The sequence below is a fragment of the Melanotaenia boesemani genome, chromosome 9 (assembly GCF_017639745.1).
Source record: "Melanotaenia boesemani isolate fMelBoe1 chromosome 9, fMelBoe1.pri, whole genome shotgun sequence".
Lineage (NCBI taxonomy): Eukaryota > Metazoa > Chordata > Actinopteri > Atheriniformes > Melanotaeniidae > Melanotaenia > Melanotaenia boesemani.
Genome location: NC_055690.1, coordinates 33,415,815 through 33,559,410, shown reverse-complemented (window position 1 = coordinate 33,559,410; position 143,596 = coordinate 33,415,815). Strand labels below are relative to the sequence as shown.

Below are 143,596 nucleotides of genomic sequence, written 5' to 3'. Positions count from 1 at the left end.
GTAAAGCACTTTGAATTGTCCTGTACATGAAATGTGTTATACAAATAAACTGCCTTGCCTTTCCATGAAAAAACACAGTCAGGAAATCAGCAGGAAGTAGTGTCATCAGTGCACAGAGAAGCCTGACCAGTAACAGGCTGCTCCTCCCCAAGAGTAGGACCAACCGGCTCAGAGACTCCTTTGTCCCCCGAGCCATCAAACTGTACAACTCTGCATTAGGCAGGAGGGGAGAAGGAGGGGGGAGAAGGAGGGGGGAGAGGAAGGTGTGCAGTCCGGCTGATACAACACATGCACAATAACCCATACAAACAGTTGCTATAACTTATACGTGCAATAGTGAACTGGGAATCTTTACCACCTCTACTGTGTGCAATGCTTGTTTATATTGTTTTAATTAACTTATCTTATTGTTATTATTGTTATATTTATTGCATTCTATTTGCCTCTATTTTGCTTTGTACCTGTATATATTGTGTCTTGTGCTTGTCCTGCTTTACTGTTGGTGTTGTATTGCTGCTGGTACCCAAATTTCTCTAAGGGCTCTCTGAAGGGATTAATAAAGTATTTCTATTCTATTCTATTCTATTCTATTCTATTCTATTCTAAAACTAACAAAATGATCTAATACTCAATGATAAATTTATAATCACGCAAACATTTTAGTAACAATGCATTGGTATCACTAAGTTTCTTTGTTTTGGAAACATTTCTGAACAGTCCACCTGGGAGCAGCATAACAGACAGACCAGCGAGTGGATGCTAAGACAACAGGATGCCTCAAAAATCGGTAAGTTTAAAAGAAAAAGAAAAAAAAAGCTGAGCAAGGACAGAGATTGTGAATGAGATTGCAAAGCTTGACTCAGCAATAGTGTACCTTTACCACTTCTTGATGTGTCATTACGCAAAGTTGTGCCTTTTAAAATGTGATTATTTAATTTTAAAGATGGCTCCCATCTATCGTTTGGTTGTAAATCTCCACTGTGGTTTGCTTGTGACCGTATTACATGAGACTTGATTTGTTTCTCCACAGATTATAAATGCATTTCATTTTCATGGAGGTGGTTATTTTGTATTTACGTTTTGTATTTTAAATAATTGATCTTGAGATAATGTATTGTTTAAGTATTTAAGAAAAGAGAGATGGGTTATGGAATATAAAGTATCTGTCTTTGTTTTTCTTTTCACAAATATAGGTATGATGGTCGAAATACCATTAAAATTGTTCATTTTATGTATTACAGTATCAAAATTTTCATGGGGGCCCCACTTCAGTTTCTTTTCATGGAGCTAAAAATCCCTGGCAGCACCCCTTCTTACAGATTTTGTTGTGTGTTAACTGCATGTTTAGTGATCCTGGAGGGAGTTCTGGGAGTAAAACTCTTCACTGACCTCCTTTTCATCAGTGCGGTGCTCCAGATAAGCTGATATAAGCAGTGTTTTTGTCTGATTGACTGTCACGAAAGAGGGAGCTCGTCCCAGAGAAGCTGCATCAGAGAAACAATGTTCAATAAACTAAGCTGGAGTTTTACTGCCTTTAAAAAGTTTGCAAGCTTCAAAATTTATTTTGTACACACTGAAAAAAAGTTTAGGTTGACTGCAACAGTCAGTAATTCAACTTCAACTAAATTTACATAATTTATCAGATATAAGATTAAGCCAAAGTGCTTTAAGAAGAAAACAAAATAAAGAACATCAAACATTTGAAAATGAGTACTAGAAGCATCCAGTAGCTTATCCATGTGATCCGAATCATTTTTCTGGGGTGTAGCTAGTAGAAATGTGACTTCTGGTGACGTCCAGCACTTTAAGCTGTCCTGCAACAGCCTGGAAAATACAAAACAAATTACTTTACAAATTACAATAAATTATTATTCTATTTTAGCTTTTTACATCATTCTGGGTAAGTTTTTTGAACCATGACAAAATTTCCCCAAATGAAGGGATGAACCAATTATTCAGTTGGAATTATCCACCTTGTCTTGTCGAGGCAGTTAATGAAGGTATTTAGGTGGTAGAGTTTAAAACCTGGTTGTATTTGGGTTAAAAAAAAAAAACAACAAAAAACAAATCACAACTGCGTTTTAATATTTAAAAATCTAAGCCAATTTTATTCAGTCTTTGGGATACCAGTTTTTATTATTATTATTATTATTATTATTAATATTACTTCTTCATCTTCTTCACTTTTACGCACAATCAACATATAAACATTTCTTTTTCAGGACAGCCTCAGTTGTCAGAAAACAAGGCTAAAATTAATGTATCAATAGATATAGCACCATAAAGGCCAACCAAAACAACAACACAGAATTATCAGGTTGGACCCCTTTTACCTCAGGAACTGCTTTAATTGTTGGTATGATAGATTGAACAAGGTGTTGGAAACCTTCCTCAGAGGTTTTCTCCATATTAACATGACAGCATCACATAGTTGCTGCAGGTTTGTCGGCTGCATCCATGATGAGAATCTCCCGTTCCACCACATCCCAAAGCTGCTCTACTGGACTGAGATCTGGTGGCTGTGGAGGCCGTTGGAGTCCAATGAACTCATCGTCATGTTCTAGAAAGCAGGTGGAGATGATCTGAGCTTTGTGACATGGTGCATTATCCTGCTGGAAGTAGCATCAAAAGATGGTCCACTGTGGTCATAAAGGGATGGGCATGGTCAGCAACAATACTCAGGTAGGCTGTGCTGGTTAAACCAGGACACGTTGGTACTAAGGCGCCCAAATTGTGCCAAGAAAATCTCCCCCCACCATTACACCAGCAGCAGCCTGAATCATTGATCCAAGGCAGGATGGATCCATGTTTTCCATGTTGAAATGGAGACTCATCAGACCAGCAACGTTTCTCCATCTTCTGTTGTCCAGTGTTGGTGATTCTGTTAATTGCAGCTTCTGTTTCCAGTTCTTAGCTAACAGGAGTGGCCTTAAATAACCCTAACCCTTAAATCCCCTTTCTTCCTCATTCTGATGCCCAATTTGAACTTCAGCAAGTCATCTTCACCACGTCTACATGACTACCTGCTGCCATGTGATTGGCTGAGTAGAGATTTGTGTTAAAAAGCAGTTGAACAGGTGAACCTGATAAAGTAGATAGTGAGTGTACCCACACAGTCTGTGATGAGTGACAGGGTGTCTCTTCATGGAAAACATAGTTAGCTTTCATTCTGAAACTGTAAAATGTGTCTGTACTTTGCCCTTTGGTCAGTAGTGACAACTTACTGGAGCTAAAAAATTAGATAATTAGATTTTGGGATTCATGTCATCGGTTTCCATATGACAATGATCAGTTCCACTCACTTGTACATCCAGAGCAGTAATGTGGCAGAAAGGATGAGGATGGCAATATTGATGTACATCAACTGTCTCAGCATCTTCATTGTAGACCACCGGGGGTGATTGCTGCCTTAGTGCAAAGAAATAACCAGTCAGAGCTGCTGTTGTGGTTCTGCAAAAGATTTGTCTAGAAAACAGAAGTAAATGAGTTATTTTTATTTTCTCTCAGCTCCAGCAGTTCAAAGGTTGTGGTTTTCTGTCTGTACTTAGAGCTGGTCTTGTAATATATTCAAGTATTTCATATATATATATAATTTAACCAGCATTGCCAATTCAGAACCAGTTTTTAATTATAGATTACAACATTTTAATCCTACTCACTGTGTGAGAAATCTGGATGTTCTTTTGACTCTGAGCTGGATTTTACTACACACATCAGAAATATAACAAGAACTGGATTTTAACATCTTAAAAACATCACCAGTATCCGCCCATTTCTTTCTCTTGCCAGCACAGAGGTGCTGATGCATGCTTTTATTTCTAGTAGATTGGATTAGTGTAATGCCCTGCTCTCAGGTCTTTCCAAAAAGTCCATTTCAAACCTACAGCTATTTCAGAACTCGGCAGCACATGTTCTGACGAGGACCAGAAGATGGGAACACATAACACCAGTTTTAAAATCACTGCATTGGCTCCCCGTGCATTTCAGGATTGATTTTAAGGTTCTTTTGTAGTTTATAAATGTCTAAATGGTCTTGGCCCTCTTATCTATCAGACGTTCTTTTAAATTATGAACCATTGCGGACCCTGAGTTCCTCTGGTACCGGCCTTTTAGTTGTTCCAAGGGTGAGGACCAAGACATATGGCGAGGCCTCTTTCCATTATTGTGGCCCTCATCTGTGGAACAGTCTGCCAGAGAACCTCAGGGCTGTAGAGACTGTTGATGTTTTTAAAAAGAGGCTTAAGACCTTTTTAGCTTAGCTTTTAACAAAGTTTTATTTGATCTTATTTTATTTTACATAATTTTATTTCAAGTTCATTTATTTTCATTTAACTTAACTGAATTATTTCTCTCCGCCCTGAGCCGCCACCTTACCGTGGTGGAGGAGTTTAAAATTGACCACTTTGTGGCCTCTGTCCTCGAACTCAACCTGAGCTGTAATGTTAGGGTATAGGGCCGTGTACACTTTTTTTTCAAAATGGCCTAGCTTACTCAATTTTGATGCTAGACACCTGAAATTGTCAGCAGTTGTCCTTTGTAGGACCCTCTTTTACCCCTCCAAGTGTGAAGGAAACATGTTCTAAAATGGACCCAGTAAAATATTCAATTCACGTTGTCTCTCTGCTTTACTCGTTTTTAGAGTGTTTTTTTTCTAGAGTACCAGAAGCACTACCAGACTTAAGTGAAATTTTTGGAGGGGAACAAGAAACATGTTCTAAAATGGACCTAATAAAGTATTCAATTCATGTTTCCACTTTATTTTACTCATTTTTAGACTTTATTTTCTAGAGTACCTGGGGCCCGACCACACTTAGTCTATATTTTCCAAGTGTTTCCCTGTGGAGTACCAGGGGTAGAGTGAATATACTTGTGACTATACTTATAACAGGGACCCAACAAAATATTTATTTCATGTTTTTACTTGATTGTACTCAATTTAACACCCTTTTTCATAGAGTAGCAGGGTGTTGACATAATAGGTATGACTGAATGTATTGTAACGGCTTCTCGACTGTAAGGATGACTCGATCAGTTGCTTTTATAACTGCTCTTTTAATCAGCTGAACATAGGTCGCTGTTGGCCGCGACCACGCCGTACAACTTCCCCCGGAACTCTCTCTCTTCTTCTACGCTCTCCCCTCTTCTTCTACGCTCTCCCATCATTAACACTGCAGCATAACAGATGAACATGCAACTTAAGTAACACAGACTCAATGCTAAACACAATCATTACACTACCCCCCCTTCACTAAGCCACTCGCCCCGAGGGGTCAAAGACAAAGTCTGTCAGGTGGGCAGGAGGTCTTCTCCGACGTCGGGGCCGCCCCGTGGAGGGTCCATTGGGCTGTGGGGGTGAGCCAGGTGGTTGCACAGCAGTTGACGTAACTGGAGACGGTTGCGTCGGAAGGGCTGGAGTGGAGGACGGAACAGGGCAGGGGCGGGCAGCCGAGTAAAGAGGATTTGTGAGGTCAGCCCTCCCCTGGTTCTGAGGTGTGGACGGCCCAGGGCGCTGGTATGGACGTGCATCACCCCTATAGGGGGCCAATCTGTCCCGGTGCAGGACCACCCTCCGCCCCCTTGGTGGTAGTTTAACCCTGTATACTACCTCACCTAATCGTGCCAGCACTTCGCACGGCCCCACCCAGTGGCAGTCCAACTTGGGGCACCGGCCCTTTTTCCTCTTCGGGCTATACACCCACACCAGGTCTCCATCCACAAAACTCCTCCCCTTTGCTCTCACGTCGTAGTTCCGCTTCTGGCGCATACCTGCCTTCTGCAGCTGGTCTCTAGCAAAAGCGTGCGCAGACTCCATGCGGTCTTGGAGCTTCCTTGCATACTCCGGGCCTGGTGGAACTGCTGGCGAGTCGGGAGGTCTGCCCAACGCCATTTCCGCTGGCACCCGCAGCTCCCGCCCCAGCATAAGCAGAGCTGGCGTGCAGGAGGTGGAATCCTGCACTGCTGACCTGTACACCATTAGGATGAGGGGAAGGTGCAAGTCCCAGTCGCGTTGGTGCTCAGCGGTCAATATGGCTAGCTGCTTTGCCAGGGTTCTGTTGAACCGTTCCACAAGCCCGTCGCTCTGAGGGTGCAAAGGTGTCGTACGGGTCTTGTGTATGCCCATCCGCTCACACAGAGCTGCAAACACACTGGACTCGAAGTTCCTTCCCTGGTCACTATGAAGGACTTCTGCAGCCCCGAACCTCGTGAACATGCCTTCCACCAGCACGTCCGCCACAGTCTCTGCCTCCTGATTTGGAATGGCGTAGGCCTCTGGCCACTTCGTGAAATAGTCCATGGCGACCAGCACATAGCGGTTGCCCTGGTCTGTGCGGGGGAACGGACCCATCACATCAACCGCCACCCTTTCCATTGGGGCTCCTACCTGTAATTGTTGGAGTTGAGCCCGCGACTGGTCTGAAGGCCCCTTATATGCTGTGCACAAGTCGCAGCGGCGACAGAAGTCCTGCACATCTCTTCGCTGCTGCCCCCAGTAGAAACTTTGCTGCAGCCGACGGAGTGTTTTTGTGACCCCAAAGTGCCCTGCTCCTGTTGTCCCATGTGAAGCCTGTAGCACTGTCTCTCTAAGCCCCTTCGGGACCACTACCTGCCATCTCAGTTCCCCAGTGGCCGGGTCAGTCCATGCCCTCTGGAGCACCCCACTGTCCAGACGGAGAGTCTCAAACTTTGCCACAAGCCCTTTTGTGGCTGAAAAGTGCCCTGCAACATCCTCCCACCGGGGTTTTTGTCCAAGCTCCACCCACTGTAACACCGGCTGCAGGTCTGCATCCTGTTCCTGCTGTGCCCTCCAGCTGGCCGCGTCCACTATTCGCGTCTCCCTGCAGACTGGATGTTCTTCTGAGTGCACAGCCTCAGCACGAAGCGCACTCTCACGAGCATCCCTCTTTTCACAGTAGCGACAACCATCTAGAGCACAGGGTCGCCGGGACATGGCATCTGCATTTGTGTGGCGTGCCCCCACTCTGTACTCCACGCTGAAATCATAAGGGGCCAGTTCCTCCAACCAGCGTGCAACCTGTCCTTCCGGCTCTTTAAACGACATCAACCACTGAAGAGCTGCATGGTCGGTCCGAACCGTGAAAGGCAGGCCACACAGATGGTACCGGAAATGGCGTATTGCCCTCACAATAGCCAGGAGCTCTCTACAGGTTACACAGTAGCGGCGTTCAGACTTGTTGAAGGTCTTGCTGAAATTTGCCACTACTTTCTCCCCCTCTGGACTATTCTGACTGAGTACAGCTCCCATCCCCACATCGCTGGCATCCGTGTCGAGAATGAACCGTAGGTTAGGGTCTGGGGGGGCGAGGATGGGGGCTTCAGTTAAGGCCTTCTTCAATGCAGTGAAAGCCTGCTCACACTCTGGCGTCCAAATGAAGTCACTGTCTCTCTGCTGCAACCGAAAGAGGGGTGCCGCTATACATGAGAACCCCCTAACGAACCGCCTGTAGTAGGATGGCAGTCCAATGAAACTTTTCAGCTCACGCAGGTTAGCAGGGATGGGCCACTCCTTCACCACCTGCACTTTCTCCTCCAGCGTGCTGATTCCTTCTCCACCTACTCTGTGCCCCAGGAACTCCAGCACTCTCCTCATGAACCGGCACATATCTGGGTGAAGCTTGAGCCCAGCAGCCGCTATTCTCTGTAGGACCCGCCGCAGGGCACCCAAAGCCACCTCGAAAGAACTCCCGTGGACTAAGATGTCGTCCAGGTACACCAGGCATTCCTGCCTGGGGACATCAGCCAAAACCTTCTCCATCAACCGTTCGAAAGTGGCCGGGGCATTACACAGACCGAAACAGAGGACCCGAAATTGCCACAGACCTTTACCAGTACAGAAAGCGGTCTTTGGTCTGGCATCTGGGCTAAGAGGCACCTGCCAATACCCGCTGCGCATGTCCAAGGAGGAAAACCAGGATGAACCGGACACCAGGTCCAGGGACTCATCGATCCTAGGGAGAGGGTAAGAGTCCTTTTTGGTGACACTATTTAGTGGCCTGTAGTCCACACAGAATCTCATTTTCTGGCTGTTCTTTTTATTGACCATGACCACTCCGGAGGCCCAGGGGCTGTCTGAGGGCTCAATGATGCCACCCTTCTGCATCTCCTCAATTGTGCTGTCAGCTGCAGTCTGGCGTGCTAGAGGCAGGCGCCGGGGGCGTGATCTGATGGGCCGGGCCTCTCCGGTGTCAATCTCATGTTGTATGAGATGGGTCAGACCCACTTCCTCGTCTGTGAAGGCAAAAATGTCTCTAAATTCTAGCAGTAGCTGCCACAGCCCCTCCCGCTGCTCAGCCTCCAGACCTTCACAGTTGCGTCTCCATAGCTCCTGCACCGCCGCCAATCTGACAGTTTCTGCGTCTGGGGGCTGCAGGACCATAGTGGGGGTTTGGACCGTGACTGTAGCACTGGAAGGGAGGGGTGCCGGTAAAACAGCAGGCGCCTGAAGCGGATGGTTGGTCTCCTGCTCTGTCTCTGCTGCTCTCAAGACTGGTTGCTGGGGACCTGGGGTCTGAGCGGGGTGTATCATTTTGACTGCATGACCTCCATCTACAGTCAGCGTGTTACTTCCCAGGTCTAGGACACAGTGGATGGTCCTTAAAAAGTCCAGCCCCAATATGCAAGGGTCCTTTACATCCGCAACCCACACCTTAAAGTCCACAGTTAATCCCCCCACCGATATAGTCACCACTCCTCGTCCCAGCATCGGGGCCAGCTCACCGGTCACCGTCCGAAGCTTCACAGCTGTCGAGTCCAACTGTGTGCCTGCTGGGACTACATCCGGCCTCATCAGAGTAGCAGTTGACCCCGTGTCCACCAGTGCAACACATGGAGTCCCAGCCAGAATGATTGGCACATGACAGACGTTCTCAGTGTGAGTCCAACCCACCACGCTGGCGGATTCAGCCCTATCGCCTGCTTCTGGGGGAAGTGGATCCCCACTTCCCCGGCTGTGGGGCTGGGCCGTACCTGATGACAAGGCTACAGTATGGGACGCTGCAGCAGGGATCTGCGTGGTCCCATCTACGCAGACCCCGGGCTGTTTCCCTGTACCCCAGCGCGCTTCGGGCACCGCACGCTGATGTGGCCAGTCTGTCCGCACACCCAGCACACAGGGGGATCCCGGGCCCGGCCAGGCCGAGAGCTGCTGCGTGGTGGTTGCAGTGTGACCGCTCGGATGAGTTCGGTTAACTCGGTCGCCCAGGCTGGTCTCTCCTGGTTGGGGCTTTCTCCGGTCGCCGTTCTCACATCAAGGCTAGTTTCACTTGAGGTGACCTGTCCTGCTCCAGCTCCAACCACCTCACGTTCCACAGCTAGTTCTAACGCCTCCTGCAGGGTACTGGGGTGAGCTAGTTGTGTCTGCACGCGCAGCTCTCTGGGGTTTATGGCTCGTATGAACTGGTCTCTTGCTAACTCACTCTGTACATCGGCAGGCATGTGGCTGTATGCCCGTCTTGCTAGGGTCTCAATGTCATTAGCCAGCGCCCTGAGTGGTTCTCCAGCCCGCCTCATCCTACTTGCCAGCTCTGAACGTAGCACACCCGGTTGGTTATACTGTCCAAACTGCCGCTTAAGAGCCCCAACTAATGCCTTATAGTCATTCCGTTCGGCCGGGCTGAGCAACAACAAACATGTCAGAGCCTCGTCTGTGAGGCACAGAGCCAGCTGAAGTGCCATGCCCTCTTCAGACCATCCGGCTGCCTGTGCTAACAGCTCGAATTGGGCATGGAACGCTTCCCAGTCCGCCTTCCCATTATACTTGGGCGTTTTCATTTGAAGCTGGCTTCCATGGGCCCCGCCATCTTTGTTTACATGCGGTCTGGCGGGATGCTCGGCTACTCTCGCGGGGTTTTCAGCCCTCCCGGCGCGCTCTGCAGCGCCCACTGAGCCAGTCCCAGCCACACTAGTTAGCTTCATAGCCATATCCTTCACATGAGCCTTGCGGTCCGCCGGCCGGTCGAGCTCCTCGTCCCAGTCCGAACCCTCGTCCGGGTTTCTCATCAGCTCTTCCTTCACCCCAGGACAGATGTAAGGCACGTTGCGTCGAGCAGCCATCTTCCTCGTAAGACGACAGGGGTAGCCATGGAAAACGACAGTGCGGAGCAATTGGCTGTTCACTTCTGACACCAATGTAACGGCTTCTCGACTGTAAGGATGACTCGATCAGTTGCTTTTATAACTGCTCTTTTAATCAGCTGAACATAGGTCGCTGTTGGCCGCGACCACGCCGTACAACTTCCCCCGGAACTCTCTCTCTTCTTCTGCGCTCTCCCCTCTTCTTCTACGCTCTCTCATCATTAACACTGCAGCATAACAGATGAACATGCAACTTAAGTAACACAGACTCAATGCTAAACACAACCATTACAGTATTCTGTACGGTATACCTGACCCCCCTCCACAAGGGGGTGTTATTGATTTTCTCAGAGGGGGAAAGTTACTGGTGATGTCACACCCCATATATAAATGAATGTGTTTTTTTTTTTTGGCAATTTCTCTTGGCCCACTCTCTCAACCTGACGTTTTATCAAGAGCAGTGTTTTTCTTTGCCATAAATAAATATGCCGGAAAGGCTGAAGAAATATTTCGCTTCGTATACTTTCCTAAATTGGAACTGTTGTCCTGCTGCCTGTTGATAGTACACCTGCCAACACAGGGGCACGGGTAGCAGGTGCACAAAGGGACACAACGGTGTTGATTAAAATTCTCCACTCACTTTTATTAATTTTAATGCTTTATTAAGGAGGACCAGGGGCACAGATGGGACTTTGTGTATGGGTTTTTACTGTGTGGGTACCAGGGTCACTCGGTCATATCTCGGCCATGCTTGGTGCAACGTACGTGGAAATTTCTACACATGTTCCTCGACTACTCACGAGTGGCTCCTGCGATTTTCAGCTCAATCCGTGCCGAAATGCCCCAGTAATGGCCCTGTGTTCACTGCGTGCGTCTTTCCCGCCTTCCCTCGCCCTCTCCCCGCAGCAGAGCGCTGCAATCCCCGCCAGCGTCCGCTCTGTCATCCGCTGATCCGCAGTCGACCAACTCTGGCTCATAACGGCCTAACCACTGGTCAAAAAATTCTGAAAAATTCCACACTTATTCCTCAACATGCAAAGAGTCTGTAACACCGATTTCAGCTCGATCCGTGGAGAAATGAGCCGGTTCTGGCCGCGTGTCTCTCGCGAATTTCTCTCTGAGCTTTTCTACAATTCGCTCCACAGGACAGCCCTGTCCTATACACATGTTCCCCAATGTCATAGGAGTAGATCCTGCGATTTTCAGCTCAATTCGTGCAGAAATGCCTGCGCTATGGCCTCTAAACGCGGCCAATCCACCCGGCGTTCCTCAGCTTTCTACTCGCAGCAGAGCGCTGCAATCCCCGCCAGCGTGCGCTCTATCATCCGCTGATCCGCGCTCTTCAAACTCGGGCTCATAACGGCCTAACCACTGGTCAGAAAAATTCAGAAAAATTCCACACACGTTCCTCAACATGCAAGGAGTCTGTCACACCGATTTCAGCTCGATTCCATACGTTCGGAAATTACCCCGCAATTGTGCCATACCCGAGCTACTGTCATACTCTAAGCTAGAGTCACCAATTCGGTACCAGATTTCCATGGCAAACCCTCCTACATGAACTCCAATTTTGAAGAAATTCGGACCAAGTACAGTCCAGTTATAACACTTTGAAACAGGTGTACACAGCGAAGACTTTATCATTGAGAGTCAGGTCGAGTTCAAGTACACGGCTAATAACTGGGGTCATACTTGGATCTACAAAGCCCAAACTTCAGATTAAGACTCCTGAAGGTCCACTGAGTCTGTCATATCAATATCAGCTCGATCTGTCCAGAAATGACCACGCTATAATACGCTGTACCCGAACTCCACCTGGCGGCCCAATAATAAAGTCTTACACGTGTACAGTAACGTGTTCAAAAGGCCATAACCTCCCCAAATCTGAACCAAAATGGCTGACAATTAAAACTGGGGGTCCTTGTACCATGCACAACAAGTGTGTGGGGTCAGACAGGTAGAAAAACATCGCCAAGTGTCGATTTGGGTCTCATACTTTATACTTACACAAAACGGCGGCCACAACGTTTGGGTTAATAACTCTCTTATTCCTGGACCAAAACGGATGAAACTCCAGATTTATGTTCCTAAACCCCCAATGCTTGTGTGACAGTAATTTCAGCTCAATCCGTCCAGAAATGACCCCGCTATAACACACTGTACCCGAACTCCACCTGACTCCCAATAATAGTCTTACACATGTACACATTAATTTCAAAAGGCCATAACTTCCACAAATGTGAACCAAAATGGATGAAAATCAACACTGTGGGACCTTGTAGGATGTCTGACAAGTGTTCAAAGTTTGAAGAAAATCGGACCAAGTACAGTCCAGTTATGGCACTCGGAACATAAATGTGTACACGGGTAAGACCCTATTATTGAGCCCTCAGGTCGGGTTTGTGTACTCGATGATAACCAGGTCATACGTGCACGTAGAAAGCTGAAACTCCAGACACAGACTCCCGGTCCACTGACACTGACACACCAATTTCAGATCGATCTGTCCAGAAATGAGCCCGCAATAACTCCCGTCCCTCCACGAACGCTCCTGAATTTTTAAAGATGGCCGTCGTCTACCCAGTGTGACAGGTAGGTGACGCTGGTGGCAGGTAAGTGACGCTAATGCTGTAGGTGACGTAGTTCCGGGGAGACGGCAGATTGAAACTAGGCGCGCCCAAACATTTATACTTTCATTCAGTTGTATTTTGTGCCAGCCTAATCAAAATATGCTTTAAAGTACGAAAATAGTGTCTTTAAAAGGTAAACTCTGGAGCACAGCAGGGAGGATTTGGCCAGCCTGACAGATTTTATAGATCGTTGTTACGACAGAATCGTCATGGGGAAACCAAACAACACGTCCACCCCCTCCACCTCGTCCAAGTCCAAGAGACAGCGGAATGAGGATTCACCTGGAGCTATTTCACCACCGGGGAACGACTCAACAGATGTTCTGATCTCTATAGATAAGAAACTCAGTAGTTTTGATGCGCGTTTGAGCCTGGTAGAAATTCTCCACAAAGAGTTCCAGGCGCTACGTGAATCACTAGAATTCAGCCAGAAGCAGGTGGAAACTCTGGCTGTAGAAAATGCTGGTCTCAGAGAGTCGGTAAAATCCCTCACCGAGGGCTTGACCCGTCTCTCTGAGGAAAAAAAGAAGATGAAGGAAACGGTGATCAATCTGCAGGCGTGGAGCATGAGAGAGAACCTGGTATTTGCAGGGATTCCAGAGCAGACGGAGGAGGACCCCGAGACCATGGTGAAAAACTTAATCAAAACCCACCTGAAGCTCCTGGAGGAAATGGTGAAAAACATCTCCTTTCACAGAGTCCATCGGCTCGGCGGGAGGAAACCCGGGTCCACCAGACCAAGACCTATTGTAGCGAAGTTCGTCAGCTTCAAACAGAAGGAGCAGGTGAAGAACCAGGGCCGCGAACTGAAGGGAACAAACTTTGGAGTAAACGACCAATATCCGAGAGAGATTCTGGACCGACGGAGAGTCCTGTTTCCCATCAGGAGGAAATCCATCACGCAAGGTGCTCGCGCTGTCATCGCGGTGGATAAATTATTTATTAATGGACAGCTGTACCGCGACCCGAACATCACTCCGTGGCTCTACTGACTTGGTATGTGCTTTAATTTTCCTGTTTTCTCAGTAGATCATGTTAAATCCTTAAAACTGCCATAAAAGATCATTTAGTTAACAGTAAATCCACTGCCCGTCTCCACTACACTGTTCTCAGCACAGATGCGTTTTTTAAATTGCTTTTTTCATTTGGCACTGTCGCTCTTTTCACTCTTTACACTTCTTCTTCTCCGACCCTTTAACCTTTAACGGTTAACGGTAACACTTGTCATTATATTATATACACATCAGCACTTTTCATGATTCACAGGAACACACACAGAACAGCACAAGTGCACATACATCCCTGTCACAACCAACAGGCACATACACATGCACGCAGAGAAGCAGTGGGATGCACGCACACACGCTTCAGTAATATGCATATAACCCTCATTTCTGTGGTTGGTTCATGAACGAACTCACATTTGTCACTTGGAATGTGCGTGGAGCTGGTACAGGGGAAAAGAGGTTAAAAATTTTTAATCGTTTGCAAGAAATGAAAGCAGATATAATATTACTCCAAGAGACTCATTTATCAAACTCAACAATAGATCTTCTCTCAACAACCCAGTTTCCACCCGTGTATTCAGCTTGTTATAATTCTAGGCAGAGAGGAGTAGCAACTCTTATTAATAGAAGGTTAAATTTTGATATAGATAATACAATCATAGATCCAGAAGGCAGATTTATAATAGTTACATTATCTATTAAAAATGTTAAGTTATGTATCGCAAATATATATGGTCCAAATGTTGATGATCCCTCCTTCTTTTACTCCCTCTTCGCCTCACTCTATGGTCACTCAGATAACACATTAATTATAGGAGGTGATTTTAACATTATACTGGAGAAAAAAAGTACCACAGGAGCTCATCGAGTCTGGAAATCCTCAGAAACTGTGAAACAGTACATGAAGGATTTTGGTCTCTGTGATGCTTGGCGCTCTCACCATCCCACACTAAGAGAATACACCTTCTTCTCTTCAGTTCACCATTCCTATTCTAGATTAGATTATTTCTTAACTAGCAGCTCGCTGATGAATGACATGTCAGAAATCAGAATCCATCCTATTAGCATTAGTGATCACGCACCAGTATCATTCACTCTGAGAAGTAAGAGCAATAAACCAGCAACTAGAAACTGGAGATTTAATATGTCATTACTTAAAGATCCTGAGTTTATCAGCTACTTCAAAAGAGAATGGTCCTTATATCTAGAAAATAACGACTTGCCAGAAACTTCAGCAAGTGTTCTTTGGGAAGCAGGAAAAGCAGTAATGAGAGGGGAAATTATTTCCTTTTCTTCTCATAAGAAAAAGAAGAAAACTTTGAGAATTTCAGAGTTAGAACTCAGAATTAAATCCTTAGAGGACGCTTACCATGTCTCCCCAGAAGAACACACACTAAATGCTATAAGGACAGCTAAACTTGAACTTAATGAAATAATACATAAAAAGAAGCAGTTCTTGGTGCAAAGACTTCGCTTGGAGAATTTTGAGCATGGCAACAAATCTGGAAGGTTCCTGGCTAATCAGTTAAAAACAAACAAGGAGAAAATAACCATCTCCTCTGTCAGAGATCCAGAAAGAAACATCAGCCACAACCCTGACAAGATAAATAACACTTTCAAAGAATTCTATAAAACATTATATACATCACAACTAAGTACAACAGATGATAATATTGATAAATTTCTTAGTAACATTAATCTTCCAAAATTAAAACATGAAAATAAAATGGTCTTGGATTCCCCCCTTTCAGTCGGCGAACTCCAAGAAGCTCTCCAGCATATGCCCAACAATAAAGCTCCAGGTCCACATGGTTACCCAGCAGAATTCTACAAAGAATTCTGGACAATGCTGGCACCCACTTTCTACAATATGATATTAGAAATAAAGGAAAAACAAAAAATACCTTCAAATATGAACCTAGCCAATATTACTCTACGATTAAAACCAGCTAAAGACCCGACACTTCCATCCAGTTACCGTCCAATTTCATTAATAAATGTAGATCTCAAAATAATTAGCAAAGCTTTGGCCAGAAGAATAGAAAAAATAACCCCTCTAATAATACATCCTGACCAAACAGGCTTTATTAAAGGTAGACATTCCTCTACTAACATGCGTAGATTAATTAACATCACAGATTATTCTACTCTACATAATCTGGAATCCACAGTAATTTCTTTAGACGCAGAAAAAGCGTTTGACCGAGTAAACTGGAAATTTTTATTTGCAACGTTAAACAAATTTGGGTTTGGGTCATCTTTCATAGATTTGATAAAAATATTATATAAAAACCCAAATGCATGTGTGAAGACCAATGATCAAACCTCTCCAAGCTTCTGTTTGCAGAGAGGCACCAGACAGGGCTGCCCACTTTCTCCATTACTCTTTGCTATTTTTATTGAACCCCTAGCTGCTGCCATAAGACAAAATAAAGAGATTAAAGGAATCCATGCCAAAAATATAGAACACAAGATAAGTCTTCATGCTGATGATGTATTACTTTTTCTCCAGAACTCACCAACGTCTCTCCCCCAGACAATCACACTTTATTAACACATTCTCATCAATATCTGACTACTCTATTAACTGGTCTAAGACTATTATTATGCCCATCAACTGTGACCTACAAAACACACCCAATACTACAATACAGTCTGGAAACATTAGATATGTAGGCATAAACATTTCCCCCAGGTTATCAGAACTAACAAAGCTAAATTATGTCCAGCTACTTAAAGCAATAGAGGATGATCTCTCACGGTGGAGGTGCTTACCCATATCACTCATGGGGAGGGTTGCTACAGTTAAAATGATGGTTCTATCTAAAGTAAACTACCTGTTTTCAATGATACCCACTAAACCATCCTCCAGTTGGTTTAAGTCACTGGACTCACATATATCTAAATTTTTATGGAAAAATAAGCCATCACGTATCAGTCTAAAAACTTTACAACAGACTAAAGATAGAGGCGGATTGGAGCTACCCGACTTTAATCATGTTTTCTTAGCTAACAAGCTGCAGTATATCTCCAAATGGCTTAAACCTAGCAGTCTGGATGAAACATGGTTAGATGTAGAGCAAGCATTGTGTGAGGATGTGTTTATCTCTGACCTGCCATTCATCAGCTCAACCATCAAAACACATAAGTGTTTTAAAAGCATCAATATCAGTTCCTCCTTAGTGGCTTGGTGGGATTTTCTAAAAATAACCAAATCCTCACTTTTTCCACGTCAGCTTACACCCCTCTGGAACAACCCTGACATCCTGCAAAACAAAAAGCTTATTAATTTTACTCAATGGAAAAATAAAGGAATAAAACAGTTAGAACATATAATAGAAAATGGAAACTTCTTATCATTTAATATTCTCACTTCACAATATGGAATCAGTAGCAAAACATTTTTAGAATATCACCAGCTTAAATCTATTATATGTAAAAAATATACCATTAATCAATTAAACTTACAGCTACCTATTAGGGTGGCAGAATTCATGAATCTCAATGCCCCAAAGCTATTAGCAAAAACATATAGACTATTATCTAAACTAGAAGACTCAATCTGTCTTCCAACTTTAAAATGGGAGGGTGACCTATCCAGTAACTTTAATAAAGATAAATGGTCACAAATATGTTTAAACACCTTTAAAATGACTAAAAATTCAAATATGCAACTAATACAATTCAAAATTCATTCATTATACAGGACAAAGGATGTTCAGGATGGGTCTGTCACAATCAAACATCTGCACACACTGCAATGAAAACACACCAGATAACTACCTCCATGCCTTCATGGCTTCAGGTATGTGTGGACATGTCAACATGGTTTAAATGTAATATTCCTACAATCCCCGCACTATGTCTACTAGGTGACTTGGGTGACATTAATATGGCAATTAACTCTGCCCACATGATACGCACAGCATTATGCATCGCAAAGAAAACTATCCTTGTGAACTGGAAAAACAAAAATAATCTGTGTATTCAGCAGTTTAGGAATCTCTTAGTTGACCACATCAGTAATGAGACAATGTCTGCCTCCTCAAAGAACTATTCGGCTGAATCTCATTCCTTCTGGTCCCCTGTGCTTAGTTCCATCACTTAGTGTAGGTGGAGGACTGTGACCTCGTTGCTATGGGGGTTTGAGAAATGGCCGGGAGTGACTGGTGGTTGTGGGTTCTTTGTGGTTGCCCATGATGCGGGACCGGGCTGCTCTGCGGTGGGGGTGGCTCTGAGTCTGGCCCCGTCGGGGGCTGTGGGGGCCAGCGGTTGGAGTCGCCTCGTGGCGGGGGGTGAGGCCACTGGTGGTGCCTGGGTTGGTGGGCGTCGGTCCTGAGCCGGGTGGCCGGGCTATTCTGGGGCGGGCTGGGCGGGGGTTCTGGGCTCTGGTGCCCGGGTTAGTCCTCCTCCCTCCGGGGTGGTGGGCTCCGTGTGTGCCTGGGGTCTGGGCCTGCCCGGATGTGCTGCCGTGGTGTGGGTTGGTGCATGCCCTGGTGTCTGGTTGACACCCTGGGACCCAGGGTATGGCACGGGGGCAGGGGGGGTGTAGGGGTTTGAAGGAGGGCTGAGTGGGATTCAGGAGATTATAGGGGGAGGTGCTGGGGTGTGAGACAGGGATGCTTGTATGTTGTGTGTGTGTGTCTATACTTTGGATGTTTGTGTGAATGGGGGGTATGTTTGTGTGCGTGCGTATGCATGTGTTAGGATGAGTGGGGGTGTGTCTGGGGAGTGAGAGTGGGAGGGTTGGATGCTGTGCGAGTGTTTATATTTTTTGGGTGGGGCTGAGAGGGCATATGTGAGTTATGATGAGTGGGAGTGTGCAAGGAAATAGGTGTGTGCATGTGTTTGTGTGTGTGGTTGGGGTTAAGTGCACTTGTGGGGGGGGGGGGGGGCTGGGCGGGCCTGGGGGTGGTGGGCCGTGGGTCTGCCGCTGTCCCCATCCTCTCATTCCCCGTTAGGGGTGTGGGAGGGTGGGAACTTTCTGGGGTGGGTGGCGGCTCACTGGCTGCGGTCCCTGAATGGCCCGGTCGTGGGGGGCGGCCTCTCCTGGCCTGTCTTGCCCTGGGGGGCCTCCTGGGGAGCAGGGGTGCCTAATGCCACTACAGGCTCATCATCCAGAGGGAAGTTTGCTCCCGGGGCCGGGTCCTGGGGTGGCTGCGCTGGTGGGCTGCTGGCTCTATGGGGGTTGGGGCTCGCTGTCCGCTGGTCCGCCTGGGGTGTCCCCCACGGGGCATGGTGGGTGGGTTGTGTGTGGCCTGATTGTGTGGTGGTGAGTGATTGTGGGTGCGGCACAGGGGAGGGTGTGAGTGTGGGGTTATATGGGGTGCAGGTTGAAGTAGATGGGGAGTGGGGGGAGGGGGCCGATAGCACCCTGGTTCCCGGGGTGTGCGGCTGGAACATCGGGGTGTGTGCTGGCCTGTGCCGGGTGGCTGTCTGGGGGGGCCTGGTCCTCCTAGGCATGTTGCGGGCCCTCTGCCTTTGGGGGGTGGGGCGACCGCCTCTGGGCTCCTGGGGCCCTGGGCCCTTCGCTTGGGCTGCCCTGGGTGGGCCGGTCCCTGGCAGGGCTGGCGGCTGCTGATCTTGGGGCGGCTCTCCTCTCCTCTTCGGGTGGGGCTGGAGTCGTCTTTGTGGTGGGGTGGCATGGGTTGGTGCTCCGGGTCTGCTGCTGAGGGCCCGGCCCAGGCCCTGGTCTGCCTCTGGCCTCCGTGGAGGCGAGGTCGCATTTGCATGATCTCACTCACCACTCTTCATCACTGATCACTCCTTGTTTCTCATGCTCTGCATGCTGACACAGTCACTGAGTTGTCTAGTGGGTTTTTAATACTAAGCGATAATTATAAAAAAAAAAATCTTTTGTATTTTTCCTGTGAGTTAGTATCTGGTCGCTGTTATGTCTTTTTGATTTGATTTGGTTAATGTTTTAAAACTCTTAATGACTGGCAGCCCTGTTTTTTTTGTTTTTTTGTTTTTTTCTGTGTGTGTGTAAAAGTTGTAGGAAATTTTCTGGTGTGTTCATGTACAGGTGTAACAGTTTGTTGTCTGGTGATGGTGTGGATTGAAGGGTCGTTTTCCTTCTGTCTGTGATCTTTTTGTCTCCTGTCTTCTTTCCCTTTTGCTCTTTTTGCTATTTTCCATCTTTTTCTGTCCCCTCCGGTCAGGTCCAGCAAGATTACATAGATTCCGTGATTCAAAGTAAATAAATAAATAAATTAATCACATTATCAAGAGGAGCCTTACCCATAGGCCTCCCCTTGGCAGAGCAAATTTGTTCAGCACGATATAGCAACCAGATTATCATTTTGCTTGCTATGATGCTGGACAGGACAAGTTAAAAAAAAATAAATAAAAAAAATAAAGATGGCCGTCGCGAGGTTTTCGGCTCATTACTCGCGAACGCCTTGTCCTAGGAAGCTGAAAATCGCAGGGCATGTCCGTCGAGGTCCCCCGCGTGTGTCCTGTGAGTTTTGAAATGACCGCTCAAGAGGTCGCTGTACGAGGCTGGGAACGCTCGGGGCATTGGGTGGAGTATGCGGACTTTGAGAGCTCGGGGCCGAACCCAGACTTGTCTCACGGAGATGAAACTCGCCGGCCCGGTTTGGACACGCCCAAAGAGCAAATCCTGGGGGGGGGGGGGGGGGGGGGGGGGGGGGGGGCGGCTATCTATCTGCTACAATTTGGAAACATGGCTGAGTAGATCAGCAGAAGAAGACGAAGTGTTAATGAGGAGGCACTGAGGTGTGGAGGACTGATGCATCAGGACTTTAGCAGGGCCTTGAAGTGTCCAGCCTAGACGGGTTTTGAGAGCCACTGGACCTCCAGGTCATCCTAAATGTACTGGCTCGACTGGAGTGAGAAGGTGAGGGTAGTCTGAACCAATAAGAAGCAGTGGCTGTGCTCGACTGAAGGAGTGAAGTGGGAGACCTCTGAGATGACGGTAAGTTTGTTGTAAGGTCTCAACGGGGTGAGAGTGTCTGGATAGGCCGAGGTCTGTTGCCTTAAAGGCATTGTGAATGCAAAACCTTCTTTGGGGACTAGTTGTGGAGGATATAGAGAAGGATCCTGATTTTCCTGACACTGTCTTGACATCCTGACAGATAGTCCTAAGTGCTAGGTTCTCTCGCTGTTCCTGAAGTTGTAACTCTTGGGCGGCACTATGGAGAATGATCGTGCGCTCCGAGCCATCATCGAGTATGGCATGAGTTTCAAGTCTCTGCTTGCCACTGTAGAGGAAGACTTTGACCATCTTCAGCAAAACGCAGCTACTCCTCGTAGCTGGGTCCAGATAGTAAGTAACTGGCTGCACAGTCTCTGGGGGTGGTCGCTCTGACCTGTTAACTGTAGATTGACTTCATGTAATATTTCAAGGTGAGTCTGATTACATTGTTGGCACTTAGCTTTGAGGTAGCATTTTGCAGCTTGGTGATTTCTACCACATCTCCAACAACGCTTCTGCGTTCTGATCCAAGCTACTCTTTGGTCTATGGTGAACTTCTTGAACTCTGGACACTGGTTGAAATAGTGTTGGACATTATCACAATAAGGGCAGTATTTCTTGGGTTTCTCCCATTTGGGCTGATGCTGACCTGATGTGAATGGCTCAGATGACTTGGGAGTGGGCTCTGATCCAAGCAGTACTGTAATAGGACTTACACCTGATTTCACCTGCTTGGACTTGACTCTCTGACGCTCATCTCGAGATGAAGTGTGTGAGACGGTTGTGAGTCATCATCCTGAACCCTGACTTCATATTCAAGCCACTTTGAAAAGTGCACCAAAGTTGGAATGGGAGTGCTGATGGGGTCAATGAAACATTTGAATTGGGCTCTGAGTTCGTGTGGTAGCTTTGACAAAAGGCGTGAGGTGTGTGATCCACACTCCAACTCAGTCTTTCCATCCTTTCCCAGCTGTTCTAGCATCCCAACGAGGGCTCTGACTTTGAGTGCAAAGAGGCGAAACCCACGGCTATCACCACTCCTGACTGGTGGTTCAGCTAAGACCTCATTGATGCACTGCAGAGCTAATTTGTGAGGCTGCCAATACAGTTCAGTGAGACAAACCATAGTCATTGTGTAGGGAGTTGGACTATTGCTATAGGAGTCTGCTATGAGCAGGGCATCCTCCAGTTTGAGGTGATCAACAAGTATCTGATACTTGAAGCGCTCTGTTGCATCTTTAGGCAAGATATTGTCCAGTGCTATTTTGAGGCGGGCAAACTGTCGAGGGTCGTCCTCAGTGAAGTGAGGAATATGAGGCTTTGGCCCTCTGTACACAGTCTCTGTTGAAGGCAGTTCAGATGTGAATGTGTATGGCTCTGCATACTGTGGGGTGGCCATGAATCCTGATTCCTCAGGGGGAGGATATGACACTGGAGGTGGTGGTGGAGGTAGTGGCTCATCGGATGGTGGAATAGGAACTGCCTCAGGCCATGGCAAGTACTCTGGCTCAGCCATTTGTTGACTGGAATATGGATTGGGAGTGGATGTATGTTCTGGAGGATAAGAAGGCATATATGAGACAGCACTGCCATTGAATTGCACAGAATGTCTTTCAGTGGGACAGGGAGGCTGAGGAGCTGATCTCAGTGAAAGGGTGCTGAATAGACTTTGCATATCCCGTCTGAGTTGCTTATTTTCCTCCTTGATTTCCAGTAGAGCTGATAAGACTGCTTCTGAGCTGGCAGTTTGATGTGCTGGTCTCTCTGGAGTAAAGAGCGGAGCAGGAAGTTGAGCACTGGCTCCCTCGGTGGAGTGGTCATAGAGTGTATTTGAAGGGAGCTGACGTGTTGGGAGAGTCACCTGGAAGTCGTCAAGGTAGCGAGGCTGACGAACATCATGGCGAGGGCGAGCCATTGTTACTTTGAGGAAAATGAGGATCCGGCTTGAAGGACCATGTGAAGGAGGTGTTGATATATGAACCAAACTTGTGACCTCTAGAGAACTGTATAGGAAGCTGATTTATATCCTCAATCTCCCCAGGTTGTCCCGCCAGAACAAATAATAGTAGACGTCAGTTAGTTTTTTTTTTTTTGGGGGGGGGGGGGGGGGGGGGGGGGACCTGCGGACATGTTCTTGTCCCTGTGGTGCCTAGCCTTGGTGTTGGGTTGGCGTGGCCCACGGTGGTTTTGCCTGGGGCGGTCGGGCCCCGTCGGGTTCCTGAGTGGGGCTTTGCTGGGGGGAAGGGGTGGCCCTTGGGCCTGTGGGGCGCCTGCCCTCCGTGCGACCCGCGCCGCAGCGCCCGGCACCCGCTGGGCCTGCTCGCCATCGCCCTGGGCTGCCCGGTGCCCCTGCCCCGTCGCGCCGGGGGTTCCGGTCTGGGGACCCCTCTGCTCTGGTCCGGGTGGGCCGCTGCTCTGTCTGCTTTGGCTGTCCCGGGCTTGGTACTCTGTGGATCTGCTTGGCCTTTGGGGCCTCGGGCTCCCCCCGTCCCCCGCTGATGCTTCGGGGTGCGGCGTGATCGCGGCCCCCTTGCGGGTACACATTTCCTCCTTGTTGCATGGCCACACATGCATATTAACACGTGCATGCTCACAAACGTGCTCGTCTCTCCATGACTAGATGTAGCTGATGTTTGTGTGTTGGTACGTTCATCTGCAGGTACGTTTGATGACTATTGTAATTTTTTTATATCATCATCATTCTATCTTTCTTTCGGTATCATGTAGTACTGTGGTAGTTTATGTTGTTGTTTTTTTTTTTGTGATATGTTCTGGGCAGGATAGACAACTGTTATTTCCACATTTTAATCCTGTCCTTTTCTCCCTTTTTTTTTTTTTTTTTTTTTTTTTCTCTCTCTCTCTTCCTCTATCTCCCTGTCAGGTTCGGCACTGACATATAAGACTAAAGAAAATAAGATTACAATAAAAATAATAAAAATATCAAGGGCAGCCATGTATATAACATGTCTCCATTGGTAGAGCAAATCTGTTAAGCAAAATATGGCACACAAACATGTTAGGATGCTGGACAGGACCGGGTTAAAAAAAAAAAAAAAAAAACTGAAACCTTGTGAACACTCTCCTTATCTTTAAAACACGGGGCTCGGCTACAACTTGATCCTTCTATACCTGTGGAGACAGGATGGTCATGCAAACCTTGTTTATGCCTCCAGGATGAATAAAGGTGTGGTGGTTTTTCTGAAGGAGGAGCGGCTTGTCTCTGAGCTAATAGCTAGCGGCGTCTCGCTTAGCGGCGTTTACCTAAAGATTTCGCTGCTTGCGGTGCCGTCCAGCCAGGTTACGATCTCCGGGGTTCCCCCTTTTATTCCTAATGAGACGCTGGAGCGGGAGCTGCAGCCTTTCGGTAAAATAGCGAATGCTTTCCGCTTAGTTGGTCTGGGCTGTAAGAGTGAAAAACTGAAACATGTTCAGTCTCTCAGGATGCAGGTGTTTTTGTTCCTAAACTCTCCATCACAGTCGCTGGAGGTTTCCTTCAGAGTTAAGCACGGTGATGGGCACTACATGGTCTATGCCAGTACAGGGAGCATGAAGTGTTTTGAGTGTGGAGTGTGGGACATAAGCAAGCTTTCTGCCCACATAAGTCAGCTGAAGAGTCAGTTGGGTACTGTGGTGGAGTGTGTGGGGCAATCCGTAGAGGTTCCTGCAGACCCTGCTGTGTGTCAGGAGGGGGAGGGAGGCCCAGGAGAGGGGCGTGACAGACAGGTGAGTGGTGACAAGGATGATGAAACAACTGATTTTCTGAGTGTGAGTGTTCCAGCTGAGGACAGGAGTGAGGCTGAGGGGAACGTCAGGAATAGTAAGCAAGCTTCTGCTGATGCAGCCTCTGTGTCTGATGCTGGAGAAAACATAGATTATGATACTGACTCTGACTGTACATCTGTTGCCGGTTCACAGTCTTCTAGTGGGGATCTTTATACTTTGGAGGAAATTAATGATTTCCTGGAGGAAACTTTTGAGAAGTCTGTGCAAGTGTCTGACTACTTTCCTGATGGCGAGAAGCTTGTTAATAGCATGAGGACTCTACTGAAGGTGGTTGGTGTGGACTTGTTGGATGAAAAGAAACGGTTCAGTCTGAGTAAACACATGACAAGTATTCGAAAACAGCTAAAAGCCAGTAAAGATCAAAGTGCTAAATGACTAAAACTCTCAAAGTATAATCATGGTGCTTCACTGGGTGCTCTTCCTTTTATTGGTTTCTACTTCTGTCATCTTTATTTCTCTCCCCCGCATGCAGAAGGTGAGGGAGGGCTCCTTGAACATAAATGGAGGGAGGGATCGTCAAAGGAGGGCTGTTGTTTTAGAAACAATCACTCAGAAAGGCTTGGATGTAGTTTTCCTGCAGGAAACTCATAGTGATGCGGAGAATGAGGTAGACTGGGGTCTGTGGTGGAAAGGCCAGTACATCTTGTCTTATGGAACAAACTTCTCTGCCGGAGTTGCTGTCCTTTTCTCGCCAGCTCTTAATATTAACATCACTTCCACCACAGAGCTGGTCGCAGGCAGAATTTTGGTAGTTAGAGCAGAAATTCAGAATTTTTCTTAATATATATGCTCCAAACCTGGGAGCTGATAGGCTTGTCATTTTTAACCAAGTCAGGACCTTTCTGAAGCAGTGTGATCAGAGTGAGTGTGTAGTGATAGGGGGAGACTGGAACTGTACTGTTAATTTTGGTTTGGATAGGGAGGGATTAGAACCTCATCTCCAGTCATCCACTGCTTTATCCTTGCTGCTCTCAGAGCAGAACCTGGTAGATGCCTGGAGGGTTAAAAACCCACAGAAGAAGCAGTTCACCTGGGTCTGGGTGGTGAGCAGGGTTAGGAGTGCTGCTAGGCTGGACAGGTTTTACTTAACAGACAGTTTTAGAAACAGACTACTTACCAGCTTTATCTATCCTGTAGGTTTTACTGACCATCACTTAGTCACCCTGGACTTCCAGGTTTCTCCTACAGGTGCAGCTCTTACTGGCATTTTAATATCAAGTTGCTACAGAACAGTTTCTTCTGCCAGAAGTTTCAGGACTTCTGGGGGATCTGGAGGGGGAAGAAAGGGGATTTCCAGTCTCTAAGTCAGTGGTGGGAAGTGGGTAAAGCCCAAATCAGGGTCTTCTGTCAGCAGTACACTAGTCACTCTACAGTTAGAATTAAAAAGGTCATTAGTGAGTTAGAAAAAGAAATTCAGAGTCTGGAAGACAGTATTTTAGTTTCAAACATCACTGGCAGTGATACCCTTCACCAGAAGAGGAAAGAGCTGAGTTCTTTCCTCCATGAAAGAGCTAAGGGAGCTCTGGTCAGATCCAGGTTCACCACAGCTAGAGACATGGACGCTCCCACCTCCTTCTTCTTCAACCTGGAGAAATCTGTCTCTCAGAGGAAGCAGATGACCTGTCTTAGCCTCCCTGATGGCCCCTTGACCAAGGACCGGGTGATGATGAGGCAGCATGCTGTGTCCTTCTACAGCGCCCTCTACAGTCAGGAGGAATGTCACAGCGAGTGTGTGGATGAACTGCTGGAGGGGCTTCCTCAGCTGAGCTCTGCAGATAAAACTCTTCTGGAGGTCCCCATCTCTCTTGAGGAGCTGACTACTGCTGTTGGCCAGATGACTTCAGGCCGGGCTCCAGGGCTGGATGGACTACCTGCTGATTTTTATAAACACTTTTGGAGTTTCCTGGGAACAGACTTGTGGGAGGTGCTAAAGGAATGTTCCCAGAAAGGACTTTTGCCTTTTTCCAGCCGTCATGCTGTTCTTTCGCTGCTACCTAAAAAAGGAGATTTGACTTTACTTAAAAACTGGAGACCTGTTGCTTTGCAGTGTACAGACTATAAACTGTTATCCAAAGTTCTTGCTAACAGATTGAAGCACATTATGGGATTGATCATTTACAGGGACCAGTCATATGGAATACCGGACAGATCAGTCATGGACAATCTTTTTCTGATGAGGGACTTGTTTGACGTTTGTAAACTGTTTGGTTTGGATGTAGGTTTTATTTCTCTGGATCAGGAGAAGGCGTTTGATCGAGCTGATCATGGTTTTCTCTTTTTCGCTTTAAGAGCATTTGGCTTTGGGGATGGTTTTGTTTCCTTACTGACTATGATGTATAAAGATGTTTTTTGTTTGATTAAAGTGGGTGGGGGGCTGAGCTGTCCAGTCAAGGTTCAGAGAGGGATCAGACTGGGATGTTCTGCTGTCTGGACAACTGTACACCATCGCTATTGAGCCACTTTTACACTGCCTGCACTCCCAGTTATCAGGTCTTTTGTTGCCGGGGCTGTCTCACAGCCCCTCTCTGGTTGTTTCTGCTTATGCTGACAACATCACGGTGTTGGTCAGGAATCAGGGGGATGTGGATTGTCTTAAGAGCAGTCTGGACTTGTATGCTCGGGCTTCTTCAGCCGAAGTCAACTGGAGCAAGAGTGAGGCTGTACTGGTTGGACAGTGGGCTGATAATCCCATTCCTATGCTACCTGAACGCCTCAGTTGGGGGAACCAGGGGTTGAAGGTTTTGGGTGTTTATTTGGGGAGTGAGGGTTTTCAGAAAAAAAATTGGGAGGGTGTCATGGAGAGAGTGTGTGCTAGGTTGGCCAACTGGAGGTGGCTGCTGCCCCAGCTGTCCTACAGGGATAGGGTTCTAGTGGCTAATAATTTGGTTGCCTCGACCCTCTGGCACAAACTAATTGTGCTGCCACCACCGGAAGGCATGCTTGAGGACGTACAGAGAACACTTGTGGACCTTTCCTGGTCTGGGCATCATTGGCTGAGAGCGGCGGTCCTGTATGTCCCGGTCCAGGAGGGGGGACAGGGCCTGATTGACATCATCTCTCATGTGACAGCCTTCAGACTACAGACAGCCCAGAGACTGCTCTATAGTTTTGGTTCGCCATGGATGGACACCGCCTGTTTGTTGCTGAGGAAGGCGGGGGGCTTCGGCTACGACAAACATTTGTTCCACACTCTGTCTGACCAGTGGGATGATGAGTACGAGTATGTTTTCCCCTCTCTGGTAGTTTCTCCTGCCATAGAGCAGTGGCAGGAAAACCAAGACCTTTTACTGACTTTTCAGACACCAGAGCTGGGTGAGTTCGAAGGGCTGGGAAAGAGGGCCCTCTACCTTATTAGCATGAAGGTTTCAAACCTACGCTCTCTGGCGGCTGTCAGGGGGTTGAGGTGGACTGAGTTATTTGGCTCTGGGGCGTCCCCTAAAGCCTGCTGGCGGTCACTGTACAAACACCCCATTGATAAACGGTCTGGTGACCTTCAGTGGAGGGTTGTGCACGGGGCCATAGCCACCAACAGCTACCTGGCACACCTTGATCCTAACACAGGGCCTGGGTGTCCCTTTTGTTTCCAATTAGAAACGGTTCACCATCTTTTTGTTCAGTGTTCACGGCTGATGGGTTTGTTTGAGCTTTTGAGGGGTTTGGTTCAAAGGTTTGGAGAACAGTTCTCTTTCAGTTTTTTTGTTTTTGGTCCTCGGTACTCGCCATGCAAAAAATCAGTTCACTTACTGTTAAATTTAATTTTCGGTGAGGCTAAGTTAGCCATTTGGAAGACCAGAAGGAACAGGATCAAAGGTCAAGGGTCAGAGGAGGTTCTCCTGGTTTTCACCAGGTTACTGGCAGCTCGGCTCAGGGTGGAATTTGATTTCTTTAAACTCACAAACAGGTTGGAGGAATTTGTGGAATTCTGGGGTCTGCAGAATGTTCTGGTTTCAGTTATGGAAAATGGTTTGGTTTTCAATTTTTGAGCTTTTCCTCCTCTTTTTTTTTTGTTGTTTTGTTGTTGTTTGTTTTATTTATTGTCGTATATGTGATTCTTTTTTTCCTTTGCTATGTATAGCCTGAAATAAAGGGCCTTTTAAAACTCAAAACTCTATCTATCTATCTATCTATCTTTCTTAGATTGAGCTTGTACATTTCTTCATGGTTGTAATGTGAGATACTGGTAATTTTCTACGCATTTTTTGCTGTCTTGTGTCTAAATGTGATTGTTTTATGTCCCTTTGTGGTTTCTTTGTGACTCAGTTTTAGTAACTTTTCATCTCTGCTTCTTTTTCGCTACATTTTGGTTATGTGTGTCTCTTAATGGTCACGATGCATCGGCCATTATTCTTTGTTTCACATGGGTCTTCTTGTCATATGCCTTGCTGTAGCTATTATTTGATTTGATTAAATCTTTATGGTAATTAAACATGCTATGTTTATTATGTTTGTCTTCTTCTGGTACATATAGTTTTACATTTTTGGGAGAACACTGTGGACCCTCTGACTTGTTAGTCTGAACTTATTCCCATGCATGTGGCATGTTAAATGATCTGTACTGTATATACATGTGTCTGCTAAATGCATCAACTCCAAACATCATCAGAATCCTTTATTGATCCCGGAGGAAATTGTATGCACACAGTCGCTCCATACCAAATAAAGAAAGGATAAGATAAAGATAAAAATCACAATAAGAAAAATCGATAAAATCCCAAATTAGTTACAATATCTATATAAATAGATACAGGATAAATCCTGCCAGTGAGTAATATGTACAGTATTATCAATATGATAAACAGTAAACGTGTAAATGTAGTGCAAATTGTAAATGTATAACAGTGGATGTTGTTGCTCGATGGAGGAGTTGTACAGTTTGAAGGTAAGAATGATTTCCCGTGTCTATCACGGTTCAGCAGATTGGACCCACAAAATGTCAAACACCTTAGGATCTGATGAATAAGATTTTATTGTACATAAGAAGGTGTCTAAGGGTTGTTGAATCTGGTCAGTTGGCTCGTCTGTGGACGTGGGAGAACAGAGGTGAGAACTGAGTAACTGTAGGGCAATGTTTCAGGTATATTATTGATAAAGAGCGAAGGATACAGCAAATCAAGTCCCAGCTCCCCCTCCCCCCCCTCACCAGACCCTCTTCCCCATATCACCCAAGGTCTTCAAAGGATGTCTCTATCCCGGACCGGACCCCAGCGACCACCGTCTACCAAGAAATACAGGGCTCCCCCTCCTCATCCTCCTCTTAGATCATCTGTCCTGGCAGAGCAAGGCATGGGGGGATGTGCAGGAGGTTCAAAGAGCAGCAGCAGAATTCACAACAAAGATAACATGCCATGATGCGTTCAGGGTCCTTGCTGTAGTTTTGCTACTACTGACAGCTGTTCTGAGATCAAGCCTGGACCCAGTAGGATTCCTGTGTTAGTTAGTAAATAAGGAATCGAACACGGTCAGTTTGTGGGGTGAATCAACCTAATCTGTTAACTGTACCTTGTATAACTCAGAATACAATAGAGACCAGTGTAAACTTCATAAAGCTGCTGTACTTAATGTTAGATCTCTGTCCAACAAGTCACTGTTAGTTAATGACTTTGTCATTTCTCACAGTTTAGATTTTCTTTTTCTGACAGAAACGTGGTTAACAGAAAACACAAGTGCTACAGTTCTTAATGAAACAGCACCCCCTCATTTTAGTTTTATGAATAAATGTCAAAACGGGAGGAAAGGGGAAGGAGAAGCTGCCTTATTTAAAGATTCATTCCAGTGTAAAGAGATTTCATTTACTGATTTTACTTCTTTTAATATCTTAGTTTTATTTTAAGGGGCATTCCTAAAATCCTATTTCTAATCAACTACAGATGTCCAGGACACTATGTAAATTTTATTGATGAATTTTCTGAATTATTATTGGTTATCTCTACTGATTTTAACCATTTCATCTTAACCAGGGATTTTAACATTCACATAGATAACATGACGGATGGTAATGTCAAGGAATTTTGTTCCATATTGGACATGTTTGGTTTGTGGCAACATGTAAAAGAACCGACTCACATTTGAGGTCACATTCTGGACCAGGTTATTTCAAAGGGTGTTGATATTTCTTCTGTTGCTGTCACTGACTCGGCCTTGTCTGACCATTTTTGTATTTTGTTTGATTTACTGATCACTCAGAATGTCCAACCAACCTGCTTCTCCGTTAGGAAGAGGTACATTAATGAAAGAACAAGTCCTAAGTTTGTGGAGGCCATAGCTATGTTACCAACAACCAGAGCAGAGTCAGTTGATGGTCTCCTGGATCATTTCAATCTGAAAGTCTTGAATGTAATGGATGCTGTTGCACCGATAACAATCAAGAGCACTTTGATCAAACAGAAAACACCATGGGGAAACACCACTGTGGTTACCAGCCTAAAAAGAGAATGCAGAAAAACTGAGCGGAAATGGCGGAAAAATAAACTTCAGATTTACTATGAGCTGTACAAACAAAGCCTACGTAACTATAACAATGAGCTGTGCAAGGCCAGAGAGCTGCATTTATCTGAAATGATTAACAAGAGCGTCAACAATTCTCGCACTCTGTTTGCTATGATTGAAAAACTTACAAATCCTCCTATACAGATAAGCCCAGAGCTCCTTTCCACTGAGAAATGCAACCAATTTGCAAACTTTTTTAGCCAAAAAATTAAAACAATTAGGCAAAATATTAATTCCACACAGTCACACAAGAAAATTAGTCTGTGTCTAAAACCCAGAAACAATTCTGATGTTATGTCGCAATTTAAAATTGTGAATTTAAAAGTCCTACAAGAAACAGTTTGACATTTGAAATCAACAACATGCACTCTGGACATGATACCATCTGACTTTTTAAAAACAGATTTTACCTCAGTAGAAAGTGATCTCCTACTGATAGTTAACAGCTCACTGGCATCAGGCATTTTTCCCAAGTCACTAAAGATAGCTGCTATTAAGCCACTCCTAAAGAAAAGGACTCTATACGCCTCTATAATGAACAACTATAGACCTGTCTCTAACCTCTTTTATTTCCAAGATTATTGAAAAAGTTGTATTTCACCAGCTTCATGACTTTTTAAATGAAAGTTGAAATCTTGCTAATTTCAGTCCGGCTTCTGACCTCATCACAGCACTGAAACAGCTCTGGTCAAAGTGTTAAATGACATTAGGTTGAATACTGATTCTGGTCTAGTATCAGTCCTGGTTCTGCTGGATCTCAGTGCTGCATTTGACACTGTAGATCACAGAATCCTGTTGCACAGGCTGGAAAACTGGGTTGGACTTTCTGGAGCGGTCATTTTCATAAATTTGTGGTCTGAAAGCCTAAATAGAATTTTTAGCTTCATCATAATTGGTTTCAATGTTCTTCAGAAGTTGCAGATAATTTTCACCAGGTTCATGGAGTAGCACTTTAATAACTGATCCAGACACCATCTTATTGACCATGCTGCGAAAACAAGGTAATATGCATGAAACAAGAAGGATAAAGAGCAGAAATCACAGCAAGAAGATCGCTGGTTCGAGCATCGGCTGCAGGGAGGTTCTGTGTGGCGTTTGCATGTTCTTGTGTTTGTGTGGGTTCTCTCTGGCTTCTTCCCACAGACCAAAGATTACTTGGTTAATTGATTACTCTAAATTCTACTGGTGAGTGTGAATAGTTGTCTGTCTGAGTTGGCTCTGCGATGTACTGGTGACCTGTCCAGGGTGTACCTTGCCTCTCACCTGCCAAATGCTGGATTAGGGTTCAGCTTCCCCATGACCTTTAATTAGATGAAGCGGTATAGAAAATGGATGAATGAATATTGCCAAGAACCTGCAGTCAAGTGACTGATTAGCCCAGTTAGCTGGGCATCTGTCTCCCATGTGGGAGACCAGAGTTGGAGACCCACAGGAATGAATATTAACACCTTCCAGTTGGGTCTGGAAATTGTCTTAGTCCAGACCCTTAACGCTACTGCCTAACCATTTCAAGTTGCTTTGTACAAAATGTAATTTAAATTTAAGATAGCTTGGGAAATAACTCCATCCTCATCATTAGCAGGGACAAAAAAACAGCATGAACCAATGCACACACAACCCCAGTAGGAGCAACCAGTTAATCCTGAGCCATTCTGTTTTGCAGTGCCTGCAATCCATCCTAAATTCCTGCCAAGGCTCCCAGTGTGGTATTTACAAAGTCTCCAAAATCTGTAGCTTAATATTTCCACCTGTATTAGCCTGTACAAACCGGTCTTCAGATGATTGGTGGTTAGAAATTCACCTCAGAATGGCAGCTATCAGATGTGACCAAACAACAAATAATCAGAGCCACCGCTCGCCAACAGGCATCAGCAGCAAATGCTTGGGCTTGTGCCCATGTTGTACCATAAAGAAACTGATTACTAGTACTATGGTACTACTAAGTTACTGGTTGACCCGTGATATCTTGAATGAAATCAGACCACTTTCATAGATTCTGCATTTTATTGACAAGAAATGTACTGTAATTAATGAAAAAAAAATAATAAGTCATGAACATCAGTGAAAATCAGACTTTGTAAATCAACACATGAATCATAAACTGGACTTTACATTCTAAAAATAAACAAGCATAAGGAAACACATGAGGCCTAAAGAGTGAAGCAGCACTATGCTTTAATATAGTTTCTGATTACAACACCTCTCCTGCAGCTTGTTGAAAATCCGTTAACGCACTTGCAAAAGCAGACTTTCTTTGTTAAGATGGACATACTGTCACATTTGCGTGTTATGTCGGTTTTATACCAAGAAAAAGCAGGACCAGAGACAGAAACTGAGCGACGCCTTTTACTTTATCTGCACAAATAATAATAATAATAATAATAATAATAATAATAATAATAATAATAATAATAATAATAATAATAATAAATCTAGATACACTACCGTTCAAAAGTTTGGTGTCACTTCCCTATTGAATCCCATGGCAAAGTGACCCCAAGCTTTTGAACGGTAGTGTACACCAAATATTATTTAATGTTAATATTATTTAATTATTTAATCTGCTTTCAAGAGGCTGCACAGTTAGCAACGCATCCTCACAGCAAGAAGGTGGCAGGTTCGAACCTTAGGAGCGGCGACCTTTCTGTGTGGAGTTTGCATGTTCTCCCCGTGTATGTGTTGGTTCTCTCCTGGTACTCTGGCTCCCTCCGACCGTCCAAAGACATGCATGTTAGGTTGGTTGCTCTAAATTCTCCCTAGGAGTGAGTGCTGTGTTGGCCCTGTGTTGGACTGGTGACCTGTCCAGGGTGAATCCTGCCTCTCACCTGTTAAAATGCTGGAATAGACTCCAGCTTACCCGCGACCAGTAATGGACTAAGTGGTACAGAGAATGAATGAATAAATCTGCTTTACAGATATTGTAGAGGTGCAGGGTTAATGTGGTAGCAGGGCCCTTAATCCCTCCCAACTCTTCCCCAGGTGCCAAAACATGGCAGTCCACTGCTCTCTAGTACATCTAAAGATGGATTAAAAGCAGAGCTGAATTTCTCATTTGGGATAAATAAAGTAAAAATGATTGTTATCATGTGGTTGTTGTTAAAGTGGCACTATGTAACCTTCCGACCTTTTACTAAGCGTTCCTGACTCGTTGGGAGTGCACTGACATTTGTAATGCTCATTTGTGGAACGGTCGCTGCCCAGCAGCATCACGATGCTGAGAAACTGCACTTCACAACTTTTTCTTTGGGATGATGTATGACGTTGCAGCTGATCTTTGCTTTACAAACCGACACATCGTGCAGTGGGAAATGTATGCCACCCCAAAAATGATCTCAAATCCATCCTGGCCACCCCAGTAAAAATTTTTTGACTCCACCACTGTGTGGTTGGTTCACCTGCAGATGAGCTGAAATGATAAAAGAGTGGTCATTTGGATCCACGGCTGCACAACGACCCACCCAGTTTGGTGGCAGGAACGTGTGGATGTATGCTCCGCACAGCCATACAAAATCTGTCTGAGTCAAGGTCCCATAACATCAGGCCTTAGGGTCTGTAGTTTGATAAGTTGTCCACCAGATGGAGGCAAAACCCAAGTGGTTGATACACACTGTCACCGGGTGACAGGTAAGTGAGCGCTGGTGGCAGGTAAGTGACGCTAATGCTGTAGGTGACGTAGTTCCGGGGGAGACGGCAGATTCAAACTAGGCGCGCCCAAACATTTCTACTTTCATTCGATTGTATTTTGTGCCAACTTAATCAAAATATTCTTTAAAGTAGGACTATAGTGTCTTTAAAAGGTACACTCTGGAGCACAGCGGGGAGGATTTGGCCAGCCTGACAGATTTTATAGATCGTTGTTACGACAGAATCGTCATGGGGAAACCAAACAACACGTCAACCCCCTCCACCGCATCTAAGTCCAAGAGACAGCGAAATGAGGATTCACCTGGAGCTATTTCACCAACGGGGAACGACTCAACAGATGTTCTGATCTCCATAGATAAGAAACTCAGTAGTTTTGATGCGCGTTTGAGTCTGGTAGAAATTCTCCACAAGGAGTTCCAGGCGCTACGTGAATCATTAGAATTCAGCCAGAAGCAGGTGGAAAGTCTGGCTGCAGAAAATGCCGGTCTCAGAGAGACGGTAAAATCCCTCACCGAGGGCTTGACCCGTCTCTCAGATGAAAATAAGAAGATTAAGGAAACGGTGATCGATCTGCAGGCGCGGAGCATGAGAGAGAACCTGGTGTTTGCAGGGATTCCAGAGCAGACGGAGGAGGACCCCGAGACCACGGTGAAAAACTTCATCAAAACCCACCTGAAGCTCCCGGAGGAAACGGTGAAAAACATCTCCTTTCACAGAGTCCATCGGCTCGGCGGGAGGAAACCCGGGTCCAGCAGACCAAGACCCATAGTAGCGAAGTTCGTCAGCTTCAAACAGAAGGAGCAGGTGAAGAACCAGGGCCGCGAACTGAAGGGGACCAACTTCGGAGTAAACGACCAATATCCGAGAGAGATTCTGGACCGACGGAGAGTCCTGTTTCCCATCAGAAGGAAATCTATGGCTAATGGCGCTCGCGCTGTCATCGCGGTGGATAAACTGTTTATTAATAGACAACTGTACCGCGACCCGGACGTCACTCCGTGGCTCTTCTGATCCCAGGTGCTGTAAGTCAATCTCTCCAAATGATCACTCTTAACTCGCCATTATAGATCACTGACAGTAGAACACACTGCTCGTCTCACCACAGCCTCTACACCTAGATCGATGTATTTTTTTCTGTTTCACCACTCTTCTCACTTTTCACTTTTCACTATCTTTCTATTTCACGTCTTCACTGTTAATTGTAATCCAGCTCGTAATATCAGCAGCGCACGCAACACCGTCAGGACGCACAGCCGCACCATACATGATACATATAAACACTCGCGTTTACTGTATGAGAGAACACGCATTAAGGTAGACTACATATACGGACATTTAACATACGGACAAACGCGCGCAATCAGGCTGCATGCAAACACGCGCGAACACGCAAGAGGGGCGCACAAAGACACACGCGTCAGTAACACGCATGAAGCATTAAACCGTTCACAATAACCATGTTAAAAATCGTCTGTTGGAATGTACATGGAGCCGGTTCCAGGGAGAAGAGGTTGAAGATCTTTAATAAATTACAGGAGCTGCAGGCTGACATTGTCTTACTACAAGAGACTCATTTAACAAACTCAACCATAGATCTTCTTAAAACAGCTCAGTTTCCTCATGTTTACTCAGCCTGTTATAATTTTAGGCAGAGAGGAGTAGCTACTCTTATTAATAAGAGACTAAATTTTGACATAGATAGCACAGTAGTGGATCCGGAAGGCAGATTTCTGATAACTTTATTATCTATTTGTAATATCAAATTATGTATTACCAATGTGTACGGCCCCAATGCAGATGATCCCTCCTTTTTCCACTCCCTGTTTGCTACACTCCAGAATTATTCAGATAACAGAATAGTGCTAGCTGGTGATTTTAATGTAGTCTTGACTGAACAAGATCGCTGCAGCACATCAGGTAGTCATCGAGTCTGGCAGTCGTCAGAAACTATCAAACAGTACATGAAGGATTTTGGTCTTTGCGATGCTTGGCGCTCTCACCATCCTAAACTAAGAGAATACACCTTCTTCTCTTCAGTTCACCACTCCTTCTCTAGACTAGATTATATTTTAAATAGTAATTCACTAATGGGCGACATTTCAGAGACTCAGATACATCCAATCAGCATCAGCGATCACGCACCAGTTTCATTCAGTCTGAGAATCAAAAATAATAAACCGATTGGTAAAAGCTGGAGATTTAACACCTCTTTATTGAAAGATCCTGAGTTTATTGATTATTTTAAAAAAGAATGGTCAATTTATATAGAAAAAAATGACATGCCTGAAACTTCAGCGTGTCTCCTTTGGGAAGCAGGAAAAGCAGTAATGCGAGGGAAAATAATTTCCTTCTCCTCACATAAGAAGAAGAAGGAAACAGCAAGAGTTTTAGAATTAGAACTCAGGATTAAATCATTGGAGGAGGCTTACCGCATTTCCCCCGAAGAGCACACAATGAATAATATAAGGAAAACTAAATTGCAGCTTAAAGAAATTATAGATAAAAAAACACAGTTTTTAGTGCAAAGACTTCGCTTGGAGAACTTTGAACATAGTAACAAATCTGGAAAGTTTTTAGCAAATCAACTAAAACAAACAAGGAGAAAACAACAATCTCCTCTGTTAAAGATCAAGACGGAAACATCAGCCATGACCCAGACAAGATAAATGACACGTTTAGAAGCTTCTATAAAACATTATATGAATCACAGATTAATCCAACCGATGAACATATTGAACAATTTTTAAACAACATTAATCTACCAAAACTAAAAAATGAAAATAAAATAACTTTAGATGCACCTATTACTGTAGATGAACTCCACGAAGCTCTCCAACATATGCCCAACAATAAAGCCCCGGGTCCAGATCGTTACTCAGCAGAATTTTACAAGGAATTCTGGACAACGCTAGCTCCTACATTTTATAATATGTTGTTAGAAATACAGGAAAAACTAAAAACACCGCAAAATATGAACTTAGCTAATATAACACTATTGCTAAAACCAGGCAAAGACCCCACACTTCCATCCAGTTACCGTCCCATATCTTTAATAAATGTAGACCTGAAAATAATTAGTAAAGCTCTTGCCAGAAGGATAGAAAAAATAACCCCTCTTATAATACATCCGGACCAGACAGGTTTTATAAAAGGTCGACATTCATCTACTAACACGCGTAGACTAATTAACCTCATAGATTACTCTACTTTACATAATCTAGAATCCACAATCATTTCTCTAGATGCAGAAAAAGCCTTCGACAGGGTAAACTGGAAGTTTCTATTTGCAACACTAGACAAATTTGGGTTTGGACCTGCTTTCATAGAGTGGATTAAAATATTATATAATAACCCAAATGCATGTGTGAAAACCAACGATCAAACTTCTCCAAGCTTTCGCTTACAGAGAGGCACCAGACAGGGCTGTCCACTCTCCCCCTCACTTTTTGCCATTTTCATAGAGCCGTTAGCAGCTGCTATTAGACAAAATATAGAAATTAAAGGAATCCAGGGCAAAAATATAGAACATAAAATAAGTCTTTATGCAGATGATATATTACTTTTCCTTCAGAACTCACAAACATCACTCTCTGAGACAATCACAGTTATTAATAAGTTCTCATCAGTATCTGATTATTCTATTAACTGGTCTAAGACTACAGCCATGTCCATCAACTGTGACCTACAAAACATCCCTAATATCAAAATACAGACAGGAAACATTAGATATTTAGGTATAAATATTTCCCCCAGATTATCAGATTTAACAAAATTAAACTATGTTCAGCTACTAAAAACAATAGAAGATGATCTCTTACGGTGGAGGTGCTTACCCATCTCACTAATGGGGAGAGTTGCCACCATTAAGATGATGATTCTACCTAAAGTTAATTATTTATTTTCAATGATACCCACTAAACCCTCCACCAGTTGGTTTAAATCTCTGGACTCTTTCATATCCAAGTTTCTTTGGAAAAACAAGCCGTCACGTATCAGTCTTAAAACCTTACAGCAGACTAAAGATAGAGGAGGACTGGATCTACCAAACTTTAATCACTACTTTATAGCTAACAGGCTGCAGTACATCTCAATGTGGCTCAAACCCAGTTATCTGGATGAGCCGTGGCTAGATGGGGAGCAGGCTTTGTGTGAGGACTTAGTCATCTCTGACCTGCCGTTCATCAGCTCAACCATTAAACCATATAAGTGCTTTAAAAGCCTTAACATCCGTTTTTCCTTAATGGCTTGGTGGGAATTCTGTAAGATAACCAGATCTTCCCTCTTTCCATGTAGACTTACACCCATCTGGAACAACCCTGACATCCTGCAGAACAAAAAGATGATAAACTTCACTCAATGGAAGACTAAAGGAATACAACAGTTAGGACAGATAATAGAAAATGGAAACTTTGTATCTTTCAACACAATTGTCTCACAGTATGGAATCAACAGCAATAAATTCTTAGAGTACCACCAACTAAAATCAATTATATGTAAGAAGTATACCCCTGTACAGTTAGACTTGCAGATTCCTGTCAGAATAGCAGAATTCTTGAATCTTAATACTCCAAAATTATTATCAAAAATATATAGATTACTTGCAAAGCTAGAAGACAGGATATCTCTCCCAACTTCAAAATGGGAAGATGATTTATCTAATAACTTTGATCAGAAAAGATGGTCACAAATATGTTTAAACACGTTTAAAATGACTCAGAATTCAAATATACAACTAGTACAATTCAAAATTCTCCATAGAACTCATTATACAGGACACAGGATGTTCAGGATGGGCCTTTCACCATCAGATACTGTATCTGCCCACACTGCTCTGAGAACACTTCTGATAGCTACATCCATGCGCTGTGGTCCTGCACACCTGTCCAAAGGTTCTGGATTAAGGTGTGTGAAGATCTCTCAAAATGGTTTAAAACCAGTTTTTCTGCAAACCCCACACTTTGCCTACTGGGCGACCTGGGTGACACTAACATAGGAATACACTCCATAAACTTGGTCCTCGCAGTCTTATGCATCGCAAAGAAAACTATCCTTGTGAACTGGAAAGATAAGAATAATTTGTCTATCCAGCAGTTTAGAAATCTCCTGTTAGATCACATCAGCATTGAGACAATGTCTGCCTCCTCCAGGAACCAATCAGATGACTTTCATTCCCTCTGGTCCCCTGTGACTGGCTACATCACCTAATGTAGGTGGAGGATTGCGGCTTCGCTGGGATGGGGGTGGATATGGGTGGGGGGTCCCTGGTGGCTTCGGGTCTCCGGTTGTCTCCTGGGTGGGGATCTCGGCTGCTCCGCTGCTGGGTCGGCTGGGGGTTCCGGTCTGGGCGGGCGGCATTGGGTGGGCCCCGGGGTGGGACTGCCTCGTGGCGGTGGGGGGTGGCTGCCGGGGTGCCTGGGTCGGTGTCCGTCGGCCCCTGGCCGGGTGGCCGGTCGGGCCCGGGGTGGGCCGGGTGGGGGCCCCGGGCTCTGGGGTGTCGGGTCTCCCCCCTCTCCTGGGGGTGGGGGGTCTGCCGCTGCTGGGGGGGGCTGGGCCCGTCCGGATGTGCCGTGCCGGGGGTTGGTCCGTGCCCTGGTGCTTGGTCGCAGCCCCGGAACCTGGGTGGGGGTGTGTTTGTATATAGGTGGGTGTGTGTGTGTGTGTGTGTGTGTCTGTAGGTATGCGGGTGTGTGGGTGGGTGTAGAGGGATGTGTGTGCTGTATGTGTGTGTGGGTGTGTATGAAGGTCTAGGTGTGTGCGTGTATGTGTGTGTGAGTGGTGTGCGGGTGTGTGTGTGGAGGTCTATGTGGGATGTGTGTGTGGGTGTGTGTGAAGGTGTGTATATATGAGTGTGTGCACGTGGAGGTCGAGGTGTGTGTGGAGGAGTGAAGGAGTGGGTGGAGGCGTGAGTATGTATGGAGGTGCTTGTGTGTATATGCAGGTATGTATGTGAGTGCGTGTGTAGTGGTGTATGTGTATGAAGGGGTATGAGAGTGTGTGTGTATGTGGGCACCGGTGTGTGTGTTTATAGGTATGTGCGTGAAGTGTGTGTGTGGAGGTATGTGCACGTATTGAGGTGTTGGTGTATAGAGGTGTGTGAGAGGGTGTGTGAGTGGCTGGGGTAAAAAAAAAAAAAAAAAAAAAAAAGTGTGTGCGTTTGCAGGGGGTTAGGACGTGTCCTCTGGGGGGCGCCCTGGCCGGGTGTTGGGGGCGTGGGCCTGGGGTTCCCTTTCTTTGCCTCGCCCCCCTCCCACTCAGAAAGAGGAAAGTGGCCCCTTGGGCTGGTGGCTGGCCCCTGGGGGGTTCGTGGCGTGCCTGGGTTGGGGTGCCTGCTCCGGGCCTGTGACGCCCTTCGGGGCCGGCGGGGGACGGGGGCGCCCTAAGCCACTGGCGGGTCGTCTTCCAGGGGGGAGGCTTACTCCCCTCTGGACCTACATCTCCTGACCCCTCCCCTCCCCCACTCTTCACTACATACACAGGTAGGGCTGTGGGAGGTGTGCTTGTTGCGCTGGGCGGGGGCAGGGGGGTCATCATAGTGGCCCTGTTGCTTCGCCGAGCGGCAGCATGCCTCCCAGCTTTTAATTCCACTTAGTCACTGAGCACAAATAACATTTGCAACATACAAACACGTTTTGGGGGGTGGAACATGCGAGGTCAGGTGGGTGGGACTGCTCAGGTGGCCCCACCCCCTCCTCAATGCAGTTACTGCCCCCCAATTTTAACCCTCTTTTTTTAATTGCAAACAGCACATAATATATTCCATCACTAGTGGGGGAGGGAGGGAGGGATGGGGTCTTCAAGCGCCCCTGTCTCCATGGATGGCCCGGGGGCGGGGCGGGCCGGGTGGCCTGTCGCGTTGGCCCGGGGCGTAGGCGGGCTGTCCCGGGGGGTTTTGGCTGCTGGCCCTGGGGGGAAGGTGCTGTTTTGGGGGTGGGGAGTGGGGGGCGGGGGCGGGGTGGGGGTTTGGGGGCCTGGCTCGTGTCTCCTCGCCTCCTGGCTGGGGCTGTCCCCCCGTGGCGTGGGGTGGCGGGAGGATGGTGGTGGGGGGATGGTGTTTGTGTGTGTGTGTGTTGGGGGGGGGGGGGGGGGGTGTGTGGGTGGGAGAGTGGTGTGGGTGTGGGGGGATGGGTGGTGGAGGGATGGTGTGTGGGAAGGTGGGGTGTGGAGGTGGATGCGTGGTGTGTGGGAGGGGGGGTGGTGTGGGTGTGGGAGGATGAATGGTGGAGGGATGATGTATGTGTGGGAGGATGGGGTATGTGTGGGAGAATGTATGGTGCAGGGATGGGGGAGTGTGTGGGAGGATGGATGGTGGAAGGATGGTGTGTGTGCGGGAGGATGGATGGTGTATGGGAGGGAGGATGGTGTGTGTGTGGGGGAGTGGTGTATGTTTGGGAGAGTGGGTGATGGAGGGGTGGTGTGTGTGTGTGGGAGGATGGGGTACGTGAAGGTGGATGTTTGGTGTAGGAGAATGATGTATGTGTGGGAGGATGGGTAGTGGAAGGAAGGTGTGTGTGTGTGTGTGTATGGGAGGTGTGAAGGTGGATGAATGGTGTGTGAGAGGGAGGATTGTGTATGTGTGGGAGGATGAGTGGTGGAGGGATGATGTGTGTGTGGGAGGATGGGATAGGTGTGGGAGAGTGTATGGTGGAAGGATGGTGAGTGTGTGGGAGGAAGGATGGTGTGTGTGTGGAAGGATGGATGGTGGAAGGATGGTGTGTGTGTGTGGGAGGACAGAGTATGTGAGGGTTGAATGGTGTATGCGTGGGAGGATAAATGGAGGAGTGGAAGGAGAGTGTGTGTGTTTGTGTGTGTGTGTGTTGGTCTGGGGGGGGCAGGACTGGTTCTCGGGGTGTGCGGCTGGGCGCTGGGGTGTGGGGCTGGCCTCTGGTGGTGGCCGTCTGGGCGGGCCGGGTCCCCCCGGGTGGCGTGCTGGCCCTCGGCCTGTGGGGGAGGGGGGTGTCCCTGCGCTCCTGGGCCCGGGCCCTCTGCCCCGTCTGTCCCGGGCGGCCGGTGCCCGGGGGGGTCGGGGACTGCTGGCCTCGGCCCGCCGGGGCCGGTGCCCTGGGTCCGCGGGGCGGCTCCTGCTGGGGTCTCCTGCTGCTGCCTTCCTGGGCGGGCGAGTGGTCGTCTCTGTGGACCGGTCGGGATCTGTTGCCTGCGGGGGGGCTGGTGGCCTGGGTCTCGGGACCGCTGGCCTGACTCTGGCCTCTGTTCAAGTGAGGTGGCATCTGCATGATCACTCTGCATGGTCACTCCTTCCTGAACGTCTCCACACAGTCTTTGCGTCGCCGTGTGGCCGAGTTCTCCAACACATCCACACAGGTTTCTCTGCGCATGTTCTTGAATACAGCAGTTTCACTTATATCTATTATCATATTTTGTTTCTTTTTTTAATTATTTCTGTTCTTATTATTATTATTACTCTTACTCTTATTATTATTATTGTTACTATTATCAACTAGTTGTGTAATGACCTACTGGCTAGGATGATCGTAGCTATATATGTTGTAAGTAGTATGGATTACATGGTCTTCTGTATGATGTTTCAAGTCCCCACCCGCACTCCCCACACCCTTTCTGTCCCTCTCTCTCCCCTCCCTCTTCTCTCTACTTTCTTTTCTCTCTCTCTCTCTCTGTCCCCTCCGGTCGAGTCCAGCATTAAGAGTCTGATTTAATAAAGTTTTTCATCAAGAGGGACTTTATACATGTAGTATAAATCCCTGCTTGATAGAGTAAAATTGCCCAGCACCAGACAGCAGCCAGACAATCATTCTGTTTGCAACGATGCTGGACAAGACAGGTTAAAAAAAAAAAAAAAAAAAAGATACACACTGTCACCAGTAACCACTTAAATTCCAACCTATCATTATTTTCTAAGGGACAGGTAGTACTGTTAATTTCTTCACTGAGTTTAAGACAAGTGGTCCTTATTGGCCCCACCTTCCTTTGTAGTCAGGTTTGTCACCACCTGATCCCAGACCTAAACTAAAGTGATCTGTGATTCCTAGACAGACACATCTAGGAAGTTCTTTCCGGTACTTTGACAGCAGTTGGTGTGGGGAGCAATACCTGGAAAAACCTTTCCACCTGGGTGGGGCACAATTCTTTCCTTTTAAGTTCTTCATCTGGATCCAGTCACCAACTTCAGAGGTCATCGGTGTCCAGCCAAGGTAGCGAGGCATCTGGCATTCTATTAGCATTCAGGACTTCCTTTGTCTTTAACAGTTTTATACTTAATCTTGTTCACATTGTTCTTCTGCTTCTGTTCTTCTTCTATATCTTTGTTTATACATGATTTCAAATGGAGTGTGTTAGAGTTTGGTTTTATATGCATGTGTAGTTTAAACAAATCTAAACAATATATCCAATTTTTTTTCCCTGTTTCCTCCATAGTTTTCCTAAGTCTGTCGTTTTTATAATTACATTGTTCCTCTCTACCAGTCCAGATATCAATTAGATATCAATTTCAAAATGAGTTCCGTTATCACTGTAGATTTTACTTGGGAAGCCGTATCTTGGGATTATTTCTCTTTGCTACTTTAAGGTTCTTTTAGTGGTTTAGAAATGTCTTAATGGTCTTGGGCCTTCTTATTTATGTGACTTGCTCTTAAATAGTAAACCCCTGCGGACCCTGAGGTCCTCTGGTACCGGTCTTTTAGTTGTTCCAAGAGTAAGGATTAAAACCTACGGCAGGGCCTCGTTTAATTATTACGATCCTTATCTGTGGAACAGCCTGCCAGAAAACCTCAGGGCTGCAGAGACTGTTTTTAAAAAGAGGCTCAAGATCTTTTTAGCTTAGCTTTAAAATTAATTTTATTTGATCTTAATTTATTTTGCATAATTTTATTTTATGTTATCTTATTTTATTCTGTGTATTACTTTTTACAATGTTATTTTATGGAGTCCTTTATGTGTATTATTTACATGCATATAATGTGTATATATATATATATATATATATATACACTACCGTTCAAAAGTTTGGGGTCACTTCCCTATTGAATCCCATGGCATGGGATTCAATAGGGAAGTGACCCCAAACTTTTGAACGGTAGTGTATATATATTGTTTTTAGCATGTAAAGCACCTTGTGTTGTCGTTGTTAGTGAATTTAGAATAGGTTAAACAATATCTGACTCCAATAAAACTTGATCTATTCTGCGTTGTTTGTTGAATCATAAATGAGGAGGATGATGTCAAGGATCAATTTAACAATGTATTAATAGATCAAAGTAATAGTAAAACGGAGAGTTTTAATTTAATACATTTAGCATTGCTTAAATAATGTCAATTAAGACAAAGTTACTGGACAAAATATTTTCAAACTGTTGGAAATTCTGGGTAAGAACAGTAAGTGTAAGGCACATCAATAATTGCTTCATATGTGTGTGTAACAGGCCTTCTACCAAAACTGGTTTCCACATTGAATGTTATCTTGACTTGGTTTGTCCATACAACAAAAGACCCTGTACAAAATGGCAGAAATCTTTCCAGCTTATGTTGGACTTCATTTTTGATGCATCTCTGCAAGTAGCTGATTGTTCACTGCTCTTTCTTTGATAGATGCACAGAGCCAGCTTGGAGCATTTCAGCTAGACCACATAAGCATTGAGACAATGTCTACCTGCTCAAGCAAGACCCCCTGATGTTTTGAGTTTTGCCAACTGACCCCTGGTGATTTAAGGGCCTGAGTTATGATTCATCATTATGGTTGAATTTTTTAAAAAATGCTGAGTTTGTGCACTATTTCTTTTTATTATTATTTATCATTTTTCCCATCTGAAGTGTTCATTACTGGAGTTCTAATAAATTCAAAGAGAGGTTGAAAATGGTTTAAAAAAGACTTATCCTGAAAAAGCTTTTTTTTTTTACTATGTTAGGAGTTATTTACCCTCAGTTTAAATCAGCATTCTAATATTTTGAGTAAATTGTCTGTGTGTGTGTGTGTGTGTGTGTGTGTGTGTGTGTGTGTGTGTGTGTGTGTGTGTGTGTGTGTGTGTGTGTGTTGAATTTAGAGTAGGTTAAACATTAACATATAATATCTGACTCCAATAAAACTTTACCTATTCAGCACTGTTTGTTTAATCAGAAATGAGGTGGGTGACGTTTCGGAGTGTCTGGGTTCAAAGTGCATAGCCCTAAAACCAACAGTACGCTGTGTCAGTTCTCATGGCTGGGATCCCCTAGCTTTCCCTAAACCCTTTTTATAGAGAAATGTAGGTTGATCTCTTGAGTAGGACCTCCTTCTTATCACACACCTGGCTGTGAACAAGTGTGAGTCAGTTACTAAGTTGAGGTGTTTTCTGTTTTGGAGGTCCAGTACATCTGTGAGTATAGATACAGAGTGTAGAAGGGAGTAGAGCAGGAAATACAAGACAATGGACAAACTGCCAGACCAACCCGTACTTATCTTATCACCCATGCAGTTTTATGTCATAAGGGAATTTGGATGCAGCTCAGCTGCTGTACCCACAACTCTGGTTAAATTGTCTAAATGTTGGACTTTATAACGAACATAATTAATGCGATCTATGTTCTTATTAATGGTGCACCACCAGCAAAGAGATAATTCAAAACCTGCTGCTACTTGATGAACCAATTTATATTAATCAGGTACCCCTCTGGGAACTCCAATGGCATCTATATAAGTGGGTGAGTCCGTGAATCCTGTGCCACTGAAGCTGATGGTGGACTGTTTGCGCCACCGCAGTACCACCACAGGTCTGCCCTGGCTGTGGTCAAGGTAGTGGTATTCTACCAGGTGGAGACATTGGTAGTGGCCACACACCAAGAAGGATCTATGTGACCTACTGAAAGAACAAAAGAGTTAAATCTAGTTATACAGGAGTGATTTCCCTTAACCGGGGTAAAGATGGGAGGAATGGCAGCAGCAGGAGCTAGTTGGAAGAAAGCATCAAGAGGTGTACATGTGTTAGATGGATTTTGAGTGGTATAGAGGTGATAAATACAGTCAGCAACTGAACTGTTAGTGGAAAATAGAGAGGGGACAGTCCAAAGAGTGGGATAGATGCTACCAGTGCAGTTAGCATTCTGTAATACGGACCATAAACCAGCTTACTGAGGTCAAGGGGCGTCCCCCTTAGACCCACTGAAACCTGTATGGAAATGTCTTTCCATATCAGCAAGACCAAGCAACCGAGGCAACATGGTCCTTAAAGGTCAGCTGGTTGTCTACCATGTCACCAAGATTCCTGGTAGAAAATGTAGGCACAAGCGTGACAGAGTCAAGTTGCACACTTATCTGTGGCGGCAAGGAAGGATTAGCTGGACAGACAATGAGCTTGGTCTTGGACAGATTTAGCTGAAGGTTACGATCTATCATCCATGCGGAGATATCAGCAAGAGATGCTGATATTCGCATTGAGACGGTTGTGGCATCAGATAGGAAGGAAACAAAAAGTGTCATCTGCAAAGCAGTGATAGGAGAAGTATTGAGTGAGGAGGTGTACAGTGAAAAGAGAAGAGGGCCAAGCACCAAGCCCTGCGGCACCCCTGTTGTCAGCCCAGGTGATCTGGACATTCCCTCTTACCAAGATACTTTGAAGGATCTTCCTGTGAGGTAGGACATGAGAGGACAGATCCTGAGATGTCAAGCTCCAAGAGTGTGGAGAGGATGATCTGATGGTTGACCATGTCAAAGACCGCAGACAAGTCCAGCAGTATAAGAATTGAGGATTGACCAGTGGATCTGGCAACCCGTAGGGAATCAGTAACTGACAGGAGAGAAGTTTCAGTAGAGTGATCTTGCCTATAGCCAGATTGATATGGATCTAACAGGTTGTTGTCTTGGAGGAACCATGAGACCTGACTGAGGACACCACGCTCTAGTAGTTTAGACATGAATGGAAGCAGTGAGACCGGCCGGTAGTTTTCAGCCTGGGCTGGGTTGAGTGTGGGTGTCTTCAGCAGCGGGGTAACCCGAGCTTGCTTGAAAGCAAAGGGAAAGACACAAGATTTAAGAGAGGAGTTGATGATATGGGTTACTGCAGATGTGACCTAGGGTCGAATGCTCTGCAGGATGTTGGTAGGGACAGGATCAAGAGAACAGGTTGTGGGCTTTGAGTTGACAAGAAGTTTAGAGACTTCGTCCTCATTTAGAGAGCGGAAAGAACGCCCGTACCACCTTCTCATCCAGCAGAGTGAGGTGTAAATTCATTGACAGAAAGGGCAGCTGGACTACCTTTGTTTTCTGGATGGATCCAGATCTCAGTTAGGACCAGTGAGTGGGCAATTTAGTGAGTGGACACAGGGACATATGTCCTACCCCTGGCATAGAAGCACTGACTGTCTGATTTTTTTTTTTTTATATATTGTCAGTAAAGAAAGAAGCAAACTCATTACAGGCCCAGATGGACAGAAGTTCTGTTGTTACTGACTCAGAAGGATTAGTTAGCCTATCAACAGTAACGAACAAGGTACAAGCATTATTGCTATTCTTAGCAATGATGTCAGAAAAGAAAGATGGTCTTGCCGTTCTCAGCTGCAGATTATAAATCCTCAGTCTCTCTTTATACATTTCATAGTAAACCTGCAACTTTGTTTTCCACCACCTGCAATCAGCTTTTGATCTAGCTTAACTGATAAAGCTGAAGTTTGGAGAGGTCGCTTCTATAAGAACAACCCAATAATTTTCTCTGTCTAACCAGTTTCTGTTAAAAAAGTTTGTGCTTTGTAATAAATTAAAGAAATTAAATAATAAATTAATTGAAAATTGTTTTCCAGCCAAAGATCTGACAGCTTCAGTGTGCTAAAAACATTATCTGTCTAGTTTTTGTTATGAGCAGGCTGAGGCTGATGACAAATGAACACAAGATTTGATACATTTATAGAATGTATTGGGTGAGTCTTGCTTTTCTGAACATTTATCAGTCTGTTTTTTTTTTTATATTAAAACAGTGATAAAAGAAACTACTTCAATTTTGGGACCCGACTTATGCTGGAGAGAGCCATGAGTATCCACATTGTTGTAGCCTGGACCCAGCAGATAGCAATAAGATCCTGTACTGTTGCTCCAGTGTCCTGTAGTATTTATGATAGTTCAGTCTATTTTATGAGTCCATTTAGTTGTTATGCATCAAAGTAGATTTGTCACCCTAAGGTCGAGTGTGTTGAGTGGGTAAAACAGCACCTTGTTCATCTCTGGGGTCCCAGTTCCCATTTAGAGCTTTCTTAAGAGCTCTCTTATCCTCCAGACCATTTAATTTATAGCTATTATTCAAGTTTGTCTTTGGGTCAGTCAGTCCTGCTATAGCTTCAGTCGCATCTCTATCTGTCCATGCTCTAAAAACCGTCATTGTATTTGGTTATACGTTATTCCCTTCACCCCATCCTGCCCTAGGGTTTGGTACTTCAGTCACTGGGAATTGCTCAGTTTCTGTTTCTGGCTCAGTCATTAGTCCTTTGAGTCGGGAGAGCATGCCCACTAGCGGCCTGGCTAATTCTATCCAGCCTCTATCTGGTTCTGTTGGATGTCTTCTGGTTTTTATACTATTATCAGTTGGCATGGGAAGATTGAAATGCTCAGGCTTGGCCGTGCATGGCTCAGGGACTTTATTCATTTGATAGATTGGGGATAGATTAGATTGTAAGGAAGAGGTTGAGGAAGAGGAGGGGGATCACATGGAGGGCTCCTGTGACATCTGCATGTACAGGTTGCTGGGACACTGCTGGGGAAGGACAGAACACTGTATTCAGACCAAGCTCATCCTCTTTTTCCTTCATCATGGAGTCTATTTCTCCTTTCCTCCTCTGTCTACTATCCCTTCTCCGTTCTGCCTCAAGCCACTTATTCGCTTGTTCTAAGCCATGCTTCTTTTACTTTTTTTGTATTATATTTTACTTTTACTTTGATTCTTGTAACCAGCATGATGGAATAGTTACTTTACCACCAAATTGATGCGTCTCTTTCTGTTTATTTAGATATTTTACATTATCTGGACCCTTTGCCTGCATAACTTTAGCATCTCCTTCTAATTCAGTTTTGCTGATACAGGTACCCATTTTAATTCCTGATGATATTTCTCACAGTCTACTTCAGCTTTTCAACAGCCCTTCATTAAATCCAGCTAGGTATCTGCTCTGTCTACTGCTTCATAAGGGAGAGTCTCTAGTCATACATACGCATCCACACCATACACATCTGTTGGGGTATTACCCAGGAAACCTAGCTAGTCGTGGATTTTACGGTAGACAAGATGGTGTATCAGTCAGGATACAGGAAAGTTCAAACTCAGCAGCGCTATAACAGTCTGAAATAACAGATAAATATCAATGAATAACTGAGCAATACGTGCTATATTATGTCAACAAAAAATGTCCATAAAATATACATTAAATATGCATGTATTAAGGCAGTTGCATATAAAATCTGCAAGTCTAGCCTAAATAATCTTAAGTATTAATTCACATTGCCCAATGAAACATACAAACATCTCTGCTGGCCAAACTAACACAAATGTGGCAATAGCACCACCTTGTGGCCAGAGTGGGTAAAGATTCATAGCAGCACGAGTAGCGCACATTCTTCCTGACAGGAACATTACTGCTGTTTCTTCTTTCTTCTAATGGAGGACATTGAACATTTCTTGGAGAACACAGACATCTAAGCAGACTTAAGAAGGTGTCTGCTAACTAGTAGAGATATTTACCTAAGCAGACACACCACCTTATTCTGATGAATGCCTGTGGTGAAAATGAGCTTGTGATAAACACAAATCAAATGAAAGGAATACATTTACTTTTCATCATAGACTGAACACTTGTTGTGATGAAACATCTTCTGATGCAAAGCCTGGTCGCATTATCAGTGATGTATCCTGAGATCACTGGGTGTTTTGGGTCTTTTGAACATCAGACACCCTCCCTCAGGTGACCCTGCCAAGGGCAGTTCACCCATGGATCACCTCTCTTTATCCAGAGCCACCTGGAGGCTTTTTCTGCCCCTGTGTGATTTTATACACATCACAAGCCGTTTATAAGGGGAGGTTCACAACGTCCTTCCCTCAAACATCAAACATTTCACAATATTTAGGCTTCAGCATTTTCCACTAACGATAAGACATGAACAATTGCAGGCATAGGTAGATTAGTGGTTGGTCTTCTTTATGCACATTTCAAGTTCAAGTTTATTTATATAGCACATTTTCTGCAACAGCAGTTGCCCAAAGTGCTGAACAATAGAACAAGAAACACTCCACAGTTGAAAATAAAACACTACACACAAACACACACATACACACACATAAAAAAAACTATAAAAATTAAATCCATAAAATATAAAATCAATGAAAAGGTAATCAATAAAAGAATAAAATCAAGAAAACTGGAATAAAAAGTAAAACACTCAAATGTCAAGCTCAGTTTTGTTCAAATGCCAGCACAAAGAAGTGGCTTTGAGTAGAGACTTAAACCCAGAGACAGACTGAGCAGCTCTGATGTGAAGGGAAGGCTGTTCCACAGCTTTGGAGCGGCAGCAGAGAAAGTTCTGTCACCCCTGGATTTAAGTCTAGCAGGACCTTCAGCACCTTCAGTAAGAGCTCTGAAAAGGACCTCAGAGACCTATCTGGAGCATGCTGGTGTAGCAACTCTGACAAATACGAGGGAGCCAAACCATTTAAGGCTTTAAAAACAATTGATAAATTCTTGTACTGGGTCCTAAAACTAACAGGAAGCCAATGCAAGGAGGCGAGCACAGGGGTGACGTGACCATGTCATCTTCTCCCTGTAAGCAGCAGCGTTTTGGGCAAGCTGAGGTCAGTGAAGAGATGACTGATCAATGCCATAATAAAGACAGTTGCAATAATATGCAGGCCATAATGAGCAGGTGGATAACTTTATCTAGGTCATACTTGGGCAGGTAGGGCTTTAACTTGCCAAGCAGCCTTAAATGGAAGCAAACGCTTTTGACTACAGAATTAACCTGCCGGTGGAAGTTAAAGTAGTTGTCAATAATCAATAATCAGATTTTTAGCATGTGTACGACAATGAAATGCAAATCTCTTCCACGGCCCTCACCTCCTGTTCTTTTAGACTCAAGCATAAAAACCAGCACACATGCACAAACAATGCTGCTGAGTACATTTTCTAAATCTTGATACATAATTTAATGAAGGATATAAAAAAATAATGATAATGAATTATATACATGATATTTCTTTGAGAAACATGTCTGACTGTTAAGTTTTATCAATCCTTCATTCACATAATTACACATCTTCACTGTGACTGTTGCCCCACCCATCAGCTGTCAGAGGGTCTGTTTTGGTCATGAAATCAGGTATCACACACTTACTTTTCAGCCACCTTATTGAATAAACAAATTTAATCCCGTTATCCCTGAAATCTTGAGATAATGATTAAAAAATAGAATAATAGCCGATAACGCCCGCTCTCGGTTTTCATAAGTTTTATATTATTTGGTGTTTTACAACTTGGCATGATTTTAATTATTAATATCTTTGTGGCTTTTTTTGGTTTGTATTGTTTGGATTTTAATAGTTTTATCCTTCGCTTGGCCTAGTTGCCTGAGGCAGGTTTTTTTATTGTATGTCTGGACTTGTTTAAGACAAAAACGGTTTCGATTAGGTTACCACACCACCATGGTGGTGGATTGGATTTTAAGGACTGAGTGGAAAGGAGAAGGAAGAACAGAATGAGGACGAAGACAGGCTGAGGGTTACATCAAGGATTGCTTTCTTGTACTGTAATAAATCATCTTTCACTCACTTTGCTACGAACCTGCTGGTTAAAATAACAATCCTTCCCATTTTTGATTATGGTGACACAGAACTCAATCAGTACAAAATGAAGCAACTTTATTGAGTACAGTTCAACAGAAATCCAGTGTCATTTGGACACTGTCATCTTTTTCTTTCATCACTGAAGATGAAATGAAAACTACGGTGTGTTCAGGCTTTACAAAGAAATTTCTACTGATTCTGAGCAGAATGTTTATTTTCAGTGACCACTAAGCCTGAGACATTTTATTGTAACACTGTGAAGGGATGTGAATTGCTGGAGCTGAGAGAAAATGAAAATAACTCATTTACTTCTGTTTTCATGAGAATCTATTACAGAACCACAGCAGCAGCTCTGACTGGTTATTTCTTTGCACTAAAGCAGGATTTACCCCCGGTGGTCTACAATGAAGATGCTGAGACAATTGATGCTCACCAATATTGTCATCCTCATCCTTTCTGCCACAGTCCTGCTCTGTATGTACAAGTAAGTGGAACCGATCATTGTCATATGGAAACCAGTAACATGAGTCCCAAAATCTAATTAATGAATGTTTTAGCTCCAGTAAGTTGTCACTACTGACCTAAAGCAAAGTACAGACACATTTTACAGTTTCAGAATGTAAAATGTGTGGGTACACTCACTATCTACTTTATCAGGTTCACCTGTTCAAAATGCATTTTAACACAAATCTCTAATCAGCCAATCACATGGCAGCATGTAGTCATGTAGACGTGGTGAAGAAGACTTGAAGTTCAAACTGAGCATCAGAAAGAGGAAGAAAGGGGAATTAATGTAATCATGGATGTATCCGACAAACCTGAAGCAACTGTGTGATGCTGTCATGTCAATATGGAGAAAACCTCAGAGGAATGTTTCCACCACCTTGTTCAATCTTTCACACCAAGAATTAAAGCAGTTCCTGAGGTAAAAGGGGTCCAACCCGATAACTCTGTTTTGTTTTTTTTGGTTAGCTTTTATGGTGCTATATCTATTGATACATTATTTTTAGCCTTGTTTTCTGACGACTGAGGCTGTCCTGAAAAAGATGACATGTTTTTATGTTGCTGTTCTACATGCAGTTTTACATGAAGAAATATTTTAAAAAATGGCATCCCAAATATAGCAAAACATTGGTTTATATTTTCAAAAGTTAAATGCATTGGTGATTTGTTTTTTGTTTTTTTTTTAACTCAAATACAACCAGGTTTTAAACTCTATAGAAACCAGCTAAACAGCTTCATTAACGACCTCGATAAGACATGAATGGTGGATAATTTGTTCATCACTTCATCTGTGGACATTCAGAAACTTAACCAGGATGATGACAAAAACCTAAAACAGAATAATTTAATGTTTAACCAGGTTCTTTTACTTTTCTCTTGAACTGTTTAACATTTCACCTCAAAGTAATTTGTTTTGTATTTTCCAGGCCGTTGCAGGACACCTTAAAGGGCTGGACGTCACCAGCAGTCATGCTTCTACTATCTAAACACCAGAAACATCATCCGGCTTACATGGATAAGCTACTGAATCCTTGTCCTCATTATAAATGTTGTGTATTTTTATGTTCTTTCTTCTGTTTGGAGGATTTTGGCTTGATCTTATATCTTATAAATTATTATATAAATTTAGTTGAAGTTGAAGTATTGACTGTCGGGAGTCAACCTAAACTTCATGTTTCCATTTTGAGATATCTACCATAATTTCTGCTTTTTTTATCCGTTTTTCTGTGTGTGCAAAATAAATTTTGAAGTTTAAAAACTTTTTTAGGCCACTAAAACTCCATCTTAGTTTATTGAACATTGTTTCTCTGATGCAGCTTCTCTGGGACGAGCTTCGTCTTTCGTGACAGTCAATCAGACAAAAACACTGCTTATATCAGCTTATCTGGAGCACCGCACTAAAGAAAAAGAGGTCAGTGAAGAGTTTTACTCCCAGATTTCCCTCCAGGATCACTAAACATTCAGTCAACACACAACAAAATCTGTAAGACAACACTTCACTTTATTTTCTGTTAAGGTCTGGTATAAATTTAAATAATGGACCTGATTGGGCCAAAAGCAAACCTACAATTTAGTGTGTATGTGCATATCATGCACATCTACATGCCTGACGTGTCTACTTCTTCTTCTTTCTAAACTGCATGCATGAACAGTTTCGAGTAAAGCGCATCATTGGGAAACAAATGTGGGCTTAATAAGAGGAAGTTCACCTGTAGATGTTCATTCAACTTCTGAAGAGGATGAGCTGGCATTAAACTAAATAGCAAATGTTTTTACTTGATTTTAGCTTGTAATTATATTAATAGATATATAAATATGATATAAATATATCATAAATAAGGAATGTCTTATGAAACTTTTGAGCCCCTAAATTTCTGGGGTCTGGAAGATCGTAATATCTAAAATTTAGGCTTTAATCATTAAATGTAATATATATTTAAGAGGCCTAGTAGTTGTATCAGCTGGACTACACAGACTCGATGGGCTGAGTGGTATCATGTGGGATGGCTTAACTCCAATGGTACATGGTCTGTGTTTCTTGTCCACTAAACAACAAAGCCTGCACCTGTAAAAAAAAAAAAAAAGAAATGCTCCACCATGTAAACGTGTGGAATCTGAAAGATTTCATTTGGATAGATCACATATTTGTCCGTGTAAACATAACTAATGATTGCCAATTCATTCAACTGTAGACTTAATCCATGAAATGAATGAGTGGGTCAGTAATGTTTTCACTGAAATGCAGTGAACATGGTTGGTGCCAGTACATACCTTGATCATTTCACTGTGATGGACACGTTGCTGCCTTCTACTTGCGTCGCTGTCTGGACTTCACCTTCATGTCCAAAGACAAGCATTTGTCCTCATCTTTAATCGTCTGATGACACCAAAGTGTGCATTGCATACCAGGTATCAGGGCACTGCCTTCCAGTTTGTACGGTTGATAGCACGAATCCAGGCTGCTCGCTGGCGTTTGTTCACAGGAAACTGGTGAAAACCTGTCCAACATCTGTCCAGCATCATATTAATTTCCTCTGTAAAGACGGATGCTAAACATAGTTCACCTAACAGCCACGCTTTCTGCACTCTGGAAACAGTTATTTACATGTGCTACTGATGTATGCATGAATTAAGAAAAAGGTTTATTATTATCCATGTACTAAAAGTAAAATTCTTCTTCTTGTTCCAGGTTCGTGCGATTTCAGTGGTGCTGCGGAGCCAAGCAGTAACCTATATCTGCATCTTACTCTGCCAGGGGCTGCAGTACATCTCTGAGGGTGTCTGCCACATAAACAATGATCACTTTGGCTTTCCCTACGGGACCGCCGACATCATGTGTCCCCTCCCTTTGGGCTGCCAGACACCATCTCATATAGCTGTGGCCACTGTTGTACCCAAAGATGAAGGTACTAGAACCACAGAGCAGGTTTGCAGGTGACATTAAGTATTGACAGTGGAATGTGTCACATGGTTAAACCACCATTTTGAATCAGACCTAATACTGTACCTCCTCTTGGCCATACCCCTCTGTTTTACAGAAGTATGGTACCCCATGTCTTTTAGGTATCTAAGAGTCTTTGGCAAGATGATGGATTTTCATGTTATGTTTTTATTGCTACATCACAGTTTCAGGTGAAACCAGCATAATGTGGAAGATACATTATGGTGATCCAACAGCCTGCAGATGGAGAGTAACTTTTTATTATACAGGTGCCCAACTTTGTAGGACAGTAGATATACAGCACCTGTCAAATGTTTGGACACTAATATTTTATTAGATCGCCTTCAGCTTTGTTTATGTCATTCATTCTCATTGGTGTCATTTCGATAAGCTTCTGCATGGTCACATCATTTATTTCTATCCAGATTACTGTACAAAGCCTTTTCCAGCACATCCCAAAGATTCACAATGGGGTTCAGGTCTGGACTCCGTGGTGGCCAAGCCATGGGTCAAAGTTATGTCTCATGTTCCCTGAACCATTCTTTAACCATTTTTGTCCCATGAATCCTGGCATTGTCATCTTGGAATATGGCCGTTCCATCAAGGAAGATGAATAACTTGGTCATTCAGTATATTCAGGTAGTCAGCTAAACCTCATTCTTTGGACACATAACATTGCTGAACCTACACCTGACCAGCTGCAGCAACAAAGATCACAGCACAATTTTTTTTCACCAAACATTTAAGTCATCACTGGTCACCTTCATTCAAGATATTTTTCCAACCACATTTCTCCTGGGAGATGATGGTTCCCCACCATCCTTCCAGTTTTTGTTGGACAGTTCTTAACCTAGTTGTAGTATTTTCAGAAAACTCCTTAGATGCTTGTTTTGCTTGGTGCCGATAATCTGACCCTTCTGAAACAGATTAACATCTTTTTTACGACCACGAAATCTTCCCGCTTATTTAAGAAAGGAGAAGCTGCTCACTGCATCAGTTAGGGTTAAATAACTTTAACAGCAGCTGAAACATCATCATCCATTTAGTAACGATCCAATGGGAGGCTCTTACCTCTTTACTTAGGAATAGGCTTTGTATATATAATATATATATAAATGCAGTGTTTTTTGCGTAGCTGTGGAATTTAAGGACTTTTTTTCTGTTTATTAAACACACAGTTAAGTAAATATGATTTCCAAAATTTGCCTTTTTGTGGTCTCTTAGATAAACTTGATTTTCTGGAAATTCAAAACCAAAATCCCAAGAGTGATTCCTTTCCTTATAACTTTACTGTCTGTCTCTCCACCATGTTTGATTTCACCAACGTGCTTCAGGTAAGACCACCTCACATTTTCTTATTTATGATCATAAAGAATAAACTAACTGAATGAGATGTTTTTAAGTATATTGACCAGGATGGAGAAAAGAAGACAACCTAAAGGACCATGCCCTGTTACTTTCCACCGTACAACCATGAAAATGAGGAAACCAGCTTTTCAAGACAGACTTGCAGATGAATGCTCATATTCTGATGAAGTTTTTGACATGAATACATGTCTGGCGTATCGCATCTTCCTCTTCACAATACCCCATAGATTTTCTACGGGGGTTAAGGTCGGGCGAGTTTGCTGACCAGTTAAGAACAGGGATACCATGGTTCTTAAACCAGCTACTGGTCCTAAAGTTGAAAGTCATGTCTTGCATACGTCTGTTCATGGTGGTTCCTGAAGCACTGACTCCAGCTGCAGTCCACTCTTTGTGAATCTCCCTTGCATTTTTGAATAAGTCTTGTTTCACAATCCTCTTCAGGGTCCGGTTATCCCTATTGCTTGTACACGTTTTTCTACCACATCTTTTCCTTTCCTTCACCTCTCTGTTAATGTGCTTGGACTCAGAGCTCTGTGAACAGCCAGCCTCTTTAGCAATGACCTTTTGTGTCTTGCCCTCCTTGTGCAAAGTGTCAATGGTTGTCTTTTGGACAACTGTCAGGTCAGCAGTCTTCCCCATGACTGTGTAGCCAACAGAACTAGACTGAGAGACCATTTAAAGGTGTTTTGAGTTAATTAGCTGATTAGAGTGTGTCACCAGATGCCTTTAATATTGAACTTTTCCACAATATTCTAATTTTCTGAGATACTCAATTTCGGGTTTTCATTAGCTGTCAGTTATAATCATCAAAATGAAAAAAAATAAGCATTTGAAGTGTGTCAGTCTGTGAGGAATGAATGTCTGCATTATAAGTTTCACTCTTTGAATGGAATTACTTAAATAAATAAACTTTTTCATGGTATTCTAATTTTATTATGAGAACCTGTATATGTGTTGTTTTGCAGCTGGTACAGAGTTTAGAAATGTTTCAGTTACTGGGAGTCGACAAGGTGGTCGTCTATAAGACCAACTGCAGCGCTGAGACGCAGCTTATACTGGACTACTACACACACAAAGGTCCAGTATCTACTTCCTACTGATTCCTTTTTTCATGGAAACACTGAGATTGACCCTAAAGAAAGGGAACGATTTGCCTGAAATAAAAGGAATGAAAGCTCCTAGTTTCAATTTAAATTTCAGTCACCCATGCTTAGAATGAGCTGTTTAACTCTTTTTAACTCTTTAAAAGCTGAGCCAAGATAAATGGACAAAAAATTATATATATTTTTTTATCTGAAGTGTTTATTTGACTCTTTAACAAAATGTAAAAAAATAATTACTACAAAGAAATTTAGTATATTTACTGTTAATTACTGTCTGATATGTGGACAATCTAAAACCACCTGGTTTTTTCTCCTCAGGTTTAATGGAAGTGATTCCTTGGTCTCTATCCAGGTTTTTAAAAGTGTCTCGTGGCTGCTTGCCTGAACACGGTCCTGGTGAACTTCACTACTTCGGCCAGATTCCTGCTCTCACTGACTGCCTTTACAGATACATGTACCGGTCCAAATATGTGGCCATGCAGGACATTGATGAGCTCATTCTGCCTCAATCAGTCAACAGGTAGATCTTTGTCCATGAAGTCTCTTGTTGAGGTTTTAGAAACACAATTCCACAAAAGTCAGAATGCTGTGTAAAATGTAATGATTCTAAATCTCATCAACTCATATTTTATTCCCAGTAGAAGATAAACATCATATTAGATGTTGAAACTGAGACATTTTACCATGTGATGGAAAATATGAGCTGATAGTGAATCTGATGGCATCAACACGTCTGTAAAAAGTAGTTCCAGGGTGATGTTCAGCATCATGTAGCATCCTCTCTTCTTTTAACAAATGTCTGCCAACATCTGGGAAGTGAGGGAACCAGGTGTTGGAGTTTTAGGAGAGGAATGTTGTCCCATTCTGGTCTGATGCAGGATTCTAGCTGCTCAACAGTTCTGACCTTCAGGTCTGGACTGCAGGCAGGCCAGTTCAGCAGCTGGACTCTTCTCCTGTGAAGCCATGCTGCTGTGATGGATGCAGGATGTGGTTCAGCATCATCTTGCTGAAATTTACTGTCAAGGTCTTCCCCTTAAAGAGACGTTGTCTGGATGGGAGCAGATGTTGCTCTAAAGCCTCCATGTACTTTTCAGCATTGATGGAGCTTCACAGATGGAAGGTGCCCACGCCATAGGCACTAATGCAGCCCCATCCCATTAGAGATGCAGCTTTTCACCTGTCCACTGATAACAAGCTGGATGCTCCCTTGGATGCCATGTCCTACAGAGTAGAAAGAATTTCATATTTTCATCTGATAACAGAACAATTTTTTCACTTTGTCTACAGACCATTCTGTTCACATCTGGCTTATTCTTTGCATGATCGTTCACAATGAAATCTACAAATGGTTAAAGCTCTGTGTTCACAGACTGTTATTTCTGGAAGTAATAACTGAATCTATGCAGTAATTTCTAATAGAGAATCATGTCTGTTTTAATGCAGATGATTACTAGCATCCAGCCTTGTTCCATGCACACAGAGATTCCTCCTGATTCTCTGAGTCTTTTGATGGTGGATCTTCAAAGTATTCACAATTTTACATTGAGGAACATTTTTCTGAAAATTTTCCATAACTTTGAAAGCCAGTTTGTCTCAGATTGGTGAACCTCTGCCCATTTTTATATCTGAGAGACTTTGTCTCTCTGAAATGCTCCTTTTGTCCTGTTACAGTTGCCTGTAGATGGTCTATATTCATCTTTACTACGCTTGAGAACTTACCAACAGCATCTATCAGCCTGTTGATATTGATTTTTAAAAAATTAAAAATAAAATAAAATTGTGTAGCAGTTACACAACAGGGTTCGACTTACTAACGGGGGTGCATCTCAAACCCCTCTGCCAGAGTATTTCAATTTCAATTAATCAATCAATCAATCAATCAATCAATCAATTAATCAATTAATATGAGCAGCATACACATCTGCATTACGACTACAGGTAAGTGGTTTCAACTACGCTTCTCACAAGGGGCACTTTTCATGGCAGGGGTGCGTTTTTGGATGTGTGGTTTTCTCAGCCTCAGGACGCTGCCGTGCAATGACAGTTACACGAATGTACATAATAAATGCCACTGAGTCATCAAACGAGTCAGAAACAGTTTTAATGTCAGAAAATTACATATTGCTATTTTAAAAAGCTTTAACTCGACAAACTTTTCTCTCACCAGCTGGTTGGAGCTGTTACCACTGCTGGAGAAGAAGTACGGCCTCAACAAGTGTTACATGTTTGAGAATAACGTGTTTCCCAACAACGCCCCACTGCCTCCTCCTGCCCCACAAACACTGCCTCCTCCTGCCCCACAAACACTGCCTCCACAAGGCTGCTGGGAAAACATATCTGGGGTGAACATCCTGGCTCATCTGTACCAGGAGCCCATCAGTACTCAGTCTCGGTTTGAAAGCTTCAAGATCATCGTCAGCCCCCGAGCTGTTTTCACCCCAACCGTTCACGGGGTGCTAAGCTCAGAGAGAGGCTGTACTTGGGTTGATAGGAACATAGCACGGATGTACCACACAAGGTGGGTTGATGATTCTCTACAGCTGTAATTTATCTTTTAAGTAGCTTTAAATCATTTTGTGTCTCTTTGCATCACAACTCTAACAGCTGTGTCTCTGCTTTCTGTCTGTGTAGAGCTCAGAAACAAACACGGCTGACACCAGACCAGCTGATTTATGATGACCGACTACTGAGTTACAGCTCACCCCTTGTACCAGCTGTTAATACGGTGCTGAAAGAAAGTGGAATTCTACCAAAGAACAGCATATGCTAGGCTTTTTGTGTGTTTACACAACTGTACTTCAACAATAATTTGTATTGATCAATTTTTTTACAGCTGAGGATTAACTTCACTCAATGGAAAAATAAAGGAATAAAACACTTAGTAAATAATAGAAAAAAAAAAAAACTTCTAAAGGTTTAGTGATATTGCTACTGATGAGAAGAATATCACCAGCTTAAATCTGTTATGTGTAAAAAATATACCATTAACCAATTTAACTTGCAGCTACCTATCAGGGTAGCAGAATTCTTTACTTATTACATGTAGTTTTGGGGATGCCTGTGTGGGTTTGGGGGTGGTAGGTCAGGGGTCTGGGCTAGAGGGTGACACGGGAGTGGATTTTCACTCCTGTCCCATCCCACTCCCACAGAAGCAAATCTTGTCCCGTCCCAATCCTGATAAAATTACTCCTGCTCCCATTTTTTAAAATGTATTTATTCTTTAGGCAATACCATGAATTTAATTTACAAAAGATAACAACAATAAAACAGTATATGGTTTGCAACATGTCTGCCAAATTTGAATAAACCCAACCAGAACATGTAAAGTATTTTTTCGCTCATTACTTGAACAACTGTTTTCTATCATCTGCAACGTTTTTGCATAATGAGCCCAGGAACCTTAAATGTTGCTATGTAGGAACAAAAGTGCATCAACATTTTCTGGATTGAGGGTGGAACGCCTCTCCTTGATCAGTCTCCCAGCAACACTGAAACTACGCTATGAGGGAGTACTTGTTGCTGGGATTGTTAAAAGTCTCTTGGCAACTGGCACTAACCCACCTGACCTCGCTCGCCCGAAGTCTAGAAGAGACAGAAAGCATGTCAGCTTAGAGTCACTCTTGTATTGTAGCAGCAACTGTTGGCCCCATGACTCCATATTGCAACTGTCCTCCTCCCTGTCCTCCTCTTCAACACAACTTGCAAAGAAGTTATGCACCTCTGTGGTCCTTGCCTCTGGGGATGGGCCTTCAGGAAAAAAGAGAGATTCTTATAGAACATTACCATTTGCATCATAGATCTTGATAGTCTAAGATACCTATTTGTCTAATATAGGTATTACTTATATCCGACATTACCTAATAGGTAACACACCTGTGTGTGTGTGTGTGTGTGTGTGTGTGTGCCTCTCTATAAATGAAAGGAAGGTGCAAGTGTTATTAAAAGTCTCTCCCTACATGGTCTCTCACGCTTTCCTCTGTCCCTGCTGTTTCTGTGAGTGTTGCAGGGTTTTGATGACCTCCTCAAACTATTGACTGGACAGAGTTTTCCTCAAGAAACTTCTCAGGCTAGGAGAGTGAGCTGTGGCTAGCTTATGATACAAGTGGATTTTGAATTTCAGCTCCTCTGCTAACTTCCCTTTCAGCTAGAGAAGGAGTGAAATCCCATAATGATACATACAATTATATAATGATGATATATGCAACATCATTGTTACAAGGCATATAAGTTCTCAGGCAGACAGGCACCATGTTTGATTTCAGACATCTAGCAGTTTTAAATTTATTTAATAATTAACTTATACATTGTTTCTCCTGGACAACATCAGACTCACATTTCTTTTACGCATCACTGTTATTGGATAGGACCAAGCTCCTGTTAGCTATTGGAGTGACCACCAACTAAACAATAAAAAGCAGCAAAGTAATGTATTACCTCTTTTACAATCACGCTGTCTCCATCCTGGATGGACAAACCCCTCAGTGGGGTTGCCTTGGTCGGGAGAATTAGGTGAAGGATTGGTGTGTGACCAGCAGAGAGGTGCCTAGTAGCCTCATCAAATGGTTTCAGGAGTCCGCTGATGTCCTCAAGAACTTCACAATCAATGTTGTTGAGGTAGAGCTCGTTTCGGTGTAGCAGGATGTCATGCAGCTTACCGGACCTCAGAGCATCATTTACAGATTGAAGCATTGCTAGTCTGGTATTCCAGCTCGTCTCCACGACTTGCTTCAGTAACTGGTCAAGTGTGTTTTGTAACCTAACATTAAAAAAGGAGACAATGTACAGGAAAAGTTGGGTTACACTGATTACAAATGACAATTTGTGAGCCTCAAAAAATCATTAAAAAGAAAAGATTTAAAGTTTAAATTTAGTCAAGAAAATGTGACTATGGAAGATGACTGCAGTCCAATAGACTTATTGTGTCAGTGTCTGGAGCAAATAAACACCTGGATGAAGGAGAATTTTTTACAATTAAATGAAGACAAAACTGAGATTATTCTGTTTGGTAGCAAAGAGAAAAGGGTCAGCATTGGCAAACACCTGGAGACTCTGGCTCTTAAAATCACCGACCAAGTTCATAACCTGGGAGTGTTGATAGACTCAGATCTGACTTTCAGCAGCCACATGAAAGCTTCACTAAGAAGCTTTTTACCAGCTCAGAAACATCAACAGAATTAAAAGTTTAGTCTCCCAGAAAGACCAAGAGAAACTCATCCATGCATTCATCTTCAGTAGGCTGGATTACTGTAATGGTCTTTTAACAGGACTTCCTAAAAAGAGAATTAAACATCTGCAGCTCATCCAGAACGCTGCTGCTAGAGTTTTAACCAGGACTAAGAGATCTGAACACATCACACCAGTTTGAAATCTTTACACTGGCTTCCAGTCAGTCACAGAATAGATTTTAAACCCTTCTGATTGTTAACAAAATCCAGAATGGTTTAGGCCCAGAATACATCTGTGATATGTTCAGAGAATATAAACCTAGCAGAGCTCTTAGGTCCAAAGACTCTGGTCAACTAGTCCAGGCCAGAGTCCAGACTAAACATGGAGAAGCAGCATTTAGCTGTTATGCTGCAAACAAATGGAACAAACTGCCAGTGGAGATTAAACTTTCCCCAAATGTAGACATTTTTAAATCCAGGTTAAAAACTTTTCTTTTCTCATGCGCCTATGCATGAAATCTGCACGGTAACTTTTTTTAACTTATCTTGCTTTTAATCATTTTAATGTAATTTATTATTTTATTGTGATTATGTGTTGATTATGTGTTGATGCCTTTTACTATTCTAATATCTGTAATGTCTTTGTTTTATGTAAAGCACTTTGAATTGTCCTGTACATGAAATGTGCTATACAAATAAACTGCCTTGCCTTGCCTTGCCTTGCCTAAATACAGTCAGCTACTGAACTGTTAGTGGAAAATAGAGAGGGGACAATCCAAAGAGTGGGATAGATGCTACCAGTGCAGTTAGCGTTCTGTAATACGGACCATAAATCAGCTTACTGAGGTCAAGGGGCGTCCCCCTTAGACCCACTGAAACCTGTATGGAAATGTCTTTCCATATCAGCAAGACCAAGCAACCGAGGCAACATGGTCCTTAAAGGTCAGCTGGTTGTCTACCATGTCACCAAGATTCCTGGTAGAAAATGTAGGCACAAGCGTGACAGAGTCAAGTTGCACACTTATCTGTGGCAGTAAGGAAGGATTAGCTGGACAGACAATAAGCTTGGTCTTGGACAGATTTAGCTGAAGGTTACGATCTATCATCCATGCGGAGATATCAGCAAGAGATGCTGATATTCGCATTGAGACGGTTGTGGCATCAGATAGGAAGGAAAGAAAAAGTGTCATCTGCAAAGCAGTGATAGGAGAAGCATTGAGTGAGGAGGTGTACAGTGAAAAGAGAAGAGGGCCAAGCACCAAGCCCTGCGGCACCCCTGTTGTCAGCCCAGGTGATCTGGACATTCCCTCTTACCAAGATACTTTGAAGGATCTTCCTGTGAGGTAGGACATAAACTATGAGAGGACAGATCCTGAGATGTCAAGCTCCAAGAGTGTGGAGAGGATGATCTGATGGTTGACCATGTCAAAGACCGCAGACAAGTCCAGCAGTATAAGAATTGAGGATTGACCAGTGGATCTGGCAACCCGTAGGGAATCAGTAACTGACAGGAGAGAAGTTTCAGTAGAGTGACCTTGCCTATAGCCAGATTGATATGGATCTAACAGGTTGTTGTCTTGGAGGAACCATGAACTTTTTATCTTGCTTTTAATTATTTTAATGTAATTTATTATTTTATTGTGATTATGTGTTGATGCCTTTTACTATTTCTAAATATCTGTAATACCTTTGTTTTATATAAAGCACTTTGAATTGTCCTGTACATGAAATGTGCTATACAAATAAACTGTCTTGCCTTGCCTACAGATTACAGTAGCTCCTTTTTTAATTTCCCATTGATCACGTTTCATAATTATTAAAGGAGGCTTCCCAGCCAGACATCACAAGATTTTATGTTATCTTATCCTGCTCTTTTGAAGTGTGTGACAACAGTTTGTGTCCTTAAACAGCTTGATGACGCCACCATGCGCTGGGTTGTCCTCATCCAAGTGGTCAAATACATGTTTTAGGATCAAGTTGATATTAGGGCTGCACAGGAAAGTCGGACATAGTCATTGAATTCTGCAATCACATTTGAGCCACTATCTGTCACAAAGACAGTGTCTCTGCTTAGGATGTCAAATTCCTGTGATGGAGAAAAAAAGAAAAAGGAAACATAAAAGCTTAGTAACTAGAAGCCCAGACATAAAGCAGAATGATAAACAACCATCTAATTGTAAAGAGCACTTTTTAAAAGATTTATAGTACGATATTAGGACAGAAAACTGTGTTTACATAAATGTCTTATGTCAGCAAAGGACGATACCAAGACAAAAAAAAAATATTATTTAAAAATTTTGAAGTAATACTAAATTATTTCCTTTTTCTATTAACTTTAGAATAACTGCCTCTGCTTTTAAGGGAGGATGAGGGATACCTGACGGATTCCCTCAAAAGTTGTTCTCATGTAGTCGCTGGATTTGACACCCTCCATCTCCCTTGTGGCCAAAACCCGGTTCACCATCTTCCAGTTGAGGAAGTAATGAACTGTAACAGTAATGTAGTGTGTGTTAGTCCTCTCCTCTGTCCAGATGTCTGTAGTTACAGCATGGTTTGTAGTCTGCACCAAAGAAATTAAGTATAATTCGATTAACCCTCAAAATATCTTCAGTACTAAAAAGAAAGCAATTTATAACACTGAGAGTTTAAGCTGTTTAAAACAGGTGGAAAAGGAGATCTAGTAGGGGTAGATCTATAGATCATAGACTACTGCTTGATAAAAAGGTAAACTTTTTGCATTACAAACAGTGCTATGTGACGTACCTGATGAGCTCTTCGATGACCCGTTGTTTTATTTTGTCAAACTCTCCTTTAACATGACAGGTGACTGTGCGTGCACACGGCAGAATATCTTCCACCTGCACGTTACTTCCATATTTGGCTCCAATGTCAAGTAGCGTCTGCACAACATTGATGAAGCCTTTCCCCTCTACCACAGCAAAGGGTCTCTTTGGGTCTCAGCCTGTCAAACGAGACTTCACACCCGATGGTACTTTGCGTTTGACGAAAGAAAAGATAATTTGCTGGTTCTTTACATAATTTGCAAGTGTGCCTCTTAAGACCACTCATCCCTGACTCACTGGTGTACTTAACTAAGACTGAACATGTTTTACAAGCAGCATACACTGTGTTGACACCGTCACACTCGACTCGCAAGAGCAAATTTTCATAGTTCATAATTCATAATTCAAATTTTTTAACTATGTTAACAGTTCTAAAGATGAAGTAGTTCATAGTTCTTTTTTTCCCAATATGTTGCTGCGATCTCAGAATACTGGAATTTTCCTATTTTCACCCATTCAGTCCACGCTCGTAGCCAGCTGCAGCTTTTACTTCTACTGTATAAAAACATGAGGAAAAACTTGCTTGAATGGTCTTTTTTTAATGAGGAATTATTAAACTGAGGAAGGAACCAAGTTGAGGTAGGAAACAAATGATGTACCTCAAAGTGCAAAACTAGCTTGCAATACCCCTGCAATGTTTCACCACCTCTATTGGCTCTGCCGTTTCTTGTGTGATTGGCTCACCGCTGTCACTCCACCTGTCTAACACCAGTAAGCTAGTCTGCAGTCAGGAGTCCTTGTTAGTGTGTGACTGGAAGTTGGGTGTTTGGGAGAGTAGGCGGAGATGGAGGAGATGGAGGAGTGAAAGTAGGAGAAGCTGAAGTACCATTAGATACTATTGGAATTAGACAAATGTCACAATTTAGCCAAGATATGAGGCTAATAATGTACTGCCTAAACCACTTAAAACAGAGATGCTAAAATCACTTCAGTAACAATGAGGAAATAATGATTAAAACAAGCCCCGGGATGGCAGTCAGTAAATGAAGCCCTTACATGACAGCAGACATAATAAAAATTACACTTGAATACACAACATGAAATCAAAAATGTTTGCAGAGAAGGAAGAATTACAGCTACATGGTCAGATTTGGTGGAAATTGGACTCAACTGCAGTTCTTTAACAACGGCACATAAATAAAGACAGAAAGACGAGTTTATTGTCATCCAGACACTTGCATGCTTCATCCATGTCATTGATTCTGATGTCTAAACACATCTTAGCAGTGGAAAATGACCTGGGACAGAGTGGAAGGTACTAACCCGCTTAGCAAAAAATAAAACACAACAGGAACTACTACTATTTAAAGAAACAACACAGATATATCTGCCCCTCTTACATGCCAAAAAATACATAAGTGAGGAAGGAGGGACAAGTACTGAAGAGTCCTGCTTTACAACACATTCATAAATATGAACTTATGTTAGTTGAAGATATTTCTTTTGCTCTAAGACATCTGTATAAAGAAGCAGTGCCCTAATGAGGCAAAATAAATCAGCTGCAGTTATTCTTATTTCCACTAGATGTCAGTGTTGTTCTATTCTATCTTTGCTTCTTTTAGACAAACTGACAGCATCGGACTCGTTCATATATTCTGATCTTAGTTTTCTCTCCTTTGTGTATTCTTTTTCTTTATGCCTTCAGTCTGCCACTGGATTCTCTCTTTCTAGTCATCTTTCCATTCATTGGAGATGTTTTGCCCCCTATTTCCCTCTCATAATCCCTTATTTTATCCTACCCACATTTTTTTGGCATTTCCTTTCCTTGCCAACCTTTGCTCTTTTTTTTGTCTCCATTTTTGGCCTCTTTGGTGTGGTAGGTTTATGTGTCCACATACATAAAAACTGCTAAGAAGTGAAACAAATGCAACAACTAGATGTTGTAAACACTGTAACCTGAAATACCAGCAGTAAAACTGACAACTTGGCAGATTTAGAAACTGCCTGAAAGATGATAAACAGGAAATAAAGTTGTGCTTTCTTAAAGTTATATAAAATCTAATTAAAATTTAAACAGAAATTTACCCAGCCTGTGCAATGTAACAACATTTGGTGGAGAACCTGTCTGGCGTGATAGACAAAAGAGATAGAGAAAGCAGTACAGATAATGAATGAATGAATATTGCCAAGAACCTGCAGTCAAGTGACTGATTAGCCCAGTTAGCTGGGCATCTGTCTCCCATGTGGGAGACCAGAGTTGGAGTCCCACAGGGATGAATATTAACACCTTCCAGTTGGGTCTGGAAATTGTCTTAATCCATACCCTTAATGCTACTGCCTAACCATTGCACGTTGCTTTGGACTAAATGTAATGTAAATTTTACGATAGCTTGGGAAATAACTCCATCCTTATCATTAGCAGGGACAAAAAAACAGCATAAATCTAAATCTGTAGCTTAATATTTCCACCTGTAATAGGACTGGCCTGTACTTGCCTGTACCAACCCATGGAAAGAGAGAATAAAACACCTTAGCACCAGTGGACCACAGTTTGTGATCGGAGGGAACGTAAGAGCTCTGAGTGGGTTGTGTGGTTTCAGTGGCGGAGCGATGGGGTGGCTGAATCCTGGCCACCTCATCACAAACATCACAATTTTGTTTTTCTAAATGCGAAAACATTTCTGCACAGCAATGGCGCTTCACTTGCTGCTTTACACATCCGGTCTTCAGATGATTGGTGGTTAGAAATTCTCCTCAGAGCACAAATAACACTAATAATAAAAAAAATCTAGGTACGCCAAATATTATTTAATGTTAACATTATTTAATTATTTAATCTGCTTTCAAGAGGCTGCACAGTTAGCAACGCATCCTCACAGCAAGAAGGTCGCAGGTTCGAACCTCAGGAGCGGCTGCCTTTCTGTGTGGAGTTTGCATGTTCTCCCCGTGTATGTGTTGGTTCTCTCCTGGTACTCTGGCTCCCTCCCACCGTCCAAAGACATGCATGTTAGGTTGGTTGCTCTAAATTCTCCCTAGGAGTGAGTGCTGTGTTGGCCCTGTGTTGGACTGGTAACCTGTCCAGGGTGAATCCTGCCTCTCACCTGTTAAAATGCTGGAATAGACTCCAGCTTACCCGCGACCAGTAATGGACTAAGTGGTACAGAGAATGAATGAATAAATCTGCTTTACAGATATTGTAGAGGTGCAGGGTTAATGTGGTAGCAGGGCCCTTAATCCCTCCCAACTCTTCCCCAGGTGCCAAAACATGGCAGCCCACTGCTCTCTAGTACATCTAAAGATGGATTAAAAGCAGAGCTGAATTTCTCATTTGGGATAAATAAAGTAAAAATGATTGTTATCATGTGGTTGTTGTTAAAGTGGTACTATGTAACCTTCCGACCTTTTACTAAGCGTTCCTGACTCGTTTGGGGGTGCACTGACATTTGTAATGCTCATTTGTGGAGCGGTCGCTGCCCAGCAGCATCACGATGCTGAGAAAGTGCACTTCTGTCTGAGTCAAGGTCCCATAACATCAGGCCTTTGGGTCTGTAGTTTGATAAGTTGTCCACTAGATGGAGGCAAAACCCAAGTGGTTGATACACACTGTCACCAGTAACCACTTAAATTCCAACCTATTATTATTTTCTAAGGGACAGGTAGTACTGTTGATTTCTCCACTGAGTTAAAGACAAGTGGTCCTTATTGGCCCCACCTTCCTTTGTAGTCAGGTTTGTCACCACCTGATCCCGGACCTAAACTAAAGTGATCTGTTCTTTACAACATGACAGATATATCTAGGAAGTCCTTTCCGGTACTTTCACAGCAGTTGGTGTGGGGAGCAATACCTGGAAATACCTTTCCACCTGGGTGGGGCACAATTCTTTCCTTTTAAGTTCTTCACCTGGATCCAGTCACCAACTTCAGAGGTCATCGGTGTCCAGCCAAGGTAGAGAGGCATCTGGCATTCTATTAGCATTCAGGACTTGCTTTGTCTTTAACAGTTTTATACTTAATCTTGTTCACATTGTTCTTCTGATTCTGTTCTTCTTCTATATCTTTGTCTATACATGATTTTAAATGGAGTCAGGTCTGTGTTAGAGTTTGGTTTTATATGCATGTGTAGTTTAAACAAATCTAAACAATATATCCAATTTTTTCTTTTCCGTTTCCTCCATAGTTTTCCTAAGTCTGTCGTTTTTATAATTACATTGTTCCTCTCTACCAGTCCAGATATCAATTAGATATCAATTTCAAAATGAGTTCCGTTATCACTGTAGATTTTACTTGGGAAGCCGTATCTTATTTATTTCTCTTTGCTACTTTAAGATTCTTTTAGTGGTTTAGAAATGTCTTAATGGTCTTGGGCCTTCTTATTTATGTGACTTGCTCTTAAATAATGAACCCTCGTGGACCCTGAGGTCCTCTGGTACCGGTCTTTTAGTTGTTCCAAGAGTAAGGATTAAAACCTACGACAGGGCCTCGTTTCATTATTACGACCCTTATCTGTGGAACAGCCTGCCAGAAAAGACCTTTTTAGCTTAGCTTTTAACTGAATTCTATTTGATCTTAATTTGTTTTACATAATTTTATTTTATGTTATCTTTTATTCTGTGTATTACTTTTTACAGTGTTATTTTATGAAGTCCTCTATGTGTATGTATTTATTTATTTGTTATGTACATTATGTACATGCATATAAATGTATATATATATATATATATATATATATATATATGTATGTATATATACTGATTTATTCTAGAATAGGGGGTTTACTGCTCTGTCTGTGGATGTGTGCGGATAATTAAAATTATAACTGTGATTTTCCTCGAATTAGGGCACCACTCTTCTGTATACTAATTAAGTAATCCACGGTCCAGAAGAGAAAACCGTGAGGGTTGTAATAAAATCAAGTCAAGTCAAGTCAAAGAGGTTTATTTGTCACATGCACAGTTATACATAGTACAATTGTACAGTGAAATGTGTTTTCTGTACCTGCATCCGTTTAAGAATAGAAAGAATAAGCTAAATATTTATAAAATAGAATAAAAATAGAATAGAATAAAAAAAAGGTAAATCTTGAGTTGGTTAAGGCGGGGTTTGGCGTGGTTAGGCCAATCGCAGTGTAGAATATTGATGCGGTTGAGCTTAATTTACATACAAAGGCCTAGACGTTTAATAACTGTTGATGTAAGAATAAACTTATTTTCCCATATGCCAGTTCAAACAGAAAGTACACTATAAAACAAATTTCATAAAACAGATGAATATCCTGTTTGAAAGATAAACACACACAACTTCCAGTTATTACAGGCGGTTAATTATCCATGAGATATAAACACATTTATACCATTTCGTTAATAAAACATAGATATACTTTGGCAATCCGTTACCTGTAAATGAAGTTCATATTTACAATCACACACTATCCGTTCTGTCCTGGATATTTATGGATAAAAGTTTCTGTAAACTACTTAAAGTTTGGTTTGTGATCCCGATAGCAAACCTTAAATCGGAGGAGATGTTGATCCATGGTAAGAATTCCTTGAATTGTAACTTTGTGATGGTACATCGCAGAGAGTCTATTCAAAGTTACCATTTGTACTTTCCTGAGATATGTGATCATTTTAAACATTCATCATTACCAAAATTCAAACATTAAGGCAGTTTAAAGACTATAGGTTAAACAGTCCTGCAAGCAAAAGGGTTGTTATTTCTGACACTTCTTGACAAAGTCCATCTGTGAGAAGAATGTGATCTGGCTTCTTAAGGTCCATCTCAGGTTGACTTACATGTGCGAATGTCTGGGGAAGATGGTCTTAAATGTTGTTAATCATCAAAAGGTTTGAGATGTTCTCTGGTATGGTTGACACTCGGCCCTGAATTAACTCACCTTAAGAGTGTTTCTTCTTTTTGAAGTTAATGAGTTAGAGTTTTCAGGTTGGATGGCAAATCAAGTTTCCTCTAATTGCAAAGTTTGTGTAGGCTGGGAACTCAGTGTTAGGTCAACAATTGTCCATCTGGTGGTGGACAGGAATTTCCTCTGGGTCGTAAAACATGTAGATAGGATAGAGGTAGGGAGAGCAGACTATGGGTGATACCAAGGTCTTGGGGCCTAATGCTACAATAGCAATGATTTTTTTTTTCTTTCTCTTTTTCTTTAATTGCTAAGCTACTTTGACTTTCAGTGTTTGTAGTCTTGTTGTATTTAATATGCATAAATTGTTTTATCATGTAAACACCTTGTGTTGTTGTTGGTAGTGAATTTAGAATAGGTTAAACAATATCTGACTCCAATAAAACTTGATCTATTCTGCGTTGTTTGTTGAATCATAAATGAGGAGGATGATGTCGAGGATCAATTTAACAATTTATTAACAGATCAAAGTAATAGTAAAACGGAGAGTTTTAATTTAATACATTTAGCATTGTTTAAATAATGTCAATTAAGACAAAGTTACTGGACAAAATATTTTCAAACTGTTGGAAATTCTGGGTAAGAACAGTAAGTGTAAGGCACATCAATAACTGCTTCATATGTGTGTGTAACAGGCCTTCTACCAAAACTGGTTTCCACATTGAATGTTATCTTGATTTGGTTTGTCCATACAACAAAAGACCCTGTGCAAAATGGCAGAAATCTTTCCAGCTTATGTTGGACTTCATTTTTGATGCATCTCTGCAAGTAGCTGATTGTTCACTGCTCTTTCTTTGATAGATGCACAGACCCAGCTTGGAGCATTTCAGCTAGACCACATAAGCATTGAGACAATGTCTGCCTGCTCAAGCAAGGCAAGGCAAGGCAGTTTATTTGTATAGCACATTTCATGTACAGGACAATTCAAAGTGTTTTACATAAAACAAAGACATTACAGATATTTAGAATAGTAAAAGGCATCAACACATAATCACAATAAAATAATAAATTACATTAAAATGATTAAAAGCAAGATAAGTTAAAAAAGTTACCGTGCAGATTTCATGCATAGGCGCATGAGAAAAGAAATGTTTTTAACCTGGATTTAAAAATGGTGAAAGTTTAATCTCCACTGGCAGTTTGTTCCACTTGTTTGCAGCATAACAGCTAAATGCTGCTTCTCCATGTTTAGTCTGGACTCTGGTCTGGACTAGGTGACCAGAGTCTTTGGATCTAAGAGCTCTGCTAGGTTTATATTCTCTGAACATATCACAGATGTATTCTGGGCCTAAACCATTCTGGGATTTGTAAACAAGCAGAAGGGTTTTAAAATCTATTCTGTGACTGACTGGAAGCCAGTGTAAAGATTTTAAAGCTGGTGTGATGTGTTCAGATCTCTTAGTCCTGGTTAAAACTCTAGCAGCAGCCTTCTGGATGAGCTGCAGATGTTTAATGCTCTTTTTAGGAAGTCCTGTTAAAAGACCATTACAGTAATCCAGCCTACTGGAGATGAATGCATGGATGAGTTTCTCTTGGTCTTTCTGGGAGACTAAACTTTTAATTCTGTTGATGTTTCTGAGCTTGTAAAAAGCTTCTTAGTGAAGCTTTGATGTGGCTGCTGAAAGTCAGGTCTGAGTCTATCAACACTCCCAGGTTACGAACTTGGTCGGTGATTTTAAGAGCCAGAGTCTCCAGGTGTTTACCAATGCTGTCCCTCTTCTCTTTGCTACCAAACAGAATAATCTCAGTTTTGTCTTCATTTAATTGTAGAAAATTCTCCCTCATCCAGGTGTTTATTTGCTCCAGACACTGACACAATAAGTATATTGGACTGCAGTCATCTGGTGACAGAGACACATAAAGTTGTGTATCATCTGCATAACTTTGATAACTAATGCTATAGTTCTGTAATATTTTACCCAAAGGGAGCATATACAAGTTGAACAGAAGAGGTCCAAGGACTGACCCCTGGGGGACTCCACAAGTCATGGCCACTCGCTCTGATTCATAGCTGCCGATCGTAACAAAATAACGCCGGCCTTCTAAATAGGACCTGAACCAGTTAAGGACCGCTCCAGAAAGTCCAACCCAGTTTTCCAGCCTGTGCAACAGGATTCTGTGATCTACAGTATCAAACGCAGCACTGAGATCCAACAGAACCAGGACTGATACTTGACCAGAATCAGTATTCAACCTAATGTCATTTAACACTTTGACCAGAGCTGTTTCAGTGCTGTGATGAGGTCGGAAGCTGGACTGAAATTTATCAAGATTTTCACTTTCATTTAAAAAGTCATGAACCTGGTGAAATACAACTTTTTCAGTAATCTTGGAAATAAAAGAGAGGTTAGAGACAGGTCTATAGTTGTTCATTATAGAGGCGTATAGAGTCCTTTTCTTTAGGAGGCTTAATAGCAGCTATCTTTAGTGACTTGGGAACAATGCCTGATGCCAGTGAGCTGTTAACTATCAGTAGGAGATCACTTTCTACTGAGGTAAAAACTGGTTTTAAAAAGTCGGATGGTATCATGTCCAGAGTGCATGTTGTTGATTTCAAATGCCGAACTGTTTCTTGTAGGATTTTTAAATTCACCATTTTAAACTGTGACATAGCATCAGAATTATTTCCGGGTTTTAGACACAGACTAATTTTCTTGTTTGACTGTGTGGAATTATTATTTTGTCTGATTGTTTTAATTTTTTGGTTAAAAAAGTTTGCAAATTGGTTGCATTTCTCAGTGGAAAGGAGCTCAGGGCTTATCTGTATAGGAGGATTAGTAAGTTTTTCAATCATAGCAAACAGAGCGAGAATTGTTGACATTCCTGTTAATCATTTCAGATAAATGCAGCTCTCTGGCCTTGCACAGCTCATTGTTATAGTTACGCAGGTTTTGTTTGTACAACTCATAGTGAATTTGAAGTTTATTTTTCCGCCATTTCCGCTCAGTTTTTCTGCATTTTCTTTTTAGGCTGGTAACCACAGTGGTGTTTCTCCATGGAGTTTTCTGTTTGCTCAAGTTGCTCTTGATTCTTATCGGTGCAACAGCATCCATTACATTCAAGATTTTCAGATTGAAATGATCCAGGAGTCCATCAACGGACTCTGCACTGGTTGTTGGTAACATAGCTATGGCCTCCACTAACTTAGCACTTGTTCTTTCATTATTGTACCTCTTCCTAAAGGAGAAGCAGGTTGGTTGGACATTCTGAGTGATCAGTAAATCAAACAAAATACAAAAATGGTCAGAAATGGCCAAGTCAGTAACCGCAACAGAAGAAATATCAACACCCTTTGAAATAACCAGGTCCAGAATGTGACCTCGAATGTGGGTCGGTTGTTTTACATGTTGCCAAAAACCAAACATGTCCATGGACAAAGTTCCTTGACATTACCATCCGTCATGTTATCTATGTGAATGTTAAAATCCCCAGTTATGATGAAATGGTCAAAATCAGTAGAGATAACCAACAATAATTCAGAAAATTCATCAATAAAATTTGCACAATGTCCTGGACGTCTGTAGATGATTAGAAATAGGATTTTAGGAATGCCCCTTAAAATAAAACTAAGATATTCAAAAGAAGTAATATCACCAAATGAAATCTCTTTACACTGCAATGAATCTTTAAATAAGGCAGCTTCTCCTCCCCCTTTCCTCCCGTTTCGACATTTATTCATAAAACTAAAATGAGGGGGTGCTGTTTCATTAAGAACTGTAGCACTTGTGTCTTCTGTTAACCATGTTTCTGTCAGAAAAAGAAAATCTAAACTGTGAGAAATGATGAAGTCATTAACTAACAGTGACTTGTTGGACAGAGATCTAACATTTAGGACAGCAGCTTTATGAAGTTTACACTGGTCTCTGTTGTATTCTGGGTTTTACAAGGTACAGTTAACAGATTAGATCGATTCACCCCACAAGCTGATCGTGTTCGATTCCTCATTTTACTAACTAACACAGGAATCCTACTGGGTCCAGACTTGATCTCAGAACAGCTGTCAGTAGTTGCAAAACTACAGCAAGGACCCTGAACGCATCATGGCATGTTATCTTTGTTGTGAATTCTGCTACTCTGGAAACCTCCTGCACCTCCTCCCGTGCCCTGCTTGGTCAGGACAGATGATCTAATAGGAGGATGAGGAGGGGGAGGAGGGGGAGCCCTGTATTTCTTGGTAGATGGTGGTCGCTGGGGTTCAGACCGGGATAGAGACATCCTTTGAAGACTTTGGGTGATGTGAAGAAGAGGGTCTGGTGAGGGGGGAGAGCTGGGAGTTGATCGCTTCTCTGCTGTGTCCTTCGCTCTTATCTGTACACTCATGTTTGGGTTTGCTGTCCCAACAGCATGAAGCAAGTGTGCACCAAATAATCTGCATCCAGTTAGATTTGGATGCACACCATCAGGTCTGAATCGTTCCTTACAGTTCCAAAAGATATTGAAGTTATCAATGAACTTTATCCCATGGGTGATACATGTGTTTGATAACCATGTGTTCAGGCCAAGAAGTCTACTGAAAAGTTCAATTCCTTTACCCGCTGTAGGAATGGGTCCTGAAATGTAAACATGGTGCTCCCAATTGACACAGTCTCTCCAACAGCAGAGAAAAGTCTTTTTTCAGGATCGCAGAGTCAATTTTCCTCCTCAGAATATCAAAGGACCCTGTGTGGACAATAATCTTCATACCATCTGGATGTGAAGACAGAATGGTCGGCAAGATCTCTGTCAGTTCCCTGACTGATGTATCAAAAAGTGTTAAATTTTCCGTCTTTGCCATCCTCACATGCTGTTATAGAGTCCCCAATCAGCATTGTGTCTATTTGTTTTTGTGTGGAGGCGCCGATAGCTTCTCTAGTCCTCCTGTTTGTGGAATTTTGGCCTCTCCTCCTGGTCTGGTTAGCCCTGGGCTGAGTTTTAGGGCTATTTCTTGAATTTTGATATATTCTTGCATTACATTCATCATCATTCATTTTAATATGACTCAACACATCATATTTATTATGCAGTGAGACTTCAGGTGGTGGAGTGAGTGCTGGAGCTTTAAATTTCCTGCTGGATTTACCTCTGCGACGAACAACATCAGACCAGGTTCTGGCCGGGGTTGATGACTTTGGTCTGGCACCAACAGTGTTCCAGAAGGAGAGATCAGTCTGATGGTCCAGTTTGGGATTTTCCTCAGCTATTCCAATGTCATTTGAACACATCCAGGGAAGTGTATCAGCCAGGTCTGTAGCGGGAGGCTCCACATTCGACATGCCTTCGCGTATGAAGATGTGACTCAATCCATTTGACAACTCAGTAGCTTGTACAGAGGCTACTACAGAGTCAATAAATTCTTCATTCACACGAATGTCTTGCAGTGTTTCAATCCTCTTCTCCAGCTGTGTTATCCTCAAAGAAAGTTGCTCACACTCAGCGCAGCTCACTGATACTGCAGGATTAGGAGACATCATTCCACTAGTTCTCCGATGGCAATCAACTAAATTTATCAAAAAATATATTTGTTACAGTGATTTATAAGTGACCAGGAGTCCTTGTTCCTGAATTTCTTGCTGGTAAAGATAAGAAAAAAGAAGAAAAAAAGAAGAAAAATGCAAGCAGAAAGGAGAGCAAAGCAGGAAGCAAGACCCCCTGATGTTTTGAGTTTTGCCAACTGATCCCTGGTGATTTAAAGGCCTGAGTTATGGTTCATCATTATGGTTGAATTTTTAAAAAAAGCGGAGTTTGTGCACTATTTCTTTTTATTATTATTTATCATTTTTCCCATCTGAACTGTTCATTACTGGAGTTCTAATAAATTCAAAGAGAGGTTGAAAATGGTTTAAAAAAGACTTATCCTGAAAAAGCTTCTTTTTTTTTTACTATGTTAGGAGTTATTTACCCTCAGTTTAAATCAGCATTCTAATATTTTGAGTAAATTGTCTGTGTGTGTGTGTGTGTGTTGAATTTAGAGTAGGGTAAACATTAACATAGAATATCTGACTCCAATAAAACTTTACCTATTCAGCACTGTTTGTTTAATCAGAAATGAGGTGGATGACGTTTAGGAGTGTCTGGGTTCAAAGTGCATAGCCCTAAAACCAACAGTACGCTGTGTCAGTTCTCATGGCTGGGATCCCCTAGCTTTCCCTAAACCCTTTCTATAGAGAAATGTAGGTTGATCTCTTGAGTAGGACCTCCTTTTTATCACACACCTGGCTGTGAACAAGTGTGAGTAAGTTGCTCAGTTGAGGTGTCTTCTGTTTTGGAGGTCCAGTACATCTGTGAGTATAGACACAGAGTGTAGAAGGGAGTAGAGCAGGAAATACAAGATAGTGGACAAACTGCCAGACCAACCCGTACTTATCTTATCACCCATGCAGTTTTATGCAAAGCTAAGCCTCTTAGTCATGCATGTAACGTCCTGCATTTACCCTACTTGTACTGAAAATCTGCTGTCCTATGCATTTCATGTGTTAGTGAGCATGTTTAATTAAAAGATATAAAGTAAGATTAACAAAAAATAATTCTTCAATTCCCATTTTCACATAGGTTCCCTAAACCTTAAAAAAAGGATATAAGGCATTTTAAAGAATATCTTCTCCTTCATGGTTATCAGAATACACTGAGTCCAATAAAGTAGGTGTTCTCCAGCTAGGAGCGGCATTTGGTATGGAGGAGGAGATCCTGGCATCTTATTATCTATAGCAGTGGTAATGCATTTTACACACAAAGATCGGATGCATGGAATATACAAGCATTCACATAAAGCCAATAAAGAGGCAGTAGCAATCAGGGAAATAAAAATAATTAGGAATGAAAGTTATTCTGCCCTCGCCTGGCGACATCTCTCATGTGCAGCTAGACAGATAGTTAACAGAATGAAGAACGGAAAATCCTTAAGTTTGGTTGAGGATTGATGCTTGTCTTTTCTCTCCTCAGTTTTATTAAAGCTTCCATTCAATCTGTAAGACTGAAAGAATGAACAGAAAATAAACATTACAAACTTATAACATCTCTTCTGTTTTCTTCCAGACAATTCTCTAACAAGAAATTGCAGCCTAGCGCCAAATGCAGCACATTGAAACAATACGTCGACCACGGACTTTTAACCTTACACACAACTCGTGTAAAACTAATGGTTAACACGAACGTCATTAAATACTTCTCTAAACAAACATATTCATCACAGAACTACGATGCTCATGCACTATTACTTACAGGCAAAGATTTGACTGAGCTCTTGTGATGAAGCTGACTTGTAACTGCTTTTACATGCGGAGGCTCATACTCGTCCGTCACTAAAATAAAAACTATTACAAACTGGTCCTAAATTGAAATGTGTCCTCCTAGAAACTATTACAACACTGGAGGCGAAACAAAAGTACAACATTCTTCACCAAACATGAAACAAATGTCCCCCTTTTCAGCCAACAAAATGTCAATTGCTAATCTATTTTGAAACGTCATAAGAAAATTTGCATGCAGCTCAGCTGCTGTGCCCACAACTCTGGTTAAATTGTCTAAATGTTGGACTTTATAACGAACATAATTAATGTGATCTATGTTCTTATTAATGGTGCACCACGAGCAAAGAGATCATTCAAAACCTGCTGCTACTTGGTGAACCAATTTATATTAATCAGATACCCCTCTGGGAACTCCATTGGCATCTATATAAGTGGGTGAGTCCGTGAATCCTGTGCCACTGAAGCTGATGGTGGACTGTTTGTGCCACCACAGTACCACCACAGGTCTACCCTGGCTGTGGTCAAGGTAGTGGCATTCTACCAGGTGGAGACATTGGTAGTGGCCACACACCAAGAACCTACTGAAAGAACAAAAGAGTTAAATCTAGTTATATAGGAGTGATTTTCTTTACCCGGGATAAAGATGGGAGGAATGGCAGCAGCAGGAGCTAGTTGGAAGAAAACATCAAGAGGTGTACATGTGTTAGATGGATTTTGAGTGGTATAGAGGTGATAAATACAGTCAGCTACTGAACTGTTAGTGGAAAATAGAGAGGGGACAGTCCAAAGAGTGGGTCTGGCAATAGAACACATAACACAACTTACATGTGTTGTAACATTAGCACAAGCTGCCATCTTGTCAAGCCACAAGTTGCTTTGCATTCATCCTGTTTCTAATCCAATCTTTATCTTTATTTGCATAGCCTTTGTTAATATGGAATGTTCAACGACAGAGAAGGAGGAGGGATCTGGGGACGGGGTAGGAGACACTGTATTATTTTTTAAGACCACAATTCAAAATTGCCCAAGAGGATCAGACCCAGATAGCCGTACACCCATAACATACTGTATGCACCTGCGTCCTTGGCCTGTGGATTTTTAAGCATTAAAAGAATGGGGTTGCAAGCACTAAAAAACATAACAACCCTCTGGGCTGCCCTGCTACAAAATCAAACTTCATAAGATAGTCGTTATAAAAGCAACAAGTTAAAACTGAATTAAAATAAAAAATACATTTAATGTTTTTTTTGTTTTTTTGTAATGCAGTTGTAGTCCGAGCCACGTCCTCCCTGACTTCAGGCAGAGATCTTTCAGGTGCTTCTGCTGGTGCACAATGATTCAGGTGGAACCACACATTGCCTTTCCCTTCGAGCTGCACTGCATGTGTGGTTGCAATTGTCACCTTAAATGGTCCCGTCCACCTAGGTTCTGTCCACTTCCTTTTCATTACTTTAAGCCAAATCCAGTCAGAGGGCCTTGCACCTGTTCCTGAGGATTCTTCCTTTTTCTGGTGGTGGCGTTGAACCTGTGAAGACAGAGATGCTACCAGTGCAGTTAGCATTCTGTAATACGGACCATAAGCCAGCTTACTGAGGTCAAGGGGCGTCCCCCTTAGACCCACTGAAACCTGTATGGAAATGTCTTTCCATATCTGCAAGACCAAGCAACCGAGGCAACATGGTCCTTAAAGGTCAGCTGGTTGTCTACCATGTCACCAAGATTCCTGGTAGAAGACGTAGGCACAAGCATGATAGAGTCAAGTTGCACACTTGTCTGTGGCGGTAAGGAAGGATTAGCTGGACAGACAATGAGCTCTGTCTTGGACAGATTTAGCTGAAGATTAAGGTCTATCATCCATGCAGAGATATCAGCAAGAGATGCTGATATTCGCATTGAGATGGTTGTGGCATCAGGTAGGAAGGAAAGGAAAAGCGTCATCTGCAAAGCAATGATAGGAGAAGCACCGAGTGAGGAGGTGTACAGTGAAAAGAGAAAAGGGCCAAGCACCAAGCCCTGCGGCACCCCTGTTGTCAGCCCAGGTGATCTGGACATTCCCCCTTACCAAGATATTTTGAAGGATCTTCCTGTGAGGTAGGACATAAACTATGAGAGGACAGATCCTGAGATGTCAAGCTCCAAGAGTGTGGAGAGGATGACCTGATGGTTGACCATGTCAAAGACCGCAGACAGGTCCAGCAGTATAAGAATTGAGGATTGACCAGTGGATCTGGCAACCCGTAGGGAATCAGTAACTGACAGGAGAGAAGTTTCAGTAGAGTGACCTTGCCTATAGCCAGACTGATATGGATCTAACAGGTTGTTGTCTTGGAGGAACCCCAAGACCTGACTGAGGACGGCACGCTCTAGTAGTTTAGACATGAATGGAAGCAGTGTGACCGGCCGGTAGTTTTCAGCCTGGGCTGGGTTGAGTGTGGGTGTCTTCAGCAGCGGGGTAACCCGAGCTTGCTTGAAAGCAAAGGGAAAGACACCAGATTTAAGAGAGGAGTTGATGATATGGGTTACTGCAGATGTGATTGTGGGTAGAATGCTCTGCAGCATGTTGGTAGGGACAGGATCAAGAGAACGGTTTGTGGCTTTTGAGTTGACAAGAAGTTTAGAGACTTTGTCCTCATTTAGAGAGTGGAAAGAATGCCCATACCACCTTCTCGTCCAGCAGAGTGAGGTGTAAATTCTGCATTGACAGAAAGAGCAGCTGGAGTACGTGTGTTTTCTGGACGGATCCAGGTCTCAGTCAGAGCCAGTGAGTGGGCAATTTAGTGAGTGGACACAGGGACATATGTCCTACCCCTGGCATAGAAGCGCTGACAGACTGATTTTTTTTTTAATGTTGTCAGTAAAGAAAGAAGCAAACTCATTACAGGCCCGGTTGGACAGAAGTTCTGTTGTTACTGACTCAGAAGGATTAGTTAGCCTATCAACAGTAACGAACAAGGTACAAGCATTATTGCTATGCTTAGCAATGATGTCAGAAAAGAAAGATGGCCTTGCAGTTCTCAGCTGCAGATTATAAATCCTCAGTCTCTCTTTATACATTTCATAGTAAACCTGCAACTTTGTTTTCCACCACCTGCAATCAGCTTTTGATCTAGCTTCAATGATAAAGCTGAAGTTTGGAGGGGTCGCTTCTATAAGAACAACCCAATCATTTTCTCTGTCTAACCAGTTTCTGTTAAAAAGAAAAAAGAAAAGTTTGTGCATTGTAATAAATTAAACAAATTAATTAATCAGTGTGCTAAAAACATTATCTGTCCAGTTGTTGTTATGAGCAGGCTGAGGCTGATGAGGAATGAACACAAGATTTGATACATTTATAGAATGTATTGGGTGAGTCTTGCTTTTCTGAACATTTATCAGTCTGTTTTTTTTTTATATTAAAACAGTGATAAAAGAAACTACTTCAATTTTGGGACCCGACTTATGCTGGAGAGAGCCATGACGATCCACATTGTTGTAGCCTGGACCCAGCAGATAGCAATAAGATCCTGTACTGTTGCTCTAGTCTCCTGTAGTTGTCCTCAAAACTTTCTTTCTCGGTTTGTGTAGTCTTATTTATGATAGTTCAGTTTAGTTTATGAGTCCATTTAGTTGTTATGCATCAAAGTAGGTTTGTCACCCTAAGGTTGAGTGTGTTGAGTGGGTAAAACAGCACCTTGTTCATCTCTGGGGTTCCAGTTCCCATTTACATGTATCTAGTAGGGTCCTAGGGCTTTCTTTAGAGCTCTCTTATCCTCCAGACCATTTAATTTATAGCTATTATTCAAGTCTATCATTTCTTTGTTAAGTTTTCTGAGTTTGTCTTTGGGTCAGTCAGTCCTGCTATAGCTTCAGTCGCATCTCTATCTGTCCATGCTCTAAAAACCGTCATTGTATTTGGTTATATGTAATTCTCTTCACCCCTTCCTGCCCTAGGGTTGGCTACTTCAGTCACTGGGAATTGCTCAGTTTCTGTTTCTGGCTCAGTCATTAGTCCTTTGAGTCGGGAGAGCATGCCCACTAGCGGCGTGGCTAATTCTATCCAGCCTCTATCTGGTTCTGTTGGATGTCTTCTGGTTTTTATACTATTATCAGTTGGCATGGGAAGATTGAAATGCTCAGGCTTGGCCGTGGATGGCTCAGGGACTTTATTCATTTGATAGATTGGGGATAGATTAGATTGTAAGGAGGAGGTTGAGGAAGAGGAGGAGGATCACATGGAGGGCTCCTGTGACGTCTGCATGTATAGGTTGCTGGGACACTGCTGGGGAAGGACAGAACACTGTATTCAGACCAAGCTCATCCTCCTTTTCCTTCATCATGGAGTCTAGTTCTCCTTTCCTCCTCTGTCTACTATCCCTTCTCCGTTCTGCCTCAAGCCACTTATTCGCTTGTTCTAAGCCATGCTTCTTTTACTTTTTTTGTATTATATTTTGCTTTTACTTTGATTATTGTAACCAGCAGGGTGCATGATGGAATAGTTACTTTACCACCAAATTGATGTGTCTCTTTCTGTTTATTTAGATATTTCACATTATCTGGACCTTTTTCTTTCATAACTTTAGCATTTCCTTCTAATTCAGTTTTGCTGATACAGGTACCCATTTTAATTCCTGATGAGATTTCTCACAGTCTACTTCAGCTATTTGTTACGGCCACTACTAATTGCAGGCAGCTGTGGCCGGTTTTGTCACTGATTAGTGATTTCAGAGTGCTGTCTGGAATGGCTGGAGCCAGCACACCTCCGTCCCTGCCCCTGATTGGCTTCACTATGGACCAATCAGGCTGCAGCTTGTTAGAGGCTGAGACTGAAAAGGCTGCAGCCGAAGCCAGTCAGGGGGGGAAGCTGGATTGGTGTGTTGTAGGAATGTGGCTGGTTAGCACAGGTGGCCTCATTCCGAGTTGTGGTGGATTTTTAGGTAGCAAGGCTTACTGAGTGCTTGCTGTGCTTCGTGTAAGTGAATCTTTTGTGGGGCAGACCATTATTTGTGGTGCGTCCCCCGTGGGGACTTCGGATGGTTCTGTTTTTAGTTTGGATTCACCTTAGTTTACGCACTCAGTTCAGTTCAGGCTCTGCTACACTTTAGTTTGTGCCATAGTGTTTATTTTTGATTTGGTGTTGGGCTAGATTAGTGTTTGGATTTGGTTGTGACTTCTGTCACTTTAGTTTATGGGTCTGCTGCTCTTTTGTTTGGTTATAGCTTCACCGAGTTCCCTACAGTCTTTTGGTTTTCACTTGGTGGTTTTTGGTATAGGTTCTGGTATGTTTCTTTCAGCAGGTCCGCTGAAAGAAAGATTTTGTGTTTTCTTTTGTTACAGGCTTTACCCTCTGTTCCACATGTGTGCCAATAAAACGTGCTCATTATAATTTTACCACCTGTCCTCAACATTTTTTTTATTTTCTTTGTTACACCCTTCCTCATACCCCTGAAAGTTGGGTCGTGACATATTCAACAGAGCTTCGTTAAATCCAGCTAGGTATCTGCTCTGTCCACTGCTTCATAAGGGAGAGTCTCTAGTCATACATACGCATCCACACCATACACATCTGTTGGGGTATTACCAGGGAAAACTAGCTTGTCATGGATTTTACAGTAGACAAGATGGTGTATCAGTCAGGATATAGTCATGATGTCCAACCAATCACACAACACTTCTCGGAGCCCCACGAGAACAAAGTTCTTCTCTGCCCATGTGGCTGTCTCGGTTCTGTTCTCTGTGGTGGCTGCTGGTTGGTCTGCCTCTGATTCTTGGAGGGGGCATGGTTGCATTTACATGATCACTTAGCACAACTCACCCATAATGCTTATTACACACACCTACATACACACCCACACCCCTACACACAGACACATACACACATGCAAACACACACCCACACACATATACTAGTTGCTGTTGTGTTCATGGTTTTTACAGTTTTTCAGTTCAAATGAACTAGTTCAGTTCATAGTTCATAATTCAAATTTTTAAACTAAGTTAACAGTTCTAAAGATGAACTAGTTCATAGTTCCTTTTTTCCCAATATGTTGCTGGAATTTTACAATTGTCACCCATTCAGTCCACGCTCGTAGCCAGCTGCAGCTTTTACTCCTACTGTATAAAAACGTGAGGAAAAGCTTTCTTGAATGGTCTTTTTTTAATGAGGAATTATTAAACTGAGGAAGGAACCAGGCTGAGGTAGGAAACAAAGGATGTACACCAAAGTCCAAAACAATTAGACATTATTTATCATTTCATTAAGTCGCTTTTTCTGATTTGTTAGTCCAAAGAAAAGTTCCAGAACTTCATAAAAGTGCAATATTCAGCCCAAATGAAGAAGTAAAACACACACACACAAAAAAAAAAGACATGCAAGACCATATGTCTTGCATTTGTCAAGTTTCTGAAAGATGAGGGTTCCTCTTTCCTCAAAGGCTGCAGGTCTCCGACTTTATACTATAATAATGTTCATCAGGCAGAAATACAGGACGTTCAGTTCATGTTCAACCAAAATATGAACGAGTTCATGAATGATCGTTCAGTGAACTCATTCAGGCACAGCACTGCACCTATCGATGGTCTGTTTTATGTAAAGAACTGAGATGTAAAGAAATAGTTTTGTACTTGAAATGTGCTATACAAATAAATTTGCCTTGCCTTGTGTTCTCTTTAGGATGTTTACTGTTTCTTTCCAGGTGAAGCAGCTGTTTAGTTTCTCTGTTTAGCTTTGATTGCAGTTGTTGAGGTTTGTTTTCTACCTTTTGTGTTGTTCTCCCTTTTTCTGTCTTTTGTCTTTTCTTCTCTAGTCACATTTTTCCTGTTTCTATGGTCCAGTCTAGCGGTTATAAGCAAAAAACATATTTAAGATAATAATAAATAATAATAAAATTTAAGATTTAAAAGGAGCCCCATATCCAAAAGGCTCCTCTTGGCAGAGTAAATTTGTTAAGCACACTGCGGCAGCCAAACCATTATTCTGCTGTCTTGATGCTGGACAGGACAGGTTAAAAAAAAAAAAAGTACACACAAACACACACATTGTGGAGTATAAATGATGCAAGTGTTGAGCCTTTTTTGGTCCTTTTACAGTCTGCTCATGACAGGGGCACTGCTAGTGATTTTGGGCCCCATGAAAAGAAACTGAAGTGCCCCCCCCCCCCCCCCCCCCCTGAAAATTTTGATATTGTAATACATAAAATGAGCTATTTTAATGATATTTTGACCATCATACCTATATTTGTTAAAAGAAAAACATGACAGTTAGGCTACTGGTACCTCAACATCAGCTTGATTTTCCATGTCCTCAAACTCTGTCATGTTTTTAAGTCTCTTTGTGGTCTTATTTAGTCCATCTCCCTCATCTGAATCACTTTCAACATCTTCAGCTTGATTTTCAATGTTCTCACGCTCTGTTGTCTCTCTGAGTCTTCCTACACTCTCTCGTGGTGTATCCTCATCATCTGAATCTGTACCCTCTTCGATGTCTTCGTCCATTTCCACTCTGCTCTCTGACAAACTTGAAGATGATGCTGGACCTGGCTCTGTAGTGTACATGGCATACAAAATTATATAGTATCTCCAATCATATAATGTCATGTGTTATAGCATCACAATCATTATTTCTGGTGGCCTCCCACTATTTTGTTTTAAAGGTGCTTTCCGTGATTTCACCAACAATGTGAAGGGAAATTGATTTGACTACCAATCCTCCACGTCATCGTCTCCTCATGGAGCAACATGAAGTGTAATTTATCTCCACATCTGTAGACTCACCAGTGAAGCTTTAGATTAGTGGGGAACATATATGATCTATATGGTTATTGCTGGTTAATCTTCTGATATCTAGAAAATGTAAATATTTCCCTGATTGGATTGAAACAGTCACCCAGTCTGCTGCACTACAAATGTCTCTGTTCCTACTGCAAAGCAGGAGGATGAGTCCAAACTACTGACCTGACCTAACATTACAGTGATAGCTGAGCATTTTCTAAACCATTCAAATCGGTCTAAATAATATATATATTATTATTAATTATGAACTATTTTTCTATTATACGTTTTTTTGTCTTAACAATAATCAATTAAGTCAACACTCAGCTGCTCACCTCCTTCCTCAGGGCCACCTGGACATGTTCAGGTGGGGAGGGGTGGGGAGGGAATGTCTGGCAGCATCTGCTTCGGCTGCTCTCGTTTCTGTTCGGAACATGCGTGATTTTATTTTTTTATTTTTTATTTTGTCTAGCAGAGCTGCTTGCTAATTGTTTGTCTGCATTAATTATTTGACTAAAATTGTGAAATGAATAAAATCCAGAGTTTTCTTCAGAAATATGAGCTAATATGGAGCAAAGTGAGCTAGCTTATGTGGACAAAGTTTAGAAGAGACAACAAACTGATGTTCCACAACTTTCCATCAGACGAACTGACCGACCACCTCGCCTCTGGAAGAAGTGGGTGACGTACTGTCCACCCCTCTGTTCTCTCTCCAGCTTTTTTTCTTTTCGTTGTAAGCTTCCTGGCTTTTGAGGCATGTTGCCGTCTTCGCATCCACTCGCTGTCTGTCTGTTGCTGCTTCGCAGCTGAAGGAGCAGGTGGACTGAACCATTTAAGGGAAATATAGAGGGGGGGGGGTGTTCAGAAATGTTTCCAAAACAAAAAAAACTTAGTGATACCGTTGCATTGTGACTAAATTGTTTGCATGATTGTAAGTTTATCATTAGGTATCAGATAATTTAGTCAGTATTACAGTTGCATTGAGGGCCTTTCTGGGCCCCCTGTCACTCATGGGCCCCATGAATCCTTCCCCTTTACCCCCCCTTTTCGGCGCCCCAGGCTCATGATATAACACACCTGTCCCACAAACTGACTGCACAACTCTGAGTTTTCACATCTTGTTGAATAAAATATGAGATATTTATTAAGTAATATTCCTTTGTGATGGCATTATAACCCTTTTTCCTGCTTTTTAAAAAAACCTTTACTACATCGGTGATATGTTCAGAGAATATAAACCTAGCAGAGCTCTTAGATCCAAAGACTCTGGTCAACTAGTCCAGACCAGAGTCCAGGCCAGAATTCAGACCAGACTCCAAACCAGAGTCCAGGCCAGAGTTCAGGCCAGAGTCCAGGCCAGAGTCCAGACCAGAGTCCAGACCAGAGTCCAGGCCAGAGTCCAGGCCAGAATCCAGACCAGAGTCCACGCCAGAATCCAGGCCAGAGTCAAGACCAGAGTCCAGACCAGAGTCCAGGCCAGAGTCCAGGCCAGAATCCAGACCAGAGTCCACGCCAGAATCCAGGCCAGAGTCAAGACCAGAGTCCAGGCCAGAGTCAAGACCAGAGTCCAGGCCAGAGTCCAGACCAGAGTCCAGGCCAGACTCCAGGCAAGAGTCCAGGTCAGAGTCCAGGCCAGAGTCCAGTCCAGAGTCCCGACGAGTCCAGGCCAGAGTCCAGGCCTGAATCCAGGCCAGAATCCAGGCCAGAGTCCATGCCACAATCGAGACCAGAGTCTAGGCCAGTGTCCAGACCAGAGTCCAGACTAAACATGGAGAAGCAGCATTTAGCTGTTATGCTGAAACAAACTGTCAGTGGAGATTAAACTTTCGCCAAATGTAGACATTTTTAAATCCAGGTTAAAAACATTTCTTTTCTCATGCGCCTATGCATGAAATCTGCGCGCTAACGCTTTAACTTATCTTTAATTTAATTTAATTTATGATTTTATTGTGATTCTTGCTATTCGTTGCTGCCTTTTACTATTTCTTATCATCTGTCATGCTTTCAATGTTTTGTTTAAAGCACTTTCAATTGTCCCGTAAATAAAATGTGCTATAAAAATAATTAATGCAATTAATTATACAAATTAGTTACTGCCGTTAACGCATTAATTTCGACTGCAATAATGTTAAGGTTTTCATTATGCACAATCGACAATATTAAGAGATTACAATTAGACAAATGTCACAAGTTTGCCAAAATATGAGTGAATCAAACCAAAATAAGTAGCAAATTCAAGGATGGCGAGCAGCCTCTGTCCTTTGTTTTCCAGCAGCACTTACCTTTGAACACGAATGATTATACTTACTTAATTGTAAAGGATTTGAGTCTTTAACTCACTGCACTTGTGTGATTGTCTAAGCACAGACTGATCATAAATGGATTAAAGATATATCCACCCATCCCCCCAAAAATTCACAGGCCCCTGATTATTAACATGGTGTGTGTTACCCATGGACTCCACGGAGACAAGGGCAGGTTTTTATACAGACAGAACACAAGGGAGAGGTCTCACTCGAACCGAACCGAAGGAGACGGTTGGAGGGACTGGAACCAGGAACAGAGAAGTGAGTCCATGAAGTATTCAGGATTAAGGTCCGACAGGGAATGACTGTGGTGCTGGTGTATATATGGACTGGTGAGTCAATGGGGAACAGGTGTGACAGGCTGGGTTGATTGGAGAGCTGGGATCAGGGACAGGTGTGGAGGATCATAGGAGTGCTGATGGAGGAGTGCAGGACAGACTGTGGCAGTGTGCTTTTTATGTGCAGCTTTTGCATAGGTTTGTAGATCAGAACAGTTTTAGGATCTGAGCTCCAGAACGTTCCCATTAGCACTGTTACTGGTTTCTTACCACCAGTCAGTTTTCCCAGTTTAGTAAATCTGGACCTGACCATCATCAGCCATGAGTGACTCCAACATGGAGCAAAAAGTACGTCTGCAAACTAAGACTGCAGAGACAGTCGGCAGGGGCGTTGCCATAGGGCTCTACTGGGGCCCAGGCCCCCTTTACTTAGATTATATTTTTTATTAAAAATACCTGCTATGTTTATAAAATGAACAGTGTTATATTCCATCTGCTTCCCTTTGCTAACTCAACAGTTACTGTTGCTTCCAAACCACTGCTACTGAAACAACAACAACAACAACAACAATAATAATAATAATAATAATACAGTTGTAATAGACTTTCTGAAAAAATCTTCTTTTTTGTGCACTGTCAAACGAAAGTGAAACATACAGAGAATTTGTAATCTAATCAAATGTATGGATTCATATGGATTTATGTTAGAAAATACTTCCAGTTAAATATCAGATTATTGTGGTAAATACTGTCCGCTGATGTCATTTTGATCTTGCATGAATTTGGAGGTTTGCTTTTTAAAATCCAGCATAATCAAAGTCATATTTACTCCTTCAGGGTGAGTTGTTTTACTTGACACAGTGATTCTACACTCTTAGCCCAGATTTTGTTTGAACATAAACTTTTAAGTAGTGACTAGCTATCGTTTTATGTTTTGTATAACAGTGTCTCATTAATAAAACAAATAAAATTGATTCTAGTAGTTTCTACATTGCGTAATGTAACAATAAGGATTAGCCAACATTTCTGTCAGAGAGGGCGGGGCTATTTTCAGAACTCAACACATCAGAACCGTAAAGCAGCATAATGTTCTGGACATAAAGGAAGATTTTTTACAGAAAAAGACATACAGTAACTTACATATTCTGCTCTAGGCGTATTGAATAAAATGGCAAAATAAGAAGCTTTAAGACCTGATTTAACAGAACTAAAGTTCAGATCAGACTTCAGGTTTTCTGGTAGTTTGTTTCAGATATTAGGAGCAGAAAAATGTTTAGTTTTAACTCTCAGGAAGGAAAGTAAACTTGAACCAGATGTTTTAGAAGTCTCTGAGGCTCATATAGCATCATCACTATCAGTCAGAAGTTTGAACACACGTCATAAAGTCTGACTGTGTCCACTGTGTTTCCCTGTAAAAATAGCTACAGTTACTAGTTACTTCATTCAAAAAGCAACTCAGTTACTTTGTTGGTTACTTACACCAAAAAATAATGCATTACTGTTAAGTGTAACTTTAGTTTCTTTTTTAAAGAACATTCTTAAAAATTTGCCCATTATTATGCTTATAACTTAATTACAGTGTTGTATGCAATATAAAACAAACTTAAAGACAAAGAAATTTTTCAACACTAATTTATTTAACTCAGGCCAGCAGATTATTTGAAAACGAAAAAAAATATATACTCATACCATCACACATGTGAGGAAGATGTAATTAGAAACACATTTACTATTAGACCAAGAGCAAGATATCTGCCCTGTTTCTTCAGAGTCAAATGTTTCTAAAATGTTAAAAAGAGTGACACAAGCATTAGTCTTGTCAAATATAGATTATTGTTCTGTAATTTGATCCAACACAACTAAACGTAACCTGGTCAGGCTGCAAGTACCTCAGAACAAAGCAGCTTGCAGGGTCCTTACCAGACCTGTGTCAGTGTTGAGAAGCATCATCTATCATGGTTGAATGTAGAATGTAGGTTACAATGTTCACTGATATGTTTAATAAAAAAAGTAGTTATGACCAAATCACCAGAATTATTGTACAGAAGAGCATTGTTCTTCTTAGACATACAATCATTTAGCGAGGCAACACCAGCAGGTTGTTTTCTGTTGCCTCCATGTGGAACTAACTTCAAACAGAAGACAATAAATTACAGAGCAATGGTGGCATAGAATGCATTATCAGACTTGTTGGTTTTAGAAAATGATATGGTGAGCTTTACAAAAGAAGCTGAAATTACTTCTGTTTACTCAGCAGGAATAATATTGTCAGTTTAGAAGTGAACTTGTTCTTTTTACGTTGTTTTAAGAGCGTGAGATAATGTAATTCCTTGGTTAGGAGTGGAAATGTAATTACAATGCCATTGTTAGCTTTCTGTGATATATATGTTTTTTTTTGTAAATTGAGTGGGTGCCTTTGTGTATGAAAAGGTCCTTCCCACTAGGGAGTGGCCCAATGTTTCATATTTACATTGTTGATTGAGGTTTCAGTCACCAACTTCAGTGAGATCACTGGTGTCCTGTAAAGGTAGGGAGGCACCTGTTTGCCATGGGTGACCCTACCAGGGGCAAAAAGCCCCCGACAACATAGCCACAAGGATCATCAGGACACGCAAACTCCTCCACCACGGTAAGCTGGCGGCTCAGGGCGGAGAGAAATAATTCAGTTAAGTTAAATGAAAATAAATGAACTTAAAATAAAATTATGTAAAATAAAATAAGATCAAATAAAACTTTGTTAAAAGCTAAGCTAAAAAGGTCTTAAGCCTCTTTTTAAAAACATCAACAGTCTCTACAGCCCTGAGGTTCTCTGGCAGACTGTTCCACAGATGAGGGCCACAATAATGGAAAGAGGCCTCGCCGTATGTCTTGGTCCTCACCCTTGGAACAACTAAAAGGCCGGTACCAGAGGAACTCAGGGTCCGCAATGGTTCATAATTTAAAAGAAGGTCCGATAAATAAGAGGGCCACGACCATTTAGACATTTATAAACTATAAAAGAATCTTAAAATCAATCCTGAAATGCACGGGGAGCCAATGCAGTGATTTTAAAACTGATGTTATGTGTTCCCATCTTCTGGTCCTCGTCAGAACACGTGCTGCTGAGTTCTGAGATAGCTGTAGGTTTGAAATGGACTTTTTGGAAAGACCTGAGAGCAGGGCATTACACTAATCCAATCTACTAAAAATAAAAGCATGCATCAGCACCTCCATGCTGGCAAGAGAGAGAAATGGGTGGATACTGGTGATGTTTTTAAGATGATAAAATCCAGTTCTTGTTATATTTCTGATGTGTGTAGTAAAATCCAGCTCAGAGTCAAAAGAACACCCAGATTTCTCACGCACTGAGTAGGATTAAAATGTTGTAATCTATAATTAAAAACTGGTTCTGAATTGGCAATGCTGGTTAAATTATATATATATATGAAATACTTGAATATAATACAAGAACAGCTTTAAGTACAGACAGAAAACCACAACCTTTGAACTGCTGGAGCTGAGAAAAAATGAAAATAACTCATTTACTTCTGTTTTCTAGACAAATCTTTTGCAGAACCACAACAGCAGCTCTGACTGGTTATTTCTTTGCACTAAGACAGCAATCACCCCCGGTGGTCTACAATGAAGATGCTGAGACGGTTGATGTACATCAATATTGCCATCCTCATCCTTTCTGCCACATTCCTGCTCTGGATGTGCAAGTGAGTGGAACTGATCATTGTCATATGGAAACCGATGAATCCCAAAATCTAATTAACTAATTTTTAGCTCCAGTAAGTTGTCACTACTGACCAAGGGCAAAGTACAGACACATTTTACAGTTTCAGAATGAATGCTAAATATGTTTTCCATGAAGAGACACCCTGTCACTCATCACAGACTGTGTGGGTACACTCACTATCTACTTTATCAGGTTCACCTGTTCAACTGCTTTTTAACACAAATCTCTACTCAGCCAATCACATGACAGCAGGTAGTCATGTAGACGTGGTGAAGATGACTTGCTGAAGTTCAAACTGAGCATCAGAATGAGGAAGAAAGGGGATTTAAGGGTTAGGGTTATTGAAGGCCACTCCTGTTAGCTAAGAACTGGAAACAGAAGCTGCAATTCACAGAATCACCAACACTGGACAATAGAAGATGGAGAAACGTTGCTGGTCTGATGAGTCTCCATTTCAACATGGAAAACATGGATCCATCCTGCCTTGGATCAACGCTTCAGGCTGCTGCTGGTGTAATGGTGGGGGGGATATTTTCTTGGCCCACTTTGGGCGCCTTAGTACCAACGTGTCCTGGTTTAACCAGCACAGCCTACCTGCGTATTGTTGCTGACCATGTCCATCCCTTTATGACCACAGTGGAGCATCTTCTGATGCTACTTCCAGCAGGATAATGCACCATGTCACAAAGCTCAGATCATCTCCACCTGCTTTCTAGAACATGATGAGTTCATTGGACTCCAACGGCCTCCACAGCCACCAGATCTCAGTCCAGTAGAGCAGCTTTGGGATGTGGTGGAACAGGAGATTCTCATCATGGATGCAGCCGACAACCCTGCAGCAACTATGTGATGCTGTCATGTTAATATGGAGAAAACCTCTGAGGAAGATTTCCAACACCTTGTTCAATCTATCATACCAAGAATTAAAGCAGTTCCTGAGGTAAAAGGGGTCCAACCTGATAATTCTGTTTTGTTGTTTTGGTTGGCTTTTATGGTGCTATATCTATTGATACATTAATTTTAGCCTTGTTTTCTGACAACTGAGGCTGTCCTGAAAAAGAAATGTTCATATGTTGATTGTGTGTAATGAAGAAGAAGTAATAATAATAATAATAATAATAATAATAATAATAATAATAATAATAATAAAAACTGGCATCTCAAAGACAGCATAAAATTGGCTTAGATTTTTAAATATTAAAAAGCAGTTATGATTTGTTTGTTTGTTGTTTTTTTTAACCCAAATACAACCAGGTTTTAAACTCTACCACCTAAACACCTTCATTAACTGCCTCGACAAGACAAGGTGGATAATTCCAACTGAATAATCGGTTCATCCCTTCATTTGGGGAAATTTTGTCATGGTTCAAAAAACTTACCCAGAATGATGTAAAAAGCTAAAATAGAATAATTTTTTATCGTAATTTGTAAAGTAATTTGTTTTGTATTTTCCAGGCCGTTGCAGGACAGCTTAAAACGCTGGATGTCACCAGAAGTCACACTTCTACTATCTACACCCCAGAAAAATGATTCGGATCACGTGGATAAGCTACTGGATGCTTCTGGTACTCATTTTCAAATGTTTCATGTTCTTTATTTTGTTTTCTTCTTAAAGCACTTTGGCTTGATCTTATATCTGATAAATTATGTAAATTTAGTTGAAGTTAAAGTATTGACTGTTGCAGTCAACCTAAACTTTTTTTCAGTGTGTGCAAAATAAATTTTGAAACTTGCAAACTTTTTAAAGGCAGTAAAACTCCAGCTTAGTTTATTGAACATTGTTTCTCTGATGCAGCTTCTCTGGGACGAGCTTCGTCTTTCGTGACAGTCAATCAGACAAAAACACTGCTTATATCAGCTCATCTGGAGCACCGCACTGATGAAAAAGAGGTCAGTGAAGAGTTTTACTCCCAGAACTCCCTCCAGGATCACTAAACATGCAGTTAACCCACAACAAAATCTGTAAGATAACACTTCACATTATTTTCTGTTAAGGTCTGGTATTAATTCAAATAATGATCCTGACTGGGCCAGAAGCAAACCTACAACTTAGTCAGTTGGTGCATATCAGGCACATCTACATGTCTGATGTGTTTACTTCTTCTTTGTAAACCACATGCATGAACAATTTCGAGTAAAACGCATCATTAGAGAACAAATGTGGGCTTAATAAGAAGTTCACCTATAGATGTTCATTCAACTTCTGAAGAGGATGAGCTGGCATTAAACTAAATAGCTAATGTTTTTACTTGATTTTAGCTTGATGTAAGCAATACTTTTTACCATGTTTGTATATGATGGGTTTTCAAATAAGATTTAAGGAGGTCCTTTTGAAGGAATGGGTCTAGAAGATCATAATATAAAAAAATTTAGACTTTATTTTTTAAGTGTAATATAACAACAACTAGGATGGCGGCGCGGACAGCTGCAGCGGCTTCACGCTCTCCCAACAAAGAGGTGTTTTCGTCTTTTTTGTCGTGTGAGTCGCAGTGTTTTTGTAAGTCTTCGTCATGTCTACCTGTCCTGAGGCGCACCTACTGTCGTGAGTTTTTGCTCGACATCAGCAAAACCATAACTTTGGACTTAAACTCTGTACACAAAGAGGAGCTATGCGCCTGTGGTCTGCTCCGGACCCCCACACCACCACCGACCCCCAGCCCTGCACCTCACCCAGAGTGGAGGCGTCACAAACGGCGTGAGCGCAGACAAAAGCAGGGTAAGCACGGAGGTATCCGAGCCAGGCTAGCAGCAAACCCACACAAGCCGGCTATTCCCTATTCTTCACAGACATCTTTAACACCTCGTTGAGTCAGACTGTTGTTCCCACGTGCCTCAAAGCCACCACCATCATCCCTGTCCCGAAGAAGTCCTCACCCTCCTGTTTTAATGACTACCGCCCGGTTGCACTCACCCCCATCCTCATGAAGTGCTTCGAGCGGCTAGTCATGGAACATATCAAATCTGTCCTCCCTCCCTCCTTGGACCCCTTCCAGTTTGCATATCGGCCCAACCGCTCGACCGATGATGCCATCTCCACTGTCCTGCACTCTACCCTCACTCACCTGGACTCAAAAAACTCATACGCCAGAATGCTGTTTATTGATTTTAGCTCAGCGTTCAACACAATCATCCCCCAACAGCTCATTCCCAAACTGGACAGGCTGGGGCTGAACACCTCGATGTGCAACTGGCTGTTGGACTTCCTGACCGGGCGACCACAGGCAGTACGGGTCGGCAGCAACACATCCAGGACCATCATTCTGAACATGGGGGCCCCTCAAGGATGTGTGCTGAGCCCCCTCCTCTTCACCCTGCTGACCCACGACTGCACCCCACTGCACAGCTCAAACCTCTTCATCAAGTTTGCGGACGACACGACTGTTGTGGGTCTCATCAGTAACGGGGATGAGACAAACTACCGGAGTGAGGTGAACCGCTTGGCCTTGTGGTGCACACACAACAATCCCTCTCTTAACGTTGAGAAGACAAAAGAGATTGTTGTGGACTTCAGGAGAGTCCACTCCCAACATGCTCCTCTGACCATCAACGGTGCTGCTGTGGAGAGGGTGAGCAGCACTAAATTCTTGGGTGTACACATCTCAGAGGACCTCTCCTGGACCAACAACACAACAGCACTGACCAAGAAAGCCCATCAACGCCTCTACTTCCTCCGCAAGCTGAGAAGAGCTAGAGCCCCGGCCCCCATCATGCAGACCTTCTACAGAGGTACTGTGGAGAGCATCCTGTCCAGCTCTATCACAGTGTGGTACGGCTCCTGCACCGCGTCCTGCCGCAAGACCCTCCAATGCATTGTGAGAACAGCCGAGAAGATCGTCGGTGCCCCTCTCCCCTCCCTCTACGACATCTACTGCACCCGCCTCACCCGCAAAGCTCTCGGCATTGCTGGTGACCCCACCCACCCGTCACACAGCCTCTTCAGTCTGCTGCCTTCAGGGAGGAGACTGCGGAGTCTCAGCGCCAGGACCAGCAGACTGAAGGACAGCTTCTTCCACCAGGCTGTCAGGATGCTGAACTCTCTCCCTGCCCTGCCCACAAAACCTCCAGACTCTGAACCCGCCTCCCATCAACTCTGAACTGTTCATGGACACTTAACTTACCAGCATATAAGCTAAACCTGCACAACTGCCATGCCATTTGCACTACTGTATTCATTTTGCACTATCCCGTTTTCTTTACCCAGTATGTTGCTGCTACTTGTGCCTTTTTCATTATTTATATTTTCTTGCTTTTATTCCTTTATATAGCATAATATAGTTTTTTATATATAGCATAGCAAAGCAGAGACCTTTTCTTTTAATTAAAGATGTATGTTAAATGTTTATTGTCGGCACCTTGGGTCTGTGTAAAAAGCAATTTCGATCCTCTGTATGTCTGTACATACTGCAGAATTGACAAATAAAGTGACTTTGACTTTGACTTTGACTTTGATATATTTAAGAGACCTAGTAGTTGTATCGGATGGGGTGCATAGACCCGATTAGCTGAGTGGTATCACATGGGTGACTTAGCTCCAAAGCTACATGGTCTGTGTTTCCTCATCCACTAAACTACAAAACCTGCACCTGTAAAAAAAGAAATGCTCCACCAGATTGTAAATCATAACTTCCTGCTTTGGCTTGAAGTCCCGGCGTGGTCCACCAATTAGTGACCTTTGGTACAGGAGTTAATGTAGGGCTTTGCAGAATGATGTCGGCTTCTTTAAATTCTACATCACTGAAGAAATGTTTACAATCCAATAACTTCTCTGGGCAGTAACCCAGGTTTCATCTGTATTGTTGGGTATCTTTAACTCATTCCAAACATCTCTTGACAAAGTTACGCATGCCTGCACACAACTACAACTGGAAGACAAAGGAGGCTTTTTGAATCCAGTTTTTTCAGTATGAATCATCTTTAAAAGTTAAACTTAGGTAAAATGTCTTAAAAACATGTGGATCTAAAGACCCTGTGGAAAACTGAATTATTGGAGGTGGCCAAAGTTATACTGATCTGCCCAAGAAGCCGTTTAAAGCAACTGTAGTTTAGATTTTTTTAGTGCTAAACTAGCCGACCTTGTCAGTGGAGAAAATTCAAGATACATAAAGCACGGGGACGTGATTAATACTAGCCGACTACAAGTGGATTCCAGAGATAAATATGTCACACCTGGCCCTGTCCAATCAGAAACCTTCCCAACCTCCAGATCTAAAGTGGAATTAAATGAAAGCGATTAAAAGTGTGTTTCATGTAAACCTCAATTCGGAATTACTATTTTCATGTAAATGTGAACGGGAATAATTTAGTACTTTCTACATTACGTTACATTATTACATTACAGTCACTTAAGTGACTGAAGTGGTAAATTCTAAATTTTTAAATTGTGAATAAATAATTCCAAATTAAAAAACACCAGGTAAACATGGCCAATCTCACATTACGATTGTATTAAATCTTTCCATCAATTAAAAACACAACTGATAGGATATTTTATCCAGTGTCCATGTAAACATGTCAGCTGGAATCTGATCAGATGGATTTAATTTGGATTTGTCCGTGTAAACATAACTAATGATTGCCAATTCATTCAACTGTAGAGTTAATCTATGTATTGAATAAGTGGGTCAGTATCGTTTTCACTGAAATGCAGTAAACATGGTTGGTGCCAGTATATACCTTGATCATTTCACTGTGATGGACACACTGCTGTCTTCTACTTGAGTCGCTGTCTGGACTTCACCTCCATGTTCATGACGAGCATTTGTCCTCGTCTTTGGTCGTCTGATGAAACCAAAGTGTGCATTGCATACCAGGTATCAGGGCATTGCCTTCCAGTTTGCAAGGTTGATAGCACGAATCCAGGCTGCTCGCTGGCGTTTGTTCACAGGAAACTGATGAAAACTTGTCCAACATCTGTCCAGCATCACATTAATTTCCTCTGTAAAGAATGATGCTAAACATAGTTGTAGCGTTTAGCGTCATTAAACATTAAAGATGTTTAAAAAAATTATTAATTTTAATAGTTTCTTGGAATTATGTTATTAATTTCCTCGGGGGGCACCACCACACAGGTAGCTTTATTCTAATCTAATGGCTGTGTGGACACCATTAGAGAACTAAATTAATTAATTTAATAAATTAATTAATTCAAGCTACAAATCAATCAGTTATCAATCAATCAGTCTCGGGACGCTAATAACGTGAATTCTTACGTCGAAGGGACCCATAACATGGTTCAAAGGAGAAGTTCACAATAACCAGACCAGTTTAGGATAAATATGAAATATTTATTACTAAACTATAATGCATAAATGAAAAGAAAATATGTAAAAAGGACTTCGCATGGGAAAAGGAATCAAACATTGTAAAATGCAGAATATGGAGTTCAAACCAAAATCTTATTTCAATGTGTCAGAATGAATGAAATGTATGCAAGAAATGAACAAAAGTTAATTAACCTGCGGTGTTAATTAAACTAAGGTTCAGGACTGAAGAAGATCTCTAAATCCTAAAAGGAAAAAGGGGAAAACTGAATCTCATCTGTTTAAACTGGAAGTTTAACTAAGATGTAGAACTACTAAGGTCACTGTCAGACAACCAACCATTCTGGGAGCAAATAAGCAGAGAATTGATCAGAGCAGGACTCGTCCGGTTCTGTTTGGATCGAGCCGACTTACGACCGTTGTGGTGACTCTGATGGCAAGTGAGGAAGTTGGTGCAGGTGGTTTGGATCCCGAGCAACTTCCAGAAGGCCAGAAGATGCGTCACGTGGTGGTCCGAAGGTTTGGATCTGGCAGCTCTGCGGATGCGGACTCTCCCGCGGCTCAGCTGGTGGTAACGATGATGGACAGTGAATGACTTGCGGTGATATGGCAAAGATGAAAATGTCCAGCTTTAGGTCAGTCCAAAAAAGAAACTCTGTAGGATCTATTTAGGATCTATATTAAAAGTCCAAAAGATAAAAACATAGCTAAAGAAAAGCGAAGTATTAGCTGGAAAGAAAGGGAATGAACTACGGAGTCCAAAAAGGGCCAAAAATTGTCAATCATGCATCTGGTATGCAGGCACAAACTTTAGTATCTGTAGTGATGTTCTTCACATCACTGCAAACTTAATTCTCTGGCAGCATCTCTTTCTCTCTTGCGTTCAGACGAAGTCCTAACTCTGAAAAAGAGCCATGTCTGGAGAGGAATTGAAGGGAACTTGAAGTCCATTTAAGGAAGAGAGCAACGGAGGAAGAGCAGAGCCAAAAGGAAGAGAGAACTAAACTCTTTGTTCTGAGTTTAAAAGTGTTAGTTTGGAGGCCCACCCCATTGAAAGGATGGGACCATTATCTTGACCAATAAAAGTCTTGTGGGCTGGTTTTGGGTCAAATAGCAGATCCAGAGGGGCTGGTCTGATCATTTTGTAAAGACTTATCAAATTAAACATTTTGTGAATATATCCATATATCCAAGTTATTAAAGCCTTAAATGAAACATCATTAAAATTAATCAGTGAATCATCGAAAAGACAAGAAAATAGTAAAAAGGTTATATCTCACACAAACACAGTAATAAAGTTTCAGGTCACCAATTAATCAAGCTTGTTGATTAAACCTTGTACAAAATGATAATGATTATATGCATGTACATGGTATCAAGATGAAACACACACACACACACACATATATATATATATGTATCTATTTAAATGAACATTTTAGACTAGTAAAGTATGATCTTTTACTCTTCACACAAAGTCTTTGTCTTCTCTTGTGCTGGGACACAGAGAAACATTAAGACACTTTATTACCCTCTAGAATGTTAAGATGTACGTTTCTTGGGGTGTCCAGGTGTTCTGTTAAAGGGGGTTTCCGCTTATCAGTTGAAGCAACACACAAATTTGGTAAGGAACAGTTTCAAAGTGGACATCTTGGATGAAGAGTTGCATCTGGGACCCTTTGGTTGTTAACTAAAAAGCAAATTTATGTTGCAGAAGATTAAAGTTCAGAAATTTCCCAGGTCTCGTAAATAACCTAATGAAGTCCTTTCCAGTCCGTGTTGGGGAGAGTCGACCTTTGTTGACCTATGGAGCTGGAAACCAAGTCATAAATTTGAGTCAGACCCCCACTTTGGGAGTGAGAGACTGTTAGTCTGTAAGGGAAGAAAATCTTCCAAGATGTTTAATTCAGTCACAATTAAACAAAAGTTCCAATCTTTATTTTGAAGACGCTGGAATCCGCTACATAGTTCACCTAACAGCCATGCTTTCTGCACTCTGGAAACAATTATTTGCATTTGCTAGTAACGTATGCATTAATTAAGAAAAGGGTTTATTATTATCCATGTACTAAAAGTAAAATTCTTCTTCTTGTTCCAGGTTCGTGTGATTTCAGTGGTGCTGCGGAGCCAAACAGTAGCCTATATCTGCATCTTACTCTGCCAGGGACTGCGGAACATCTCTAAGGGTGTCAGCCACATCCACAGTGATCACTTTGGCTTTCCCTACGGGACCGCCGACATCATGTGTCCCCTCCCTTTGGGCTGCCAGACACCATCTCATATAGCTGTGACCACTGTGGTACCCAAAGATGAAGGTACTAGAACCACAGAGCAGGTTTGCAGGTGACATTAAGTATTGACAGTGGAATGTGTCACATGGTTAAACCACCATTTTGAATCAAACCTAATACTGTACCTCCTCTTGGCCATACCCCTCTGTTTTACAGAAGTATGGTACCCCATGTCTTTTACGTATCTAAGAGTCTTTGGCCCTAATTGGGACGTTTTGGCAATTTGAATGGCTCCAATAACTACTAATTTCTGATCTTCTAAAAGAAAAAGCTGCCTTATCTCTACAAAACAGAGGCGCCAACTGGCTGAGACAAAAAGAGGAGTCAGGGTTGGGTCTTTGTTTCAGGATGAAATATCTTTGCAACACCTGCATGAATTGTAAATTTACTGTTTCTTGGTGATTTATCTGTGGCAAGATGATGGATTTTCATGTTATATTTTTATTGCTACATCACAATTTCAGGTGAAACCAGCATAATGTGGAAGATACATTCTTATTAATTAAACTGCCCAACCAAAAAAAAGTTACACTAATATTTTGTTGGACCACCTTCAGCTTTGTTTATGTCATTCATTCTCTTTGGTGCCATTTCGATAAGCTTCTGCATGGTCACATCATTTATTTCTATCCAGATTACTGTACAAAGCCTTCTCCAGCACATCCCAAGATTCTCAATGTGGTTCAGGTCTGGACTCTGTGGTGGCCAAGCCATGGGTCAAAGTTATATCTCATGTTCCCTGAACCATTCTTTCACAATTTTTGTCCCATGAATCCTGGCATTGTCATCTTGGAATATGGCCGTTCCATCAGGGAAGATGAATAACTTGGTCATTCAGTATATTCAGGTAGTCAGCTAAACCTCATTCTTTGGACACATAACATTGTTGAACCTACATCTGACCAGCTGCAGCAACCCAAGATCACAGCACAATTTTATTTCACCAAACATTTAAGTCATCACCGATCACCATCATTCAAGATATTTTTCCAACCACATTTCTCCTGGGAGATGATGGTTCCCTACCATCCTTCCAGTTTTTGCTGGACAGTTCTTAACCTAGTTGTAGTATTTTCAGAAACCTCCTCAGATTCTTGCTTTGCTTGATGCCGATAATCTAACCCTTCTGAAACAGATTAACATCTTTTTCACGACCGAGAGTTGCATCTTCCCGCTCATTCAGGGGCGGCGTGGCTCAGCAAGGTAGAGTGCTCATCTTGTAACCCGAGGGTTGCTGTTTCGATCCTCGGCCAAGTCGAACTCATGTTGAGGTGTCCTTGGGCAAGACACCGAACCCATAATTGATGATGATGATGATTTGTCGTGGTTGAGCTTCCTTGCATGGCAGCTTCCGCCATCAGTGCGTGAGTGTGTTAATGTGACGTGACGTGAAGCAATTTCCCTTCGGGGATAAATAAAGTTGTCTGTCTGTCTGTCTGTCTGTCATGATGTAAAGCGCTTTGGGTATCGTTCCAGGTACAGTAAAGTGCTATATAAATACAGACCATTTACCACTTTTTACCATTTAAGAAATAAGAAGCTGCTCACTGCATCAGTTAGAGTTAAATAACTTTAACAGCAGCTGAAACATCATCATCTATGCAGTAATGATCCAATGGGAGGCTCTGTATATATAATGAATGAAAAATACTTTATTAATCCCAAAGGGAAATTCAATATTGTAGTAGTAGTAATTTTTTTTTTTTTTTTTTTTTTTTTATTAAAACAATCACATTAATTAATTAAGGGCTTTGTTCTTCAGCCTGATAGCTGCTGGAAGGAAGGATCTTCTGTATCTCTCTGTCTTGCATCGGACTTGAACAAGCCTCCCACTGAACACACTCTGTTGTTTCGTCACGGCATTGTGTAGAGGGTGTGAAGGATCTTCCATTATCTTCGTCAGCTTGTACAGAATTCTTTTTTTGATGATCAACTCCAGCGGCTCCAGAGTTACTCCAAGCACAGAACCGGCTTTCTTGATCAGTTTGTTAATTCTTTTCAAGTCTCTGGTTCTGATGCCGCTGCCCCAGCAGATTGATGCAAAGCTGATTGCACTTTCAACAACAGACCTGTAGAACATTTGCAACATTTTGGTGCAGACGTTAAAAGATCTCAGCTTCCTTAAGAAGTAGAGTCTGCTCTGACCTTTCTTGTAAATGTACTCAGTGTTGCTTTTCCACTCAAGTCTGTTGTCCAGCTGAACTCCAAGGTACTTGTATTCCTCCACCACCTCCACCTCCTCTCCCATGATGGAAACACTTCTATGTGTGTTCTTGTTCCTCCTGAAGTCAACAATCATCTCCTTTGTTTTCTTGGTATTCAAGATGAGATGATTGTCACCGCACCATTTCACAAACTGACCGACCAGTTCTCTGTACTCTGCTTCTTGTCCATCACTGATACACCCAACAACTGCTGAGTCATCAGAGTATTTCTGCAGATGACAGAACTCAGAGTTGTACTGGAAGTCTGAGGTGTACAGCGTGAATAGAAATGGTGAAAGTACAGTCCCTTGTGGTGTTCCAGTGCAGCTGACCACCATCTCAGACACACAACCTTTCAGTCTCACAAACTGTGGTCTGTTTGTGAGGTAGTCGTAAATCCAGGTGGTTGTGGAGGGATCCACCTGGAATTTCTGCAGCTTCTCACACAGCAGAGCAGGCTGAATCGTATTAAAAGCACTTGAGAAATCAAAGAACATGACCCTCAAAGTGCTGCCTGACTGGTCCAGATGAGAGTGGGCTCTCTGAAGCAGGTATATGATTGCATCTTCAACCCCAAGCCCATTACGGTATGCAAACTGTAATGATATATAATATATATAAGTACAATATATTTTTGTGTAGCTGTGGAATTTAATGTTTTTTTCTGTTTTTAAACACACAGTTAAGTAAATATGTTTTCCAAAATCTGTCTTTGTCTGGTCTTGTAGATAAACTTGAGTTTCTGGAAATTCAAAACCAAAATCCCAAGAGTGATTCCTTTCCTTATAACTTCACTGTCTGTCTCTCCACCATGTATGATTTCACCAACGTGCTTCAGGTAAGACCACCTCACATTTTCTTATTTATGATTATAAAGAATGAACTAACTGAATGAGATGTTTTTAAGTATATTTACCAAGATGGAGAAAAGAAGAAAACCTAAAGGACCATGCCCTGTTACTTTCCATCGTACAACCATGAAAATGAGGAAACCAAATTTTGAAGACGGTCTTGCAGATGAATGCTCATATTTTGATTAAGTTTGTGATGTGAATATATGTGTTGTGTTGCAGCTGGTACAGAGTTTAGAAATTTTTCAGTTATTGGGAGTCAACAAGGTGGTCGTCTATAAGACCAGCTGCAGCGCTGAGACGCAGCTTATACTGGACTACTACACACACAAAGGTCCAGTATCTACTTCCTGCTGATTTCCTGACTGTGTTTTTTCATAGAAACACTGAGACTGACTCTACAAACCACAATAAGTTGTGAAAGGGGAGGATTTCCATGAAATAAAAGGAGTGAAATGCTCCTAGTTTCAGTTTAAATTTCAGTCACCCATGCTGATGAGCTTTTTAACTCTTTAAAGGCTGACCCAACAAAAATAAGGGGGGAAAATTTAATTTCTTTTTTTTATCTGAAGTGTTCTTTTGACCCTTTAACAAAATGTAAAAAAATAATTACTACAAAGAAATTTAATATATTTACTGTTAATTACTGTCTGATATGTGGACAATCTAAAACCACCTGGTTTTTTCTCCTCAGGTTTACTGGAAGTGATTCCTTGGTCTCTATCCAGGTTTTTAAAAGTGTCTCGCAACTGGTCTCCTGAACACGGTCCTGGTGAACTTCACTACTTCGGCCAGATTCCTGCTCTCACTGACTGCCTTTACAGATACATGTACCGGTCTAAATATGTGGCCATGCAGGACATTGATGAGCTCATTCTGCCTCAATCAGTCAACAGGTAGATCTTTGTTCATGAAGTCTCTTGTTGAGGTTTTAGAAACACAATTCCACAAAAGTCAGAATGCTGTGTAAAATGTAAATAATAACCAAGTCAATGATTTCTAAATCTCATCAACTCGTACTCCATTCAAGGCAAGGCAAGACCAATTTATTGGTATAGCAGATTTCATGTACACGACAATTCAAAGTGCTTTATGTAAAACAAAAGCATTATAGCCGCTTGGAAGAAGCAATAACAAGTGCTTTAAAAACCATTTTAAAAAATAAAAACAGAAGGGAAAGAAAAAGAAAAAAAAGCTAAAATAAAATAGATAAAATACAAATAATAACGTTCCAGAGTGGGGAATTAACAGCTGTTTTTAAAATAGGCACCAAATAGAAAAGTTTTTAACCCTTTGTAAAGCACAGTTGTGCTTCCCAATAACACATCTGTATGCTGATAATAGTCAGGTCTATGTCCCCTTTAAATGCAAGGACTCTTATTCCCAAGAAAACTTTTACTCTGTCTTAATGAAGTCAAAGCCTGGATGGCCTTAAATTTTTTTCATTTTAATGAAAAGAAGACGGAAGTTATGGTTTTTAGTGTTGGTGCCAGTGGGTCCTCTCCTGTTGACTTGGGTCCTCTGGCGCAGTATTGTAAATCTGATGTCACAAACTTGGGAGTAAAAGTGGACAGCGATTTTAACCTAGGCAGGCAGATCAGCGCAGTGGTGAAATTTAGCTTTTTCCAGCTGAGGCAACTGGCAAAGGCCAAGCACATTCTTTCAAAGCAGCACTTTGAAACAGTAAGTCATGCTTTCATAACAACATGGCTGGATTACTGTAATGTCTTATACTTTGGTGTCTCTCAGAAATATCTGTCCCGTCTGCAGCTGGTGCAAATTGCTGCAGCACATCTGTTGACTGGAACTTGAGAGAGAGAGCACATTTATCTTGTTTTAGCCACACTGTGCTTGCCTGTTCTTTTAGGGTTCATTTTAAAATCCTTTTATTTGTTTTTAAGTCTTTAAATAACCTTGCCCCCCCTACCTCTCTGAGTTCCTTCACATATAGTCCCCCTCCCGGTCCCTGGTGCCGAGGACGCGGAGGAAGCTCAGAGGGGACAGGGTCTTTCTGTGGCGGGACCAGAGCTGTGGAACTCTTTGCCACTGCAGGTCAGAAAGGCTTCATCACTGTTCAGTTTTAAATCCCTTCTAAAGACCCACCTCTTTTCATTGGCATTTCACCCAGTATGAGTTTGCTTTTATTGATTTTTATTGATTTTATTTTTTATTGATTTTATAGTTATACTGTTCCGACCTCCGTGGTGCCTCAATCTACACTGGGAGCATGTCAGGTGTGGAGAGCTCGCAAGTGCAGTCCACCTCGCAGGATCCAAAAGATCACGAAATCACAGGAGAATTGGAGAATCTTGTGATTCTCCACTTCCAGGATAAACGTCTCGTAATCCGTGATGAAAAAAAAAAAAAAAAACGTTGAGATCCCCTGACTGGTTAAACACAATGTTCTTCTGGGACTCTTCTGATACGCACTGCAGCAAACCCAGTGGAAACAAAACCATTGACTAAAATGGCCGCGAATAGTAGTGGACACTGTGGTGCAGCTGTAACGTGCCCGCATGCACCCGGTGGAAATCAGGGGTAAACGATAAAGGTGGAGTTTGACGATGGAGGACACGCTGGGTGAGGTTTTTGCCATTGATGGATTAGATGTTTAGAGGCATTGGGCAGTGGTGGCCTCAGAGCTGGAGGCAATGTCGTAGGGAGCCAGAGTCCAGGAGAGTGGTGACTGTAAGGGAACCAGCATCCGGGGCCACAAATATACTGCATTATTAAACTGTAAAATAGCCACACAAGGTTGACAGCATGTACCAGCAAGCAAGGGTAGAGAGGGGAGAGAACATCCTAATTGTCTGGTGGAAGAAGCTATTAGTGAGTCTGGTGGTATGGGAACGGAGACTCCTATACCACCTACTAGAGGGCAGGAGGCTGAACAGGTTGTATGCAGGGTGGCTTGCATCGCTAAAATTGTGCGCTTTCCGGGTGAGACGGGTGATGTATAAATCCTCAGGGAGGTAAGTGGTTCACCAGAGTGGGTGATGGCTTGAGTTTGCGCAAGAAGTAGAGGCGTCACTTTGCTTTCCTCACCAGTGATGCAGTATTGGCAGTCCAGGAGAGGTTTTCACTGATGTGAACCCAGAGGAATTTGGTGCTGCTCACTCTCTCCACAGCAGCACCATTGATGGCCAGTGGTGGGTGTTGGATGTTGCCGCTGTGGAAGTTGACAACAAATCTCCTTGGTCTTGCTGACGTTCAGGAGGAGGTTGTTGTCTCTGCACCACGTGGTCAGAAGATCAACTTTTTTCCTGTAGTGAGTCTCGTCTACCTTGGTGATGAGACCCAGCAGAGTTGTGTTGTCCACAAACTTCACCAGGTGATTTGTGCTGTAGAATGTTTTGCAGTTGTGTGTCAGCAGGGTGAAGAACAGGGGACTGAGCACACAGCCTTTGGGAGCCCCTGTGCTCAGTGTGATGCATCTTGAGGTGTTGTTGCTGACACATACTGCTTGTGATCTCTGACTGAGGAAGGCCAGCAACCAGTTGCAGCGGGAGGTACTGAGGCCTAGTTTGTTCAGTTTGTAGATGAGTTGTTGTGGTATTATGATGTTGAATGCAGAACTAAAGTCTTTGAACAGCAATCTCACATGTGAGTCTTTCTTTTCCAGGTGGGTGAGGGCTGGGTGGAGGGCAGAGCAGAATGCATCCTCTGTGGGTTGTTTAGCCCAGGGATTTTGTCTGGACCTGCTGCCTTCCGGCTGTTGATGGTGGAGAGTGTCCTCTTCACACTGGTGGCAGACAGGCATTGAGTCTGGTCGTGTGGAGGGGGTGGGGTTTTCTGTGGCCGTGTGTTGTTTTGTGCTTCAAAGTGTGCAAAGAAGCTGTTCAAGTTGTTGAGCAGAGAAGTGTTGCTCTCGCAGCTCTGTTGCGCAGGCTTGCAGTCCACGAAGGCCTGGATGCCGTGCCATAGGCTCTGTGTGTCTCTGCTGTCTTTGAAGTGGGAGGTTATCTTGTGTGTGTACTCCTGTTTTGCTTTCCTGATGCCTGGGGAAAGGTTGGCTCTTGCTGTTCTCAGGCCAGATTCATCCCTGGCTTTGAAGGTGTTGTTTCTGGCTTTCAGCAGCCTGTGGACATCCCCTGTCGGCCATGGCTTCCGGTTAGCCCGTGTGATGATGCTCTTTGTGTGGGTCACATCACTGATGCACTTGGTGATGTAGGAGATCATAGTGTCTGTGTACTCCTCAATGTCTATATGGTTGTTGTAAGTGGCTGCCTGCTTAAACATTTCCCAGTCTGTTGTCAAAGCAGTCATGAAAAGCAGAGGAGGCCCCTCTGGCCACACTTTTACCTGCTTCTGAACTGGTTTGGTGACTTTCACTCTCTGTCTGTATGCTGGCATTAGCATAACAGGAAAGTGATCAGAGAATCTGATGTGGGGGAAGGGGGTGATTTGTATGCCCCTTTGTGTGACGTGTAGACCAGGTCCAAAATATTGTCTCTCCTTGTGGGGAAATGAACATGCTGGTGAAATTTTGAAGAGACAGTCTTGAGATCAGCATGATTAAAATCTCCAGCAAGGATGGTGAAGCCGTCTGGGTGTGCTGTCTGTTGTTCACTGATGGCTTGGTACAGTTCATTAAGTGCTGCACTCCTATTGTTGTTGTTGGTGGGAAGGATGTAAACTGCAACTAGTAAGTTCACAGTAAACTTCCTGGGCAGATAGAAAGGACAGCACCTTATGATCACAAACTCCACCAGTGATGAATTGTGTCAACTTAACATTATAGTGTCCCGGCACCACGCATCATGGATGTAAACACAGACCTCGCCGCCACCGGTCTTTCCTCCGTTTACGAGGGCCCTGTCCGCTCGGTAGCATTTTAGCTGCTCCAACTGTATAGCGGAGTTGAGAATGTTGTTGTTCAGCCCTGTTTCAGTGAAAACAAGCACACACTGTCCGATTCGCTGACCTCAACAGTTGTATATGGTCCATTTTATTGTTCAATGATCGTATGTTTGCCTGAAGGATAGATGGTGTGGCTGGGCGAGTTGGATTAGCCGCTAGCCTAGCCCGGATACCTCCATGCTTTCCCCTCTTCTGCTTCCTCACACACCTCCTTTTTTGGGGAGGAGTTGCAGACAAGTCCGGTGTGATTCCAAGCTTACAGAGCAGTCCAAGCTCCCTTAGTGTCTCTGTTGTTTCGTAGTCCAAAACGTTGCAAATCTTGTCTTTGCTGATGTCCGACAGATCCTGTCGACTATACATGTATTCCGATGTAGACAGACGAGAAAAACTTTCAAACACTTTTTTTTGACGAACTTTACTTTCCTTAAGTTAAATTTTTTTCCTCTCAGTGTCTCTTCTCCTAATGTCCCTCTGCTGCTAAATGTTCCACTTTTAACACTTGTCTTTATTTACCTACTTTGTTTGCTGTTTCTAACAGTTTGTGTACAGCTGTATTTTAATTTAAAAAACTGTCAACTGGTCAAAAAGTTATACTAGTAAAAGACAAACAGAGCAAAAGCACAGTAATTTGTAACTTATTTTCCAATAAGTAAATGCATTTAGCATTGCAGACGGACACGGGAGCTTAAATAATGTCAATTAAAAGGAAGTTACTGGACTCAATATTATCAAACTCTATTGTTAAAACCATGACTTCCTGTCGCTAGGGAGCATGGCCAATTCATAATCCGATTACTGACATGTAGATGTCTTCAGGATGGTACTGGTATCATATATGGCTATTTTGGTTCAGATACGTTGTTTTATGTGGAAGTTATTTCAATTTTGTTTTTCATGTTTTGTAAATTTTTTAATAATTTTAAAGACAAATGCTTTCTGAACGTCCTGAGTAATTTTGATGATAGTACGATGAAATCTCTAGGAGGAGATAGATTTTAAGCAAGAGTGAAATGCCAAGATGGTGACTTTGACCCAAAATGGCTAAAAGAATTTATGGTTTGCCTGACGATTTAGAACATGTGTACCGGGGGTATGCAAAATTTGGTGAGCTTTTGAGCATGGTCAGGTCCCCAAAAATGCATTTGAGTATTGAGAAGAATAATAATAATAAGAAGACGGAAAAAACAGAGTTGTTTCAATAAGCCTTAGCACTGCCTTTGGTGCTCGGGCCTAATAGAACATCTATCCATCCATTTCCTGTACTGCTTCTTCCCATTGGGTTCCCACCCCTCCCTGCCCTCCCTCTTACAAACAAAAAGTATTTCTTTTTTTAAATTTAATATTAATATACCATCTGATGGTAACCCGGTGATTTTCTACCATAGTCCTTTCTCTTCTTTACAAATCACACATTAAAACATAAACCAAAAACAGTAATTGATCTTGATGCATGTCCACTGCATGGTTTAATCCGCTCGTACAACCGAGTCAAAGAAAACAATGAGGACTTGGACGTGGACTAACCAAAACAAAAAAAAACTACAAATAATCTCTAAAAGCACAGCAGGTGGCAACGCACAACAACTGTAACAAAACAAAACACAAAATTACTATAACCAAAAGAACATTTAAACTTAATCTCTAAAACATTAAAACAATATACCTGCAGGGTTGAATTCACACACCCAGTCACCCATTATACGCGGCCCAGTGCCTCTCAGACCCGTCCCTGCTGAGGGCTTTGATTCAGTATCGATTCATTCAGCTAATTGTAAAACCACTTATTTTTCTTGAATATTAAAGACGTTCTCAGGTTCTCATTTGTATAAAACACTGACTGCCTTTACAATCAAAATCAATTATCTGGTAGTAATCACATTACTTTAATAATCTCATGTGACACATCTAAATGGATTTCTGAAATACCATAATATAACACATAATACCGTATTTCCCCAAATTCACAGAAATACTGTGATGTAAAAAAAAAAAAATAAATAAAAAACACACACACACACACAAAAAAGATAAACTGTTTTATTCAGTTGAGTCAATCTAATATTCTAATGTTCAGATAACAGATAACACACTGATGTTAATAAAACCTACAAAGAATATTGGATCCATTTTAAAACCTTCCTGTTGTTCAACGTGGCGGCACCTGCAAGTTTTGCATTAGCTGCTAATATGAGAGCCTGCGGTCTTAGCTTTAGCTGCTAATGTCAGCCGTAATACGCTGAATACTTTACAGGTGAATGTAATCCAGACTGATGAAAAAAACATATTAATCTGACATTATCTTGGCAAGAGAAGCTGATTTTGGATGGACTTGATCTCCAAGTTTTCTGAATCGATGTTGGATTTATTTAATCTAAATCAACTCAAATTGAATAATCAATTTTTAAACCCAACCTGACAAAATACATTACAAATACAACCACAATATAAAAACTAAAACACATTAAAACTATATTTACCTGATTGGCCGATTTGATCACAAAACACCCAAACTAACGTGGGTCCAGCAAAAACCCTGGTGTCCACAGGAAACTGGCACTTCCAGGCAAATAAACACTACCTCTTTCATGAAACAACGGCCAACATTACTTGCATGCATGGCTCAAATACTCTTCATCCACTAGACGTGTCTTTACACATGCATGATGGTACCACTTCTGACACTCGCCACAGCAAACTTCATAGACACTTGTCTATTTAATTTTATTAATCAAATCTGTATCTGTAACAGTAACAGTAATATTGTTATTAAAAGTTGTTGTTAAAGTAATTTAGTTTAGTTTATTTATTTGTGCCTATTTCTTAATAAGCTTTATTGAAAATGCAAAGATCAGAGGATCTGCCTGAACTATGTAAAATAAATCATTAAAGTGAGTTTTACAATTACATTGGTGATCAAACGTTTGACTATCAGTCCTAACACATACGCATGCACAAAATTATCACACCCACCCAACAGCCTGCAAAAAGGACAATATTTAAACAGGCTGGTAATGGTTGCTGTTGTTGAGTTCTTAAAGTTTGTTACACACTCAACAAAAGCAGAGAACTTCGTGTCCGTAAGATTCAAGATCTTTCTTGTCATTATGCAAGCACAGCGCTTGATAAGGACAAAGTGTAGTGATTATGAGCAGTATGCACATCTACATGCCGTCCACAGGCAAGTGGTTTCAACTACGCTTCTCACAAAGGGGTGCTTTTCACAGCAGGGTTGCTTTTTTCGGCACAACACCAGACGTGTCATTTCTCAGCCTTGGGACACTGCTGTGCAATGACAGCTGCAGGAATGTACATAATAAATGTCACTCGTCAATCAAACAAGTCAGAAACACAGTTTTAATGTTGGAAAATTACATATTGCTATTTTAAAAAGCTTTATCTCTCCAAACCTTTCTCTCACCAGCTGGTTGGAGCTGTTACCACTGCTGGAGACAAAGTACGGCCTCGACAAGTGTTACGAGTTTGAGAATAACGAGTTTCCCAAACACATCTCACTGCCTCCTCCCTCCCCACAAACACTGCCTCCACAAGGCTGCTGGGAAAACATACCCGGGGTGAACATCCTGGCTCATCTGTACCAGGAGCCCGCCAGTCCTCAGAGTTGGTTTGAAAACTACAAGTACATCGTCAGTCCCCGAGCTGTGTTCACCCCGACCGTTCACAGAGTGCTAAGCCCAGAGGGCATCTGTACTGTGGTTGATAGGAACATTGCACGGCTGTACCACACAAGGTGTGTTGATACCTCTCAAAAGAAACATGAGAGCTGTAAAGTAGCTTTAAATAATTTTCTGTCTCATTGCATCGCAACTCTAACTGCTGTGTCTCTGCCTTCTGTCTGTTTAGAGTCCAGTCAGCAGTAGGGCTGACACCAGACCAGCTGATTTATGATGGCCGACTACTGAGTTACAGCGCACCCCTTGTACCAGCTGTTAATACAGTGCTGAAAGAAAGTGGAATTCTACCAAAGAACAGCATATGCTAGGCTTTATGTGTGTTTACACAAGTGTACTTCAACAATTATTAGTCTTTGTTCTCGTGGATTTTCTTGTTTCTTGTTTTTATTTTTTTTATTTTTATTGTTTTATCATTTTACTGCTATTGTTTCTGTTTTTTCTTTGCATTTTATGTTACTTTTACGTTTATATCTTCTATGTTGTGTATCATGGTGTAGCCCATGCCTTCTCGTGAGTATTTAAACCAAAGAGTGTCCAGATGTCTTTATAGAGCAGGTAGCATGGCATGTACAATCTGTAGGTACTTTGAAGGGGTATTCCTATTGATGAAACAAATGACTTTTTTGAAGGATTTATATGTGGGCATTTTGAATATTTTATACTCTTGACTGTAATGATAGTTGTACTAAGCAGTTTTGTTTAATATTAGTAAAAAAAGAACATGTTGTAACGGAAGAAAAATAAAGTTGCTTAGCTGAAAGACAACTAGCAATAATGTGGCTCCTGCATACTTCTTGACAGAAGACGAACTTTACATTGACAAATTTTTATTAATTTATTAATTATTTTTATTAAGTGAATGCCAGTTAATGCTGGTTTGTCTTCTAGGAGGGGATTCCAGTATAAAGCTGGAGTGGAAGCTCCAGACATGAGATTAATTCATTTGCAGCTAAAGGCCTAGGTTTGACATAGCAATGTTTGAGCTACTAAGGGATGTTTTTGTAGTTTGTTTGGTGTTCTAGAATTGTTACCATTTTTCAGCTGAGTTATTCTCTTTTGTACAACTACACTTGACAAAGTCAGGTTTTTTTCCTAACCATAACTGTAACTTAGGGGTAACAAGTTAACAATTTCACCATTACAGGGCTGTGTAGCTGCATAGATATGGAAGGCATGGTTGGGGATAATGAATTGCAAAATAAGAAATATAAAGTGCAAACTAAGCTACACTTGGGTAAACTTCAGATGTCCCAAGTAAATGCAGGGGTGATTATAGCTGACCCGGTGATTTTATAATTAATGAGAAACTTCATCCAGGGCATGACGGGACTATGCAAGCAGCAGTGTCCGTGTGCTTGTTCACTAAATGTGTTGTATTCGTTTATGTACTTTTCACCACATTGAACAGCTGTAAATTAAAGTTTTTCATTCAGCCTCGCATTATCAAAAGTGACAGCTTTCAAGCTTTTCCACGTTAACAATGCCCACCTCAAATTTCTGACAAATCACACAATACTTCTCGGCGCCCAACTTCAATAAGGTGAAGCTGATGTGTCAAGAATAAGCTGCAAGCTATCCCCAAACACGTTTGCGAGAACAAAATGATGTAATTTTTACATGACAGCAGATTCAAACCAGGTGCCCTCAAACATTCATTCATTAAATTTTATTTTTGCCAGTCTAATCAAAACATTCGTGAAAGTAGGAAAATTGTGTATTTTAAGGTACCCTCTGGAGCACAGTGGGAAGGATTTGATCAGTCTGACAAATTTTATAGTTTGGTGCTTTAACAGAAGTGCAATGGGGAAGCTAAACCAAACATACACCCCCTCTGCCTCATTCAAGGCCAAGAGAGCAAAAAGAGGATTCACCTAGAGCTATTTCATCACCTGGGAACGACTCAACAGATGTTCTTATCTCTAGAGATAAGAAACAAAGTAGTTTTGATGCACGTTTGAGCCTGGTGGAGATTCTCCACAAAGAGTTTTAAGGTGTTATGCAAAGCACTTAAATTCAGCCAGAAGCAGGTGGAAACACTGGTTGTGGAGAACACCAGCCTCACAGAGTGCCAAGTCGTTGACCTGACTCTGAGGAAAATTAGAAGGTAAAAGAAATAGTGATCGATCAGCAGGTGAGGATCATGAGAGAGAATCTAGTATTTGCAGGGATTCCAGAGCAGAAGAAGGAGGATCCTGAGACCACGGTGAAAAACTTCATCCAAACTCATCTCAAGCTCCCTGAGGAAAAAGTGGAAAACATCTTCTTTCACAGAGTCCATTGTCTGGGTGGGAGGAAACCCAGGAGCAGCAGACCAAGACCTATTGTACAGACGTTTGTCAACTTCAAACATAAACAACCAATATCAGAGAGAGATCCTGGATCTAATAATCTAATAAGCTAATAATTGGCAATATATCTGTAAATGACTTGAACCTAGCGGTCTGGATGAAACTTGGTTAAATGTAGAGCAAGCATTGTGTGAGGATCTAGTCATCTCTGACCTGCCATTCATCAGCTCAGCCATGAAAACACATAGGTGTTTTAAAAGCATTTACATCAGTTCCTTTTTATTGGCTTGGTGGGAATTTCTAAAAGCAACAAAATCTTAAATTATTCCATCTAAGCTTACACACATCTAGAAGAACCCTGACATCCAGCAAAACAAAAAGATGATTAACTTCAGTCAATGGAAAATTAAAGGAATAAACAATTAGAACAAAGTATAGAAAATGGAAACTTCTTGTTATTTGATATACTCACTCCACAATATGGAATGAGTAGTACTAAATCTTTAGAATACCACCAGCCTAAATCTTTTATATGTAAAAAATATACCATTAACAAATTAAACTTGCAGCTACCTATCAGGGTAGCAGAATTCTTAAATCGCCATGCCCCAAAGCTATTATTAAAAAAACATATATACTATTATCTAAACTAGAAGACTCAATCTGTCTTCCAACTTCAAAATGGGAGGCTTATACAATAACTTTAATAAAGATGAATGGTCACATATATGTTTAAACACCTTTAAAATGACTAAGAATTGAAATATGCAACTGATACAATTCAAAATTCTTCATAGAATTCATTATACAGGACAAAAGGTGTTCAGGATGGGTCTGTCACAATCAAATATTTGCTCACACTGCACTAATAACACAACTGACAAGTACTTCCATGCCTTGGGGTCCTGCACACCTGTTTGCAGGTTCTGGCTTCAGGTATGTGAAGACATGTTAACATGGATTAAATGTAATATTCCTGCAAACCCCACACTGTGTCTACTAGGTGACTTGGGTGATATTAATATGGCAATTAACTCTGCACACATGATCCTCACAGTCTTGTGCATCGCAAAGAAAACTATCCTTGTGAACTGGAAAACCAAAAAAATCTGTGTATTCAGCAGTTTAGGAACCTCTTACTAGATCACATCTGTGGTGAGACAATGTCTGCCTCCTCAAAGAACCAGTTAGCTGAATTTCATTCCCTCTGGTCCCCTGTAATTAGCTCCATCACTTAATAAAGGTGGAGGATTGTGACCTCGTCGCTTTGGGGGTTGAATAATGGCTGGGAGTAACTAGTGGTTGTGGGTTCTTGGTGGTTTCCCGTGGTAAGAACCGGGCTGCTCTGTGGTGGGGACAACTCTGGGTCCGGCCTTGTCAGGGGCAGTGGGAACCTGCAGTTTGGGGTCACCTCGTGACAGTGCCTCTGGGCTCTTGGGGCCCTGGGCCCTTCGCTCTGGCCGTCCCAGATGGCCAATGCCTGGCAGGGTCGGTGGCTGCCGATCTTGGCCTGCTGGGGCTTGTACCTGTGGCTTGGGTTCGTGCTCCAGGATTGCTGCGGAGCGTATTGTTTGCACAGCACTCACTTTGATTTGTACGTCAAAGATTTGCAATCATTAAATATGATTAAAACACCAGTTTGTCAGTTTTTCATTGATAATGTTTTTTTAAGTTTTGTTTCATCTGCTGCTTATATAAGGATAATAATGGAGTACTTGTAAATTACTCTGCTTCTTTCCCACTTCATTCTGAAAAGCTCATTCAACATCACTCGTCTTTTTCTTTCTTAAACAGATAACTCAGATGCTCCTGCGTGTTTAACGATATTGAAAAGCTTTTTTTAAAAATACTTTCTAAAACTGCTATAAAGAAGTCTCTTGCTCTATTTCTCCTTTGAAATAATATAAAAAAACCCTTAAATTTATTTCTTATTTATAAGTAAATTTAGATTCTTAATCTCCCTCCAGCCTTTCTAATTCTTTATACTACAGAGTTAATCAAACCAAAATAAGCTGCAAATTCCAGGATGGCGAACAGCCTCTGTCCTTTGTTTTCCAGCAGTACTTACCTTTGAACATGAATAATTGTACTCCCTTAATCATAAAGGATTTATGAGTCTTTACTTCTCTGCACTTGTCTGATTGTCTGAGCACAGACTGCTCATGAATGGATTAGTGATAAATTATCCCATCCCCCAAAAATCACAGGCCCCTAATTATAAACATGATGTGCTTTTGTGCTTTTTATGTGACGCTTTTGCCTGAGTTTGTAGGTCTGCAGACTAATGGGCTCGACACACGGGGGGCGACCAACAACAGCGATGGCCGAAACTCATCACCACTCTACTAAAACCGAACACGGGATCACTTTTCTCCAAAACATTTGATTGGTTATTATATTGGACGGAATTTTGACATTTTCAAACCAATGCATGACAGACAGAACACGAAGAATGAAGATTCAGAAGATTTTGCTCGAATTAACAGAAATCTTGCTGTTGACTTTATTGTACAAAAGAAAAAGACAACCCTGAGTTCAACAAATTTTACAAAATAGGAAACAGCATTGTGAATATCATCATTTAATGGTGGACCTCAAGGCTGATCCAGATAAAACTAGGACCTACGTTTGGACAAATTCACCCTGGCGCCACATGACTGCCTTTCATTTACATCTCTAATCTTTGTGTGAAGTATTGTAACTGGAGATTTCTCTTGTGCAAATTTTATTGATGAATTTTCTGAATTATTGTTGGTTATCTCTACTGATTTTGACCATTTCATCATAACTGGGGATTTTAACATTCACATAGATAACATGACGGATGGTAATGTCAAGGAATTTTGTCCATGGACATGTTTGGTTTTTGGCAACATGTAAAAGAACCGACCCACATTCGAGGTCACATTCTGGACCTGGTTATTTCAAAGGGTGTGGATATTTCTTCTGTTGCTGTCACTGACTTGGCCATTTCTGACCATTTTTGTATTTTGTTTGATTTACTGATCATTCAGAATGTCCAACCAACCTGCTTCTCCATTAGGAAGAGGAACATTAATGAAAGAACAAGTGCTAAGTTTGTGGAGGCCATAGCTATGTTACCAACAACCAGTGCAGAGTCAGTTGATAGACTCCTGGATCATTTCAATCTGAAAATCTTGAATGTAATGGATGCTGTTGCACCGATAAGAATCAAGAGCACTTTCAGCAAACAGAAAACACCATGGAGAAACACCACTGTGGTTACCAGCCTAAAAAGAGAATGCAGAAAAACTGAGCGGAAATGGTGGAAAAACAAACTTCAAACTTACTATGAGCTGTACAAACAAAGCCTGCGTAACTATAACAATGAGCTGTGCAAGGCCAGAGAGCTGCATTTATCTGAAATGATTAACAGGAATGTCAACAATTCTCTCTGTTTGCTATGATTGAAAAACTTACTAATCCTCCTATACAGATAAGCCCAGAGCTCCTTTCCACTGAGAAATGCAACAATTTACCAACTTTTTTAGCCAAAAAATTAAAACAATTAGGCAAAATATTAATTCCACACAGTCACACAAGAAAATTAGTCTGTGTCTAAAACCCGGAAATAATTCTGATGTCATGTCGCAATTTAAAATGGTGAATTTAAAAGTCCTACAAGAAACAGTTTGGCATTTGAAATCAACAACATGCACTATGGACATGATACCATCCGACTTTTTAAAAACAGTTTTTACCACAGTGGAAAGTGATCTCCTACTGATAGTTAACAGCTCACTGGCATCAGGCATTTTTCCCAAGTCACTAAAGATAACTGCTATTAAGCCTCCTAAAGAAAAGGACTCTAGATGCCTCTATAATGAACAACTATAGACCGTCTCTAACCTCTCTTTTATTTCCAAGATTATTGAAAAAGTTGTATTTTACCAGCTTCATGACTTTTTAAATGAAAGTGGAAATCTTGATAAATTTCAGTCCGGCTTCCGACCTCATCACAGCACTGAAACAGCTCTGGTCAAAGTGTTAAATGACATTAGGTTGAATACTGATTCTGGTCAAGTATCAGTCCTGGTTCTGTTGGATCTCAGTGCTGCTTTTGATACTGTAGATCACAGAATCCTGTTGCACAGGCTGGAAAACTGGGTTGGACTTTCTGGAGCGGTTCTTAACTGGTTCAGGTCCTATTTAGAAGGCCGGAGTTATTTTGTTACGATCAGCAGCTATGAATCTGAGCGAGTGGCCATGACTTGTGGAGTCCCCCAGGGGTCAGTCCTTGGACCTCTTCTGTTCAACTTGTATATGCTCCCTTTGGGTAAAATATTACAGAACTATAGCATTAATTATCAAAGTTATACAGATGATACACAACTTTATGTGTCTCTGTCACCAGATGACTGCAGTCCAATAGACTTAATGTGTCAGTGTCTGGAGCAAATAAACACCTGGATGAAGGAGAATTTCCTACAATTAAATAAAGACATAACTGAGATTATTCTGTTTGGTAGCAAAGAGAAGAGGGTCAGCATTGGTTAACACCTCGAGACTCGGGCTCTCAAAACACCAACCAAGTTCGTAACCTGGGAGTGTTGATAGACTCAGATCTGACTTTCAGCAGCCACATCAAAGCTGTCACCAAAGGCTCTTTCCGACTGTAGGAACCTTTTGCAGTTCCTATAACCTTTTCAGGAACCAGGCCGTTTTTTTGCGCATTCCGACATATAGGAACAAGGGACCAAAGCCCTCAGTTCCTATAACCATTTTAGCTCCTGCTCCGAGACAGGGTCTGAACGGGGTTCTATAGGAGGTTTTGAAGGTTCGCAGCGAAATATAAAAATATTCCTGACGATCAGCTCTCAGTCAGAGAACGCAGGATAACGCGAAGCAGCGCACGTAGAAAACTCACACAAGACTACAAATAAATTAAGGACCACGACAACCGGAGTGGGACGATCCGAAAAAAACAGTAAATTGGACAGCTTGTACCACCGACATGTTTACTCGGGCAACGCCGCAGCAAATGACTCCTCCGTGCGGCAGGAAAAGCCAGTGTGATATGCAGCATATACACACATGTAAATAGTTATTTTTGCTCTGCTGTATTCACTATAAAAAAAAAAAATGACTTTGTAAAGAGTCTGAAGTTTTCAGTTTGTGTCTGTTAGATGTGCTTTGGCCACATCTATACAATATTAGCTAATAAAAATATTGAATAGTTAATAACTTATCACAGCTGTGAAATATTAAATAATCCATCTTTGGCCGCTACATTTTAAGTCTTATCCTGGGTGTAAATTACGTTAGTTTATCAACTTTATAATATGCTCCATATCACAGAACGAAGTTTATCATATTTAACCAAGATCTGGCATCCAATACTTGCGGACACACATTACACACCTGTAAACATTTCACCACCCTTTTTATATTTTTATAAAATCTGTGTGACTATGTCCTCATAATTCCAAACCATAACTCAGTCACAACCAACCCTTCAGTGACGGATTACTCCTTCACCTTTCTACTGATGATTCCATAAAACACACAAAGCTTAATAGCAGATGATGAGATCTTTATTTTACACATAACAGAAAAAATGAACACATGATTCATTTTCTATGGAACATTTTCTCTTTAAATGTGTACATCATGTATACACGTATGTTCTGTCTGTCAAACTTCCAGAACATGATGCTTATTATGAAGAGGTGTGTTGTGATTAGCTGGAAGGCAGGAGGTAAAGCATCCAGGCTGTTCTCCATCTCCTTCAGTATCTGCAGCAGGTAGTTGTGTCCATCCTCTCCAGTGCAGCTTCAGGCGGCCACAGATGGACTGAAATGTCTCCCTGGACATACAGAAATTCTCTGTCCACTGCTCATCGGTAAAACTGAGAACAACCTTTTCCCACTAGTTATCAGCTTTGCTCCGGACCAGCCGGACAGTGAGGAGTTCAATGAGCTGCAGCAACGTCTGAAACGCAGAACACGAGTTACAATAAACCCGCCGTCTGAAATATTTACTTATTGTAATCTGCTTAACACAGACAGTAGAAAACCGTCTAAAATGTTTACTCATAAGACACGTATACAATCGCCGCATGTTTAATAAGTTAAACTTACACGTCGTCTCCTTTGTCTGCCGCTGGATTCTTCATCTTCTGACTTTCAGGAGCCTTCCAGCCTCGAAGTGAGACGCCTGGTTGTATCGTCCATCAGTAACATCTCCAACAAGCAGAGCATGAACACGACGATCTCTTTGTTCTCCATATTAGCTTGCCGTGTTGTTTTGTTTTTAGCGGGTTGTTTTGTTATGTGGCGCTAAAGTCACACATCACTGTCGCAGACGTATGCGTCACATCGGTCCCACTACCGCCCCCAACTCATGTGCGAATGCAACATGAAACAGTTCCCCTGGAGAAGGGCCGTTTTTAGAACTAGAACAGTTATTAGAACTTCGTTCTTAGAACTTCTCTGTCGGAATGCAGCTTAAGACAGCTTTTTACCAGCTCAGAAACATCAACAGAATTAAAAGTTTAGTCTCCCAGAAAGACCAGGAGAAACTCATCCATGCATTCATCTCCAGTAGGCTGGATTACTGTAATGGCCTTTTAACAGGACTTCCTAAAAAGAGCATTAAACATCTGCAGCTCATCCAGAACGCTGCTGCTAGAGTTTTAACCAGGACTAAGAGATCTGAACACATCACACCAGTTTTGAAATCTTTACACTGGCTTCCAGTCAGTCACAGAATAGATTTTAAAACCCTTCTGCTTGTTTACAAATCCCAGAATGGTTTAGGCCCAGAATACATCTGTGATATGTTCAGAGAATATAAACCTAGCAGAGCTCTTAGGTCCAAAGACTCTGGTCAACTAGTCCAGACCAGAGTCCAGACTAAACATGGAGAAGCAGCATTTAGCTGTTATGCTGCAAACAAATGGAACAAACTGCCAGTGGAGATTAAACTTTCCCCAAATGTAGACATTTTTAAATCCAGGCTAAAAACATTTCTTTTCTCATGCGCCTATGCATGAAATCTGCATGTTAACTTTTTTAACTTATCTTGCTTTTAATAATTTTAATGTAATTTATTATTTTATTGTGATTATGTGTTGATGCCTTTTACTATTCTAAATATCTGTAATGTCTTTGTTTTATGTAAAACACTTTGAATTGTCCTGTACATGAAATGTGCTATACAAATAAACTGCCTTGCCTTGCCTATCAAGTATTGCAAAAACTAGGGATTAAAGAACCGTCAATATGGTGTATTCAAGGCCTTTACCAGAAACCCACTGCGAAGATTAAAATTAATGGACATCTAACAAATAGTTTCATTTTACAATGTGTCTTAGCCCTACCTTGCTATGTTTATGGTTTATGGGTGACATCATCGTGGCGTACATTTACATTTAATTCTTACTCTCCTGCCCAAGAAAAATCCCAAATTTAAGTGTTTAAATATCTAGGTGTGAATTTGACTAAAATCTCCAAAAAACATTTAAAATAAATTCTAACCAAATTAATAACTATCAAGAGGGACATTGGGCACTGGTCAGCCTACAACATAGATTTTGAGACACGAATTGAAATATCAAAAATGTATGTATCATCCAAACTGTTGTACCTTTTCCAGTCCATCCCACATATAATTCCAAAAACACTATTTCAAATCTTACCAAGATTGATCTGGGCTGGTAAGACGCCAAGGGTCAGATGTAAGATACTTCAATTACCAAAATAGGACAGTGGTCTCTCCCTGCCTAACCTGAAACAATACTTCTATGCAGAGCAAGGGAGGTTCCTGGCCTGCATGTACTGTCCATGGAAAGATGGAAAGATATAGAAGCCAGGTTGGGTACATTCCATTTCCGGACTTTATTAGGGGATATATGGAACAAATTGAGCCAACAAAGCAACAATGAAATTATTAAGCAAACATTGGATATCTGGACCAAGATGGTATAAGAGTACAACATGGATGAAGATACCAGTTTATTAACCTAACCTGCCTTAGACCCTAAATTCAAACCAGGATTCAACAACACAGGATTCAAAGGATGGTGGGACAAAGGCATTACAGCAACATGCACATTAACTTATAAGGGACTATTCAAAAGTTTTAGTGAACTACAAAAGGAGTTTGGACTTGAAAACAATGATTTCTTCAAAAAAAAAAAAAAAAAAAATTAAAGCAACACTGTCCGAGGAGGGTAGTCCAGCGATAAACGTTTTGACCAAAGCTTATATAAAGAAAAATAATAAAATAATCTCTAAAATCTATCCGGGTCTCTGTATCCGAAAGGGGAATAATACGGATAACATTCAAACAAAATGGGAGAAGGAACTGAATATAGAAATATTACAGGAAGACTGGTGTTCAGCATGGAGAGCACAGCATTTATCCACAAGTTTGAAGAAGTGGAGGATATTTGGTTGGAAAAACCTTTTCCAATTTTTCATTACACCTTGTATTAAAGGCAAATTATCCCATTCACAGGAAGGATGCTGGCGGCAGTGCAGAAACGCAAGCGTCAATTACTGCCATACTTTGTGGTTATGTCCAAAACCTAAACTTTTTGGGGAAAATGTGAATCAAACTGTGGTTAAGATCCTGGTTTACGAGATTCCCAATAATGCTGTGGCTGTGTTTCTGTGTCTTGAAAGAGAATGTTTTGAATATGAAAGACTAGTACCTATCTAAAACAATTGTAGTGGCTTGTAAAAAAAAAAAAAAAAAAACAACATGAAACTGAACCCCCAAACCTCAGTCGGTGGTTGGATAAAGTTAAGGAAATTTGGGCAATGAGGAGGAGGAGGAGGAGGACTCTGGTGCCAGATTGCTGCCTTTCATTTACATCTCTAATCTTTGTGTGAAGTATTGTAACTGGAGATTTCTCTATCAAGTATTGCAAAAACTAGGGATTAAAGAACGGTCAATATGGTGTATTCATGAATAAATTTGTGCAGTGGAAAAGTTGACTTTTAATCTGAGGACCAGTGGAGCAGAAAATGGCAGAAATGGACTACCTTTATCAAAAGAGTAGATGATGCTACTAATTGTTCAGATCTGTAGATCACTGGCCATGAAACACCCTACTACAAGCATCTGATGTGCCCTCCTTTTGTTTTTTGTTTTTTTTTTGTAGTGTTTTCCAAGTATACCCTTTTGTTTCATTTTAAGAAAAGAACCAATAAAATAGAAAGTATAAAAAAGAAAGTACTGCGAGTTACCACAGAGCAGCTGAGAATGTTTCTCCTTCCTGCTGTTTTCTAGAAAAGGCGGCCTCCTGCATAGCTACATATGAATCTGAACATCCATATAACTCTTCTAACGCACTAATTATTTTAACTGGGTCCTCTCACTCTGATCTGGAACAGTATTTAATTTCTTCTCTGGCCTCACCTTCAAAATGAAAACAAGAAAAAGGCCTGCTCAGAAACTGATAAATGCCATGTCCTAATACACACCTGTGCTTCCTCCAGCCACTCCTTTAAACTCATGCCCCTCTTTCCCCTCAAACCTGGGACAGTTCCTGTCTCTGGGGACAAAAATAAATCTTTTAGTAGCAGGAGCACTAGCAGGAGCACTAGCAGGACACTAGTAGATGCATCTGAAGCTGAACCGGTGGCTGCTTGTTCTTTCCAAAACTGGTCATTGTCTGCCTTTACTGCATAACCAAATCACGCAGTCCCCTCAGCTCCTCCTCCATTCTCTGCCAAGTGACGTTGTGGGCGCATGTGTATAAGGGCATGCTGGTGTTATACCAAAATCCGTGATCTATCAGAATCACGTCCAGGAGTGCCTTGTGCGTCCGCCGGTCGGGGGTTTGCCGTGGTGTCCGACGCTGCTTGGAAGGCGGGCCAGCAGGCAGAGGCCAGGTACCGCGGTCAGTGGCGGCGACTCTGGACGTGCGCCGGGCCCTTCTCGCAGATCTCCGCAGCTGTGGTGCCCGGGAGGGGGGGGGCTCCCGGGGGGAGCTCTCGGCTGGTTGCCTCGGCTGGCACCTAGTAGCTGGCTTAGAACTGGTGTAGACCAGGGGATTCCGACTTTTCAATTAAAACAAAGCATCATGAAGGCCCACAGTGGGTGTTGACGCGATGTGATTTCTGCTCAGTGCTCTGACTGTCAAAGTGAAGAAATTCAATGAAGCGCGGGTAAATGGGGGGAGTAACTATGACTCTCTTAAGGATGGACCGCTTAATCCAGAAAAGCCACGGCTCCCAAAGTAGCCAAATGCCTCATCATCTAATTAGTGACGCGCATGAATGGATGAACGAGATTCCCACTCCCTACTTCCTATCTAGTGAAACCACAGCCAAGGGAACAGGCTTGGCAGAATCAGCGGGGAAAGAAGACCCTGTTGAGCTTGACTCTAGTCTGGCATTGTGAAGAGACATGAGAGGTGTAGAATAAATGGGATGCCCCCCCCCCCTGGGCCGCCGGTGAAATACCACTACTCTTTTCGTTTTTTCACTTACCCGGTGAGGCGAGCCCCGAGCGGGCTCTCACTTCTGGTGTCAAGTGCTCGGCGCCTGCTGGGCATGACCCATTCCAGGATAGGTATAACTATCATTGTAAGTACCAATTAATCGTTCACATTTTATTTATAAAGCCTACACTTTCTCTATGGCACACACACACACACAAAGTCCCCCAACTCTTAATATAAATTTCTTGGTCACCACCACGAATGTAAACTTAGGGGCAGAAGCCTCAGCTTATATATGCACCCCCTTTCTTATATTTCTAAATTATTTTTGTCTGACAGTTTGGGGGCTTTATCCACATTTGAAATACAATAAATCAACAACTGATAATAAAAACAAAGAGGGGGATGGAATCCTAAGTGTAAGGTGGTGAAAGGAGCAAGGTAAGCTCTTAAAACAGCTGGATTTGGCAAGCCTGACCTCCAGTGGGCAGAAGCTAGGGAAAGAATGGGACAGCCTAGACCTTTTTCATTCTTGGTGTGATTTAGACACGACTCAGAGACAGGGTAGGTTTTAAACCTGGTGGTTGTGCCTAGTTCAGAGTGCCACAAGGTGTGGACATGTTGCCACCAGGCTTTTGGCCATGCATGAGGGCAGCACATGGCACAAGCCCTGAAGTCTCGGGTATACTGGGAGAGTATGGTAAAGACTCCCAGACTGCCGAGTGCCAATTATGAGTATTGGGTCAAGCAGGCTAAGAAACCAGAGCCCCACTCCACCCTGTGGTGAGTCATTATGGTGAGGCAGTCCTGACTAAGGACCAGACAGCCTCTACCACAGTGAAAACCCTGTGTATTCCTTAAAAGGCGTGCAGCCCAAGGGCACAAGCTTTCAATAACTACACCCCTGGCCACATCCCCTGCAGCAAAGTGTGCAGTTCTGAATAAAGGCTTGGTGGAACTGGCTTATAATGTTCTGTTACCAGTGGAGCATCCCCTGTGGGTATGGAGTGCAATACAGCACTAGTTCGTCTATAGTCTTCCATGTGGAAAGCAAAGACATGAGTCCACTTCTGCAACAAGTGCATCAATTCACTCTGCTGTTCCTTACCTCACCCATCACCTTGAAGGTCAAGAGCAGGGTGATCACTCTTGGGGTGCATACTTATGGAACAAATGTCTACTGTCACAATAGTGTGAGGGTCCTTTTAAATACCCGCAAAAAGGATTGCCACTGTTGGAGTACACAGAGCGGGGTTTACAATTTTATTAATAAAATTTCTTCTCTTTGAAAGAAAACCAACTCCAAAGAAGTTGAGGCAGGGAACTAAAATACTAAAAAAAAAAAAAAAAAAAAAAAAAAAAAAAACCCCTCTGTCCTTAATCTAAAACTAGCAAGCATCCAGAAAATGTCCCAGTGTGCTCCTAATGTTCCTCAGTGGAGACAATCCAGTTCGACCAGCTGGCCTGGGTCTGTGGTCATCACCCTGTCGGCTGGATATCCTCGACACACCGCTGTGGGAAGGGGAGAAGAAAGCGTAACTTAATTGGTGCAGTTTTCTAGGAGGAAGAAAGAGGTTGCACGCCTATGGTATCCACAAGCTCTTCCACTTTCCTCTACTTAGCTGGTGACAGGCATTGCAGTGGTCTCCTCAAAGCCTTGGCCAATCCTGCAGCTTCTCTGGTTCTCTGCCTGCCGTCCGTGCAGCTCCCTCTGACTCCTTCAATCCCGCCGGTAGTGCAGCTTTGTCTCTGTTCAGTCCTCCTTCACTTCTGCACCACTTGATCTGCTGCTTCCCCCTTGCTCATCCTCCTTCAGTCCTTAAGAGAGGCTCCTTATACCCATTGTCCAATCCAGAGCCAGGGGGCGTAGGAACCTAACTGAAATCAGCTGTTCTCAATCATGTCTAGGTGTCTCTCATGCAATTAGTAACGCAGCAAGTAAAATATAAAACCCAGCATAAAAAACCCCACACATTTCAATAGCCAAACTCATGCAAAAAACAAAAACCCATAACTGATCAATAATTAGCTAAAGATAAGGTCCCACTTTGACATCTACTTCCACCTCATTGTCATTTTTTGGCCACAAACTAGTTCCTTTTGGCTTTGTAAATCAGTGGGGTTGATCTGTGAAACTCTGGCCAGAGGCCTACAGGAGGACAGTTCCACAGGATGGGAATGTGGGTTGTAAAGCCCCCCCCCCCCCAAAAATCTTCCACCAGGCAACAATATGACTGTCCTGCTGCTTGTGGAACCCATGCCCATACTAATGTATCTGTTTGGTGAGCAAGGACAACCATGTCTTGTGCCTGCAATCGGGCAGGTCCCTGAAAGTCCTGTAGGAGACCTCTGGCCAGCACATTATGGTACACCCTGAAAGCCTTTTCCCAGGCCTTACCTTCAGTATTTGCCAGTGTAGCAGGACACACGTGTGTTATGTGTGTTATTGATTGCCATATGTGTTGGTCAGCCAATTACTGGGGGGGGGGGGGGGGGCAATCGTATAAAAGGCAAGCAGGGCGTGCAGGCTGCCTCTCGCTTGCTGGTGGCTGGGCTTACGTCATCAGAAGTTCCCCTCCTGGATGGTGCAGGTAGGCTAGCAGCCGTCGCTGCAAACTGTTTGATTGTCCAGCTAGTGCTGCTCACTCTGGTTTTTGTCTCAGAGACTCATTGGGTATTGCTGCAGGCTGTGCACTCCTCATCGAGCTCACGGATCCTTTAGGCTGATGCTGCATGCTGCATAACTCGTGGATTTCTTCGCCTCACGTGCAGCCCTGGATTGTGGGTTATACACAGCGGTGTGAGAACACGGCTCCTGACGCCAAGCTGCAGTGGATGAAGGACTGTCGGTGAAAGCTCCTCAATATGCTGTGCGATCCCGGATCACCCGATTTGAGCTGTGGAGTGACCGTGCAGTGCCGGATCTGGTCTGTTGGGGACCGTTGCTGCTTTGCTTTGCTGAGCTTTATTGTGCTTTGCTTTGCTCGGGCGCGGTCATCTTGGAGGATCTTCATTGGGAGGACGCGCTGGGGCTAAGTCTTGCTTTTCTGGAACTGTTGACTACTTTGTGTCTGTAGTGATCATGTTGTCATGATCAAAGGCCCCGGACCATCCAACAGGGATTTCTGTCCTTGTCCTTTCCACTTTGACATTTCTCCAGACTCCCTGAATCTTTTCCCAACATCCTGCTCTGTAGATCCTGAAAGACCAAAGTTCATTGCAATCTGCCATTGAGAAAGATGATAGAGTTTCAACCAAACCAAGCCACGACCCATTTTTTCTGGAAAGACTAAACCTTTAGTGAACCTTTAGTGAATGCTCCTTTTATAAACAATCCAATCACATCTGATGTGTTTAAAGACGTCCATATCGTTACTCATGAATTGTGTAAAAATCAAGGCATCAGTTGGTGTGCTAAGTCTGCTTTGAGCTAGTTTTATTTTATTGTTTCACTTTTTAGCATATTTGTTTTATTGTTTTTTTTTCTGATTTTATTCTGTTGCATCCCATACAAACGTTTGTAATGATCTAAGAGCTTTTCATCTGCATCTAGGATTTTTTTAACATCTTTTTTTTTTCTTTTCTTTTCATGATCCCCCCAAATGTGATTGGAGTGGAAGAGTGATTTGTGGTTTTATTATTATTTTTCATTTCCTTTTTGTAAACCCCTTTGTTTTACATATAAAAAGGTGTGTACAATAAAGTCTGATTGATTAATTGATTGATGGGCGGGCCAACAGGCTCCAACTGTTTTGAAGTCGACACTCCGGAGCGCTAGTCTTTGTGCTTTAAGGCTTCGTTCAGTAAATCATGCTGGATTTCAAGCTTACACTGGTAAATTTAAACCTTACCCTCCCTGTTTTTTTCTCCTCTCCGTCTTCCTCCTTCCATCTCATTGACAAACCCTGGATCTTCCCTGCTCATGTCACATGACAACCTTGTCTGGACTGGCTCAGGAACTCTCCTGAAGGAGGCTCAGCTTGGAACAACTCCAGGCTCTTTCACGCCAGACAGGTTCTGCACCCAATCTTGTTACATTGCACAGACTGGGTAAATTTCTGTTTAAATTTTAATTAGATTTTATACAGTATCTCACAGAAGTGAGTACACACTTCTCATTTTTGCTAATATTTCATTTTATCTTTTCATGGGACAACACTATAGAAATTAAACTTTGACATACAGAATATCAAAGTTTAGTTTTTATAGTTTGGTGTCCTGTATATCATAGTTTAATTTCTATAGTGTTGTTCCATGAAACGATATAATGAAATATATGTAAAAATGCGAGGGGTGTACTCACTTATGTGAGGTACTGTATAACTTTAAGAAAACACAACTTTATTTCCTGTCATCTTTCAGTTAGGTTATGAATCTGTCAAGCTGTCAGATGTTTCCATTTTACTTCTGGTATTGAAGGTTACAGTGTTCACAACATCTAGTTGTTGCATTTGTTTAACTGCTCAGCAGTCTTTAGGTAGGGTGACATAAACCTACCGCATCAAAGAGACTCAAAATGGAGACAGAAAAAAAAGAGCAAAGGTTGGCAAGGAGAGGAAATGCCAAAAATGTGGGTGTAGCATGTAGCAGGAAGGATACATGGATAGGTAGGATAAAATAAGGGCTTATGAGAGGGAAAGAGGGGGGAAGAATCTCCAATGAATGGAAAGATGACTAGAAAGCGAGAATCCAGTGGCAGATTAAAGGCATAAAGAAAAAGAATACACAAAGATGGCACAAAGGAGAGAAAACTAAGATCAGAATATATGAAGGAGTCCGATGCTGTCAGTTTGTCTAAAAGAAGCAAAGAATAGAAAACACTGACATCTAGTGGAAATAAGAATAACTGCAACTGGTTTATTTTGCCTCATTAGGGCGCTGCTTCTTTATACAGATGTTTTACAGCAAAAGAAATATCTTCAACTAACATAAGTTCATATTTATCATGTGCTGTAAAGCAGGACTCTTAAGTACTTCTCTCTCCTTCCTCACTTATGTATTTTTTGGCATGTAAGAGGGGCAGATCTATCTTTGTTTTTTCTTTAAATAGTAGCAGTTCCTGTTGTGTTTTATTTTTTGCTAAGCAGGTTAGTATCTTCCACTCTGTCCCAGTTCATCATTTTCCACTGCTAAGATGTGTTTAGACATCAGAATCAATGACATGGATGAAGCATGCAAGTGTCTGGATGACAATAAACTCGTCTTTCTGTCTTTATTTATGTGCCGTTGTTAAAGAACTGCAGTTGAGTCCAATTTCCACCAAATCTGACCATGTAGCTGTAATTCTTTCCTTCTCTGCAAACATTTTTGATTTCATGTTGTGTATTCAAGTGTAATTTTTATTATGTCTGCTGTCATGTAAGGTCTTCATTTACTGACTGCCACTCCGGGCTTGTTTTAATCATTATTTCCTCATTGTTACTGAAGTGATTTCAGCATCTCTGTGTTAAGTGGTTTAGGCAGCACATTATTAGCCTCATATCTTGGCTAAATTGTGACATTTGTCTAATTCTAATAGTATCTAATAGTACTTCAGCTTCTCATACTCTCCCTCCTCCATCTCCAGACTCTTCTCCTCCAGCTTCTCCTACTCTCCCTCCTCCAGTGTTTCCTCCTGCATCTACTTCTGCATCTCTATCTGTCTCCTGACAAAAGTATATTGGTGCATGACATGAACATTGGGACAATCTGAGGTGCCACAATCATCAATTTTGATTATATGGTTAAGGCAGAAAAACTTATATTCACGATTATCGTCAGTTTGGATGCATAAAAATCACGTTTGTATATATTGTATTTCCCCCTTTTTAATAATAATAATAATAATAATAATAATAATAAGAAGAAGAAGAAGAAGAAGAAGAAGAAGACATTTTATCTATCAGCACTTCCAATAAAAGAATACATTTTACAAGATTATTATGAGCTTTATAAATTATGAGGAGGATCTTAAAGTGGCTACACTGCTTCATGGAGCCAGTGAAGGTGTTGCAGGATTTCTTCGAGTAACTTACACTTTGACTTTTAAAGAAGTCTCTTATGTCCACTTTTCTGTTTTTTAGACATCCTGGCTGCACCTAATTACCAAACACACATACGCACATGGACACAGATTCAAACATTAATATAAATGAAACTTCTGATATTACAATAACTTCCAGGTGACCCAGGCAGAACAAACATCCAACTTCCAGTCACAAATTAACAAGGACTCCTGACCGCAGACTAGCTTACTGGTGTAAGACAGGTGGAGTGACAGCGGTGACAGCCAATCACACAAGAAACGGCAGAGCCAATAGAGGTGGTGAAACATTGCAGGGGTATTGCAAGCTAGTTTTGCACTTTGAGGTACATCATTTGTTCCCTACCTCAACTTGGTTCCTTCCTCAGTTTAATAATTCCTCATTAAAAAAAGACCATTCAAGCAAGTTTTTCCTCATGTTTTTATACAGTAGAAGTAAAAGCTGCAGCTGGCTACGAGCGTGGACTGAATGGGTGAAAATAGGAAAATTCCAGTATTCTGAGATCGCAGCAACATATTGGGAAAAAAAGAACTATGAACTACTTCATCTTTAGAACTGTTAACATAGTTAAAAAATTTGAATTATGAATTATGAACTATGAAAATTTGCTCTTGCGAGTCGAGTGTGACGGTGTCAACACAGTGTATGCTGCTTGTAAAACATGTTCAGTCTTAGTTAAGTACACCAGTGAGTCAGGGATGAGTGGTCTTAAGAGGCACACTTGCAAATTATGTAAAGAACCAGCAAATTATCTTTTCTTTCGTCAAACGCAAAGTACCATCGGGTGTGAAGTCTCGTTTGACAGGCTGAGACCCAAAGAGACCCTTTGCTGTGGTAGAGGGGAAAGGCTTCATCAATGTTGTGCAGACACTACTTGACATTGGAGCCAAATATGGAAGTAACGTGCAGGTGGAAGATATTCTGCCGTGTGCACGCACAGTCACCTGTCATGTTAAAGGAGAGTTTGACAAAATAAAACAACGGGTCATCGAAGAGCTCATCAGGTACGTCACATAGCACTGTTTGTAATGCAAAAAGTTTACCTTTTTATCAAGCAGTAGTCTATGATCTATAGATCTACCACTACTAGATCTCCTTTTCCACCTGTTTTAAACAGCTTAAACTCTCAGTGTTATAAATTGCTTTCTTTTTAGTACTGAAGATATTTTGAGGGTTAATCGAATTATACTTAATTTCTTTGGTGCAGACTACAAACCATGCTGTAACTACAGACATCTGGACAGAGGACTAACACACATTACATTACTGTTACAGTTCATTTCTTCCTCAACTGGAAGATGGTGAACGGGGTTTTGGCCACAAGGGAGATGGAGGGTGTCAAATCCAACGACTACATCAGAATAACTTTTGAGGGAATCCGTCAGGTATCCCTCATCCTCCCTTAAAAGCAGAGGCAGTTATTCTAAAGTTAATTGAAAAAGGAAATAATTTAGTATTACTTCAAAATTTTTAAATAATATTTTTTATTTATTTATTTATTTTTTTGTCTTGGTATCGTCCTTTGCTGACATATACATAAGACATTTATGTAAACACAGTTTTCTGTTCTAATATCATACTATAAATCTTTTGAAAAGTGCTCTTTAAAATTAGATGGTTGTTTATCATTCTGCTTTATGTCTGGGCTTCTAGTTACTAAGCTTTTATGTTTCCTTTTTCTTTTTTTCTCCATCACAGGAATTTGACATCCTAAGCAGAGACACTGTCTTTGTGACAGATAGTGGCTCAAATGTGATTGCAGAATTCAATGACTATGTCCGACTTTCCTGTGCAGCCATAATATCAACTTGATCCTAAAACATGTATTTGACCACTTGGATGAGGACAACCCAGCACATGGTAGCGTCATCAAGCTGTTTAAGGACACAAACTGTTGTCACACACCTCAAAAGAGCAGGATAAGATAACATAAAATCTTGTGATGTCTGGCTGGGAAGCCTCCTTTAATAATTATGAAACGTGATCAATGGGAAATTAAAAAAGGAGCTACTGTAATCTATAATTGCCAAAGTCACATTTTCTTGACTAAATTTAAACTTTAAATCTTTTCCTTTTAATGATTTTTTGAGGCTCACAAATTGTCATTTGTAATCAGTGTAACCCAACTTTTCCTGTACATTGTCTCCTTTTTTAATGTTAGGTTACAAAACACACTTGACCAGTTACTGAAGCAAGTCGTGGAGACGAGCTGGAATACCAGACTAGCAATGCTTCAATCTGTAAATGATGCTCTGAGGTCCGGTAAGCTGCATGACATCCTGCTACACCGAAACGAGCTCTACCTCAACAACATTGATTGTGAAGTTCTTGAGGACATCAGCGGACTCCTGAAACCATTTGATGAGGCTACTAGGCACCTCTCTGCTGGTCACACACCAATCCTTCACCTAATTCTCCCGACCAAGGCAACCCCACTGAGGGGTTTGTCCATCCAGGATGGAGACAGCGTGATTGTAAAAGAGGTAATACATTACTTTGCTGCTTTTTATTGTTTAGTTGGTGGTCACTCCAGTAGCTAACAGGAGCTTGGTCCTATCCAATAACAGTGATGCATAAAAGAAATGTGAGTCTGATGTTGTCCAGGAGAAACAATGTATAAGTTAATTATTATATAAATTTAAAACTGCTAGATGCCTGAAATCAAACATGGTGCCTGTCTGCCTGAGAACTTATATGCCTTGTAACAATGATGTTGCATATATCATCATTATATAATTGTATGTATCATTATGGAATTTCACTCCTTCTCTAGCTGAAAGGGAAGTTAGTGGAGCTCAAATTCAAAATCCACTTGTATCATAAGGTAGCCACAGCTCACTCTCCTAGCCAGAGAAGTTTCTTGAGGAAAACTCTTTCCAGTCAAGAGTATGAGGAGGTCATCAAAACCCTGCAACACTCACAGAAACAGCAGGGACAGAGGAGAGTGTGAGAGACCATGTGGAGAGAGACGGTTAATAACACTTGCATCAACAGAGCACTCCCAGAGCAATTTTAAATGCAATAAAAAGTCTTCCTTTCATTTATAGAGAGGCACACACACACACACACACACACACACACACACACACACATGTGTGTGTTACCTATTAGGTAATGTCTGATATAAGTAATACCTATATTAGACAAATAAGTATGTTAGACTATCAAGATCTATGATGCAAATGGTAATGTTCTATAAGAATCTCTCTGTTTTCCTGAAGGCCCATCCCCAGAGGCAAGGACCACAGAGGTGCATAACTTCTTTGCAAGTTGTGTTGAAGAGGAGGACAGGGAGGAGGACAGTTGCAATATGGAGTCATGGGGCCAACAGTTGCTGCTACAATACAAGAGTGACTCTAAGCTGACATGCTTTCGGTCTCTTCTAGACTTCGGGCGAAAGAGGTCAGGTGGGTTAGTGCCAGTTGCCAAGAGACTTTTAACAATCCCAGCAACAAGTACTCCCTCATAGCGTAGTTTCGGTGTTGCTGGGAGACTGATTAAGGAGGGGCATTCCACCCTCAATCCAGAAAATGTTGATGCACTTTTGTTCCTACATAGCAACATTTAAGGTTCCTGGGCTCATTATGCAAAAACGTTGCAGATGATAGAAAACAGTTGTTCAAGTAATGAGCGAAATAATACTTTACATGTTCTGTTTGGGTTTAGTCAAATTTGGCAGACATGTTGCAAACCATATACTGTTTTATTGTTGTTATCTTTTTAAATTAAATTCATGGTATTGCCTAAAGAATAAATACATTTTAAAAAATGGGAGCAGGAGTCATTCTAAATGGGAGCAGGATGAGTTCAGGAGTAATTTTATCAGGATTGGGACGGGACAAGATTTTCTTCTGTGGGAGTGGGATGGGACAGGAGTGAAAATCCACTCCCGTGTCACCCTCTAGCCCAGACCCATGACCTTCCACCCCTAAACCCACACAGGCATTGTCATGGCCCATGCTCATTTCCATTCCCTGCTTCCTGCTGACCATATTTGGATCACCAATCACTGCTATTAGGACAGCACAGCTGGAGGATATCAAGTCATCATTCTCATCTCCATATAAACCTCACCCGGACCTCCAGTCATCGCTGGATTATACTACTCATCATGGTAACCAGTCGTACACGTTATCAGATTCTGTTGTGTCTTCCTGTGACTAACCTGTTGACGTCTCTCTTCCTAAGAACCAGTCCGTTCCTCGCCTGCATCCTGGAAAGCCCTGTCTGCCCGCTCCAGCCCGTCCGTTCTGCGAACCCAGCCAACCTCATCTGCACCCTTCAATAAACTGTTCTTTGTCATTCTCCATAAGCTTACTCCTTGGATCCATACACCACATCCATGACAGGCATCCCCAAAACTACATGTAATAAGTAAAGAATTCTGCTACCCTGATAGGTAGCTGCAAGTTTAATTGGTTAATGGTATATTTTTTACACATAACAGATTTAAGCTGGTGATATTCTTCTCATTTGATATACACACTATGGAATCAAGGCAAGGCAAGGCAGTTTATTTGTATAACACATTTCATGTACAGGACAATTCAAAGTGTTTTACATAAAACAAAGACATTACAGATATTTAGAATAGTAAAAGGCATCAACACATAATCACAATAAAATAATAAATTACATTAAAATGATTAAAAGCAAGATAAGTTAAAAAAGTTACTGTGCAGATTTCATGCATAGGCGCATGAGAAAAGAAATGTTTTTAACCTGGATTTAAAAATGTCTACATTTGGTGAAAGTTTAATCTCCACTGGCAGTTTGTTCCATTTGTTTGCAGCATAACAGCTAAATGCTGCTTCTCCATGTTTAGTCTGGACTCTGGTTTGGACTAGTTGACCAGAGTCTTTGGACCTAAGAGCTCTGCTAGGTTTATATTCTCTGAACATATCACAGATGTATTCTGGGCCTAAACCATTCTGGGATTTGTAAACAATCAGAAGGGTTTTAAAATCTATTCTGTGTGTGGCGGGGTTCTTCGCCAACCAATAAAACAGGCAAGTCGTTTGTCAGTTTGTGGTGGATTTATTGTGCCCGTGGCTCCCAGACTGTGCTCAGCAGTGCGGGAAATGTCCAAAAACTCCAGTGCAAATTATATTTACATATTTACAAAAAGAGTGGAAAAAAATAAACAAAAAACAACAAAAATAACAAATATATGCCTTTTGTCTCTCTCTAGACCAGCTAAAAATAGTCCAACCTTCTGTCTCCGAACAATCCTTCCAGTTGCCAGCAATGCAACTCAATGAATGCCCCCCTTCTTCTTCTTTTTCTTCTTCTTCTTCTTCTTCTTCTTCTACTTTAATGGCGGGTCGCAAAAAACGTTTCAGGTGCATACCGCCACCCACCGTATCGGAGTGTGTATTCTTAGGGTGACTAGTTCTTCAGGTTACAGACTAATTTGGCATAGATACAAACCTATATTTAAAAAAAAAAAAAAAAAGGCTACAATCTATGCACTAACCCTGTGCTCTTAATAAATCCCATTAATGCCTTATTGCAGTCTTTGGCGTTGTCACCCTTTCCCAAGATTTCCTGCAAATCCCAGCCCCTGCCTAGCTTGTACAGCTTGTCTTTCAGTATATTCCTCTGTGTTACAAATCATCTACAGTCCATTAACACATGCTGCACATTTTCTATGACACCACATACCTCACAGTTATCTGTTTCCGCTTTACCCATTAAATACAGTGTAGCCCTCAGACCCGTGTGTCCTAACCTGAGCTGTGAATACACTACCTCCTCTCTCCTATCCCTTCCCTTAGGTACCTCCACCTTTACTGACTGTTGGATGCTATACAGGTGTCTCCCTTTGCGATCTGTGTCCCAGTCAGTTTGTCACGCTCTTGTTACTGCTGCACTAATCAAGGATTTTGCCTCCCCTCTTCCAAATGAAACTTTAATTATTTCAGTGTTGGATAGTTTTAATGCTGTCTTTGCTATTTCATCTGCTCTTTCATTTCCCAAAATGCCTACATGTGCGGGGATCCAACAAAATTCCACAACAAGGCCAGCTCTCTGTAAGCGAAACAGCATTAGGTGAATTTCCAACAGCAAGTCATCCCTACATGTTTCTTTGGCGTTAAGATTCTCCATAGCTGCTGCGGAATCCGAACAGATGACTACTCTCTCAGGTTGAATCTCCTCTATCCATTGTAGTGCAAGTATGATGGCCACTATTTCCGCTGTGAATACTGATAAGTTATCTGTGATCCTTTTTCAGATGGATACATTGAACTCTGGGATGAACACTCCTGCCCCAACACGTCCAGATACGGGGTCCTTTGAGCCATCGGCGTATATGTTTAAGTAGCTGTGGTATCTCATCCTCACATACTCCTCTGCCAGGGGACTGGTGTCAGTTCCTTTCCACCCTTTCCTTCTCTCAATGAGCTTACTATCCACCCCTGGTACCGGAAGGATCCAGGCGGACACATTGCCCCACACTAAGGCCGAACTATACTCAAGCACGTCTAGACCACATTGCGTAGCTACACCTTCAATCGTCCACCCAAACCTTTTACATTTTTGTTTTCGCAGGTACTCCCAGCAGTCTGCAAGAACACCTGTAGCTGGTTGCTCGTCTCCTGAACCTTTTAACTTTACCCAGTAGACAAGAGACAGTTTGAACCTTCTAAGTCGTAGCGGCAGCTCCCCAGCTTCCACCAGCAAAGCGTTTGTGGGGGTTGTTTTCACTGCACCAATACACATCCTCAATGCTCTATGCTGTATACAGTCTATCTTTTCCAAGATATGATTGGCTGCCGCTCCATACACAATACAACCATAATTCATACATGATCGGATCAGGGCCCTATAAATGCCTAATAGTCACCGCTTGTCTGCTCCCCAATCGTAACTTGACACAGCCCTCATGAGGTTCAGCACCTTCTTACATTTGGTTTCCACTTTACTGACACGTGCCTTCCAGAGACAGTTTTCATCAAACCACAGACCAAGATATTTAAACTCCTTAACTCTTTCTATGCTCTGCCCATAAATCTTGAGGCTGACATTAGCTATTTTCCTTTTCTTAGTAATAATCATGTAGCATGTCTTACTGACGGACATTTTAAAACCCCAATCGTACGACCACTGCTCAACTTTGTCAATAGCGGCCTGGACTGAACTGACGACATGGCTGACATTCTTCCCTCTCTTCCATATGGCTCCATTATCAGCATAGAGGGATGTTCCAATGTCCTTGCCAATATTTGTAAAAATGTCGTTAATCATGATATTGAATAATATTGGGCTGATCTAGCTGCCCTGCGGTACTCCATTCGAGATGCTGTACTCTACCGAGAGGTCGTCTCCCACTCTCACTCTAAATGTCCTATTAGACAGAAAGTCTAGGACCCAGTTGTACAGTCTGCCACTAATGCCCAACCTTTCCAATTTAATAAGGAGACCTTCTCTCCACATAGAATCATACGCTTTCTCTATATCAAAATATACAATAACCAGAGCTTCTTTATTATTAACAGCTTTCTCTGCCTCATTACTGACTTTGACAAGCGCACCTGTAGTGGATCTACCTTTTCTGAAGCCGCTTTGACAAGGGCTAAGCAAACCTTTTTGTTCCAGAAAATATGTCAGTCTGTTAACAATGACTTTTTCCATCCCTTTGCCAGGTGAGAAGTTAACGCTATTGGCCGATAGTGTCCTGCATCAGCTGGATCTTTGCCAGGCTCACTGAACGGCAGTATCAAAGAGCTTTTCCAGCTACCTGGCATTACTCCTTCACTCCAAATCTTGTTAAATAACCTGAGCACAACATTCAATGCCTCATCAGGCAGCCGCCTGAACATGGCGTAGCATAGCCGGTCCTGTCCCGGAGCTGAGAACCCTGTTCCATGCAGGGCCTTCCTTAACTCCTGCAGAGTAAAGTCCATATCAAGTTAGTTACGTCCGTATTTACTCTCAAAATGTCTTCTTTATGCTGCCTTTGAGCTGGGTCTAGATGATTCCCACTGTGAATGCCTGCAAACTTTTTGCCTAGCAAATCAGCCTTTTCTTTATTTGTGATAGCCAGGTAGCTCCCCTCCACAAGCACTGGCACTGTAGTATTTTGCTTTTTCCCAGTCATTTTCCCAATCATGTACCACACATCCTTTAACTGAAGTTCTCTGCCAATTGATGAGCAGAATTCTCTCCATGCATTCCGTTTTGATGACTTAACTATTTTCCTTGCATATGCTCTCTTTCGCTGATATTCTAATACACTATCTTGGTTATAGTGCCTCCTTAGGTTTCTAAATGCTTGGTTCCTTTCCCTAATAGCTTTTTTGCATTCTTCGTTCCACCATGGAACTGCATTTCTTTTCCAACCACATCCACTGCTAGGAATACATTGCAATGCTGCATTCAAGAACATAGTTGTAACTGCCTCTTTGCAGCTTTCAACATCACCATTCATCACCAGTGCCTCACAGGCCTCCAAACACCATGCTCGGAACTTTCCCCAGTCTGCCTTGGCAAAACACCACCTATCCACCGCAGAGGCCTTCTGTACATACACTTCATAATTGATAGTACACAAAATAGGAAAATGATCACTGCCCATGTTATTATCAATTATACTCCATTCACAGAGACTGCTCATACTGCCTGTAACCATGGTTAGATCCAGGCAGGAGCCACGATTTCTTGCCACATCCATTCTGGTAGCTCTGCCGTTATTTAAACAGACAAGAGACCTTTCCTCCATGAGCTCTTCAAATACCTCCCCATTCGAATCTGTGTGGTCACTTCCCCAAAGTGTGTTATGGGCATTAAAATCACCACACCAAATTTCTCGTCTGTCAACTGTTGCTGCAACAATGTGAAAGGTTTCCTGGCTTAATTTCTTGCATGGATTGTAGAAGTTGACTAGTCTGACATCTCCCCTAGGGCTATACACTTGGATTACTATACATTCGTATTCTCTGGAAATAACTTCCTCTCTGAAGGCTAGCGTGTCTTTAAGAAATGTCAAGCAGCCTCCACCGAGAGAGTCACTTCTGTCACATCTGATAGGTGTGTATCCTGGCATAACAAAATCTAGCTGCGGCCTCAGCCATGATTCTTGAATGCACATAACATCCGGGACAACATCCAGTTCTGTCACTACTCTTTTAAATTCCTGTCCGTTAGCTATTAAACTTCTGGCATTCCATTGTAGGATATGCAATACCATAAGTATTTCAATCAGCCTGAGATATTCCATCATAAATAACAGGATTTAACATTTTGTGAATTATTTCTGCCTTTACCTCTCTCGTTCCCAGAAATTCCGCTGCTGCCTCTACTACTGTCTTGATTCTGTCACTTTTCCTCTGCTGCTGCATTGTTACGTTAACCGTCTTACATATAAAAGCCACAAAGCTGACTTTGTCCACAAGCAGTGTGTCTTTATTGATTCCCTTTACACATGGATCTGCCTCCTTTTGCCTTTTGGGGTTGAGAGCTTGCGCTCTAGAGATCACCACCTGCGGTGTTGGGAAATTACCTTGTTCTGCTTGCTTTACTTTTTTAGCTGCATCAGCATAAGGTACTTGATTGGTAACTTTGTATTTCATGATTTCCCTTGCTTGTCTCTGCGCTGGACACCCCCCATAAGCGGCACTGCGTTCCCCACCACAGTTGCAACACATAATTTTAGCCTCTTTGCCACACTTGCCATATTCATGCTCCCCACCACATCTGGCACACTTTAGCTTTCCCCTACACTGCGTTGCAGTATGTCCAAATCTTTGACATTTAAAACACCTTAGGGGTGCTGGGACATATTCTCTTACATCATAGCTTAGGAAGCCTAAAGTAACTCGTTTAGGGAGAACGTCTTTAAACTCTAAAACGACTGAGAGGCTATCGGTCTTAACACCGTTCCTGTGCATTAGCAGTCTAGTGGCTTTCACCACTCTCCCTCCTTTTACTTCTTCTAACACTTCATCTATGGACACTTCCAAGGGCACATCCCGAACCACCCCTCTGCGCTTTGCTGCACTTCCTGGGATATGAACAGCAACTCTTTGCCCACCAAGAGAGTCCATGCGTAAAAATGAGTCCCTTTGTGCTTTATCCTTTGCAAAAACCAGCAGCCTCCTGTTATTTAGAAACTTGGCAAAGCTAAATTTCCCCATCTGCTTCTTTATATCCTTCGCCATCTTAAATGGATGACAATGTGCCCCTTCCTCTTTGAACGTAACCCTGACTCTCCAGTCATTTTGCCTGGCCTCAACTCTATCCTCCCACCTGTTAGCTTTAGCCTTTCTTGTCGCTTCCTCACTCTCCGATCCCGATCTAGCACTCACAGAACTACCACTCCTCATTTTCCTTTTCTTACTGGCTTCCTGCCATGGCATGAGATTATCTTCTCCGTCCGAACTGTCACCCATAATAAATACAGTCACAATACAGTTGTTGCTCACCCACCACTCTTGTCACGTTCAAACTTTTCTTTCGCTCCCGAAATCCGTCCACCACCTCCCCAAATGCCCCCTTCTTCTCAGGCTTCCCTTTAAATACTCTAAGCCCCGCCCCTTATGCTCAATAATCCTTAATTTCTACAAATAAATCACTTTAGTTAAGTTCTTGTTATGTTTCCACATAAATAAAATAATGACAAAAATAACACAAATTCTACACATTCGTTTCAAATATCCCTATTAACCACAGTAGCAGAAACAGCAAAGTAATAAATGGTTTTTAAAATAAAAATGTTTGGCGCGAACCGGAGTGATCACATGGTCGTGACGTCACTTCTGGATGTCGACCCGGTCGGCTTCTTAACAGTGGATTGGATATGGCCTCGGTTTTGACCAAAGCCACAGCAGTGACAGGAAGAGGACGGTAAGTAACCAGCAAACGCCATATAATTAATAACCTAGCAAAATATTAAGTGTGCACCCTTAATAAGTCGCTACGTGAGGCAGATTGCATTCCTGTGTGGTTTACTGTTGTAATATCACTGTGGGATTTGGCGGGAGTTTGTCCCCGGCGAACTGACCAGGCGAGTATGTGTGTATGTGTGTGTGTGTGCGTTTATGGACTCAGTAGGGACAGCTGTCAGTGACGAGACGACTTCGTCACACTGTGACTGACTGGAAGCCAGTGTAAAGATTTCAAAACTGGTGTGATGTGTTCAGATCTCTTAGTCCTGGTTAAAACTCTAGCAGCAGCGTTCTGGATGAGCTGCAGATGTTTAATGCTCTTTTTAGGAAGTCCTGTTAAAAGACCATTACAGTAATCCAGCCTACTGGACATGAATGCATGGATGAGTTTCTCTTGGTCTTTCTGGGAGACTAAACTTTTAATTCTGTTGAT

The 143,596-nt window shown here is 42.2% G+C and overlaps 1 protein-coding gene across 1 annotated transcript; it reads left to right on the top strand.

Moving 5' to 3' along the window:
• The first annotated feature begins 51,304 nt into the window (after positions 1 to 51,304).
• LOC121645545 lies at positions 51,305 to 114,239 on the top strand. Its single transcript, XM_041994035.1, has 7 exons — positions 51,305 to 51,349; positions 55,530 to 55,746; positions 57,006 to 57,115; positions 58,115 to 58,226; positions 105,695 to 105,896; positions 113,282 to 113,608; positions 113,722 to 114,239. The coding sequence occupies exons 1-7, from the start codon at positions 51,305 to 51,307 to the stop codon at positions 113,858 to 113,860; spliced, it is 1,152 nt and encodes a 383-aa protein (XP_041849969.1). The 3' UTR covers positions 113,861 to 114,239.
• Positions 114,240 to 143,596: the final 29,357 nt, after the last annotated feature.

Excerpts from the sequence above, each read along its gene's own strand:
- LOC121645545 (XM_041994035.1), top strand. The coding sequence starts at position 51,305 with ATGTCATCTTCTCCCTGTAAGCAGCAGCGTTTTGGGCAAGCTGAG. Across the intron at positions 51,350-55,529 it reads AGCGTTTTGGGCAAGCTGAG|GTTCGTGCGATTTCAGTGGT; the intron begins GTCAGTGAAGAG and ends TTCTTGTTCCAG. Across the intron at positions 55,747-57,005 it reads TGTTGTACCCAAAGATGAAG|ATAAACTTGATTTTCTGGAA; the intron begins GTACTAGAACCA and ends GTGGTCTCTTAG.